At 48.6% G+C, this 131,768-nt stretch overlaps 8 protein-coding genes and 2 long non-coding RNA genes across 13 annotated transcripts; 1 reads left to right on the top strand and 9 right to left on the bottom strand.

Annotated features, from left to right (window-relative positions):
• Positions 1-16,142: 16,142 nt before the first annotated feature.
• LOC102389471 (keratin, type I microfibrillar 48 kDa, component 8C-1) lies at positions 16,143-19,953 on the bottom strand. Its single transcript, XM_006041487.4, has 7 exons — positions 19,525-19,953; positions 19,245-19,327; positions 18,755-18,911; positions 17,820-17,981; positions 17,600-17,725; positions 17,208-17,428; positions 16,143-16,578 (listed from the first exon to the last, which is right to left on the bottom strand). Exons 1-7 carry the CDS (start codon positions 19,870-19,872, stop codon positions 16,425-16,427), a joined length of 1,251 nt encoding a protein of 416 aa, XP_006041549.3. The 5' UTR covers positions 19,873-19,953; the 3' UTR covers positions 16,143-16,424.
• Positions 19,954-22,010: 2,057 nt separating this feature from the next.
• LOC123332599 lies at positions 22,011-85,121 on the top strand. 2 transcript variants are annotated; one of them, XR_006549457.2, is made up of 3 exons: positions 22,011-23,039; positions 72,636-72,738; positions 84,987-85,121. It is a non-coding gene; the product is annotated as an uncharacterized LOC123332599 (long non-coding RNA). The 2 variants fall into 2 exon arrangements; XR_006549456.2 differs by having other exon boundaries at positions 72,636-72,758; positions 84,987-85,116.
• LOC102392881 (keratin, type I cuticular Ha7) lies at positions 28,034-36,116 on the bottom strand. The gene is given in 8 exon segments (XM_044938970.2): positions 28,034-28,444; positions 30,024-30,244; positions 30,935-31,060; positions 31,149-31,252; positions 31,255-31,309; positions 31,616-31,772; positions 32,703-32,785; positions 34,983-36,116. Coding segments are annotated over 8 exon segments (1,416 nt in total). The 5' UTR covers positions 35,532-36,116; the 3' UTR covers positions 28,034-28,323.
• Positions 45,924-52,479, bottom strand: KRT38 (keratin 38). Its single transcript, XM_044938969.2, has 6 exons — positions 50,937-52,479; positions 50,658-50,740; positions 49,473-49,629; positions 48,947-49,108; positions 48,733-48,858; positions 45,924-48,264 (listed from the first exon to the last, which is right to left on the bottom strand). Exons 1-6 carry the CDS (start codon positions 51,522-51,524, stop codon positions 48,034-48,036), a joined length of 1,347 nt encoding a protein of 448 aa, XP_044794904.2. The 5' UTR covers positions 51,525-52,479; the 3' UTR covers positions 45,924-48,033.
• Positions 66,821-75,054, bottom strand: KRT32 (keratin 32). 2 transcript variants are annotated; one of them, XR_006640785.1, is made up of 8 exons: positions 74,596-75,054; positions 73,948-74,030; positions 73,607-73,763; positions 71,926-72,087; positions 71,721-71,846; positions 69,927-70,147; positions 67,921-67,977; positions 67,142-67,276 (listed from the first exon to the last, which is right to left on the bottom strand). XR_006640785.1 is itself a non-coding variant. In XM_006041488.4 (7 exons), the coding sequence occupies exons 1-7, from the start codon at positions 74,932-74,934 to the stop codon at positions 67,147-67,149; spliced, it is 1,218 nt and encodes a 405-aa protein (XP_006041550.4). In that variant the 5' UTR covers positions 74,935-75,054; the 3' UTR covers positions 66,821-67,146. The 2 variants fall into 2 exon arrangements, 1 of the variants encoding a protein (XP_006041550.4); XM_006041488.4 differs by lacking the exon at positions 67,921-67,977 and having other exon boundaries at positions 66,821-67,276.
• On the bottom strand, positions 79,107-83,465 carry KRT35 (keratin 35). Its single transcript, XM_006041489.4, has 7 exons — positions 82,922-83,465; positions 82,036-82,118; positions 81,684-81,840; positions 81,237-81,398; positions 80,824-80,949; positions 80,186-80,406; positions 79,107-79,606 (listed from the first exon to the last, which is right to left on the bottom strand). The coding sequence occupies exons 1-7, from the start codon at positions 83,390-83,392 to the stop codon at positions 79,459-79,461; spliced, it is 1,368 nt and encodes a 455-aa protein (XP_006041551.4). The 5' UTR covers positions 83,393-83,465; the 3' UTR covers positions 79,107-79,458.
• A 7,558-nt stretch (positions 85,122-92,679) lies between the features above and the next one.
• On the bottom strand, positions 92,680-97,686 carry KRT36 (keratin 36). Its single transcript, XM_006041490.4, has 7 exons — positions 96,182-97,686; positions 95,208-95,290; positions 94,801-94,957; positions 94,089-94,250; positions 93,863-93,988; positions 93,475-93,695; positions 92,680-93,068 (listed from the first exon to the last, which is right to left on the bottom strand). The coding sequence occupies exons 1-7, from the start codon at positions 96,629-96,631 to the stop codon at positions 92,897-92,899; spliced, it is 1,371 nt and encodes a 456-aa protein (XP_006041552.1). The 5' UTR covers positions 96,632-97,686; the 3' UTR covers positions 92,680-92,896.
• A 644-nt stretch (positions 97,687-98,330) lies between these two features.
• Positions 98,331-105,206, bottom strand: LOC123332375. Of its 2 annotated transcripts, XR_006549167.2 has the most exons (4): positions 104,795-105,206; positions 101,587-101,810; positions 99,282-99,775; positions 98,331-98,479 (listed from the first exon to the last, which is right to left on the bottom strand). It is a non-coding gene; the product is annotated as an uncharacterized LOC123332375 (long non-coding RNA). The 2 variants fall into 2 exon arrangements; XR_006549166.2 differs by lacking the exon at positions 101,587-101,810.
• Positions 105,207-110,378: 5,172 nt separating this feature from the next.
• On the bottom strand, positions 110,379-114,869 carry LOC102390995 (keratin, type I cytoskeletal 13). Its single transcript, XM_006041492.3, has 8 exons — positions 114,311-114,869; positions 112,998-113,080; positions 112,522-112,678; positions 112,172-112,333; positions 111,957-112,082; positions 111,642-111,862; positions 111,022-111,044; positions 110,379-110,706 (listed from the first exon to the last, which is right to left on the bottom strand). Exons 1-8 carry the CDS (start codon positions 114,791-114,793, stop codon positions 110,654-110,656), a joined length of 1,308 nt encoding a protein of 435 aa, XP_006041554.1. The 5' UTR covers positions 114,794-114,869; the 3' UTR covers positions 110,379-110,653.
• Positions 114,870-123,372: 8,503 nt separating this feature from the next.
• Positions 123,373-128,265, bottom strand: KRT15 (keratin 15). Its single transcript, XM_006041493.4, has 8 exons — positions 127,632-128,265; positions 126,753-126,835; positions 126,513-126,669; positions 125,866-126,027; positions 125,655-125,780; positions 125,240-125,460; positions 124,784-124,809; positions 123,373-123,752 (listed from the first exon to the last, which is right to left on the bottom strand). Exons 1-8 carry the CDS (start codon positions 128,121-128,123, stop codon positions 123,658-123,660), a joined length of 1,362 nt encoding a protein of 453 aa, XP_006041555.2. The 5' UTR covers positions 128,124-128,265; the 3' UTR covers positions 123,373-123,657.
• Between the last annotated feature and the right edge of the window lie 3,503 nt (positions 128,266-131,768).

Genomic DNA, 131,768 nt, shown 5'->3' with positions numbered 1-131,768 from the left:
CTAAGAAGAGGGCACCACCCTGATGAGTACACAGCTCTCCATCAGCTCTGGGTTCAGATACCCTTTGACCCCTTCCCAGCCCTAGGGAGTCTCCCTTATTGCCAAGTAACAAACATTAATAAATTAGCCTTCCCCAGATCACCTTCTATTCCCTGTCCCTCTCTGGCTGTCCTTTGTTCCATAAAGGAACAAAATCATGGTTCAGAAAGAAGTCCCAAAAGATTATTCGTGGAACACAATATGAAAAGTGAAAGTGAAGTCGCTCAGTCGTGTCCATCTCTTTGCGACCCCATGGACTGTAGCCTACCAGGCTTCTCCATCCATGGGATTCTCCAGGCAAGAATTCTGGAGTGGGTTACCATTTCCTTCTCCAGGGGATCTTCCAAACCCAGGGATTGAACCCAGGTCTCCCGCATTGGAGGCAGACGCTTTAACCTCTGAACCACCAGGGAATACAATATAAGACACTTTAAAAGAATGTGTCCAGATTTTAAAAGCAGTGTTGAAGAGCAGAAAGGACCACATTTGAAGCTAAATGAGCTGGGTGCACATCCTTCCTGACAGTATGAGCTCAGAGAAGTGGATCCCTTTTTTGACTCTTGTTTTCTTCATCTCTTAATTTGAAGTAATGATAATGCTGCCCACCTCATGGGTTCATTGTGAAAGGTAACTAAGACGTTGTGTGTGAATATGAGTGGGGGTGATGACAGTTACTTCTGTAACCTTCCTCCTTCCTACTGTTGGCTCAAATGGCTTAGGTGAAGAATTTTGTGAACATTCAATTTTGTTGAGCAGACACCTGGGCAGGTTGTCCAAGCCAACCCAGTGCTGATCAAACCTTACTCATCTCACAAATAGTAGAGGCACAGGACTATATTCATGAGTTAATCAACAAAAATGCAAATATGAACATTAATTTAGTGGCTAGATTAGGAAGTTGACAGATGGTCTATTGTCCCTACTTTGTCTGCTAACTTCCTCATCTTCTAGGTTTGTTTACCTCACTTGGGGTGATTCTTGAGGAGGAAGAGTTCTCCACATGGGGCGATATTGCCAACAAGCCTCCTTTCTGGTGTTTGCATTGAAATAGGCTCTTCTCATCCTCTGGGAATCCTCCAGCCTTACAGCTCTCTGTGAGCATTCACAAAATAATGATAGTGTTACTGCTGCCCCTGATGATGACGATGGTGACGATGATGCTACCATTTCATGAATACTTAGAGCTTCCCAGGTGGTGCAGTAGTGAAGAATCCACTTGCCAATGCAGGAGATGCAGGTTCAATCCCCAGGTCAGAAGATCCCCTGGAGTAGGAAATGGCAACCCACTCCAGTGTTCTTGCCTGGAAAATTCCATAGACAGAGGAGCCTGGAGGGCTACAGTCCATGGAGTTGCAAAGAGTCGGACACAACTGAGCACACACACACACACACACACGAATTTACTTATTATGTGCCAAACTGGTGCTAAGTGCTATGGCACATTTCTCATTTCATCATCCCAAAAACCCAGTAAGATTGGCCTATAAAATTATTCCTATTTTACAGATAAGGTAACAGAATGAGAAAGGCTCAGAATTTTCCTAAGACAAAGCCTATAAGTAGCAGAGCAGGGATTTGAACTATTCAGATGTCTAACTCCTGAGCCTGAATACCTAAACACAGCGTGAACATTTGGCACAGAAGCATCTCTGGTTTTGTGAGAGGAAAGAAACCTTAGATTCATTTCCGTTGATGATCCCTCTCTTTATAGTTTTTGTTTCTGGTCCCCGCTGGGGGCTTCTTCCTCACTCCCCTTACCTCATCAAAGGCCTCTCTGCTCAAGCAGTCCTTATACCCTGCTACACTCTATAGTACCTTCCTGAACTTGGTAAATAACCAAGTTACACTCATTTACTTTTTCCCAAGAGAAATTTCTATCCTTTTGCACAATTGATTGATCTGTCCAGATTGAAAATCAGATTGCCTTTTCTTAACATCTAAGCAAATGAAAATGCACAATGGCATGACCTAGGCAATTTAGAATCTGGGAGAAAGTCTACCTGCCTTACCCTGTAAACGTTCACCTCAGAAGTAAGTTCTGTTTTCTAGAATCAAAGAATCTGAAGCCAGAAAGACCTGAACTTATGAAGGAGAAAACTGAGGACCAGATAGTGATGTAGGCTGGAAATGAATAGCAATAGATATCTTTCTAGTCCGATGGTCTTCTAGGACACTTCACACATAGTATTCCATCCTCACCCAAAACACTGGGTGTTTGGATTCTATTACTGTCATTGATTAACAGAGATGAAGAATCTAAGATATTAGGGATAGATTTAACTTGTGCAAATGACACAAGTATGTAGTCTCAAGTTTGCCCAGCCCGATTTACCTTGTTGTAAATCAGAGATGAGACACTGTTTAGAGATCAAGATGTGTCAAAGCACAAGAACTAGGAGAAAAGACAGAAACAAAATCATGAATTCTGAGGCCAGTTCTGAGTACAGACAGGAAGACATACCTAGACTTACTGCATACTGCTTTGCTCCTCAGTAAACTAGGGGTCAAAAAGTGACAATCCTACAAGCTTGCAATGAGGCATGAATCCTGGAAGTAATGTGATGGGCTTGTATAAAGGAAACTGCTGAGCACTCCTAGACAGCCCTGATCTTCCTGACAGCAGCCTCAGACCCCAATGAGGACTGAAACCATGGCTTTAACATCAGATATGAAGATGGGGGAAAGTGCCTTACCTCTATCCCAAAGCAAATATAAAATAAGAGGGAAACAGAAATAAAAAGAATCAGCAAAAATATCCAGAATGTAAGCCTGGAGGAAAATCAAAGTGTGAGAATGGTATGTCCATTTGGCTAGGAGTTCAGACCAGGACAACCAGGAGCCAGTAAAACAGGTCATCAAGAGCACTGATGCACAACTGAGAAGGAACTGGGCCCCAGCAGAAGGTGGATCTGGAGTCAAAGAGTATCGGGTAATGCTCAGTAGAGCATATACTCCTGCTGCAGAGCTGGGTGGGGGATTTGAAGAAAGAAACAGTGGCATAAAAGAACAGGATGATATGTAAGTTCTACCATTGGGCATGAAAGAAAAAGAAGACCACTGTTTTTTATTCTTAAGAATCTTAGCTATGTGTTAAGTCAGCAATAATCAAAATGATTAATAATCATAATAAAAATATCTGGTTTGCAAAGTCTTTCCATAAACATGGTCTTCCATGATCATCTTGGTAGATATACAAAGCCTATAGAGAGGAGAGTGTTACCTCCACTCTACCTTTGGAAAAACTGAGGCTCAGAGAGACTACATGTTTGTCCAAGGACACAGAGCTGATGACAAGATAAATTAGAACTAAAACCCGGATTCTGGTAACCTGGCAAACTGACTCATTAGAACTATATACATAGCTTCAAAAATTCCCAGTGGCCAGGCTACATACCAGACCAATTAAATCAGATTCTCTGAGGGCCGACTCAAGCTTCGGCATATTTTTAAGTGTTCTAGGTTATTCCAAAGCACAATCAAGTTGAGAACCACATCCTGGTGTGTATGTTTGGTGATGAGCACCTATAAGCAATTTAAAAGCCATGTGGGAGTATTTAAGGGACTGTAAGATATTTATTTATAAAATTATGGAGTAGCTACAAAGACAGAGATTTAAAAAAAAAAAATGGCAGCGTTTACAGATCCAAAAAGCTTTGTCTCTGGCCAGAATTTATCCTTTATTCTGTTGATACTCTCTGCTCAGAGCATGTTTAGACCTTTCTGTTTTGACAATGTCTATATCCTTCTAAGGGGCTTCCCTGGTGGCTCAGACAATCTGCCTGCAATGCAGGAGACACAGGTTTGATTTCTGAGTCAGGAAGATCCCCTGGAGAAGGGAATGGCTACCCACTCCAGTATTCCTGCCTGGAGAACTCCATGGACAGAGGAGCTTGGTGAGCTACACCCCATGTGGTCACAAAGAGACAACTGAGCAACTAACATTTTCATTTTCACATATCCTTCTAATAATCCAGTTTTTCTTATGCAAACCTTTGTAATTTATTATTGGGTTTGATTTTTTGAAATTCATTCGAAAAGAAATCTTGTGAATCAGGTAGACAATGAAATTAGATAATAAAAATTTTTTTTCTATATGATTGAGGCTCATAATTGACTGGAATGCCATTTCCTAAATAGATTTGCCAAAAATTAGAACTAAAACCCGGATTCTGGTAACGTGGCAAACTGACTCATTAGAACTATATATATAGCTTCAAAAATTCCCAGTGGCCAGGCTGCATCCCAGACCAATTAAGTCAGATTCTCTGAGGGCTGACTCAAGCCTTGGCATATTTTTAAGTGTTCTGGGTTATTCCAAAGCACAATCAAGTTGAGAATTCTAAAGTTGGAATTTGTGTGTAGAAGACAACTTTGAAACATGTCAGTGACTTGGATGGTGCAGTGGTAAAGAACCCGCCTGCCAATACAGGGGATGCAAGAGATGCTGGTTCGATCCCTGGGTCAGGAAGATCCCCTGGAGTAGGAAGTGGCAACCCACTCCAATATTCTTGCCTGGAAAATTCCATGGACAGAGGAGACTGACAGGCTACACTTCATGGGGTCACAAAGAGTCACACATGACTGAGCACGCACTGACCGGGATGTGTCAATCTGCTCCAATTTTTAAATTATTCTCCATAGTATCTTATGGATATAAGTATATACTATAAGTATCCTTATAGTATCCATAGTATCTTATGGATATCTATAGACAGAACTTGGTTCAAATCCCATAATTGCTAATGACTAACTATGATTTGGAGCATATTTCTAAGGCTCAGTTTCCTCATCTGTACAATGAATTTAATTTGCATTCTTACAAAGATTAATTAAATTCCTAGTATTTTACCTAACTTGTAGTTGATATTCAATAGATGCAAGCTATATTTGTTTCCTATACCTGCTGTCACAAATGACCTCAAATCTAGTGACTTAAAACAATACAATGTGTTATTGTAAAGTTCTATAAATCAGAATTCTGACATGGGTCTAAAATCAAGGTATGGAGTTGCATTTCTAAACACTAGCAATAAGCAATTTGAAAAAGAAATTAGGAAGAAAATTATATTTCCAATAGCATCAAAAGGAATAAAATACTTAGAAATAAGCATAACCAAGGAGGCAAAAGACTTATACACTGAAAACTGCAAAACATTGCCAAAAGAAATTAAAGAAGACTTTCCAAGAAGCAACAGTTAGAACCAGACATGGGACAATGAACTGGTTCAAAATTGGGAAAGGAGTACGTCAAAGCCACATATTGTCACCCTGCTTATTTAATTTATATGCATAGTATATCATGGAAAATGCCAGACTGGATTAATCACAACTGGAATCAAGATTACTGGCAGAAATGTCTAACCTCAGATATACAGATGACACCACTCTAATAGCAGAAAGCAAAGAGGAACTAAAGAGCCTCTTGATGAGGATGAAAGAGGAAAGTGAAAAAGCTGGCTTAAAACTCAACATTCAAAAAATTAAGATCATGGCATCAAGTCCTACACTTCTGGGGGGAAAGTGGAAACAGTGGCAGATTTTATTTTCTTGGGCTCCAAAATCACTATGGATGGTGACTGCAGCCACGAAGTTAAAAGATGCTAGGTCCTTGGAAGAAAAGCTATGACAAACCTAGACAGTGTATTAATAAGCAGAGACATCCTTTTGCACAATGAAGGAAACTATAAGCAAGATGAAAAGTCAGCCTTCAGAATGAGAGAAAATAATAGCAAACGAAGCAACTGACAAAGAATTAACCTCCAAAATATACAAGCAACTCACACAGCTCAATGCCAGAAAAATAAATGACCCAATCAAAAAATGGGCCAAAGAACTAAACAGACATTTCTCCAAAGAAGACATACAGATGGCTAACAAATGCATGAAATATGCTCAACATCACTCATTATCAGAGAAATGCAAATCAAAACCACAATGAGGTACCATCTCACGCCAGTCAGAATGCCTGCCATCAAAAAGTCTACAAGTAATAAATGCTGAAGAGGGTATGGAGAAAAGGGAACCCTCTTACACTGTTGGTGGGAATGCAAACTAGTACAGCCACTATGGAGAACAGTGTGGAGATTCCTTTAAAAACTGGAAATAGAACTGCCATATGACCCAGCAATCCCACTGCTGGGCACACACACCAAGGAAACCAGAATTGAAAGAAACAAGTGTACCCCAATGTTCATTGCAGCACTGTTTACAATAACTAGGACATGGAAGCAACCTTGATGTCCATCAGTAGTCAAATGGGTAAGGAAGTTGTGGTACATATACACAATGGAATATTACTCAGCTATAAAAAAAAAAAAGAATACATTTGAGTCAGTTCTAATGAGGAGGATGAAACTGGAGCCTATTATACAGAGTGAAGTAAGCCAGAAAGAGAAATACCAATACAGTATATTAACACATATATATGGAATTTAGAAAGATGGTAATGATGACCCTATATGCAAGACAGCAAAAGAGACACAGACGTAAAGAACAGACTTTTAGACTACGTGGGAGAAGGTGAGGGTGGGATGATATGAGAGAATAGCATTGAAACATGTATATTATGTAATGTAGTATATGTAAATTTTACATGTTTACATATGTAAACATAAGTAAAATAGATGACCAGTGCAAATTTGATGCATGAAGCAGGGCACCCAAAGCTAGTGCTCTGGGACAACCCAGAGGGATGGGTTGGGGAGGGAGGTGAGAGGGGGGTTCAGGATGGTGAGACACGTGTACACCCATGACTGATTCATTTCAATGTATTGCAGAAACCACCACAATATTGTAAAGTAATTAGCCTCCAATTAAAATAAATTAATTTATTTTTTTAATGAAGAAAAAAAAAGCAGAGACATCACTTTGCTGACAAAGGTCCCTATTGTCAAAGTTATGGTTTTTCCAATAGTCATGAAAAATGACTATAAAATCATTTATAGTCATTTGGATGTGAGAGTTGAATGGTAAAGAAGACTGAATGATGAACAGTTGACACTTTCAAATTGTGGTGCTGGAGAAGACTCTTGAGAGTACCCTGGACAGCATGGAGATCAAACCAGTCAATCCTAAAGGGAATCAATCCTGAATATTCGTTCTAAGGACTGATGCTGAAACTGAAGCTCCATTATTTTGCCACCTGATGAGAAGAGCCGATTCATTGGAAAAGACCCTAATTCTGGGAAAGATTGAGGGTGGGAGGAGAAGGGGACAACAGAGGATGAGATGGTTGGATGGCATCACCAACTCAATGGACATGAGTCTGAGCAAACTCCAGGAGATAATGAAGGACAGGGAGGCCTGGGGTGCTCAGTCCATGGGGTCACAAAGAGTCAGACATGGCTTAGCAACTGAGCAGCAACAACAATGTAAATGGAAAAACATTCCATATTTATGGGTTGGAAGATTTAATCTTGTTACAAAGATATTATTGCCCAAAGCAACCCACAGATTCAATGCACTCTGTATCAAAATTCCAGTGATGTCTTTTGCAAAATGGATCATAGACCTAAACATAAGAACTAAATCAATAAAACTCTTAGAAGAAAACATAAAGAGAAAATCTTCATGACATTGGATTTGGCAATGATTTCTCGGTGATGGCACCAAAAGCACAGATAGCAAAAGAAAAAGTAGGTAAAATGAACTTTACAAAAATTAAAAATAAAGAGAGATTTCCTTGCTGACCCAGTGGTTAAGAATCTGCCTGCCAGCACAGGGGACATGGGTTTGATCCTGATACATCACTGACTCAATGGACATGAGTTTGAGCAAACTCCAGGAAATAGTGAAGGGTAGGGAAGCCTAGTGTGCTGCAGTTCATGGGATTGCAAAGAGTTGGACATGACTTAGTGACTGAACTACAGCAACGGCAGATTCCACATGCCTCGGACTAACTAAGTCCATGCGCCACAACGACTGAGCCCATGCTCTAGAGCCTGTGCTCAGCAAGTTCTGAAGCCACTTCAAGCAGAAGCCCTCGCTCCAAAACTAGAGAGTAGCCCCCACTCGCCAAAACTAGAGAAAGCTCATGTGCAGCAATAAAGACCCAGAGCAATCAGCCATAAAAAAGAATGAATTTGAGTCAGTTCTAGTGAAGTGGATGAACCTAGAACCTGTTTTATAGAGCAAAGTAAGTCAAAAAGAGAAAAACAATTATCATATATTGACACATATATATGAACTCTAGAAAAATGGTATTAATGAACCTATTTGCAGAAAAGAATGGAGGCACAGATATAGAAAATAGACTTCTGGACACAATAGGGGAAAGAAAGAGTGGGAAGAAGGAAGAAAGTAGCATTGACATATATACATTCAGTTCAGTTCAGTTCAGTCGCTCAGTCATGTCCGACTCTTTGCGACCCCATGAATCGCAGCATGCCAGGCCTCCCTGTCCATCACCAACTCCCGGAGTTCACTCAGACTCAAGTCCATCGAGTCAGTGATGCCATCCAGCCATCTCATCCTCCATCATCCCCTTCTCCTCCTGCCCCCAATCCCTCCCAGCATCAGAGTCTTTTCCAATGAGTCAACTCTTCGCATGAGGTGGCCAAAGTACTGGAGCTTCAGCTTCAGCATCATTCCCTCCAAAGAAATCCCAGAGCTGATCTCCTTTAGAATGGACTGGCTGTATCTCCTTGCAGTCCAAGGGACTCTCAAGAGTCTTCTCCAACACCACAGTTCAAAAGCATCAATTCTTCGGCTCTCAGCCTTCTTCACAGTCCAACTCTCACATCCATACATGACCACAGGAAAAACCATAGCCTTGACGAGATGGGCCTTTGTTGGCAAAGTAATGTCTCTGCTTTTGGATATGCTATCTAGGTTGGTCATAACTTTCCTTCCAAGGAGTAAGCGTCTTTTAATTTCATGGCTGCAGTCACCATCTGTAGTGATTTTGGAGCCCAAAAAAATAAAGTCTGACACTGTTTCCACTGTTTCCCCATCTATTTCCCATGAAGTGATGGGACCAGATGCCATGATCTTCGTTTTCTGAATGTTGAGCTTGAAGCCAACTTTTTCACTCTCCACTTTCATGTTCATCAAGAGGCTTTTTAGTTCCTCTTCACTTTCTGCCATAAGGGTGGTGTCATCTGCTTATCTGAGGTTATTGATATTTCTCCCAGCAATCTTGATTCCAGCTTGTGTTTCTTCCAGTCCAACGTTTCTCATGATGTACTCTGCATATAAGTTAAATAAGCAGGGTGACAATATACAGCCTTGACGTACTCCTTTTCCTATTTGGAACCAGTCTGTTGTTCCATGTCCATTTCTAACTGTTGCTTCCTGACCTGCATACAGATTTCTCAAGAGGCAGATCAGGTGGTCTGGTATTCCCATCTCTTTCAGAATTTTCCACAGTTTATTGTGATCCACACAGTGAATTGCTTTGTAATAAATAGATAGCTGGTGAGAAGTTGCTATATAACACAGGAAGCCCAGCTTGGCACTCTGTGATGACCCAGAGGGGTAGGGTTGGAGGAGGGGAGGGATGTCAGGGAATGTTTAATAGGAGGATTCCTACGTGCTGTTTCTCTTAAATCCTCTGTTCCTTATCAGTTTCTGTTACCAGAAACCAGTGGAACAGCATGCCGCTCCCAGGACTGAGGTCATAGGATGAGACAGGCTTGAATCTCCTTCAGTAAACATTCTCCTTACGATAAAACTGCTTAGTCTTGATCCTCTTTCTTGAGATATGGATTGTCTCCTGACCTTGTGACCATTATTAATCCCTTGTTCCCTTGGTAACAGTTGCTGTATGTTTGGTTTTCTGATCTTTATCATTGTCAAAAGAAATTTCTTGTATACCAGCCTATATATACTCACAGAAAGATCATTAAAGCACCTTTGCTCCATCAGAGCTTGAGTCCCCGTGTCTTTCTTTCTTTCTCTCTCTCTCTCTCTCTCTCCTCCCCCCTCCCTCTGGCTCTCTCTATTTCTTTCCTATCATCGACTCCAGACCACCAGGTTCTGGTCCATTAAAGGACCACAACAGAGGGATACTCAAGAGAAAGGTGATATATGTATACTTATGGCTGATATGCGTTGTTGTATGGCAGAAACCAACACAACATTGTAAAGCAATTTTATCCCAATTGAAAAATAAATTAAAAAAAAAAAAACAGTGCAGCCATTAAGTAAATAAATCTTTAAAAAGAGAAAATGAAAAGAATGAAAAGGAAACCCACAGGATGGGAGAATGATATTTTCACCAATCATATATTTAATAAACGATTAATGTCAAGAATTTATAACAAAGTTCTACAACTTAAAAAATAAAAACAGAAAATGAGTATTGGAGAGAAATTGGAATCCTTGCACATTGTTTCTGGGAATATTAAATGGTGCAGCTACTGTGGAAAAGAGTCTTGGGTTTTCTTAATTAAATATAGAATTACTGTCAGATCAAATCAGATCAGATCAGTCGCTCAGTCATGTCCAACTCTTTGTGACCCCATGAATCGCAGCACGCCAGGCCTCCCTGTCCATCACCAACTCCCGGAGTTCTCTCAAACTCACGTCCATCGAGTCAGTGATGCCATCCAGCCATCTCATCCTCCATCATCCCCTTCTCCTCCTGCCCCCAATCCCTCCCAGCATCAGAGTCTTTTCCAATGAGTCAACTCTTCACATGCGGTGGCCAAAGTACTGGAGCTTCAGCTTTAGCATCAGTCCTTCCAAAGAAATCCCAGGGCTGATCTCCTTCAGAATGGACTGGCTGTATCTCCTTGCAGTCCAAGGGACTCTCAAGAGTCTTCTCCAACACCACAGTTCAAAAGCATCAATTCTTTGGCGCTCAGCTTTCTTCACAGTCCAACTCTCGCATCCATACATGACTACTGGAAAAACCATAGCCTTGAGTAGCCGGACCTTTGTTGACAAAGTAATGTCTCTGCTTTTGAATATGCTATCTAGGTTGGTCATAACTTTCCTTCCAAGGAGTAAGCGTCTTTTAATTTCATGGCTGCAGTCACCATCTGCAGTGATTTTGGAGCCCAAAGAAATAAAGTCTGACACTGTTTCCACTGTTTGCCCATCTATTTCCCATGAAGTGATGGGACCAGATGCCATGATCTTCGTTTTCTGAATGTTGAGCTTGAAGCCAACTTTTTCACTCTCCACTTTCACATTCATCAAGAGGCTTTTGAGTTCCTCCTCAGTTTCTGCCATAAGGGTGGTGTCATCTGCATATCTGAGCTTGTTGATATTTCTCCCGGCAATCTTGATTCCAGCTTGTGTTTCTTCCAGTCCAGCGTTTCTCATGATGTACTGTATGACCCAGTAATTCCACATCTAGGTACACACACACACAAAATGGAAAGCAGGGACTTGAACAGAAGACATATGTTCACCAATGTTCATAGCAGCATTAGTCACAACCAAAAGTGAGAATGACACAAGATATCCATTGGTAGATGAACAAACAAACAAAAAGTTTTTTATATATAAAATGAAATCCTTATTTGCTCTTTAAAAGAACTCGGAGGCGATAGTGGCAGCTATGGCAGTGGTCCTGGTTGAGGTGGTGGAGAAGGCTATGGTGGTGTTGGACCAGAATATGGTAACCAAGGTGGTGGGTATGCTGGTGGTGGTGGAGGATATGATGATTACAATGAAGGAGGAAATTTTGGAGGTAATTATGTGGTAGTGGAAACTATAATGATTTTGAAAATTATAGTGGACAACAGCAATCAAATTATGGACCCATGAAAGGGGGAAGTTTTGGTGGAAGAAGCTCGTCCAGTCCCTATGGTGGTGGTTATGGATCTGGTGGTGGAAGTGGTGGATATGGTAGCAGAAGGTTCTAAATACTCAGAAGAAAAGGGCTACAGTTCTTAGCTGGAGAGAGAGCGAGGAGTTGTCAGGAAAACTGCAGGTTAGTTTGAGACAGTCGTCCCAAATGTGTTAGAGGAACTTTAAAAATCTGCCACAGAAGGAACCATAGTCAGAAAAGTTACTGCAGCTTAAACAGGAAACACTTCTTGTTCAGGACTGCCATGGCAACAGTTTGCAAAAAGTGCAGCTATTGATTAACGCAATGTAGTGTCAATTAGATGTGCATTTCTGAGGTCTTTTATTTGTTGTAGCTTTGTCTTTTTCTTTTTCTTTTTCTTTTCATTATATCAGGTATATTGCCCTGTAAACTGTGGTAGTGGTACCAGGAATTAAAAAATTAAGGAATTTTTAACTTTAAAAAAACAAAAGAGAAAAATTTCAGTACATGTTACAATATGAATGAACCTGACAAGAGTATACAATGAAAAAAGCCAGATATGAAAGAACAAATAATGTACAATTCCATTTTTTTATACAAGGTACCCAAAAGAGTCAAATTCTTATGGACAGAAAATAGAATAGACATTACCAGGGGCTTGGGGCAGGGGAGTTTGGGGAGTTATTGTTTAGTAAGTCCGGAGTTTCAATTTGGGATGATGAAAAATTTCTAGAGATAGATAGAGGTGATGGTTGCACCACAATGTAAATATACCTTATGCCACTGAGTTGTACACTAAAACAGGTTAAAATGGTAAATTTTATGTCATCTGTATTTTACCAAAAATGCTTTAAAAGTTGGGATGTTGGCAGGACTGTGTTCCTTTCTGGACGCTCTCCATTAGAGTTAAATCAAGATACCCATTCTTGTTGAACACTGATGTCACCGTCAGCACTCGGAGATTTGCCTGCAGTGCCAGCCTGAGTATTCACAGTACCAGGGACTAGTTTATAATAGCAGTAATTGGGAATTAGATTTGGATAAAAAAAATTAGATAAAAGATCCCTTTTAAGACTTTATAAACAACCTGCAAATAGATGGGGAAACAATGGCAGACTATTTGGAGGAGGGGAGGGGGACGGGGTTCCAAAATCACTGCAGATGGTGACTGCAACCATGAAATTAAAAGACACTTGCTCCTTGGAAGAAAAGTTATGACCAACCTAGACAGCATATTAAAAAGCAGAAACATTACTTTGCCTACAAAGGTCCGTCTAGTCAAGGCTATGGTTTTTCCAGTAGTCATGTATGGATGTTAGAGTTGGACTATAAGGAAAATTGAGCACCGAAGAATTGATGCTTTTGAACTGTGGTGTTGGAGAAGACTCTTGAGATTCCCTTGATCTGCAAGGAGATCCAACCAGTTCCTCCTAAAGGAAATCAGTCCTGAATATTCATTGGAAGGACTGATGTTGAAGCTGAAACTCCAATACTTTGGCCACCTGATACAAAGAACTGACTCATTTGAAAAGACCCTGATGCTGGGAAAGATTGAGGGTGGGAGGAAAAGGGGACGACAGAGGATGAGGTCATTGGATGGCATCACCGACTCAATGGACATGAATTTGAGTAGACTCCGGGAGTTGGTGATGGAGAAGGAGGCCTGGCATGCTGCAGTCCATGGGGCTGCAAAGAGTTGACCATGACTGAGCGACTGAACTGAACTGAACTGAAAACAACCTGCAGCCAGGACAGTATCTTTCACGATGTGTCTCCCCTTCCCCACCATCCAGGGTCTACATAGAGTAGGTATCCAACAGGTACTGTTTGGATTGGATAGAGAAAGGTAGGAGTATAAACAGAAAAGCTGGTGGGGTCTCTGAGCCCCAGAGGAGAGGAAGCAAGCTGCTGGAGCCCAGGCTGATTATGATCCCCGGGAAAGAGATCAGGAGGAAGGAGGAAGTCCAGGGCACAGCAGGCAAGCCAGAGGGCCCCTTCATTGTGTGATCCTGAGGCTGCCTGGACCACCAGTAACAGATAATACAGTGCTAGATCTAAAACTTCCTGCTGAGTACAGAGTGAAGTAAGTCAGAAAGAGAAAAATAAATATTGTATATTAATGCATATATATGGAATATAGAAAATGATGCCAATGAACATATTTGCAGGGCAAGAATAGAGACACAGATGTAGAAAACACACCTGTGGACATGGCCAGGGGAGAAGGTGGGATTAACTGAGAGAGTAACATTATCATATATACACTGCTGCTACTGCTAAGTTGCTTCAGTCGTGTCCGACTCTGTGCGACCCCATAGACGGAAGCCCACCAGGCTTCCCCGTCCCTGGGATTCTCTAGGCAAGAACACTGGAGTGGGCCGCCATTTCCTTCTCCAATGCGTGAAAGGGAAAAGTGAAAGTGAAGTCACTCAGTCGTGTCTGACTCTTAGTGACCCCATGGACTGCAGCCTACCAGGCTCCGCCATCCATGGGATTTTCCAGGCAAGAGTACTGGAGTGGGGTGCCTTTGCCTTCTCCCATATATACGCTACCATGTGTTAAAAAAATACAGCTAGTGGGAAGCTACTGCTTAGCACAGGAAGCTCAGCTCCGTGCTCTGTGATGACCTTGAGGGGTGGGATAAGGGGGTGTGGTGGGAGGGAGGCTCAAGGGGGAAGGGCTGTATGTGTACATGCAGCTGATTCACCTTGTTATTCAGCAGAAACTAACTACCGCACAATTGCACTCATCTCACACGCTAGTAAAGTAATGCTCAAAATTCTCCAAGCCAGGCTTCAGCAATACATGAACCGTGAACTTCCAGATGTTCAAGCTGGTTTTACAAAAGGCAGAGGAACCAGAGATCAAATTGCCAACATCCGCTGGATCATCAAAAAAGCAAGAGAGTTCCAGAAACACATCTATTTCTGCTTTATTGACTATGCCAAAGCCTTTGACTGTGTGGATCACAATAAACTGTGGAAAATTCTGAAAGAGATGGGAATACCAGACCACCTGACCAACCTCTTGAGAAACCTATATGCAGGTCAAGAAGCAACAGTTAGAACTGCACATGGAACAACAGACTGGTTCCAAATAGGAAAAGGAATACGCCAAGGCTGTATATTGTCACCCTGTTTATTTAACTTATATGCAGAGTACATCATGAGAAACACTGGGCTGGAAGAAACACAAGCTGGAATCAAGATTGCTGGGAGAAATATCAATAACCTCAGATAAGCAGATGACACCACCCTTATGGCAGAAAGTGAAGAGGAACTAAAAAGCCTCTTGATGAAAGTGAAAGTGGAGAGTGAGAAAGTTGGCTTAAAGCTCAACATTCAGAAAACGAAGATCATGGCATCTGGTCCCATCACTTCATGGGAAATAGATGGGGAAACAGTGGAAACAGTGTCAGACTTTATTTTGGGGGGCTCCAAAATCACTGCAGATGGTGACTGCAGCCATGAAATTAAAAGACGCTTACTCCTTGGAAGGAAAGTTATGACCAACCTAGATAGCATACTCAAAAACAGAGACATTACTTTGTCAACAAAGGTCCGGCTAGTCAAGGCTATGGTTTTTCCAGTAGTCATGTATGGATGCGAGAGTTGGACTGTGAAGAAAGCTGAGCACCAAAGAATTGATGCTTTTGAACTGTGGTATTGGAGAAGACTCTTGAGAGTCCCTTGGACTGCAAGGAGATCCAACCAGTCCATTCTAAAGGAGATCAGCCCTGGGTGTTCTTGGAAGGAATGATGCTAAAGCTGAAACTCCAGTACTTTGGCCACCTCATGCGAAGAGTTGACTCATTGGAAAAGACTCTGATGCTGGCAGGGATTGGGGGAAGGAGGAAAAGGGAACGACAGAGGATGAGATGGCTTGATGGCATCACTGACTCGATGGACGTGAGTTTGAGTGAACTCCGGGAGTTGGTGATGGACAGGGAGGCCTGGCATTCTGCGATTCATGGGGTCACAAAGAGTTGGACATGACTGAGCAACTGAACTGAACTGAATAAATAAATAAAACTTCCAGCTTAGAAAAGATGAGCTTTTCATAGCCTCTTTCCAGCCCCCAGCTCATGCCTCTTCATTTTAGTTTCAGATACAATCAACTCTAGGAGATATCCTGGTCAAGAGGGGTGAGGGAGTAAACCCAAGAATGGCTGGGGGGAGATGGAGCCACACTGCAGTTGTCCTGCCCTCTTTCCTGCCCACCCCCACTCACCCACGGGACCAGCTGTCTGCCCACCAGGCCTGGAGCAGCTTTCCTATCCAAGACTCAAGCCATTATATGTAAGGCTCTGCTTTCAAATGGCCGTTTATAGAATGCTCAAGCAACAGGCATGGTGAGACAAATGAATACCAATGAGAAAGGCGTGTACTTTGCCAAGGAAACTGAGTTTATTAGAAGGTTACAAGGGAGGGTTGCTGACACGTGGGCAGGCTCTCTGGGCAAGGCAAGAAGAAACAGTCCCCAGGGAAGGAAAGTGTGGGCAGGGATCATCTTGAGGAGGTCGGGTGAGCTTCTGGATTCCACCCCCGGGGCAGCTCCAGGCATGCACATCGTATTTTCTAACCCATTTGTTGGAAAGAACCAGGGCCAAGTCACAGCTCCAGAACCCTGGGCCCTGTCTCCTTGTTCCTCGGGTAACCACTGGACTCTAGCGCACATAGGAGTTGCAAGGCCCACAGCGGGAGCGGGGGACACAGGGCGTGCAGGGGGCAGCAGGAGCACAGGGGGTACAGGGACTGGAGATGCAGGGTGTGATGGTCTTGCCGCAGGCATTCGTCGTGGCACAGGGATTGCAGGGCAGCCTGGAGAAAGGGAAAGATATAAACTGAGGGAGCCTTGTGATGTAACCAGAGAGACCCCAAGAGTGGACTGCCCACTGGGACTTGACCTGACCTATAACAGAGAAGGTCACAGGCTCACCTGATACAAAGCTCACTATCAATGCTAATGGTCTCCCTGTCATATACTATCAAAAGTGCTGGACAGAGACTCAGAAACTCTGGTCTCAGCTCCCAGCACTGTCCATTCCTAACTGGTGACCTTGGATAAGTCACTAAACTTCTTCAAGCCCCAATCCCTTCACCCACAGAATGATGAGAATACTGATCCTGTCGACCTCATGGTAACTCTAGCATGTGGAAATGTACCCTCTACACAGTATGGTATTACAACATGTAAGAAATGTCATTGATCGCATATCAATATCATCACAGTAGACTGCAGAGTTGGCTGTACCCTTTCAGTTTGTCCCTCAAGCAATTCGTGCCACTTTATTTTTTAATGTTAACCACATTGCTTTCTGTGCTCTGTTTGAGCATGTCTGGAGTGAAGGCATAATTTCCTCTCCAAGGTATGCAGTCTTTGCCTGGAGTCCAACTAAGAAGTACGCCTATGTGCACAAGGCTTCACCAAACACCTGTTCGGTACTCACTTGCAGTCCTCGCTGTCCAGCAGCCCCCGGTACGTGTTGATCTCACACTCCAGCCGGGCCCGCACGTCCAGCAGCACCTGGTACTCCTGGTTCTGCCGCTCCAGGTCACTCCTGATCTCCGCCAGCTGTGACTCCACGTTGCCAATCAGGCCCTGCACCTGGGCCAGCTGGGAGCTGTAGCGGGCCTCCGTCTCCGTCAGGGTGTTCTCCAGGGAGTCTCTCTGTCAGAGGGAAGGGGAGGAAAGTCACAGAGCTGCTCCTTCAGGGGCTTCTCCATTGCTTCCAAACAAGTCACCAGCTCCAAGAGTTCAGGAGAGGGTGGTCTGGAGGGCATCCCAGTGCCCCTGACTCCCCAACCTCACCTCCTCACCAGGAGTCTCATCAATACCCACCAGGTTGTGCTGGGCCTGAAGCTCCACCTCCAGGGCATTGACCGTGCGTCTCAGCTCGATGATCTCCGCCTGGTAGGACTGCAGCTGCTCTGAGCTGGACACCACCTGCTTGTTCAGCTCCTCAGTCTGAAACACCAAAGGGCAGAAGGCAGGATCAGACCCCGCCTGAAGGGCCCCAAGGGGCTGAGGGTCCTGAGACACCACGTGCTCATGTACACACCTGCCTGATGTACCATTCCTCCACGTCCCTGCGGTTGGTCTCCACCAAGGCCTCGTACTGAGCCCTGGTCTCATTGAGCACACGGTTGAGGTCCACAGTCGGGGCGGCGTCCACCTCCACGTTGAGGCGATCTCCCAGCTGGCTCCGCAGGGTGTTGACTTCCTGTGGATGCATAAAATGCAAGAGTGACTATCCTCAATGAAGAGTGGAACCTAAGAAATGGCACTGCTTGTTGACATCCTATTCATCTATTTACTTGGAAAAGGAACTTCTAGTGAAATAGCTATGACAGCAGAAGGTAAAGTGGTCTGTGTTCCATGTGTTCAACTCCTTCCCACCATGACTGTGTCATGATCCTTGGATTAAAAAAAATTTTTCCAGGGGTTTGCTTGGGGCTATTCAAGGATGTATAAATGCCCAAATTTCCCAGGTTGTAGACTGGCTGCAGATAACCCCATAAATAAAAAGAATTGGCTGTATAATTTCAGATTGTGTATCAAACCATTCTTGTCATCAAGTAAGATATTGTCATGACCCCTCCCAGGAGAGAGAAGGAACCCTGGATCATTTTTCATCAAGACTTTTAAAGAATAGAGATGTTGATTCACCAAGACTGATATTTTGGCTTTGGGGAAGAGAGATGGCTTCGAACGGCATGATTAGGGCAGTGCTAGGACTTCTACAAATCAGCAGCCAATCACAAGCCCAGGGAGGTACCCTGGGAAACAAAAGTGATGCCCCAATTTTGAGTGAAAGATACAGCTTATCTGGGAACATGGATAGGTTTCATCTCACAATGTTTTCTTTCATCATGAAGGTTTGGTGTTTTAGAGAAATCTGAAAGATTCTTATCCCTGATTCTACCACCCCAAGTCACTAAAGCCACCCTAGGCCTGAGGCTATCAGATTTCTTCATTTCTCATCTCTGGTCTCACCTCCTCATGGTTGCTCTTGAGGCAGATCAGCTCCTCCTTCAGGGACTCCACCTGGGCCTCCAGGTCGGACTTGCACAGGGTCAGTTCATCCAGGATCCTACGCAGGCCGTTGATGTCTGACTCCACCAGCTGCCGCAAACCCAGCTCCGTCTCATACCTGCACAAGGAGAGGGTCAGAGCAGTAACTGGCAGACCCTGAAGACTCACAGGAATGATCTTGGATAACCCCAATCACCTTGCCTTCCCCCTTTGGCAGTGAGTAGACCCAGGAGACAAAGGCAGGGTGCTAGAGGCTCAGTCAAGACCCAATATTAATCCCAAAATTGACTTGAGTTCTCATCTACTTTTGTGACTCCTTTTTTTGGTCCCCTCAATCCTCTGCAGAATCCTTCATGATTGATGGTTGACTGCTGCTCAGTCAGCCATGGAAAACCCTCTTCTTTCACTGAACAAAAGGAGCGGGCACCCATGCGAAATCTGAACCACTTACTTGGTCCTGAAGTCATCTGCAGCCAGCTTGGCATTATCGATCTGCACCACCAGTCTGGCATTCTCTGACTTGGCACACAGGATCTGGGGAATGAGAGATTTCTGGGTCCGGACTGAAAATAACTATGAAATCATTAACTTCTTTAAAAATGCTTAAAAAGCCACTTTGAAGGTAAAAGGAGGAATCAAGATGGCCTAGATGCAAGAAACACAGTTCTCTCCCCCAGATTGAGAATCCTGGGATACTCCCCCTGCTTAGAGAGGACAGCAAGGCCCCTCACCTTCTGCTGGAGCTCCTCGATGGTCCGGAAGTAGGACTGGTAGTTGGGGCACACGAGGGGCTCCTGCTGCTGGCTCCTCTCCAGGATGCGGCTCTCCAGCTCCGCATTGTCCCGCTCCAGCTGCCGCACCTTCTCCAGGTAGCTGGCCAGCCGGTCATTCAGGAACTGCATGGTCTCCTTCTCGTTGCCATTGAAGGAGCCCTCACAGAACCAGTTGCAGCTGCCCACATTGGCGGGGATGTTGCAGGCCCCGGGCAGGGTGGTACCACAGCAGCTGGGGGGCACGCAGGGCCTGGAGGAGCAACTGGAGCGGAAGCTCAGGTTGGGCAGGCAGAAGTTGTAAGACATGGTGCTGGAGGGAGTGAGGTGCCTGACTGAACACAGAGTCCAAGTTCTCCAAGGAGCTTGTGAGTCTCCTTCCTCTTGGGAGCATTTATACCCCATCCCCAGAGGGTGTGGACACAGTGTGTAATGTCTTTTTTCTTTTTATTTTTTCACTGCTCTTCAAATGCCCTTCCCTTCAATCTGTTATAGGCCTTCCTCAGAAGAGTCCCTTGTGCCATAAATTTTTTTACTTGGCTTCTTGTTAAGTCAGGACTACTCTTCATGCTGTGCACCCATGAAACCATTGTCCTGCGGTAGACCTTCAAAGAAGCCACACGGTCTAGCCCGAGGATCTGCCCTTGTTAATTGGGAGTTAGTCCATCCAATGACATTCTTTTGTGTTACGTGATCTGGTAAAACCATGATCAAATTCACCTCCTGGCCCACCTGGCATTTCCAGGGAGGGACTAGGATTGAATCAAGGAACAAGTTGCATTAAGTCAGAAGTGTGTTCCCTTTCCATCTGCTTTGAGACAGAATCCTTCAATGATACAGAATCCTTCAATGATGTAGAATCCAAGCCTTAGAAGACACGAGGTGGATAAGAATCGACTCAGGCCACAGCCAAGAAGGATGGACATCTATTTGTGTAATGCCACCTGTCTCTCACTCAAAAGGACTGTAAAAGGAAAAGAATCTAAAAAAGAGTGGACATATGTATGTGTGCAGGCATGCTCAATCACTTCAGTAGTGTCCACCTCTTTGTGACCCAAAGGACTGTAGCCTACCAGGCTCCTCTGTCCATGGGATTCACCTGGCAAGAATACTGGAGTGGATAGCCTTGCCCTCCTTCAGGGGATCTTCCCAACCAGGGATCAAACCCGGGTCTCCCACATTGCAGGCAGATTCTTTACAGCTGAGCCACTGGGGAAACCCAGATATATGTATGTGAATAACTGATTCACTTTGCTGTACAGCAGAAACTGATATAACATCATAAAGCAATTTTCCTCCAATTAAAAAAATTTTTTACGTAATAAATTTTAATTAATTAAAAAAATTAAATTTAAAAAGGTTTGTAGAGAAGGGACTCCCCTGGTGGTCCAGTGGTTAAGACACCACATTTCCATTGCAGGGGCCATGGGTTCAATCCGTGGTCAGGGAACTAAAATCCTATATGCTTCGAGGTGTGGCAAAAGAAAAAAGGACTGTAGAGGGATTTTAAAGATAGAGGCTTTGATAATTAGTTTGAGAATGAGAACAAGGAAGATTCTGGAAGAAGAGATCATTTAGAAAGAAGGCTGAGAAAATGCAAGCTGAGAAATCCATATAAATGCATTAAAATTAAAGAAGTCTCTGGAGGCGGATGTGAGAAAGGAATACGGCTAGGCTTGCAAAACTTTTCCAGTGAGGTATCTAGCCATCGTGTTAGAATAGAGTGAGTGGTAAGTCTAGGAGATAGTCCAAAGGAGCCCCCTCAAGCATGAAAAGTGCGTGTTGGGTTTAACAGAAAATGTTTTTAAATTTCCAGTTAGAATTTTTAACGTTTTGCCCAATTCTCCAAGTATAATTGTCACACCAGGAAGATGCATCGTACCCTGTCCCAGGCTCCCACCATCAGCCTTACTGGGTTACCTGCTACCTGGTTTAAGAATCAGAGGTTGAAAGATGCCAAGGGAGGGGGCTCCATGGTCATGTCATTGAATCCAAGGACCTGGGTACCCAGGAGAGAAAATGAGGAGACACGGCTAAAGGGGATTTTGCAAGACAATCTTGAAATCACTGAAGGCACTAGAAGGTCTGAGGAAGGGGTGACCAAAGTTCTGAACATATAAACATTGCACCACCAGGTACCACCTGCCCCTTGGGGAGCAGCACCCCAGCCTCTGCTGTGGTTTTGGCTGCCCTCCAGAGGCAGTTTTATTGACAGCTTATTGAAGTCCTTCCCCCCAGCAAGCTTTCATGATGGTACTCACGCAGCACTCCGCTTTGTTTCAGATGAAAGGTCCTTCATCTACCCTCTCCAAGGCCATTATCGCCACTTACTATAACGCCATTGACCAAAAGCTCCAGACTTATAATAAAATCAAAATCTCTTTGTTTTCCTCCAAAGCAATTAAAAGGGGAGAAATAGGTGGGTCCTAAGGCAAGCATCACTGAGGCTTCCCAGAGGAAAGACTCAAGGCCAGGAGCTCCTGTCTCACTCATCCAGGCTTGGGACAAATGGAAAGCCCTGTGAATCAGACTGATGGGCATTTGCTCCTAGGGAACAGCACAAGCCTGCTTCCCAACTCTTGTCAGCCTGCTTTAAAGCACTGGCTTTCCAGCAAGGCATCACAGTCCTGCCTTCTTCCCCACCTAGGGAGCTCAGACTAAATGCCAGCAGCATCCTTCATGCTCTTTGGTCTTATCTACTGATTGGCCAGTGTAGCATCATGGAGGCTTTACACAAAGGAGAATGTTTAGGTTCTAAGTATGAGAAGATTCAAGGATTGGGACAAAAAAGCAGACATATCTTGCATACAATGCGAAAGAGCCAAGAAATGGGAAAAGAGGGAAGCAGGGAGAGATGTGTTTAATAAGAAAGATAAGAATGCAAAGAAGAGGCAAGGAGGGAACCTGGAAGGAATCCTCTGAACCACAACGGGTAATGTTGATCAGACGAAGCTAGCCCATCTTCAAGTGAGGGAACCTGGAGGATGGAAAGATGAGAAGTAACCAAGACAACCTAAATGAAGGTACAGAAGAGTGGTCCACCCTGATGAGTATCCTGAGAGATGTAAATGGAGACTCAGAAGAGATCTACAGACATGGGACTATAGTTTCTGAGGCCTCAGACAGAAGTGACATTGTTCCAAGATGTCCAGACCAGAGCATCAACTCCATGATCCAGTATGAGATTTGTTTGTGGCTAAGAAATGCACTGTTGTCTACATCCAGGCTGCAAAATGTCAAAAGGGGCTGTGCTACCTGTTTCTGAATGATAGGAGTGTGTAGAAGAGAAAGGAAGAAAGGAGCTAGGGTAGTCACACCTGTACATCTTCAAGGCACAGTCAATCAGCAACCACAAAGATGCAGCAAAGAACAGGTTACACCTGTTACCTGCTGGCTTCTCCTGGAGATTCCTTTTTTCCCTGCAGAAGGTGAAATGGCATAAGAATTCAGGAGAGAGACAGTGGACAGAAGAGCTGGTAAGTAAACAATAATGCTACCATCCCTTTTAAATCTAGCTTCTTTCTTGCAATGCTTTCAAAATGTCAATAGGCTTATGTGAATTTACTTCTTGAATTAATGGGAAAGATGGGACTCCAGGGGCTTCCCTGGTAGATCAGACAGTAAAGAATCTGCCTGCAATGCAGGAGACCTGGGTTTGATCCCTGGACTAGGAAGATACCCTGGAGAAGGGAGTTGCTACCCACTTCAGTATTTTTTCCTGGAGAATTCCGTGGACAGCCTGATGGGCTACAGTCCATGGGGTTGCAAAGAGTTGGATATGACTGAGCAACTAACAATTTCATGGGACTCCAAGATTATAAGGTCTCCATGGCCTCACACAGATTAGGAGTAGACTTCATGTACTCTCTTGATCTCCTAATTGAAGTACTTGCAGAGTTTATTCACTCAGAGAGAAACTGAGCAGTCCAGGACTATCAAACCCACAATTTTACTTAGTTAAGTTTTTTCAAAGCACATTTGAAGAGCAGCTTCTCCATGCTGGGCATGGGATGAAATTGAAACCGAATAATCACAGTTCCTATAGCAGATTATCTTTTTATGAACAACTCAAACTAACATGGGTCCCCCAGGTATATGAGAAATGACAAGATGAGGAGAGGAGATATTTTAAAGGTATACAGACATTTGGAAATTTATTTGTATTTAATGGATTTAGAAGACTATATATATGACATTAAGGGCAGTAATCACTTTTTGAATTTCTACCAGGTGCCTGGCATAGTCCCAGGACTGTGGGATGGGGGGTTGAGGGCCAGGGTGGGTGGGGAGGGGATACTTGTTAGGGACAGGCAAATGATGTGGTCTCAGTCTCACTGAGCAGGCAGTCAAGCCTATAACTAACTCTAATGTATGGTAATATAATTGAGCCCTTCACCTCCTCTCCAAAAAAAAAACAATTCCTTCCTTCCTCCTCTCTCTTTTCCCACACTTGTTCCTGGGCCATTTCAACCCAGTTCATGATTCTCAGCCAAGAGGTGAAGGATGCAGCCATTTCAGATTATCTCCTTGCCCCCTAAAGGAGATTTATTGGTGACTCTGCCCTCTAGGTGACTCAGAGCTTGGCTTCAAACAACCGATCTCACTAATCCCTAATCCCTTTAAGAATCTTTTCTTCAACCAAGCCTGGTAATGAGTTATTTTATTTTAATATCAGTTCTCATTTCTTGGTGGTTCTGAAGCATCCCTGTAGGATCTGTGGTCATTGACATGAGTTTCAAAGCAGGTGAAAGAGGCTTCAAGGGATGGGGAGTGGGACAGAAGATAGAAAAGAGGCAATGCTGAGTCAAGCAAGTGTAAGAGATTCCTCTTTCTAGAAAAGGGAACAATATTTGCAGGGAGAAATGGAGGTGATGAGTGACCCTGCTGGTAGGTGGACACAGTGGCCACCCTCAGAATCAGAGAGAGATACTGGTGGTGGAGGCCTCTTGGCAGAGGGCCTTGAAGCTAATGTGAATGAACAAACCACATGTTTAGGATGTCTGACAAGCTGGGGGAGGAAAGGGGAAGGAAGGCAAGAGAAGTGTGGGTACAAAAACTAGCCTAAAGGGGGAGCCTCAGCTGAAGGAGACCAGGAGACTCAGCCTGCAATGTGGTGGGCAGGGAGGACATTGCAGGGTGAGAGGATGCACTGGGAAGATTATCCTTTGGGGGATTCCCAGGCCCTGCAAAATGCATCTCAGCCATCTCCCCCCAGACTTATTGCTGTTGTTCAGTCACTCAGTCATATCTGACTCTTTGTGACCCCATGGGCTGCAGCACACCAGGCTTCCCTGGCCTTCACCATCTCCTGGAGCTTGCTCAAACTCAAGTCCATTGAGCCAGTGATGCCATCCAACCATCTAACCATCCCCCCAGCCTTGGAGAGTGTCTAAATCTAAAGTTTTATCCAGAGGTATCTCAGTAAAATGCTTGGCAGTTTGGTTCAAGGTAATGCACCAGGAAGGAGAAGACTTGGACTTGAGTGCGTCCCTAACTTTGAACTTCTTCCACTGCAAAATGCAGATTGTGGAACCTGTTCTGTCTCTCTCAGGGTTTGGGGGTGGGGGCTCCAGTTGGATAACAGATATGAAAGCACTTTGTAAATGGTAAAATGATGAACATACATACAGGATTCTATTTCTCTTCTCCTTCTCCACCTCAATGGACAAAGTGGTCCTAGTAATGGCGGAGAATGACTAGCCGTCTTTGATGATTTCCCACCATCAAAATCGCCAGGTTCCTCATGCTATTTTCATTTTATGGCATAAGTTCTCAGATATGAAAGAATTCTCAAGCATAAACACTGTCTTATTCCCTTCAAGGAAAACAAATCAAAACATTGGTGCGATTACGGTTCTGATGTTCTGCTGACACAAACTGAGACTTGGCCTCTGTACAGCACAGTGGCTGGAAGAACAGTTGCTGGAGGCAGACTACCCGGATCTGAACCCTGGCTTCCCCACTGAGTAGCTGTGTGTCCTTGGGCCTTTAGCCTTTCTGTTATTTAGGCTTTCAGCTGTTATTTAGCCTTTCTGAGCTTTGGTTCCTCATCTGCAAAATGGGGATAACAATAATATTGGCTTCATAGGATTGCTATAGCGTTAAATGAGTGTATGTATGTAAACTTATCCCTAACTTAAATTGGTGCCTGGCTAACTAGTAAGAGCTCAGAGAGTGTAAGCATCAGTGATGATGATAATGATGAAGATACGTAATGACGGTGATGATGGTAGCGATGGTGATGATGGTGATGATGATGAAAAAGATAATTGTGGTGGAGGTGATGGTAGCGATGATGGTAATAATGGATTGTTTGGTTTCCAGGGAAGCTCTTCACACCTTCCCAAGCATAATTATCTCCTTTACCCAGCATTTCTTCCCAAACCACTTCACACATTCACACACACACACACACACACACACACACGCACAATGTCTCATCAAAGCTAATATTTTAATTATAGATGACAAGGCATTGTATATGAACTTAAGAAACACAGGTCAGTCACCTTGAGGCCCCACTGACTCATTTCATGTCACCAGAAGAATCCCTCCACCACTGAATGACTCACCTCCTCTCCATCTCCTTACATGGGAAGAACAATGCTTCCCTCCTCTCTCATGGTGCGAGAGTAAGTGGCTTTATTTTGTTAAATGGCTTTGAACTTGTTGGATGAAAGGAGCTATATAAGTACAAAGGAAGAAGCAAAGGTGTTTGGGCTGGGGAGCTAAATTAAGACTGATTGAGATTGCTCTTTCTTATTGGGACCCACTCTTGGATATGTGACTCAGGGATGCATCGCCTGTGCCCACACAGCTCTACACTTGGGAAAAGAGCAGAGGCACAGGGGAGGGGAGGAGAGGGAAGGGTGAACAGCCTCTGACCTTCCAGAGCTTCCTACGAAGCAAGTCTTGATGGCTCCCAAGCAAATCAGTCCTGTCTGCAGAGACAGTGGCCAACAGGTAGGTTTCCAGGCTTGAGAGCAGTTGGAGGCACAGCAGCCAGGTTCTGACTTAAAACCATGGAGATCCCTGAGACTTGGGACTGTGGTCACTCCTGCAGAGGATGGGCTAGACTTGTAAATTTCTCAGCAAGCTACTCTGATTCAGAGAGTTCAAGGAGTAGAGAGGGAAGACAAGAGCCAGCTGCTGGATTCAGTGCATTGGCTCTGCTTGTAGTTTCACTGATTAATAAGACCTAGAAAGCAGAAAGTCATCAATTTGAGGGGCTAGAAGACCCTCTACAACCGTCTTATCCAGCTCCAGTCAGATACCTGAGTGACTTCCTCAGTGTCTTCACCACGTGGTTATAAAAGCCCTCTTTGAATGCTTCCAGTTATGGGGAACTCACTACTTACTACTTGGCCAGTTCTGATGCTGCTTTCTGGAGACATGCTCTTTTTAGCCATCACTGCCGAAATATGGAGTCTGGTTCATGTGTCTTGGAACCAGAAGACAGTTCTGGAGAATCCCAGGGACGGGGGAGCCTGGTGGGCTGCCGTCTATGGGGTCACACAGAGTCGGACACAACTGAAGTGACTTCGCAGCAGCAGCAGCAGATTGATATAGTGATCAGCTCAGCAATTACCATTGTTTACTTAACATGTTCACCACTAGCTCAGTGGGACCAAGAGTTCCTCATCCATGAGATCAGGAGAGTAAGGCCCATCCCTTCTGCAGTGATCTCACTTCCCAAATAAACCCCCTAACAGTGGTTCTTAAACCTGATTATGCATAGAATCACCTGGAAGGCTCAATGAAACAGACTGCTTACTCAGAAAGCCTGGGGGTGGGGCCCAAGAAGATGCATTTCCACCGAGTTCTCATATGATGCTGGTATTACTGGTTGGAGGACCACAATTTTAGAACTACTGTCCTAAATTTTCTCATGTTTAATTTTTGCCTCTTCAAAGCTTCCAAAGTATGGACTTTGGATATAGTTCAAAGAAACTGGGCTTCAAGCCTTAATTCAGCCCCCCCACTAAAAATGGTAACAGCCACTCCCTCTTTGCAGGGTTTTTGTGGGACCCTATGTCCCAGTGTTTATAAAGCCCCAGGACGATGCCTTGCTCATAATGAGCATGTGATCATGAAAACTTACTTCAAGGAAAGTATTCTGGAGGGGCCAGCAGAAGTTCTGATCTGAGTTTTTCCTTTGCTCAAGGACCAGCTGGCTTCACCCAGATAAAAAGGTGCTGGCGGGGGGTGTTATTTAGTCTGTATGTTTAAAGCTCTGCAATTTGGCTCTGTGATCAGGCTTGATCAGGTCAAAAGCTAGGTATTTCTCCCCTGTGCCATTTTGCTGAACTTTCATATTTTAGCCACAGTCCTCACTGGCTTTGCCCTCTCCCAGAACCACCCTGTGAGTAAACCACAATCTCTGCTTCTACATGAATGACTGGCTCAGGGAGCTCCGCAGCATCACTCAGCGTGGGATGAAGGAACAGACCCGCAGGCACTGGGCTCCTTATGCTGCAGAAATGAAGTTTATTAGCAAATTAAAAGCAAGGTCTGAAAGACCAGGAGGCAGCAGAAGAGAGACAGTAGAGCAGTCAGGACACTCTGAAAGGAGGAAGGACAAATCCAAGGGCCAGGGCTGAGAGGCTGGACCAGAAAGCCCATCAGTAGAGAAGTTCTTCCTGCCTTCAGTCTCCCCATAGGCTGACTGGAGCAGAAAGGCCTGGGGTGGCAGGCCTGGGGGATGGAGCCAAGGGACTACAGGCGTTTGCCATTTTCTGGCTCCTCCAGGTGAGGAGTAATTCAGCATCGAGGTGATGAGCAGGACCCAGCAGGCCCAGAAAGGCAGGGAGAGCAGGAGGTACAGGCTGAAGAACCCACACAGGTGCTGGAGACTGGGGTTGCACACGGGTTGCAGGGGAGCCTGTAGAGAGAGAAAAAAAAAAGTGTTTAAATATTGGCATGAATTGTGGTGCTGGGGAAGACTCCTGAGAGTCCCTTGGACAGCAAGGAGATCAAACCAGTCAATCTTAAGGGAAATCAACCCTGAATACTCATTGGAAGGACTGATGCTGAATCTGAAACTCCAGTATTTTGGTCACCTGATGCAAACAGCTGACCATTGGAGAAGTCCCTGCTGCTGGGAAAGATTGAGGATAGAAGGAGAAGAGGGGATCAGAGGATGAGATGGCTGGATGGTAACACGCATGCAATGGACATGAACTTGGGCAAACTTTAGGAGATGGTGAGGGACAGAGAGGCCTGGTGTGCTACAGTCCATGGGGTCACAAAGAGTTGGACACAACTGAGAGACTGAACAACAAGAATGAATGAGAAGTGCATGAAAGTCCAAAATAAATAGGCACTTTAGAACTGGGAGAGCTGGGGACTTCTCTTGTGGTTGAGTAGCTGAGACTCCATGCTCCCAGTGCAGGGGGCCTGGGTTCAAGCCCTGGTCAGGGAACTGGATCCCACATGCCTCAACTAGGAGTCCTCATGCCACAATGACAGATCCCACATGCCACAGTTTGAGATCCCGCATGCCACAACAAAGATCGAAGATCCTACGTGCTGCAACTAAGACCTGGTGCAGCCAAATAAATTAAAAAAGAATTGGAAGAGCAAAGCGGAGCTTAGGCCATACAGGTCCCTCTAAGCCTAGAAAGGGGAGGGACTGTTCCGAGTTCTCAGTGAGGCTACAGCCAGAGCTCAGAGCACCTCGTGCAAAGCCAGTGTTCTCTCCCATGAGGAAAGGAACACAGCAGAGAGAAAGGCAGAAAGCAGGTGGAGCAGGAACAGGCCAAGCCCAGCCACCCTCTCAATTTAAACACAGCCCCTGGGGGCTTCCCAGGTGGCTCAGCGGTAAAGAATCCACCTGCAGGCACAGGAGGCCCAGAAGATTCAGGTTCGATTCCTGAGTCGGGAAGATCCCCTGGAGAAGGAAATGGCTACCCACTCCAGGATTCTTGCCTAGAGAACCCCAGAACCCAGAACCCAGGAGCCTGGTGGGCTACAGTCCATGGGGTCAAAGAAAGTCGGACACAACTGAATGATGAAACAACAGCAAAGCATTTATAAACACAGCCCCTGATCCTGTTTCTGACTGCTCGTAGGGGTACACCATCTGTCCACCTATGTCACAGTCCTATTGAGAAACTAAAAACGAGAGAATAGGTACCAGTGCTCCATGCAATATTTTTAAATGCTGAACGTGATGCTCCTGGGATATTCCAGAAGGAATTTAACAAAACCTAAATGTACTGAAGCCTCAGTATGTTAGTCCCGGTGGGAATGACTAGCACCTGGAAACGTAACATGGATGGCGTGAGTTTCAGAATTCTTACACACCTTCCTCCATGTCCAAGCAGCACCAGGCTTCCTGGGGAGCAAGTCTGTCCTCAGAGGTAGAATCTGCAATGCCACTCCCTCCTTTTAGTTCATTCCCACTAAGAGGTCTCTGCTTTTACACATGATATTGATATAAACAACATCAGGCTACGTACTTGCAGTCCTCGTTTTCCAGAAGGTTCCGGTATGTGGCAATCTCACACTCCAGCTGGGCCTTGACATCCAGCAGCACCTGGTACTCCTGGTTCTGCCGCTCCAGGTCAGCCCGGATCTCAGACAGCTGCTCCTCTACGTTGCTGATGAGGCTCTGCATCTGGGCCAGCTCAGTGCCGAAGCAGGCCTCAGATTCACACAGTGAGTTCTGCAGACAGTCCTTCTGTGATACCAAAGAAAGAGGGGAAGAGGTTAAAAGTCACGGACCCTGTCCTCAACCCCTTCAGACCATGACACCCCAAGCCATCATCAGGCTCAGAGAGCAAGTCCTCACAGCAACAACTAACAACACGCTGTGGCCCTTCATCATAGACCCTAGAAGATGTTTGCAGAACCTCCCTCACTGCATGGATGTTTATTTCCTCAGCATCCATACACACTAGAGAGTTCTTGCAAAGGCAAAGAAAGTGAAAGTGAAAATCATTCAGTTGTGTCCAACTCTTTGCGACCCCCATGGACTATACAGTCCATGGACTTCTCCAGGCCAGAATACTGGAGTGGGTAGCCTTTCCCTTCTCCAGGGGATCTTCCCAACCCAGGGATCGAACCCAGGTCTCCCACATTGCAGGCAGATTCTTTACCAGCTGAGCCACAAGGGAAGCCCAAGAATACTGGAGTGGGTAGCCAATTCTCTTCTCCAGTGCATCTTCCCAACCCAGGAATCAAACTGGGGTCTCCTGCATTGCAGGCGGATTCTTTACCAACTGAGCCATCAGGGAAGCCCAAAGGCAAAGAAGTCAAGGTTAAAGCTGGGTCCTTGGACGATACCTAAGTGAGGCATGTACTGAACCTGGGGACTGCCCATAAGAAGCGGGAGCCCACCTGAGTCTTCCACGCTCCCAGAGGAACTCACCAGCGTGTGCTGAGCCTGCAGCTCCACCTCCAGGGTGTTCACTGTGCATCGAAGCTCCAGGATCTCCGACTGGCAGCACTGCAGCTCCTCTGAGCAGGACATGGCCTGCAGGCTGATGCCTTCAGACTGCAGCATGAGCACACAGAGAAGTGATCGATCACCTCCCTGGCCAGATGCAGCCGGATCCCTCCCTGCTAAGCAGCACCTCCCTCACCTGAGTTTGGAACCACTGCTCCACGTCATGGAGGTTGGTCTCCACCATGGCCTCGTACTGGCCCCGCATCTCCTCCAGCACCCTGCCCAGGTCCACAGTGGCCTCACGTCCAGCTCAATCTTGAGCTTATCTCCCAGCTGACACTTCAGAGTGTGGACTTCCTATGGACATAGGAGGACATCCCGTTGGTGGGGCTCCTGCTGCCCTCCACTCAGAGCCTCACCTCCCACTTCCCATTCGCTCCGGTGATTTCCCTGCACTCCTCTGAGGACGAGGCACTGTCTGCATCAGTGTGGTAGTTTCCAAAGTCATTCAGTGGGCGGGCTCCCCATAAAAGCCAGAACTCCCCTTTGAGGCTTAACCACAGGGCACAAGTATCTACCCCGAGCAGGAGGAAGAGCCTCATTGCTTCCTCTGAAGAAGCCTGAATTCACCCCAGGACATCTCCACCCAAAGGGCCCCAGCACCTGCTCATGGTTTTTCTTGAGGCAGAGCAGCTCCTCCTTCCGGGACTCCAGCTGGGCCTCCAGGTCAGCCTTGGCAAGTGTGAGGTCATCCAGCACCCTGCGCATCCTGCAGACATCAGCTTCCACCAGCTGGCGGAGGGAGTGCTCCGTCTGGAACCTTCGCCAGGGCAGACACAGGGATTGGGGTTAAAGAGAAGAGGGCCTATGGGACACAACCCACAGGGTGACTCGCTGGCCTTCTCTCTGCTGTCCAGTCATGAGTTGGCATTGCCTGGGTCGTGTGCTCATAGAAACTGCAGGGTGATTCTCACTCATTCAACACTAAGCACCTAGGACAACCAGGCAGAGCGGCCGGTCCTGAGGATACCAGCGTGGCCCGCGGACACTGCCACCCTTGAGGGCAGATGGCCAAAGGGGAAGTGGCAGAGTAGACCCTCATCTTCCATGCCCCCCGACTGAGATGGACCCTGGACTCTGTCCCAGATTAGGAGCCAAACCGCCAGGATGGGAAGAAGCTTCCTTCACCCTGGGGGAGTGAGGCATCCACAGTGCCCAGAAGAAAGACAATAGACTGTAATGTCCTTCCTGCTGCCCTGCTGGACCCTCTCAGGGAATGTAAACCCTCTGACCTCCACATGGCTCCAGGCTCCCGATTTCTATCATGGACTTACTAGAGCTCACAAATTGGTGGAGCTGCATTGTGGAGATACATCTTTTACCAAGGCAGCAGAATTTCTTATGAAATGACCTCGGATAGGAAATGAGGGGGCGAGTTCTGTTTCTACTGCTCAACAGCCATGTGACTTCCAGTTGGCAAGTCCCCTCAGGGCTGTGGGCCCCATGTCTTCAGAAAGTAGACACCAGCACTGCCCTGCCCACCTCACCGGGGTCTTCTTACATAGAATCAAGTGGAGGAAGTATTTCAAATCACACTATAAACTATAATGGCTAAACAATTGCAGAAGGCCAGGGGTGTTTTCTCAAGACCTTGAACTTAATGCCCTCTGTTTATGTCAGCTATAACTGTTGGTTTGGGACCTCAAGGTAGGCATCTGGATCCTCCCCCAAGTGTGCCACCCCAACTCACTTGGTCCTGAAGTCATCTGCAGCTAGTTTGGCATCGTCTATTTGCACGACCCGCTTGTTGTTCTCAGATTTGACGCACAGGATCTGAGGAAAGAAAGTACACTCAGGGATTCATTTATTCCCAGAGTCACCTATGGCCTCAGTCAAAAGAAGACCCATTGGCAGGGTTCAATCTACAACATCGCCTTGACAACACAAACTCCCAAATGTGTGAGTGATGCTGGTGTGGCATGGAAGAGGCACACGCAAGAGGGTGCATGGCAAAGGGGGAAGGTGTAGAGCCAAAGGAAGCAAGAGGTGGGAGATAGCAGCAAACTGAACACATAGCTAAGACTTATTATTTTGCCAGATCTGAGGCTTAATCTGCTATAAACAAGAAGAGCCAGAATCTAGGCCACAGAACAATGGGCTGGTTATGAAAGTTTCAGGTAAGATGAGATCCATTCTTTTTTAACTTTTTTTTCCTTGAAGTATAGTTGATTCTCAATGTTGTGCCAGTCTCTGCTATACAGCAAGTGACTCAGTTATACATATATATACATTCTTTGTTATATTCTTTTCCATTATGGCTTATCACAGGATATTGAATATAGTTCCCTGTGCTATATATTAGAACCTTGTTGTTTATCCATTCTCGATGTAATGGTTTGTCATTACCAGCCCCAAACTTTTAGTCCATCCCTCTCCCTTCCTGCCATTCCCTTGACAACCCCTAGCCTGCTCTCTATGTCTGTGAGCCTATTTCTGTTTTGTAGATAGGTTCATTTTGCCATATTTTAGATTCCACATATAAGTGATATGATATGGAATTTGTCTTTTTCTGACTTACTTCACTTAGTGTGATCATCTCTAGTTGCAACCATGTTGCTGGGAATGACATTATTTCATTCCTTTTATGGCTAAGTAATATTCCATTTTGTATTTGTACCACATCTTCTTTATCCATTCATCTGTTGATAGCCATTTAGATTGTTTCCATGTTTTGGATATTATAAATAGTGCCACATGAAAGTGCATGTATCTTTCTGATCCTGAAATATATTTTTGTCTGGGTGTATTTCCAGGAATGGAATTACTGGATCATATGATAATTCTATTATCATAGTTCTATTCTGTTAGAATTAGTTTTCTGGGAATCTCCATACTGTTTTCCATAGTGGCTATACCAACTTACACTTAAGGTAGGATCCAGTCTTAATAAGTTGTCTCTACCACTGGTTGGTCAACCTCCTCAAAGTTCTTCTCTGAATCTAGCCATAGCTCCATGACCCTTATTCTGACATTCTCTGTCTTTCTGTCTCCAAAACTAAGTAAGTTCTACAGAAGCATTCTATTTATAATTGAAGGGGAGAGCAGATACACATAACAGACCAATGTTGCTGAATACACTGGCTCTTAAAGGACATAGAACATAAATCCCTGACCCCTTTAACTGCACCAGAACTTAACTTGCACTGTTTTTGCAACTACAATTGAAGAATTGTAAGTTAGCGTAAACTCAGAATCCCAGAGAATCAAATGCTGCATCTTATCCTTTACATATTCACATTCACCTTCACTCAAGAGACTCTCTTCCCCCCAAGTCTGGGGTTAGCAGGTGCAAACTATTATACAAAGACTGGATAAACTGTACAGCACAGGGAACTATACTCAATATCCTGGGATAAACCATAATTGAAAAGAATATTTAAAATAATATAGGGACTACCCTGGTGGTCCTGTGGTTAAGATTTCTGCAGGAGGTGCAGATTTAATCCCTGGTGGGGAAGCTAAGATCCCACATGCCTTGCAGTCAAAAAACCAAAACATTAACAACAGAAACAGTACTGTAACATTTCAATACTTTTAAAAAATGATCCCCATCAAAAAAAATTTTTAAGAATATTAAAAAGTATATATACATATGTATAACTGAATCACTTTACTGTACAGGAGAAATTAACAGAGCATTGTAAGTCAACTACACTTCAATTAAAAAAAGAAAAATCAGCTACATCTGATTCCACCATCAATCCAGGCCCTGAACATTTAGTGCAGAGGTCAGTCATCTTTTTCTGTAAAAGAGCCAGACAGTTAATCCTTCATGCTTTGCAGACCATGAATCTCTATCACGACTACTGGACTCTGCCATTGGAGCATAAAAGCAGCCAGAGACAGTACCTCAGTGAATAAGCATGGCTGTATACCAATAAAACTTTATTTACAAAGTCAGGCAAGAGGTTGACTTTGGCCTAGGAACTGTTGTTTGCACACCTCTGATGGGAAGCATCACAAACCTCACCTTCTGCTGCAGCTCCTCAATGATGCGGAAGTGGCTCTGATAGTCTGGACACACGGTGGACTCAGGGCATTTGCTCAGCTCTCGGATCTGGCTCTCCAGCTCCATGTTGTCCCGCTCCAGCCGGCGCACCTTCTCCAGGTAGCTGGCCAGCCGGTCATTCAAGAACTGCATGGTCTCCTTCTCATGGCTGTTGAAGAAGCCTTCGCCGAAGGTCCCGCAGATTCCGAGGTTGCCTGGAATGTCGCAGGTGCCCGGCAGGGGGCAGGCAGCGCTGCAGCTGTGGGGCAGACAGAGGCTGGGTCGGCCGAGGGGGGTTGTGCCCACTCGGACTCGGTTGGCGTGTGCCAGGGTGGCCGAGAGGCCCAGGGGGGCGGCCCCGGCCTGTGAGAGCGCCCCACTGAGGAGAGAACTGCAGCTGATGGAAGTCATGGCCAAGACTCTTGCTTTGTCCACGGTTGGATTTGCTCGAGTTTGAAACCTCCCTTCTTCCCTAGACCTTATATAGGCCCGTCGTGGGCGTTGGTACAAGAAAACTGGCGTTTTCCTCATGAATATGTATATGGATTCTTAAACAACCGCGCTATTACTCAGTTGAGTTTGTCCCCTGTAAACAGTTAATGAGCTCATGAAAGAGGCCATGACCCACACAGCCTCCCCTGACCGCAGGGTCCTAAAAAACAGGGAAAATTAGGTCATTTTTGAGCTGCCACGTCCTATGGCTTTTGTCTCTCACCCCTCTGTCCACTGATCCCTGTGAAGGCATGGAGAACCAGAGCCTCCAACAATGTCCTCAAAATCGCTCTCACTTCCATACTCTTTTCCTGCCACTGAATGTTCCCATCGTGGCAAGTTTAAAATATTAATCCAGTGGGCACACTGAGGAAAGGAAAAAGTCAGGAGTTCATTTCAGCAGACTGGTGTGGACTCTGCATTGTGGGACACTGCTGGAGGGAGGGAGTTCTATTTTAATAAGAAGGATAAGAAATTTAGTGATCTTGATATTAAAAAGGCAATAATAGAGAATGCTAGAAAATAATTTTTTTAATTAAAAAATTCTTAAAGAACTATGATGATTTTAAGTAGAAGAAAACACACTGAGAGACAGAAAGACTTCATGGAAAAGGGAATAGTTAAATTATTTTTCTGTTTATTTATTTTTGGCTGTGCTGGGTCTTCACTGCTGCATATGGGCTTTCTTTGTTTGGTGAACAGGGGCTACTCTTTGCTGTGATGTGCGGGCTCTAAGAACACAGGTTTAATGGTTGTGGCACACAGGCAAAGTTGCCCCGTAGCATGTGGGGTCTTCCTGGACCAGGGATCGATCCCATGTCCCCTGCATTGGTAGGCAGATTCTTAACCACTGGACCATCAGGGAAGTCCAATAGGAACATTTTAAATGTGTTTTGGGGACTTCCATGCTGGTCCGGTGGTTAATACTTGGCCTCCAAATGCAGGAGGTGTGGGGTTCAATCCCTGGTCATACAGCTGAGATCCCACATGCCTCATGGCCAAAAAATCAAACATAAAACAGAAGAAATATTGTCACAAATTCAATAAACACTTTTAAAATGGTCCATATCGAAAAAGAAAAATAAACGTGCTTTGAATGATGGCTTCCAGAAAGGGTTTGGGGGAAGAGCATTTCTCATAAAGAACGAAATGAACAGAATGAAACACGTTTGAGAAATGGAAAACAGTCTACCTGTGTTGGTACTTACTATGAAGACTATATGCCAACACTGGAAAGTTATGTTTAGTCCAGGTTGTTGGAAGCCTTGAATGCCAGGACCATTTCATATTTAGTCTTCAGTTAAGGGGAGTCAAAGACAGGACACTTGCCCTGGAAGCTGATTCTCCTCAGATCTAAGGAAAAATAAAGATCCAGGTTCCTTTAGAACGAAAGTAACAGAAAAGAGATGGAAGTTTCCTATGTAAATATGAAGGGAAGACACTAGGCCAGAACAATGAAAGAGAAACCTAAATTCCAAGCTGATTTTGGTAGTTGAAAACTGAATAACACACTTTAAAAAAAAAAAAACAAAAACCGTTTTATTTTGTATTGGGGTATAGCCGACTAAACAATGTTGTGATAGTCGCAGGTGAACAACGAACGGACTCAGCCATACATGTACATGTACCCATTCTCCCCCAAACTCCCCTCCCACCCAGGCCGCCACATAACATTGAGCAGAGTTCCATGTGCTCTACAGCAGGTGAAGGGATAGTTAGGGAGTTTGGGATGGACATGTACACTCTGCTATATTTAAAATGAATAACTAACAAGGACCTGATAACACACTTTTTAGGAATCCATGCACCAAAGTCAAATGAGAAATTAAAGTATTTTAAACTAGATTAAAATGAAAATATAACTAATTTTGGCAATTTAGACTTTCCCTATACAAGTGTAAAGCATAATTTTTGGAATTGGGGGAAAAAACTAATGAATGAAACTAGGTAATTCAAGATTCTCAAGAACTTAAACTATGCTCCTGTGTATTGGCGTCCATAGGCTAATTAAGGTGGGCATGGTTAGTATTTTTTGATGTCTGTTCTCAGATGTCTCCCCCTGCTTTCTGGCATCTTCCCTTGTTAGACGCTGGTCCTCTCATTGACTGTCTTCTTCCTCATCTTATTTAAGAAGATATACGCTCAAGAACTTTGATCTTTGATCTTTTGAAACTTCCTGTGTTTTCTTTGAAAATCACTTACCTCGGTTGTCCGTGACTCTAGGAGACTCTAGAACAAAATTTGAATGTCCTTAATCTTCAGACACACTCAGAGGATCAGAAGCTTTATGGCCTCTTCTATTCCTCAAACAAAGTGGCCGGTTGTTCAATAACCCCTGGAAAAGGGCAGCCAGCCAGCTTCCAGGCTATGCTAACGAAGATGCTACCTTGACCCCACTCCTAAGATGAATGAATTCACCATGAGGGTCCCTGAGGTAGCAGTACATATTTTGCTGTTGTTTAGTCACTCAGTCTTGTCTGACTCTTGTGCAACCCTGTCGACTGTAGCCCATCAGGCTCTTTCTTTCTGTGGGACTTCCCAGGCAAGAATACTGGAATAAGTTCTCATTTCCTTTTCCAGGGGATCTTCCCAACCCAGAGACCCAACCCGCCTCTCCTGCATTGGCAGGCACGTTTTTTACCACTGAGCCACCAGGGAAGTACATGTTTAGCTGACTTTAAAACATGGACTCTCCAAGCCCAAAGAGATCTCAAAGTCCTCTAGTCTAGGAGCCTTTAGCATTGTGTGTGTATGTGTGTGTGTTTGTGTATGTGTGTTAGTTGCTTAGTCGTGTCCGACTTTTTTGCAACCCCATAGACCACAGCCCACCAGGCCCCTCTGTCCATGGGATTCTCCAAGCAAGAACACTGGACTGGGTTGCCATTCCCTTCTCCAAAAGGAATTATAGAAAGAAAGAAAGTGAAGTCGCTCAATTGTGTCTCACTCTTTGCGACACCATGGACTCTAGCCTACCAGGCTCCTCCATCCATGGAAGTTTCCAGGCAAGAGTACTGGAGTGGGTTGCCATTTCCTTTTCCTCCTTTAGCATTCTGCTGCTGCTGCTGCTAAGTCGCTTCAGTTGTGTCCGACTCTGTGCGACCCCATAGACGGCAGCCCACCAGGCTCCACCGTCCCTGGGATTCTCCAGGCAAGAACACTGGAGTGGGTTCCCATTTCCTTCTACAATGCATGAAAATGAAAAGTGAAAGGGAAGCCGCTCAGTCGTGTCAGACTCTTAGCGACCCCATGGACTATAGCCTACCAGGCTCCTCCATCCATGGGATTTTCCAGGCAAGAGTACTGGAGTGGGGTGCCATTGCCTTATAAACTTCCAATTCATTATCTCACCTACCACTTTCAAAGATGGCCCATCCTGTCACTGGCCACTTGACTCCTATAGCTCATGGTTTCCTAGGCTTTGTGCAAGGCACTGGAATCGAGAAATAAATATCTTTCCATCTGTTTGTATCATCTTCAATTTCTTTCATCAGAGTCTTATAGTTTTCAGAATACAAGTCTTTTGTCTCCTTAGATAGGTTTATTCCTAGATATTTTACTTTTTTTGGTTACCAAAAAGAATTTTCTGATCTTTCACTGTTAGTATATACACTATAGGCAGGCAAGAGTTTCTGTGTGTTACTTCTGTAACCTGAAACTTTACCAAATTTATTGATGAGTTCTACTAGTATTCTGGTAGCATCTTTAGGATTTTCTATGTATAGTATCATGTCATCTACAAACAGTGATGGTTTTATTTCTTCTTTTCCAATTTAGATTCCTTTTATTTCTTTTTCTTCTCTGATTGCCATGGCTAGGACTTGCAAAATTATGTTGAATAAAAGTGGTGCCAGTGGACATCCTTGTCTTGTCTCTGATCTCAGAGGGAATGCCTTCAGCTTTTCACCAACTTACCATATAGCACAGGGAACTCTACTGAATATTCTGTGATAGCTTATATGAAAAAAGTATCTGAAAAAGAATGAATATATGTAAACGTATGAGGGCTTCCCACGTGGTGCTAGTGGTAAAGAACCCGCCTGCCAATGCAGGAGACACAAGAGACTTGGGTTTGATCCCTGGGTTGGGAAGATCCCCTGGAGGAGGACATGGCAACTCACTCCAGTATTCTTGCCTGGAGAATCCCATGGACAGAGGAGCCTGGCGGGCTACAGTCCATAGGATCGCAGAGTCAGACACAATTGAAGCACCAATTAAACACACGTGCACGCATGTATAAGTGAATCACTTTGATGTGTACCTGAAACTAGCACAACATTGTAAATCCAAACATTTTTTTGAAAAAAAAAAAAGATAAATAACAGCTAGCTCTGCTTTAAAGGGGCTTTAAACAATATAGGAGATTGTTAGAAAGTTCTTTATGCAGAAACAAATCTACCTCCTTCCATGATATTTCTGCTTATTGCTTTCATTTGTTCTTTCATTCATTCAACAAATATTTGTTGAATACCACTGCTGTGCCAGGCAGGTTTGGGTGCTGGATATTGGTGATATATTAGCAAGTAAGTCAGAGAGTTTGCCCTTTAGTTAATTTAGTTTCTAGGTCTACCCATGGGAGCTTACAGAAGATAAGTACAGTCCTTCTGCCACATGGGCAGACCTCAGCTCTTCATGAAAAGGTTGCAATTTCCCATTCCTGGTTCTTCATTTAGCAAGGTTCTAAAGCCCCTCACCAGTTTGAGGCTATTCCTCTGAATACACTCTGTTGTTCCTATACTCTGCAGTAGGGGCCCTAGAATGAAATTTCTGATGAATTTGGATTTAGAGGCAACCAGTAGATTCCCCAGCAAAACCTCTTGTCCAAGCCTCTCATGTGAACTATGCTGACGTCACCACCACACTCCTGGGCACCAGCTGGTTCTATATACAGTTAATGAGACCCTTGGGGACATTTCCCCATAACTACACTGTGTACAGATGTAAGCAATATTCACTGAGGTGCCTTGTCCCAGTGACCTTCTCCAAATGATCTATTACTCATGAGCTCCTATCCCAGCAAAACCCTTCCCAAGCACCAGAGACAAAGCAGAGAACTCCCACCTCTCAAAAAACTCAGAGCAGAAAGAGGAAAAGGTCATGTAACTCAGAGAAGGAGAGGTCACGGAGAGATAGAAATGTAGAGGGACATCAAAGAGACTGGATCTGGAACCTTAAAGATAAGTAGATTTGGACAGGCAAAGAGATTTTCCAAGAAAAGAAAAAAAGGCAAGCACAGGCACTCTCAGAAGCAGAGCTATGCACATGGGCTCAAGAGAAGCACTGTGCAACCTCAGAAATGTGAGGTTGCAGCCAGCAGGGGTCTGCCCCTGAATGACACGAAAACACAGCTCTGAAGACTCACAGGTTGCGCTAGTGGTAAAGAACCCACCTGCCAATGCAGGAGACATAAGAGACCCAAGTTCGATCCCTAGATCAGGAAGATCCCCTGGAGGAGGGCCTGGAAATCCACTCCAGTATCCTTGCCTGGAGAATCCCATGGACAGAGGAGCCTGAGAGGCTATACTCCATAAGGTCACAAAAAGTTGGACACAATTAAAGTAACTTAGTCCACACATAGAGAGTCACAGAGCATTTCTAAGGCCAATTTAAACAAACTCAGGCTAATTCACGGCTAAAAATGTGGTCTCCTATTTTTGTAACATCTGCACAGGTGATTCTCAAACTTTCACCAACATCAGAATCACCTGGAGAGCTTACAAAATGTAGATTGCCAGGCCCCACATCAGAGTTTTTGATTCAGTAGGTCTGGGGTCAGGCCTGAGAGTTGGCATTTCTAACAAATTCCTGGGTGACACTGGTCTGGGGCCAACACTTTGAGAACAGAAGGGCTGCTTTAGGGAGATAGATGAGCTTTGTTGTGACTATCATCCCGTGTAGATGAAGCCCACTGTACCAAAATGGTGTTTGCTGAGTGCAAGAGGAGCCAGTGTTTGAATGATCACATTTAAAATCTGTTAGCCTGTGTTTTTGTCAATATAATAGGCAAGTTCTGTTTGTTTTCCTAGTTTTCTCTTCTTCACCGAGGTTTGTCTCATGAGAACATCTGAGATGGAAGAAAGGAGGGGCAAGAAGGGAAACCCATACAGTGCTTGTTAATCTTGTGGGTAAGAAACAGGTGCAAATGAAACAATGCTTGTAGAGGACAGACAGAGGTCAAGTTTGCACCTTCAGTTCAGTTCAGTTCAGTTCACCTTGACAAAGGTCAAGAAGCAACATTTATTTACATCTATTATGTGCTGGGAATCTCACCTGGCACTTAACATACAGGATGGCATTTCTTTTCTCTCTCTCTGACACACACATACCCCTATATATTCAAAGTTGATATACCATATTTGACTGTCTACTATGTGCTTCCAAGTAAGGTACACCATGTGCTTCACATATAACCATCTCTCTTTTCTAAATACATTATTTTAATTAACCTTTACCACTATTGCTTTCTTGCTGTTGTTTCTTTTGTGTATGTGCTCAGTCATGTCTGACTCTTTGCAACCCTATGGACTGTAGCCCACCAGGGTTACAGAGGGTGCATGGGCTTTCCCAGGCAAGAATACTGGAGCTGGTTTCCATTTCCTTCTCTAGGTAACCATATCTTAATTATAATTACACTGCAGAGTAGTTTCAAGCATCCCATTGTAGAATAAGGAAAAACTCAGAGCAATTAGTTAACTTGCCTGAGCTCACAAACCTTGAAATATTAGCTCAAGTCTGCCTGACTCTCAAGTCCAGGTTCCTTGTCTCCGAACACCAAGTCAAAGCCACTAGATCTCAGCCACAGAAGGTCCAACAGACCCATCTGATCATTCTAATCATTCAACAGACAGGTACCAATTTTCTGCTCTGGACCACACACTCATCTAAGCAGCTGGAAATACAGCAGGGGACAGAACAGAGTTCTCCGGTGGTTTTTGAGCAAAAGGGAGCAATGATGAAAATAGCAGTTCAGGAAACTTAACTAGTACTAGTACATACCCTGGGGTAGGAACACTAAATCTCCATTTTGTGTGCTCTCTAGTACACAATGCAGTGCCCGGTACATAATATATGCTTAAGACATGTTAAATGGAAGAGTAAAGGGCTGGAAGTGTGTGCAGGATGAACTTGGCAGAGAAGGGATGAGGCAGGAGGAGGCTTTTAAAGAATCCAGACAGCATGTGATAGAAACCAAATCCAGCCACCTGCAGTGCCATCAGAAAGAAAGGGATGGAGAACAGAGATATTACAAAAGAATGCTACAAGTCTGGGCCATGTACTCTATATGGGGGTGGGGGTCAAAGGAAGGACTTCCTCAGAGGAAGGAGGACCCCCAAAAGTGTGCTTGAGGTCACCTCTGGGTTCCTGGGACAATAAGGTAATGTGAAAGGAAGCTGAGAAGTCAAGGCAGAGAGCTGGCTTGAGAAGAAGAAGCTGAGTTCAAGTTTGGAGCCAGTGAATGAAAGGTCACTGCCCAGCAGGGCGTCAGAGATAAAAGCCTGGAGCCAGGAGAGATCAGTCTGGATTCTTTGGAGGGACAGGGAAACTCTTTGCAAATGCAGATACTGATATTTATTACACCTGGCAGGCAGGTACAATGGCTTGATTTAGCCCAGGGGCTCGTATTCAAGCCAGCAGTGACGGTCAATGAGAGTCCCTCCTCCCCTTGCTAAGACTGGAGGGGTGGCAGTCTCCAAAACAGGTGGCAGGAAGATAGTTTGCTTAGAGGGCATGGCATTTGAAAACAATCACAATCTGTATTATAACTGAACTGTCACTAGTTTGTATTTATATTTTTAAAAGTTAAAACAATTTTAAGTAAAAAAGGTAGGGTTTTTTCCACATATATTAAATGAAAAGGCATGGTTGAGAAACATGTAATTAGATAGGAAAAAGACAGAAAAATGATTCAACAAGATGAGCTCATGGAAATTATTGTAAGTGGGCTTCAGAAGAGGCAAATTTGATTTTGTTCTTAGGAAGATGTTGTTCAGTGCTACGTTGTAGCCAACTTTTTGTGACCCCATGGACTGCAGCACGCCAGGCTTCCCTGTCCTTCACCATCTCCCAGAGTTTGCTCAAACTCATGTCCACTGAGTCAGTGATGCCACCCAACAATCTCATCCTCCTTTGCTCCCTTCTTCTCTTGCCCTCAATCTTTTCCAGCAACAGGGTCTTTTCCAGTGAGTTGGTTCTTCACATCAGGTGGCCAAAGTGCTGGAGCTTCAGCACCAGTCCTTCCAGTGAATATTCAGGACGGATTTCCTTTAGGATTGACTAGTTTGATCTCCTTGCAGCCCAAGGGACTCTAAAAAGGAGAGGAAGGCGAAGTGGAGCCTTAGAGTCGCATATCAAGGGCCATCCAAAAAAATGGTGTCTAAATGAAAAAATGCTCATATTATGGAAAGTCTAGAATTCCACCTCAGTTTTCTTGTTCTCCCAACATAGACAGTGGTGGGAGCAGAAGTGTGAGTTCTTTCCCAGAGCTCTCTGAGTGGGCCAGCATCCACCACAGGGGCCTGCAGGCAGTCACACTTACTCCTTTCCACTTTGCTAGGATTTGGGGTAAATGCCATTTGGAGTCAAAAAACAGGTGATGAATGGAGGGGCCTGCAGAGGCTTAATTGGTGTTATTACGTGAAGCTTGGAAAGAAATATTACAGATGAGCACCTTGGTAATACATGGCTGGTAAACAGAAAAGTAATGGCCTTACTTACGAGGTGGCTCAAAACTGGATGTGGTCCCAAGCCAAGGGAGCAAAAATCTCAGGGGAAAAAAATAATCAGTCCACACGGCTGAAATTTCTGTGGCCCAAGTAAAATCAGATACTGAATTCAGGGCCCATATCAGTCTAATCCATGAGGGTAGTGTGATACGGGGAGACCAGAGAGAGGAACCTAGTGGGCAGGTGGGAGAATCACCTGTAAGAAGAGGAGTGCTTGGGATTTGGTACCAGAGGGAGCCCTGAGTCCTCTGGTTGCAAGAATGAATGTGAGTGAAAGCACAATGTCCAGGTGTCCTGGGCCAGAATGGTCACCACCTGCCAGCCTCCCCAGCCTGCAGTCCCCTATATCTGAATAGCCTTTTCCTCCACACCTCATAGCCCTGGGGGTCCCACAATTAGAGTTCATTCAGGATGTGGCCTGGTCAGGCAAGTGGGGTACAGGCCAGACTTCCATGGCCAATCACATGGTGCTCATGGCCACTCCTTACAACTTCTGACATTTGAGTTACTTGTTAGAAGAAAGCCCACAAGAGCCCCTAGGACATTATTGTCCCCTGACTGCCCATAGAAAGCTTTTTGATTTTGGTTAGGGCACTTGGAGTGGAAAACTGAGCTCCAGAAGTGATAGTGGTTTATTTCATTATTGTTTATAAGTGGCCAAAGAATACAGCCAAGCTTCCAGCCCACCCACATGGGAATGTATGGCCCCCGGTGCTGCTAATGGGTTCTGTGACCACCTCTCTAGCTCCTCTGTCCCTCTAAGAAAAATCTATCCCTGCAGTTTTCCGGGGAACCTCATAAACAGATATGCCACAAGCACCTTCCATATGACAGGAGCACTATACAGATTATCCCTCAACAACAGCGAGAGGACACTACAAAGTTTCTAATTTTACCACTGAGGAATAGGTCTCAAGAGTGTGTAGTAACCTGGCCAGTTTTACTCAGCTAGTGTCACAGAGGTCGGACTGGAGCCCAGGTCTGTCTGACTCTGGAGCACATGCTTTTTCCCCCACACTATGGTACTGTCACCAACCAGGGCTCGTGGCCTCCTGCAATCAAAATAAATTGATAAGAGGCCAGACAAGAAATTCAGGTAAGGCATTATGGGGCTGCTGCAGCCGTGGGAGGGAGCAAAACAAGTTAACAGGTTCCCTTATTCACTGCCCAAGGAGGGGCAAGCTGGTTCCTTAACATGCAGTGAGAATAGGGGTGTGTCCAGGGGCCACACCAGAGTGGCTTAGATGATTGGCCCACCCCTTTGGAGGTGTTGAGTGTAGGGGCATTTGCAGTACCCTGCTTTCCCAACACCCTGTTTTTGTCACCAGCTCTTCAGAAGCAACAATTGGTCTTTTTGGTCTTTTTGCTTCTTGTTGTCTAGGATTTGCCTTAGCTGGGCATGCACGCAGTTATTTTTAGTCCCTTATAGTTTCTTTGTATTCTGTTGCTCGAGGAGACATTTGTCTACGTGCATGGCTTCCCAGATAGTGCTAATGGTAGAGAACCCACCTGCCAATGCAGGAGAATGCAGGTTCGATCCCTGGTCAGGAAGATCCTCTGGAGGAGGGCATGGCAACCCACTCCAGTATTCTTGCCTGGAGAATCTGATGGACAGAGGAGCCAGGTGGGCTACAGTCCATAGCCTAGCAAAGAGTCAGACACAAGTGAAGCAACTTAGCACACATGCATGCACTGCAGTAGAGGGTCTCAGGTCCCAGCTTGTCTCACTACCATGAAGAAGAATCGACTCTGCACTGGTCATTGGACCAGGGTTCAAGAGGAAGCTGAGACCTGAGAGTTTCATTCTTCTGGACGCACTCAGCATAAATATGCCAAAAGCTAAATTGACTAGCACCGCAAGGAGAGAACAGAGCCTCTCGGGTGCTTTTCCCTGTCTTCTCTCTCACTGTGTCTGGCTGAGAACCATCTTGGCCAGGGTCAGAGCCACGTCCAAAAAGCAGATAGCACTCCTGCCAACTGCATTCCTCACTCTAGTACTTGGAAGGCGGCAGCAGAGGAGATAAGCCTATACAAAAGTGGCAGCATCTGTCTACAGAAAAATATAAACAAGAGGTGGGCCAGGACCAAGAAAACTGTCCCCGGAACCCAATCTGGGCTGCCGTGTCTAAGAGAATCGATGAGGAGCCAACGCCTTCATGAAAGCGTAGTACTGCCGCGCTAGTTGCTGAGTCATGTCCAACTCTCGGCAACTTCACAGACTGCAGCCCACCAGGCTCCTCTGCCCACGGGATTTTCCAGGCAAGAATACTGGAGTGGGTTGCCATTTCCTCATCCAGGAGATCTTCCTGACCCAGGGATCGAACCCGGGTCTCCCACATTGCAGGCAGATTCTTTACCATCTGAGCCACCATGGAAGCCTGCCTCTATGAAAAGGGCCAATTCAAACAAGAAGAAAAAACTTGGCAACTTGGCCAAGGCAGCTCTCAACACGACCTCCCTCTGACCAGACTGGAACTCTGAGTTGCGTGATTTTTGCTCTTGGACAAAATACCAAGAGGCTGAAGATGCCAAAAGCACAGTAGGGACATGTTAGTTCTGAGCTGTTTTGAAGGAATTCAGGTTTGGCAACGAACACCGCTTCCCTTCACCAGTCAATTGAGATTGATGGGCAAGGTATGTACACATCCCAATGTCAGCAAAGGGCCTCCATCCAGAGGCTAAGACCCCAGTGCCCCAGAGAACTCCTGGCAGTGACATGCCAGGGCCGGTGACCACCCAAGGTCTTGACAGCCAGGGCTCTTTATCACATCACATACATTGCCAAACACCAGAAGCATGTCATACAGGAAGGAGGTTTATTGACCACTGAATACAGGAACCCAATTAAATTTGAGGAGATTCTGAAGCACTGGAGTAGAACCAAAATCCCAGAAGAGACACTGGGAAAAAACAATAGCTTTAGTGAAAGACCATTACAACATGGAAACAAAGGGGAAAAGTACAGCTTAAGGAACAAACAGGAAACCACTGCTCAGAAGTTATCTGTTATCCTATGATTCAGTGAAAATGCCTCCAGTGGGTTTGGTCTTTTTGGAAGGAAGACTAAGCTGGTGAGGGCAATCCTAGCTCCGGTACCAGCAGCCTGGATCTTCTGCACTGGGACACAGACCTTCAGAACTGGCTCTTAGTGCTGGTGCGGGCAGGCAGAGCACTGCTGGGATAAAGGGTTCTAGAGGCAGGCGTAGAGCAGGGATTACAGGGGAGTCTGCAGGGAGAGAGAGAGAAGAATGAGCTTGACCTGGGAGGTGAAAAGTATCTCAGTGATGGACAGAAAGGTAAGACCAAAAGTCTTAAGGACAGGTCCACCAGCAACAAATTACACATCCCAGTGGAATCTACAGAGCAGTCCCACTTTCACTCTCACTGTATCTCTCCACATCCAGGAGTCCCTTGGTCAATGTGGCTTAGGGACCCTGCTATCATTCCTGAAACATTCTATCAGCATTGCAGTCTGCACACACCAGGAGAGGTGAATGTTCCACTGAGAGAGCATGCACAGGGAAGCTTGTTCTTTACAATGAGATCTTGAACAAGCTCTTGAGTGCTCTGTGGAATGGCATGGCCAGGAATTACTTAGATCAGCGATCCCCAACATTTTTGACACCAGGTACTTGTTTTGTGGAAGACAATTTTTCCAAGGACTGGGACTCGCAAAGAGGGGATGGCTTGGGTGGTAATGGGAGTGATGGGGAGCAGCAGATGAAGCTTCATTCATCTGCTGCTCACCTCCTGCTCTATGGCCTGGTTCCTTATGGACCAAGAACCAGGATGGCCTGGGGCTTGGGGACCCCTGGCCTAGATCATACATACTTGCAGTCTTCACTCTCCAGAAGGTTCTGGTATGTTTTGATCTCACACTCCAGCCGGGCCTTGACATCCAGCAGCACCTGGTACTCCTGGTTCTGCCGCTCCAGGTCAGCCCGGATCTCAGACAGCTGCTCCTCCACGTTGCTGATGAGGCTCTGCATCTGGGCCAGCTCGGTGCCAAAGCGGGCCTCAGATTCACACAGTGAGTTCTGTAGACAGTCCTTCTATAATGGGAAATAACAGGGTGAGAGACCTAGCTGCCCCCAAATCATGCAGTGAAAATCCTGGCCATGCTCAGCCACATGGGACAGATTCCAAGGAGTCATAGGGCACTCCTGAGCTCTGGATAAACCACTGTCAATACGGCCAAGACTTTTCATGAAAAGAAAAACCTAACTTGAATGGTGTCATGGTTACCCATGCATCACCCATGCCTGACATAGACATTCAGTAAAATCATGTAGAATGAGTGCTTAAACCACCACACCTGATTCTGAAGGAAGTGACTTTCAATGGAAACCATCCTCTGGGTCAAAATAACCTTGACAACAAGGCATCAAGTTTCAGAGGACTCAGATCCTGAGCTCTGACTTAACTGTTAATGAAACTGATTAGTGAGGCATCTAAGGGATGCTGCTGTGAGCCCAGGGCCTGTGGCCCTCGCAGCGTGGTAAGGGTGAGGAGGACCATACCAGGTTGTGCTGGGCTTGGCGCTCCACCTCCAGGGCGTTCACTGTGCGTTGAAGCTCCAGGATCTCCGACTGGCAGCACTGCAGCTCCTCTGAGCAGGACATGGCCTGCAGGCTGATGCCTTCAGACTGCAGCATGAGCACACAGAGAAGTGATCGATCACCTCCCTGGCCAGATGCAGCCGGATCCCTCCCTGCTCTGCAGCACCGCCCTCACCTGAGTTTGGAACCACTGCTCCACATCACGGAGGTTGGTCTCCACTATGGCCTCGTACTGGCCCCGCATCTCCTCCAGCACCCTGCCCAGGTCCACGGTGGGCTCCACGTCCAGCTCAATCTTGAGCTTATCTCCCAGCTGACACTTCAGAGTGTTCACTTCCTACAGAGACAGAGAGACCAAGACCTGCAGTAAGAAAAGGGCATTGCAGAGAGCACCTGAGCCCCCTCCCCAACAAGCAGCATGAGAAGCGACACCACACACACTGATGTGAAAAGTCTTGCCCTGGGTCCAGTGGGAAGGACCCACCTGGAGACCTGCCTAATCTTACAAGGCATACCTTTAGAGAAAAAACCCCACTCTGCCACATCCAGTTGGGCCAGTCTGACTCTCAGGCCCAGATCAGTCCTTTATCCTACTGCCACCTGAGCCCAGACTCTAACCCTGGAGACCCTTGGTGGGAGGCGCTCCCTTCTCTGCCCAGCACCCTCCCCTCCCCATGGAGCCTGCAGCTGTAGGACCAGACCTGCTCATGGTTGCTCTTGAGGCAGAGCTGCTCCTCCTTCAGGGATTCCTGCTGGGCCTCCAGGTCAGCCTTGGCCAGGCTCACGTCGTCCAGGATCTTATGCAGCCCGCACAGGTCCGCCTCCACCACCATGCGCAAGGAGTGCTCACTTTCATGCCTTCCATCACAGAAGGCACAAGTCAACCGAGATGCCAAGGAGAGCCCCTCTCAGCTGGCCCTGCCCCCACCCTCTTTACCAGCTTGGACCCTCGTTTGCTCATTTGGCTCAGCACTGGCCTTGGAGATGACTTAGACACAGCACCCACTCTCAAACAGCTCACTGTCTAGTGAGACATTCACAGCACTTAATCATTTTCACCACTGTGAAATGAGGCAACTTTGGTTCAGAAAGATTAACTGACCTGCCTAAGATCATGTACCTTAGGACCCAACACAGGGATCATGCCATGGTATGAGCTCTTAGTTAACTAGGATAAGCAATAGCCAACTGCCTGGCCATTGATTTGCTCCTTTATCCCTTATGTTGGGATATTTTTCCATCTCTCATCTTTCATCTTTGTTTAGTGGAAACACCTGGCACCTGAGAGCACCATAGATTGCTCCATAGGTAAATCTGGACCCTGACTTATCTCTAAGAGGCTCCTTTAACTTATATGTGAAATTCAGTGGCTGTCAATGGCTCAGTTTATTCTAGAAATCACTTTGTTTTGCTCCTGGTTAATGAAGTCAGACTGCCTTATCACAACCATTTTAGGAACCATAAATGAAGACAGACTAATACCAAACTATAGATACTCAATTTGATCTACCTTCTATTAGTTTGGTTTGTAAAAGTGAGAGAACCCCAGCAAAAAAAAAAAAAATTTAATAAGGAAGAAAAAGGACAGTAATTCACTCATCCAGCAAGTATTCGGACATTGGGACGCACGTGGAGGAAGGAGTCACTCTGAGCCCTCCTTCAACCTTACTTGTTAGTCACTCAGTCGTGTCTGACTTTTTGTGACCCCATGGACTATAGCCCGCCAGGCTCCTCTGTCCATGGGATTCTCCAGGCAAGAATACTGGAGCAGGTTACCATTTCCTTCTCTGGGGGATCTTCCCCACCCAGGGATTGAACCCAGGTCTCCTGCATTGCAGGCAGATTCTTTACCACTGAGCCAACAGGGAAGCCCCAACCTTACTTACTTGATTCTAAAGTCATCGGCAGCCAGCTTGGCATTGTCCACTTGGATGATCAGCCTGGCGTTCTCAGCCTTGCTGCACAGGATCTGAGCAAAGCCAGGAAGATAGTTCACATACAGAGCATCACACTCCAGGTTCCTGCTCTACGTGTGATTTCTATGTTCATGCTCGGGAGACTCCAAGAACCCAAAGCTCCTTGAGCTCTTGGTGGGTGTTTGCCTTCCATGCCCTTCTACCTCCCTTGGGCCCAGCACACCCCACCCGGGCTGCTCCACACCTCACCTTCTGCTGCAGCTCCTCGATGATGCGGAAGTGGCTCTGATAGTCTGGACACACGGTGGACTCAGGGCATTTGCTCAGCTCCCGGATCTGGCTCTCCAGCTCCGCGTTGTCCCGCTCCAGCCGGCGCACCTTCTCCAGGTAGCTGGCCAGCCGATCGTTCAAGAACTGCATGGTCTCCTTCTCGTGACTGTTGAAGAAGCCTTCACTGAAGGTTCTGCAGATTCCGATGTTGCCGGGAATGTCGCAGGTCCCCGGCAAGGGACAGGCGGTGTTGCAGCTGTGAGGCAGACAGAGGCTAGGTTGGCCCAGAGAGGTTGTGCCCACTCGGACTCGGTTGGCGTGTGCCAGGGTGGCCGAGAGGCCCAGAAGGGCAGCATTGATCTCTGCCCCAAGCTGGTCTCCAGCGTCAATGGAGGAGACACAGATGTTTCTTGCTCCAGGAATGTTGGTGCAGCCCAGAGCGTGGCATGAGCTGATGCAGGAGGAAGTCATGGTGGACTGAGGATACACAGGAGGTTCAGAGCCACTGAGAAGGCTGAGCCACTGCATCTGACAACCCTCTTCCCTCCTGGCCCTTTTATACCCCATCCCAAGTGGGTGTGGGCTCCACTCTTTGACCTCCCTGCCTTGATTCTCTACCTACTGTTGTACCGTCATCCTGTTACTCAGCTGTTGAGTTTACCATTAAGAGTTCCTCACCTCATTAGAGGAATGTTGATGAATCTGAGGTGCCTCCTGGCTCTTTGATATCAGATGAGCTGTTGGTGGGCTGTCAGAAGCTTTTCATTATTTTTAAAAGAACAAAAGTCCTTTCAGTCATCAGATGGTTGGCCTCCTTAGTGGTTTGTCCACACTGAACACGTGACTATTCCTGTAGGTCATCAGAGCAACAGGAGAGACAAACTTCTGTAACTACAGGGGCACTGACCTGGGCGAAGACTCAACCAGCCTTCCCTATCCAGGGAAGAAAATGGTTTTTGGCAGGTGTTATGGGCTTATTGGTTATCAAGAAGTTTTCTATTTCTTCTTTCTTCAATTGTTTGCCTTTCTTCTCCACTCTAAGGGGCAATAAGACTTCTCTGATAAGTCCATTCATTCAACACACATCTCCTGATACATCCTATGTGCCACGCTCATACCTGACACACAGTTGGTTAGGCACGATATCATTTCTGTCCTTCAAGAAGCACTATAACTTGGGTAGCCATGGGTGTTTTCAATAGTGTCTGAGAAATCATTAGTATAAGGGTGACTCTGAAAACCTGATCTAGACCAAGAAAAGTGAGCACAAAAAAACAATAACAAAGATTATTGATAATAATAATAATCTTTTTGAATCTCATATAAGAGATTCAAATAATCTTTTTGAATCACATGAACTTGACCATGAAATGCAAGAGTCAAAGTCACTGATGTCTCTCTTCGAGTCTTACTTGCTTGATTCTAAAGTCTGTTTTGGAGCACTTATCATGTGTCTTAGGGGATTTATTGATTATATTGTCTATATCCTTCCTACATTATGTGAGGTGGGTATTCTTACCTTAATTTTACAAAAATAAATAAATACGGCTTTTTAAATTTTATTTATTATTTATTTGTTTTTTGGTTTTTTTTACTTTACAATATTATATTGGTTTTGCCATAAATAAGGTTTTGGGGACCAGAGATGTGAAGTTGTTTTTCTCTGATCAGGCCAATTATAAAGTGTCAAAGCTCTCCTCAGTATGTTTCTTTCCACTCCAGAGCCTGTTCTTATTCCCCTTGATCCCCCACCCTAGCCCCCAACAGGAGAACAACTGGGTCATTGCTAGAGGAAGGATTAAAAGGCTCAGAAACTGAGCGAGAAGTTGAAATTAAAAGAGAAAACAAGAATCTGATATTCTGTATTGTTCTTTTTTTGTCTATATTGTTTCTCCCAGAAAATACAAATGCTGGGGTACCAAAGCAGTAGGGGTTCTCCGAGGACTGTGCAGGAAAATGCCCAGGGGAAACATTCCATCTCCAAAATAGTTATACCTCCTATCAAACACACCACTAGCTCTTAGTACCAGGGAACCAAAACACCTGATGGCTAAGGTCTCAAATTTTCTCAAAATTTTTGGCAGACTATAGGCCCCTAGTACTGAAAAAGATCTAACATGGGCCCCCGAGGTGGTTGTAACTAGATCTTTGAGAAAATGAGTATTAGGCAGGGCTCTGAGCATTAAACAAGCACTGAACAGACATCTCTATAGGGACTACATACATAGAATAGAGACTAGATATATAGAGACATCTATAGGGACTAGATAACCTGCTCTCTCTTTCTCTCTCTCTCTCTCTCTCTCTCTCTCTCTCCATATACATATATAAATATATATCTGCTTTCCAGATGCATGTGTGCATGCTAACTCACTTCAGGCATGTCCGACTCTTTGCAACTCCATGGGCTGTAGCCTGCCAGGCTCCTCTGCCCATGGGATTCTCCAAGAAAGAATGGGTTGCCATGACCTCCTCCAGGAGATCTTCCCATCCCAGATATAGAACCTGCATCTCTTTCGTCTCTTAGGTCTCCTGCATTGGCAGGCGGGTTCTTTACCACTGAGCCAGGTGCCTCAGTGGTAAAGAACCCACCTGCCAATTCAGGAAAATGCGGGTTTGATCCCTGGGCCAGGAAGATCCCCTGGAGTGGGAAATGGCAACCCACTCCAGTGTTCTTGCCTGGAAAATTCCATGGACAGAGGAGTCTGGCAGGTTGCAGTCCATGGGGTCACAAAAGAGTCAGACTAAACAACAACAACAAAATGAATTTAAACCTATCTCCTGTGAGGTTTTTATTAATTAGACTCACAATGTCAGGGATTCACATGTCAGAGCTTCAGACTATTCTGAAATGTGTCTTAGTAGGTGAGAAAGAATTCACTTCTAAAAGTCCTTAACATCTTTAAAAGCAATTTACTAACTAAAGTGACTTGGAAGGAAATTCAGGAAAAAATAATGAATGAAACCTCTTTACTACTTTGCATTCTATCAAGAAGAAATACAGAATTCAAAAATTCCATCTACATTCCCCCGAAAGGTCAGCTCTGGCCTAAGAGTCACTCAGAGTTCATCAATGAATAGCCCTTTCCAGACACCATAATTAGGAGGCATCACCAGGCCAGGCCATCCCATCCTTCAGAGGTCTCTGGATGCAATCTGCACAGGTTACATCTTCAAACACTCCTTTGTTACTCTCCTCCACTTCATCACATAGCAACTCGATTCCCTATAAACCAGAGAACTAGACTTTTAAAGTCATTTCATTTGACTTGCTAAATAGAAGGTACCTTGACCTTATGCTCTGACAGGATTCATTCCATTGACTAAAATGCATAATATGTTTCATCTCAAAGCACACTTATTATAGCATTACGTCACTTCTGAAGATTTGTATGTCTGGATGATGCTCCTCCCTGTTAGTTTGATCATGGTCTTGACATGGGTTTCTACTGGATACACTATCTTGTATAATGCCACTGATGTTCCATTGTAAAATTGCTTGGTTCCACTGATCTGCATGTTTCTCAAAGGAAGTGAGTATGGGTGAGGATCCTAGCTCTCATACCTAAGACTGCCTTCCTTTCCAGTTCTTTAAAAAAAAGTCCCTGTGGCCCTTGGTGATCAAATGTGAACCAGGTTCCGTGACAAGAAGTGGTGAACACAGAGCATGAAAGAGGAGATTATTGCCCTCCTTCTTTCACCTATGTGCACGAAGTTCTCTTCACTGAGTCTAACTTTAGGAATACTGATATCCACAGGCAGGAAGTCTACTGCAGACAGAAGTGAGGAGCTGTGTCTTCAAACACAGTGTTGATACTAGCATATCATACTATTATTCTAGGTATATGACACTTGCGACTTCGATGATGGAAAAGGTGCTTTTTTTCCAGTTAGATAAAACTTTGCCATCTGATGTCTTAGGTCCAAGCCCCATAATCCACAAAGTTTAGTCATCTATCAATGTTGTTTTTCCACCCACTATGAAATAGCCTAGACGCTAGGAGTGTATCAACAAAAGCCATGGTCCCTTAGTTGAAGGGGAGACATTAGTAGCAAGTCTCCACCCTGGATCCTTGGGGGTGGTGCCACACTTCTGAAGTCTTTAGACATGTCATTGTCTTTCTTCCCATTATTCTGTTCGTAGCCCAAGAGCAGATCAAGACTGAACCTAGCTCTCTTTGCAACTGTCTAGAGAAAATATGCCTGGTTTTTCTTTACTTGTCCACTCATAATATTTCTGGCTCCTGATGTATGGGTTTTCCACATGTTAGGCAATTCTCTGCAACACCAACTAGATGTCCTTATAATTCAATTCGATTCTGATACTATCTACCTGGAGTTAAGTGTCAGATCCTAAAAATTAAGGGCTCAATCCCACAAAACTTGTCCCACTCCAGACACTAATTCCAAGTCCCAGATTGTTACCTGTGCTTCTGACCAAACAACTAGAAATCAGAGTTCCCACAGCCTCCTTTGTGTGTTTAATAAATTGCTAACATGGCTCACAGAGCTCAGGGAAACACTTCCCTTTACTAGTATATTATAAAGGATATGATAAAGAATACAGATGAAAAGGTACAGAGGCTAAGGAAGGTAGGAAGGGGTTCAAAGCCTCCATCCCTCTCCAGATCACCACTCTCCTATCACCTCTGCATGTTCACCAAACTGAAAGTTCTCTAAACTTCACACTTTTGGGATTTTCATGGATGGTTCATCATGTAGGCAGGATCAATTATTAACCATCTCCAGTCCCTCTCCCTTTCCCAGAGCATGGGGATAAAGTGGAAAGTTCCAAGCTTCTAATCATGGGTTGGTCCTGCTGGTGACTAGCCATCATCCTAAGTTTTGCAGGGACCCGACGAGAGTCACATCATTATAACAAAGAACACTCCTATCACCCAGGAAATTCCAAGAGATTTAGGAGCTCTGCGTCAGTAACTGGAGTAGAAGATCAAATAGTAGAACAAAAGATGCTCCCGATGTTCTTATCACATGGAAAATCACAAGAGCTTTAGGAGCTCTCTGCCAGAAAACAGAGACAGAGATCAACATACATATTGCATGTTACTTCACAGCAACAGAAATAGAAAATACCAAAACCTCCGTTTCTGAGCTGCCTGACCTCAACCACATTACCTAACCTTTAAAAGCAGCCAGTTTGTCCTATGTTGTTGTTCAGTCACTAAGTCGTGTCTGACTCTTTGCAACCCCACGGACTGCAGCACGCCAGGCTTCCCTGTCCTTCACTATCTCCCGGAATTTGCTCAAACTCATGTCCATTGACTCAGTGATGCCATCCAACCACCTCATCCTCTGTCACCCGCTTCTCCTCCTGCCCTCAATCTTTCCCAGCATCAGAGTCTTTTCCAGTGAGTCAGCTCTTCGCATCAGGCGGCCAAAGTATTGGAGTTTCAGCTTCAGCATCAGTCCTTCCACTGAATATTCAGGGTTGATTTCCTTTAAGATTGACTGGTTGTATCCTCTTGCTGTCCAGGGGACTCTCAAGAGTCTTCCCCAGCACCACATTTCGAAAGCATCTATTCTTCGGCACTGAGCCTTCTTTGTGGCTCAACTCTCACATCCATACATAACTAGTGGAAAAATCATAGCTTTGGCTATATAGACTTTTGTAGGAAAAGTAGTGTCTCTGGTTTTTAATATGCTGTCTAGATTTGTCATACCTTTTCTCCCAAGGAGCAAGCATCTTTTAATTTTGTAGCTGCAATTACTGTCCGAAGTGATTTTGGAGCCCAAGAACATAAAAATCTGTCACTGTTTCCACTTTTTCCCCATCTATTTGCCAGGAAGTGATGGGACCAGATGCCATGATCTTAGTGTTTTAAATGTTGCATTTTAAACTGGCTTTTCCACTTTTGTCCTATGAACATTTACAGTAATATTTACACACAGGGCTACTGGTAGGAATAAAGGACACCAAGTGGCAGACCTCTAGCATAATACCTAGCACACAGTAAGCACTTAATAATGTCAGTTCCCTTCCTCTTCAGGATCTCCAACCATCACCATCACCCCCTTAAAAATGTTTCGTGTTTTCAGGAAAATAAAACTAAGAATGGCTTAATATATGAATGGATGTTCACTGATGATTAAGAAGTAGAAACTAAAATAGTAAGGAGATACTACTTTCTCCTTATAGGATTAATTTAATTGGATAGTGCACAATGTTGGTGAGAGTGTGGGAAACAGGTCTTATGGAATCCTGGAGATGGGGATGTTAACAAGTGCAATCATGAGCTTGCACCTCTGCTCACAGGCAGAAGGAGTAGTGGTGCCTGTGAGCCTCTTATTCCACCCTCTGCTCCTCCAGGTGATCTGTCCTCCTTGCCCTGGCCAAGATGATTGGGAAAAAGGCTCCAGAAGGTGGATTGGTAGAGTTGGGGTGGCCCCGATAATCAATGCTCCAGGGAGGGAGGAAATGCAGAATTGTGTTTCAGCTAGACTAAAAATAGATTTTTGACATAGATCAAAGATTCCGATGGTGGGAAATAGAAAGGTACTGGAAATGGCTTTATTTTGCTTATTATAGATCCATTATTACTAGATATCCTGAGTCTGAAACACCTAGGGGCAATGACTATCACAAATGAATGAGCTCATGGGCTCAACCACACTCCCTGTGAAGCCTTCCTGAGCCTCCCAGGCAGGTAGCGCACCCCCTGCTGGTACACTCCTTCCATCCCTGAAAATTATGGGCGTGCCCCCCCACTACCGAGTGGGGATCTCCTTGAGATCAGGGAGTCTATCTTGTTGCTTCTCTTCCTTCATTTCTGTATCCCCAGAACCCAGCACAGAGCCTGGTCATAGTCTATAGAGAGACTAAGTACTCCATGGACGTGCATTTAAGTGAGTAGAGAATGAGAAACATCCTGTGATTACTCGAAGGTAGTTGTATGTTGAACCAGTGAAGTAAAATCAGAGATTCTTAAACAACGTGGAAAAACGTATACACCCACCAGGGGTGCACCAGTAAATTAGCTTTCCGGGAGGGGTAGGAAGCCCTGATTTCTAGCGTATGCCAATTTCTGTGCTGCAAATACTTCCATAATAGCCAACATCAGGTACCCATATGATATCCCTGAATGTGGAGCTAGGAAGAATCCATAGGAGTCAACTCCATGTACCACTCAATGCCACTTGCCCAACCCAAATTGATGACAGTATATTTCTTACATATTCGTTTATTTTATAAACCTACATAGAAGTCAAGTCAAAGGTAGATCACATTGAATGCACATTCAACAGATCTGCCCTTAGAAAAACAGAAGGCAGTGTAGCAATGGGGCCGGCTATGACTGCTTCATCATCTTACCACCTACTGATGTCCCATGCTTTCCTTAGAGTCCAAGGTCCCAGCTGGGCCTGGAAAGGGTAGAATCCACTGGTTGGTTTGCATGTCTCAAGAAACAGCCTTGCTCTGTTAGTGCCATGTGCTCTATGCAAGGGCCGTCTTCTGCATTTCTCAGATTTTGACACTGACCCATGAAATGTACTAAACCAAGTGAGCCTTTGACAAGGGTAAGGCAGGGATGCACCAGCACAGAGAGGTGCTTTTTGATAAGAAAAGCTCCAGAGTCATGTTGGTTTCCACACTGTGCTAAAAAAAAAAACCCAGGGTCTGGACATTTTCTAACCTAGCTTTGTCAGCCTCCAGGGCAGTGGTTCTCTCAAAGTCTGGTTCTCTGGCCAACAGCATTAGGATCATCTGGGAACTTGTCAGGATACACATTTTCAGATCCAACTCCAGATACACAGAATTCAAAAATGCTGGGGTTGGAGCCAAGCAATTTGTGTTTCAAAAGCCCTCCTGGAGATTCCGAAGGATGCTCAAATCTGGTAACCACTGCTCTAAGAAGGGGCAACTCTCCTGAATGTGGCAGTTAGAAACATCTGGAATAAGTTCTCCCCCCTTAAAATCCCATCAAAAACAACTTCTAACCTTAACTGCGCAGTAAGATCTTCTAGGAAACGTATAGAAATTCTGATACTCAGACCACACCCAGACCAATAACTTCAGAATCCCTGGACATGACAGGGACATCGGTATTTTTTAAAGCTCTCCAGGTGGTTCCAGTGTGCAGCCAAGGTTGAAAAGCAGTGACTTAGAAGAACAAGAAAAGAGACCATGGAAATGTGATATAATGAAAACCAGCACTTTGAAATCAAGCAGAAGTGTGGGTTCTGGCTTTAAGTCACAGAGCTTTCATTTTCTGTTGTAGGAAATGAAGATTATAAAATCTGTCCTGATAGTTACTGGGGAAGAATCATATCCCAGAAAGCAGAACTCAGGGGAAGCAGAGAAAATAATGGTATAGTAGAGAGAACGAATTCTTTATTTACCATAACAGGAAGACTAGATAGCATCTAAACTTGAAGACTCTAACATTAACCATATTCACATATAATTCAGCTTTATAGAAATGTATACACACCAGAAGAAAGAGCTAAAGGCTGAAAACAGTTGCTTCTGGGAAGACAAATTGATGGGAGAGGTGAACTGCTATATTTTGATATATGCATTTTAGCATAATTTGAAGTCTTAAACTATTTGCAATGTATTAATTGGATAAAATAAAAAGTAATTATCTTTACAAACACTACTTTTCCTAAAACAGTAGAAAACCACAAAGAGCTTATCTGCAATTCTGAAATCTAAAAAATTCTGAAGACTGGATGTTTCCTCGTAACTCCCTTGTCTTCATATGGTGTTTATTTAACCCACTTTGTATCACTAGCCACACCCTTCATAGGAGGAATTAGTCATGTTTTACAAGGTCTCCCCCGCCCCATCAAAGGTGAGGGAGAAAGAGCTCAGCATGCGAGCACAGACACTGGGACTCTGTGAGGAGCTGACTCTCATTCCCCGGGGACTGGAGTGTCGAAACCAACATGTGGGTGAGTCTGTGACTGTAGACCCACCCCCTGTGGCATGTGGGGGCCCACCTGACACATCCACACCTGCAGAGAGGGGTCATTCCCCGAAACAGAAGAGGCAATTTCTAGACCCCCAGAAGTCTTATTTCTGTAATGGAGCTCCTGGGAGCATCTTGGGCTGGGTACTGCTTCCTGCCCGCAGAAGGAAATGGGAGCTAGAAGAAGGTAGGTCTTAAGACAAGCTTGTTTCCTGGAAGGACCAAGTGACTAGGACAAGACAGCAGCGAGCCAGCTTATCTCGACTTGGGATCCATAGATCCCCTTTGTTAATCCTCAGCATGGGCCTGAGTCTCCTCTCAACCACCACCCTCCACCAGCAGTGGGGAATCTGGGTCCTTTGTCCAAGTCCTGGATGGGATGCTTAGTGACAGTCCCCCGGGCAGGCACAACCAAACCACTCGGCCACTTCTCCCCACAGAGGAGAGTCTCCTTCGAGGGCAGACAGGGCGGGATTAGGGTTTTGTTCTCATTTAAGAGGCATCTCTGTACAGGGTCTGCTCCCAGCAAGGTCACTCACTAGCCAGATGGCCCAAAACTAGTCAGTGAGCTCTCTCTGGTCCCTGGTTTCTCATCTGAAAAGGCAAGTTCTGGAACAGACCATGGACTTGAACTCCTGGGCACAAATCAAGGAAGAATTACACTGTATGGTTTGCAACCCAAGACTATGTACATATACATAAAGATTCAATTTCCCATAAAAATGCTTCTTTTCTAATTTCTATTGTTTCATTTCAATCAGTGTGTATGTATGTGTGTATGTGTATCTCAAGCTGATTAAAATCAAGTAAAATGACTTCATAGACCATCAGTGACTCACAGCCATTATTTAAAAAACACTGGACCAGTGCCCACTGTAACTCAGTGAAACAACCCAACAATGGTAGATTCAGATTCAACAAGCAACCTCACTAAATTATTCGTTTCATGTATCAGCTAGGATCCAGAAGAGAGAGATGCAGCTCCCCGTGTGCTGCAGAAAGAAAGAGGCCCCATTAAGAAAACTTGAAAATCAAGCCAAGCCACAGGGAATCCCCCCTGCCCCCCATCAGAGATGAGCCACTTGTGAAATTGGCTTCAGTTGCTTCCCACCCTACTCTCATCTGCAGTGACAGGAGAGTCCCCACCAACCCCTGGGTGACCATTAGAAGGACCAGGCAGACCTGGCCATAAACTGCAGGCTCTGAGAAGATTCCTATTAGCCTTATTACTTTCTCATGTAGGCCCCATGCAATGCTGGAGGCTGAAGGTCTCCCTGGATCTTAGCCTCTCTGGGGCAGGCACCTGCCCCAGCCTCCCTGCAGTAAAGACAGCTTTTCACAGAGCCTGAACAGCAGGGGTTCCTGCTGCACTAGAAGCCATGGTCCTAGAAAGCCCAGCTGCGGGTTAGTGACCAGGGCCAAGCAGGGCCAAGCAAACAGCTAATTTCTGCTGTCTAGCAAAGAGATCCAGTTATACATATACATATATATATACATTATTTTTAATATTCTTTTCATTATGGTTTATCATAGGATATTTTATTTTAATTCTACAGGAATAATTTTTTAATATTTATTTATTTGGCTGTGTGGGGTCTTAGTTGCAGCATGCGGGATCCTCATTGCGTCATGCGGGATCTTTCATTTCAGCACACAGACTCTCCAGCTGTGATGCCCAGGTGTGGTAGTTACGATGCTCAGGCTTAGTTGCTCTTTGGCATGTGGGATCTAAGTTCCCCGATCAGGGATCGAACCTACATCCCCTCCATTGCAAGGCAGATTCTTAACCACTGGACCACCAGGGAAGGCCATATCATAGGATATTAATATGGTTCTCTATGCTATACAGTAGGACCTTGTTTATTCACTCTCTATATAAAAGCAAAGCAGATTTTCTTTAAGCAACATTTACCGAGCACTTACCCTGTGCCAGGCATCATGATAGGCATTTTCACACGCATTCTATCCCAACAACTCTGTGAAGGAGGTAGAATTATCCCCATTACCACAGGGGAGAAGGAGACAGAGATGGACAGAGGTTAGGCTATCTGCCAAAATCACACAGAACGTTAGTAATAGAATTCGAACTCTAGCCCAGGTTTTCTAAAGCCAAAGTCACTGATTATTTCCATTATGGCAAGATGCTAGTTTGTGTGTCTGTCTGGTTACTTAGTGATGGCTAAAGAAGAGGACTATTTGGAAACACACTTATCTCAACCAATTGTTCAAGAAGATAGACATCAAATGATCTTAGGAACTTCCTGTTTTGCCAAACTGAGATCACTGCATTCATAGGCTAAAATTTATGAAACCCAAAAAGAGAAATGTTTCATTGTGACTGATTCTCCCAGTTCTCACCTGGCATATCCTGTTTTGATCATATTGTGAAAGCTTTCTTAACGAAGTAGGCAGGGTACCATTAAGCATAATTCAGTCCACAAATCACCCGGCCTCTTCATCACTGTGTCTGACTCCTGGGCCCTTCTCTCTGCAAGTATCACCTTCTGGCCAGGCTTCTTGAATGGCTCCTTTTCCCCATTGGGGCCCCACTCCCACCCCATAAGGAGGCCTTGTTCTAGGACCATGAGTGGTGGCAGATGTGAGGCCCAGTCTCCTTAATATTCTCAGGGAAAGTTGCATCTTTGAAACACAGGTCCTTTCTTTCCTAATCCCCACTCAGGGAGTATCCTGCTACCCATGGGAGTTTCTCCCAAACATCAATTATGCCAGAGGCTTTATTACTTTGCTGTGGCCCTGCCAAGGTTCTCCTATAAACCTGAGTTAATTAAATCCAGAGGCTTTGATATGAGTTCCTCTGAGAATCCCCACATGTGTAGCATTGGGTCCAGTCTCCAGGAGGCCCTGGTGCTGGTGGGCAAAAAGCCTTTTCAGAGTTTATGCCTGAGGCTTCCTCATCCATCAGATAAGAGAGATGGGTTGGGTGGGAGGATCCCTTGTGGTGTTTCTAACTTGGAAATTCAAAGCGTTAGTTGCTCAGTCATGTCTATGTGACCCCATAGACTGTAGCCTCTGTCCATGGGATTCTCCAGGCAAGAATACTGGAGTGGGTTGCCATGCCCTTCGCCAGGGCATCTTCCCAACCCAGTGATCAAACCCAGGTCTCCCACAGTACAGGCAGATTTTTTACCATCTGAGTCACCAGGCAAGCCCATTGGAAGGAACATCCAAACGCGAAAGATGGTGGCCATCTGTGACCAGCAGGGGATAGCACTCCCGGCCCTGGGCTGTGGGCCTTGGTTTCATATTAAAAAGCTTGAATGAGCATTTGAGTGGTCAGACAGGTCTTGGTGAGTCAGAGTGACACACAAGTGTGGAAACAATGACCAGGTTGGATTAAACAATATGTGACGGGGGACAAGGATCCTACAGAGGCCCCCAAAATGTCTAGGGGCCTGGACTCCTGGTCCTCAACTCCCTGTATGATTACTTCTGCTGCAGCACGGGCTACAGCCTAAGGTCCAGGCACCTGCTGAGTCAAATGTCAAAAGGATAAGGAGAGACAGAAAACAACAAAGTCTGTAAAGCAATTATCCTTCAATAAAAAAATAAATTAATTTTAAAAAAGGATGAGGAGATTCTGGGTTTGGTGGTTTCTTTGTTTCTTTTTAATTTTCGGCTGCTCTTCGTGGCTTGCAGAATCTTAATTCCCCTACCAAAGATCAAACTCATGCCCTCATAAGTGAAAGCGTGGAGTCCTAACCACTGGACTGAAAGAGAATTCTCAGGTAGTTGCTAGCTCTTTTTGAAAGGAGAATTATATTCCCGGGAAAGAGTTTCAGCACCTCAGGGGGGAAATAAGTCTCTATTTTTAGAGATGTGAAAGCAGGAGAAAGGGGAAAATATACATTAACCTGAAAAAAAATAATAAAACTTATTTTTAAGTTTTTATTTTATTTTTATTTTAAAAACTTAGTGCTTGGAGAAAGCATATAGAGCTCAGAGAGACCTGCTAGGCTTGGCGGCGAAACCCTTGGCTCCAGTTTCCGCCTTTTGGTTGTGTATCTGTGAGCACATCTTTCCATTCCCCTAGGCCTTAGACTCCCTGTCTGTACATGGGAGAGATTGGACCAGCTCATCTGTAAGGCTCTTTGTGATTCTGACAGTTCAGGACTGTGGCATCCAGTAGAACTTTCTACAATAGTGGAAATATTCTATTTTCTGTACTGTGTGGTACCACCAGCCACATATAGGTATTGGGCATTTGAAATGTAGCTAGTACAACTGAGGAATTGAATTTTTCCATTTTATTTCGTTAAAACTTAAATAGCCACATGGAGGTAGTGGCTACAGGATTGGACAGCAAAGGCCCAGGATTCTAGAACTGAATGAAGATTTGGTTCTGTTCAGTCTATTGTGTTTATCAAGCTAAGCACATTCTAGACAAATTTTGCACAGCGATAGAAAGTAAAAGGGCCTCCCAGGTGATCGCAGTGGTAAAGCACCCACTTGCCAAGGCAAGAGATGTAAGAGATGTGGGTTCAATCCCTGGGTCAGGAAGAGCCCCTGGAGGAGGGCATGGCAACCCGCTCCAGTATTCTTGCCTGGAGAATCCCATGGACAGAGGAGACCGGCAGGCTATAGTCCGTGGGGTAGCAAAGAGTCGGACGTGACTGAAACGATTTAGCACGCACACATGGAAAGTCAGAAGGAAGTCTTGTTTGCACTCAGTTATTGGAGCATCCAATTAGGTAGAAGCCCCTGTCCCCTGACATTGAAGCTCACTGAAGTTACTCCAACCAGTAACCACAGCTGGCTAAGCAGTGTGTTTGTGTCTCCTGCCAGGCTTATGACCCAGTCTGCCAGGCATGCATGCAGGATCATGTCCAGAGAGTCCCAGGCAGCTTCAGGATCCAATCCATTTCTCATCACTTCTTGGCAAGTCTTGAGGGCAGACCCTTAATAGAACTATCACCTCAGCTCATTAAAGAAGGACTATGTACTTGGAGGATGATGTTCAGAAAGGTATTCAAGATTCCAGCTCTCTCCTCTTCATCTGCCATGGCCAATCTGTTGCCTACTTGGCTCCTTCACTGAGTAGCTCAGATTGACCCTTCATTTTTCCATTCCCACTGTCATTTCCTTAGTCAAGACCCTGTTAGTTTCTTCCACTCACTTTCTCCCTGCCTCTCAGCCACCTTCTTTATACTCCTTGGTGGACTTTCTAAAATACCACTCCAGTCATGTCATCTTGGGGTCCAAATCCTGCAGCCCTCCCACTGCCTTCAGAATAGAGTCCAGGCTCTTCATAGGGTACCTGAGGCCTCCCAAGGGCTGATGCCTTCCTGCCATTTGAACTTTATTCCCACCAGTCTTTCCCATGAGCCTGCTGCTTCAGTCAACAGGTCCATTCAAAGCCTCCTGGGCCTAATTCCTGTTTTCCTACAAACCCCAAATACCTATTCCTGTCCTTTGCTCTGTAGACATCCTAGTCAACTTTCCAGGCCCATCTCAAATACCACGGGCTACATGAAGCCCTTCTGCTCTCCCTCAAGCTAGTACCTCTCCCAGTCTTTGTCTTTCTAGGTAGGAATTTGGGGGTGTAGCAGAGTGGCTAGAATAAGGCTGCAGTGGATCTGGGTTCAAATCTTTGTCCGTACCTATAACCTGGGGCAACTGACTAAACCACTCTCTGAGCCTCAGTTTTTCATCTGTAAAATGAACATGATGCCTGATGCCTACCTTACAGAATGTTTGTGAAAACTGCATAAATCAATTCACGCAAGGTGCTCAACACAATACCAGGTGCATTGTGCATGCATGCATCTTTGTGTGATGCTCAGTCACGTCCAACTCTTTGTGACCCCACAGACTAACCAGCCAGGCTCCTCTGTCCATGGGATTTTTCAGGCAAGAGTAGAATGGGTTTCCACTTCCTATTCCAGGGGATGTTCCGGACTCAGGGATCAAACCCACATCTCCTGCAACTCCTGCATTGGCAGGTGAATTCTTTACCACTGGCAGGAGGAGAAGGGGACAACAGAGGATGAGAGGGTTGGATGGCATCACCAACTCAATGGACATGAGTTTGAGTAAGCTCCAGGAGTTGGTGATGGACAGGGAAGCCTGGCATGCTGCAGTCCCTGGGGTCACAAAGAGTCGGACAGACTGAGTGACTGAACTGAATTCAACTGAACTGAGCCACCAGCAAAGCCCACCAGGGGCAATATAAGTGTTCAATAACTGGTAGTAATAGTTATTATTATTTTTTTATTATTGGTTCATTGTGGAAGGAGTGTGGCCTTACACACACTGGTAAGCTCTCTCTAATTATATGTGTCTGGACTGTGAAAATTGCTTTGCTTGCATTTTTTTTATCCCCTGCTCTGAGCTGTGTTTGTGATTAGTGGGGACAGAGAATATGAATTGCTTGAGTATCTCTGGGACCTGAAAGTCTATATTTGAGTCCTGGGTGCACAACTTACAAGCTGTGTGACCTTGGACAAGTTTCTTAATCTCTCTGGCCTCAATAATGCTACATTTTTCACAGACTGTTTCAAGGGTTAAATGAAGTGTTAACAAGGTTCTGGAGGACTACCACAGTGGGTTTGTCAGCCCCTAATATGGAACTTGCATGAAGGTTTTTTGAATGAATGAATGATCCCATTGTACCAGGTATAATGAGATTTGGGGGAGGGGTTATCAGATACTCAATTAACAGTAGTCTGGCATAGGATTCTGGCATCATCATCGCCCCCTTCTCTTTATTCTTTTATTACTTGGCTCTGGATGGATGGCCTGGTTTTAACTGGTTTGTGGCATGCAGGTCTTTTTAGTAAATGCCGCTCAAGTCTCTACAGAAGCAGAAAGGGCATAAAAATAAAATAAATTTTGGCCACATTCTTCTGGAGCCCAACTGAGCGGAATTGGCTGGTGGATACAGCAGCATACGTGACAAGGAGAGGGAGACAGGTGTGCAGGACACTGGATGTGGTTTTATTTACTAGTTAACTAAGAACAGCGCTCCAAAGTGCAGCACGGACCGCCAGAAACACCCGCGAAGAGAGCCATTAACCCATAGAAATAAGAGCAGCCATTTCTAAGAGGCGGGAGCTAGAGCGCCCCCTGCAGTATCGGAGCGCAGTTGCTGACGGCTCACTTCCTGGTACTGCTCGTGGCCTTCTTTGCCCCCAGGGGTTGGCCCTGCTCTTTTGGTGGCCGATGAACTACAGTCAGGCGCAGCCTCAGGAAGCACCAGCCACCCAGTTGGCATCACTCAGGATCCAGCATCGCTGAGGGTTTCAGTGGCAGCTCGGGTGGCAGGGCACACAAGGCACACAGACAGTGCGAGGCACGCAGAGGGTCCGGGGCACACTGGGGGCGGGCGCACAAGGAGGCCGGGAGGGGGTGGAGCATGGGTTACCCGGCAACCTGCGGAAGAAAGGCATATGGGAAGGTTTAGAAAGAAGCCCAGCTCGGCAACAAGTCCTGTCAATTCTGCATCCCCCACCCGCACCTTTGTGCCTTCCAACGGCTCCCAGTGGCCGCCATCTCCACTGTTTTCTCTATATTACTTCATTGTCTTCACCTATGTGAGCCCAACGGCTTCTTAACTGGTCTCCCAACCCCACTCTCACCCCTCCTAACCATCCAAGCATCCTCAGTTTCTTAGCCAGAGTGATCTTCTAGCATGCCCCTCCCCTGACCAAGGACAGCGGGGAGACAGAAGATGAAATGGTTAGATAGCGTCACTGACTCAGTGGACATGCGTTTGAGCAAACTCTGAGAGATAGTGGAGGACAAGGAAACCCGGCATGTTTCAGTTCAAGGGATATCAAACAAGTCTTAGCGACTGCACAACGATCTCTGTCCAAAACCTTAGTGGCTCCCCCTTGTGCCAGGAGGAGGCCTCTTTCAACTCAGCTGCCACAGCCTCCCTGAAGCCTCCCCTGATTTCTGTCAGATCTCCCCAGGGCACCATGTCCCTCCTTCCAGAGTTTTCTGTCATTGTTCTACTCTGGTCTGTCTCCCCACTAGCCAGAGAGATCAGCAGTCCCTGTGCCCACCCTGCATACCTGGCCTAGAGCTGGCACTTGATAAGAATGTTTTGAATAAGATGAATTCATCAATTGCTAGAGAAGGAATACAAAAGGATGATCTCAGAGACTGACAGGTGTGGGTTCAAAACCAGCAACAACACACTGGACATAGGATGGAGGCAAATAGCCCAGAGATTGGATAGGCAGCCTAAGGACCACATCCAGAGTGAAGTGTGTTCCATTTGGCCTGGATTTTTTTTTTTAATTTAATTTGAAAGCACTGGGTTTTTTTTTAATTCGTTGAAAATATTTAAAAATCATGAGAACTTAACATTTAAAAGAGAAGCAGCTTCCCTTGAACAATGGGAAGATCCAACAATACTGAATCTTCATCTCACGTGGTAGAAATGGCCCTGAGGGGGCAGCACCATCCTCATTGGACAGGATAGAGCTCCCTGGTTCTCCACCATCCCTCAGTGACCCACATCACTCTGGTATGTTCTTGGCCTAGTCCTTGAAAAAGATTTGACTCTGCAACTCTTTGCTCTGGAGGACAGGATTATAAATGATAGAAAAGCAGGGCTGAATGTCTACCTACAGTCATCAGCCCACCTGGTATCTCAGGCCCAGAGATATCCTGCATCCAGACAGCCACCAACCCTCCCAGTTCTACCTGTACCACAGCTGGGAGTGGATGGCTCCACTGCCTGGATTCAGACCCTCCCCATTTCTTATTACCCACCCGTCTCTTGTTGGAGAAGGCAATGGCACCCACTCCAGTACAATTGCCTGGAAAATCCCATGGACGGAGGAGCCTGGTAGGCTGCAGTCCATGGGGTCACGAAGAGTCGGACACGACTGAGCGACTTCCCTTTCACTTTTCACTTTCATGCATTGGAGAAGGAAATGGCAATCCACTCCAGTGTTCTTGCCTGGAGAATCCCAGGGACGGGCGAGCCTGGTGGGCTGCCGTCTATGGGGTCACACAGAGTTGGACACGACTGAAGTGACTTAGCAGCAGCAGACCACACCCAAGACATCCTGAATGGCTCCCCCGCCTGCTCCTCTTCCTTCTTTCCACTCAGTCCTTTCTGCTGCCATCTTCTTGAAAAGTAGCATTGAGCTCTCATTGGCTTGATCATTTTCTGAGCATTCACTATACCAGGTACCAGGTACAGGGAATGAATATATCTTCTCTTGGGCTTCCCTGGTGACTCAATAGTAAAGAATCCACTGCTAACGCAGGAGACATGGGTTCCATCCCTGACTGGGGAAGACCCCACATGCCACAGGGAAGCTAAGCCTGTGAGCCACAACTACTGAGCCTGTGCTCTAGAGTCTGGGAACCACAAAAAGAGAAGCCACTGCAATGAGAAGCCATGCACTCTGCAACTAGAGAGTCAGCCCCACTCGCCACAGAGAAAAGCCTCCACAGCAACAAAGACCCAGCACAATCACAAATAAATAAATAAAAATAAGCATTAAAAAATAAGTATTTTTTTCTCTTGTCTTTGAGTTCAAGGGAATTAGTCAGTTAAGCAAATTTTATCATTTCCTCCTCAAAAAAGTAAGGCCTCCCAATGGTCTATTAAATAAAATCCTCCCTCCCCAGCATGGACCTTAGTGGTTCTCTATTGAATGAGGCCCAGTTGACCTTTCCTGTCCTCCCTCCCTCCACAGCTTATCACATGAAGTTACATCATCCTCCCAAGTGTCAGAGACATCCCCCCACACACACCCGTATGATCTCCAGTGGCCCGTCTGTCTCCCTGGAGATGGAAACGACCTGAGAATAGACGCCTTGTCATCATCCACATCATCCACCTCAGTTCCCCTGTGCCACCTGGCACATGTGGACACTTGGAAGGAGTTTGTCAGCTTGGAGCAGAATGGTCCCAATGGGCCAGGGGTGGGATGGCACCATGAATACCTGCCTGACGTCTTCGGGTCATGCCAGCTTCCTAATCACTTCTTAATCATGGCTCTATCTTATGGGCAATTACTTCCTATAACCTCTCCCAAACCTCACACATGCCACGTACTTGCAGTCCTCGCTGTCCAGCAGCCCCCGGTACGTGTTGATCTCCGCCTCCAGCCGGGCCCTCACATCCAGCAGCACCCGGTACTCCTGGTTCTGCCGCTCCAGGTCACAGCGGATCTCAGCCAGTTGGGTCTCTACGTTGGTGACCAGGCCCTGCATCTGGGCCAGCTGGGAACCGTAGCGGGCCTCCGTCTCTGTCAGGGTGTTCTCCAGGGAGTCTCTCTAAGGCAAAGGGAAAGAAAAATAACTAAGAAGAATGGGCCTATTTTCCATGGCCTGGCTCAGAAAGAACCAAGAAGCAGTCACTGTGAAAGACAGTATGGAAGTTTCTCACAAATCTAAAAAGAGAACTACCATATGACCCAGCAGTTCCACTCCTGGGTATATATCTGAAGAAAACAAAAACACTAATTCAGAAAGATACTTGGACCCCAATGTTTACAGCAGCATTACATATAATAGCCAAGACAGAGAAGTAACCTAAGTGTCCATCGACAGATGAATGGATAGAAAAGATGTGGTCCATATATACAATGGAATACTACTCACCTATAAAAAATAATAAAATAATGCCATCTGCAGCACCATAGATGGACTTGAAGAGCATTAAGCTAAGTCATATGTCAGATACTGTATGATACCACTTATCCATACATGCAAAGTCACTTCACTCTTGTCCGACCCCTTGTGACCCCATGGACTGTAGCCCTGCAGGCTCCTCTGTCCATGGGATTCTCCAGGCAAGAATACTGAAGTGGGTTGCCATGCCCTCCTCTAGGGGATCTTCCCAACCCAGGGATCCAAACCACATCTCTTATGTCTCCTGCATTGGCAGGTAGGTTCTTTACCACTAGGGCCACCTGGAAAGCCCATATCACTTATATGTGGAATCTGAAAAATACAATAAGCTAGTGAATAAAACAAAAACAAAGAGGAATCACAGATATAGACAGCAAACTAGTGGTTACCGTGGGGAGAGGAAAAGAGTGAGGGGCAATACAAGGGTAGGGGGAGAAAAGATTATTATAGGATTATATGAAATCATGTGTGTGAAACTATTGAAAATTGAAAAGCACTATAGAATTTAAAGAAACTTCCATTCAATTAAAAAAAAAAAATAGCCAGGGAAAACCTAGGCAGGGATGTTCTGCAGAACTGAAGAAACTGAAACCCAGAAAGGTCAAGGGACTTGTTCAAGGTTGAACAACTAGAGACAGACCAGGATTTGAACCCACGTTCATGTGACCCTAAATTCCATATTCCTTCTTCAACCTTAGGCTTCAGACCTTAGATCTGAGGTTTACCAGGCTCCTCCCCTACAAGCATCACTGAAATCAGTGGTCTTCAACCCTGGCTGCACGTTAGAGTCACATGGGAGCCTCTAAAAAGCACCCAGGCCCAGGCCCCACCTCCAGAAACTCTGATTAAATTTATCTGGGGAGGAACTTGGGCAGGGAGCACTTTTAAAGCTCTACAGGTAAGGGTGAAAAGCATGGGTTTGGAAGAGCAGGCTAAGCAGAGATCAAGCCTTCTTGGGGAGAGTAGTTGACAGTGGTCACTTAGCCCACATCAGATTTGAACCATGGCCCATTTATGTCTGAGCTGGGTCTTGGGAGAAACATTCCTCCAGGAGAGGTTAGCTGGGCAAGCAGCAGTGGTGGCTGAATCTGGACTTCCTCCCCATCCTCCCCTCCTCCTCCTCCTGCTGCCCCTCCTCCTTCCTGGAAGCCTGCACCCACTCTCCATGCTGCCTGGCATCCAGAGCTGGGGGAGAGGAGCCCATCAGCACACTCACCAGGCTGTGCTGGGTCTGCAGCTCGATCTCCAGTGTGTTGACCGTTCGTCTCAAATCAATGATATCTGACTGGTAGCTCTGAAGCTGCTCGGAGCTCGTGACCACTTGCTGGTTAAGCTCTTCCATCTGAAATGCGGGAGACAGGAGAAGGCTGGGAGTGCCTCTCGGGGACCCCGGGGAAGCCAGCCCCCCGAGAGAGACCCACCTGCTTGTTGAACCATTCCTCCACATCCCTGCGATTGGTCTCCACCAGAGCCTCATACCGACATCGCATCTCTTCCAGCACCTTGTTCAAGTCCACTGGGGACACAGCATCAACCTCAATGTTAAGGCGGTCCCCAAGCTGGCATCGGAGAGCACCAACTTCCTGAAAAGATGCAAGAGCACCAGACAAATATGAAGTCACGTGATCCTGGCACACCTACCCAGGGAGATATGAGAAGATGAAGCAAAGGATGCTAAAAATCTCCATGTTAGAGGGGCCCTGTGAGGACTGCAGCCACTCTGAAGCATCCCAAGGGTCTTTCAGCTCCACCTGGACCTCCCTGTGATGGGAGAGGCTTCCTGTTGCTTTGGCAGAAGCCGAGAGCAGCATCAGGTTTTGCCTAATCCATTTGGACTAAAATGGGACAGCTGTACCCTGTCTCCCTGCCACCATCCCAGCCTGCATTTGTCTGGGAAGGAGAGCAGCGGGAGCCTGGCTTTACTTGGTTCAAGGCCCCAGTTACAGCAGGCAACTCCCGGGCTTGGCAGCCAAGGAGAGAAAGTTGTCGCCGAGGCTGCCAAGACTCGGTGATAGCTCCTCATTAGCGGCCTCTTGGGGCAGCTCCCAGTTTTCTGATTTAGATGGGATGAGTCAGGTGCCTTCAGGCATTCGGTGAGTATGTGGTAACTGATGGTTACTTTTCACTTCAGCCTAGGAAACCCAGCCAGGATTCAGACACTTGTGCTTTCGCATCCCAAGTCAAGAGGTTGAGTGTCAACCCAGGGAATGAGGGAAGAAAACACCAGAGCTCAGGTGAGCTTCGCAGCACACAGGTAGGTGCCCAGGGCAGAGGGGTTTCATACCAAGGACCTACAGTAGATAAGGAAGAGTCAGAAAGCAGAGGGTCGACCCATGCCTTTTGGATGAAGTATATTATGTACAAACAGATGAAAGGAAGAACAAGGATGGGGAGAGAAAGCAGAAGAAAACCACTGCCTCTCCCTTAGAAGAGGCGGGAGCCACCTCACAGTCCAGCCTAGCAGAGATAGACAGCCATTTCATGTCAATTCTGGAAAATAACCCCTCCTCATCCCTAATGGGCCACTCTATTGCCGGTATGTAGTTCTCATGAGAAAAGCCACCACAAGTACTTGGCAATCACGGAAGTCCAAGAAATGCAGAAGGGAAGGTTGTTAGCATTTCTGAGCACCAACCAAGGGACAGGCGTTTGAGAACCTGTGCGTGCGTTTGAAGTCACTTCAATCATGTCCGACTCTGCAACGCTATGAACGTAGCGCACCAGGCTTCTCTGTCCAGGGAACTCTCCAGGCAAGAATACCGGAGTGGTTTGCCAAGTACTCCTCCAGGGGATCTTCCCGACGAAGGGATCAAACCTGCGTCTTCTGGGTCTCCTGCATTGGCAGGCTGGTTCTTTACCACTAGCGCCACCTGGGAAGCCCTTAAGACCCGTAACCTCACAGAATTCTCGCAGCAGCCTTGTTGATAGAGCCAGCCCCATTTTACAGATGAGGACACTCAGAAAGTTTTAATAAATTGGGCAAAGTCACAGATACAATCTGTGGCCAGCCTGGGAATTTCAACCCATGTCTAACCAACCCTAAACCCCAGGTTCTCCCCACTGGGCTCCCCAGGGCCACCTTGGTTGGACTTCAGGCCTCACCTCCTCATGGTTCTTCTTGAGACATATCAGCTCCTCCTTTAGAGACTCCACTTGCATCTCCAGGTCAGCCTTGCACAGGGTCAGCTCATCCAGGATCCGGCGCAGGCCATTGGTGTCGGCCTCCACCAGCTGCCGCAAGCCCAGCTCCATCTCATACCTGTGTAAGAACACGGTCAGCCACTGAGGGCTGAAACTGAATACCAGACCCAGGGATGACCTGGAGCCGCTGGCACTTTTCCAACTGTCTGTGAAAATAACAGAATGCTGTCCCCAAGCACGTGCCAGGAGAGAGGGCTCTCCCCCTACCACACACCCAACCCCATCCCCTGGGCCAAACTCACTTGCTCCTAAAGTCATCTGCAGCCAGCTTGGTGTTATCAATTTGCACGACTATCCTGGCATTCTCTGCCTTTGAGTACAGAATCTGGGGCCACAGCACACAGAAGGGATCGGTCCAGGACAAGAAGAAGCAAAAAGAACCCAAGTGAGTCCTACAGCCAACCCTGCCAAAACCCCTGGAACTCTGGGGGATAGTCATGGAATCTGAATGCCTTGTTTTGCAGGCAATGAGCAACATGGAAGGACAGACTTTATTAGACATGACATTAGAAGGGGCCTTAACAAGTCTTCACGTTTACTGAAAATTCACAACATATCAAGGGCTACGCTAAGCACTTTACCTGTATTTGCCCATAGAATCTTCTAGACATAAGGACCCTTATTATTCCCATTTTCCAGATGAGGAACCCGAGGCCCAGGGAAGGGACCTCCTAGAGTCAGGTAATGAAGCAATGACAGAACTGAGACTAGATCCCAAGCCTCTTTCCACATGAAGGATTCTGGCTGAGCACTTGAATTATGAGAAAATGCTGCGCCCTAGGGAAGTTTCTTTTCCCTGAACATAGCTAAAGAAATGAATGGAGATTCAAATCTGGATCTCAGCTCTTCGGGTCGCCCTCCCAGCGAGTCTGTTCACCACTTGCCCTTACCTTCTGCTGGAGCTCCTCAATGATCTTGAAATAACACAGGTAGTTAGGACCCACAGTGGGCTCTTGAAACTCACAGGCCTCTTGGAGTTGTCTCTCCAGCTCCACATTCTCCCACTCCAGCCGCCTCACGCTCTCCAGGTAGGCAGCCAGGCGGTTGTTCAGTAACTGCAGGATCTCCCTCTCATTGCTACTGAAGACACTTTCATAGTACAAACTGATGGGACCCATGGAGCTGAAGATGCTGCTGGTTGGGTGGTAGGTGGTGGACACAGAGAAAGAAGGTACACACGTCCCAGGCTGGCAGATGTAACCCAGATACCACTCTGGCCGACAGCTCATGCAGCTGGAGCCAACAGAGGAGGACCAGGGTCAGCCCTTGATGGAGGCCAGGGAGCAGTCAGATGGCTTGTCAGAAAGGTTGCAGCTACCTGAATTGTAATGTGGTCTGCCAACCGCATTCTGCTCGAGCCTTTTTATACGCATGGAGTGAGGGGCCTTTTGCTACCAAATCATTGTGGAGGGGTGTTGATGTTTTGACTCAATTCCAGAGGAAGCCACTAATTAATTTGTAATTTGGTTTCCAATAAGGAGTTCCTTTCCTCATAAAAGAGGCCAAGCTTGTCATTTGGCTAACATGGGACTCTGGTCTTCTGTCATTGATCAAGGGAGAGAGCTCCAGGATATATCTTCAAAGGACCAACTCCAGGCCCTGGCCCTCATTTCCAGGCCAGGGCTGCCAGGCCTGACCCTGGGCTGCCAATGACCTTGTCCCCTGTGCCCCTGCCTTCTCCAGCCCAGAGACAGGCCACAGTTCTGGGGCAGAGGCTTTTAATGAGCGCATCGTTTGTGGGAAGAGGAAGCCTGGCCCCTTAAGGAGGAAATGTGTGGGTGACAGAAGCTGCATGGATCCTGGCAATAGTATAAATCCAGGGAGGAAGGAAAAACAGCCTCTGAGTCTCATTCATGAGCATCATCTTCCTCCCAGGGGAAGAAAAAAATTAGAGGAGAGAACAAACTCAGCACAGGGACATCATTTCAGCTGGACACTACTGAGGAAGAAAGAGGTGAGAACCCTACTCTTGGGAAAGAAGGTCAATGTCATGAGTACCTCTGTGAGCAGAAGCTCAATTTAGGCCTTCTCTGGATCCTCCCCTTTGTTTCTCACTGCTCCACATACAGAGAGTTCGATTACTGTTTGTTGAAGAGGCTGAAACAGGTTCTGCTCTCACTTTCTGCAAAAGCTGGACAGGTGGTGGGGTGGTTTACTTTGGGACCTCAGAGACCAGAGGCAGAGTGAATCAGCTCTCTCAGGAAATGACACTGCAGCACTGGGATGAGTGGAGCCAGGAGAACAGGAGCAGGTGTCTCTGATTCTAGAAGTCCTTGAGCACTTCCCAAGAAAGCAACCTAGGGAGAGGCCAGTGGTTTTTAGGCCCGAGTGCAAAACTCGTGGGCTCACACACTTTGTGTTTAATATGTGTGTATTATGTAGTCACTTTTTATTCATGCACCTTCTCAATATAATATTGAAGTATAAGTATTTGTCTTAGTTTTCATGTATTTCTAGAAGAGTTGGTGAAGGGGCAGGGAAGGAAAAATGCCACCCAGCCCTATTCCCTGAAATACATTGCTTAAGAAAAGTCAAGATAGAGACCTATCTCCCTGTGTGACTTGGGAAAGTCACTCTACCTCTCTGGGCTTCAGTTCCCTCCAGAAAATTGAAAGGGTTAGATTAAATCATCCCTCAGTTTAATTTTTTGCAACAACCATAAATTCTAGGTCAAGAAGACAGAAGGAAGGGTGATATAAATACCAGCTACATGGAATGAGACACATCAGACCAGGCTTCAAAATCATCACCAGTGCTTATGGAATGTGTGCAAGTACCGGGTACTGTGCTGGGTGTTTGGCATTAAATTGTCCATCTAATCCTCACCCCCAGGACTTCCGTCGTGGCCCACTGGTTAATAGTTCACCTTCCAATGCGGAGACACATCCATGGTCAATCCTGGTTCAATCCCTGGTCAGAGAGCTAAGATCCCACATGCGTTGCAGCCAAAAAACCAAAAACTGCAAATATAGTTTGTAAAAAATGTTAACATAAAACAGAAGCAATATTGTAATAAATTCAATAAAGACTTTAAAAATGATCCACATCAAAAAAATCTTTTTAAAAGTCCTCATTCTCAAAATATAAGATATAGTTATACCCTGAAGATATTGCAGGTTTAGTCTCAGACCACAGCAATCAACAGGTTACAGGTTGATGATGCAGTTTCTCAAGTTCATCCCAGACCAGCTGAATTGGAAATTCTGAGAATGGGACCCAATCATCCATGTTTAACAGTCCTCCAGGTGGTTTTGAGAACCACTGAGTGATTGGAACATAAATATCTCTAATTTTTTAAAGTATAATTTCCATTTTATTGTTTTTTCAGAGAACAGTATTTCTTCAGTCTTTTAGGGCTTAGCTTAGCTCCACAGGTCTAAATGGGAGTGGAGGTGTTTGGTCCTTCCAGGTTTCACAAGAAAGGATTCCTGACTACCCTGGTGTGAGTGGCGCAACTCACAATGTAATGTAATTCCACATCCAGCTTGGGAAGTGCATAGGTGTCAAAAATGCTCACCTCAGAAATGTCCTTGCTGGTACTATGTTTGGGGCTTCCCAAGTGGTGCTAAAGAACCCACCTGCCAATGCAGAAGACATAAGAGATGTGGGTTCGATCCCTGGGTTGGGAAGATCCCCTGGAGGAGGACATGGCAACCCACTCCAGTATTCTTGCCTGGAGAATCCCATGGACAGAGGAGCCTGGTGGGCTAGAGTCCATCGGGTCGCAGAGTCGGACACAACTAAAGCGACTTAACAGGTACACACAGCACAAGGTGAACTCCACTGGGTACTCTTAAGGGCTGGGGGAGTCTCAGGATCACCTCAGTCAGCATCTTTCATCAAACTGTTCTCCACCTCCGGCACTGTCACAAGTGATGTCTCTTGACATCACTGAAGTTCCTTAGTGGTGCTCTTCACATCTTTTGAAGAGTATGTGGCTATCTGGGGACAACTTTTCTTCCTTTTTGTCTCAAGGAGTTTAGCCTTCATCCTTCTCCATTTCCAACTGGGATTGGCAGAGCTTGTAATTTGCCTGGTCTGTTGAAGAAGGACATTCTGGGCACAAATGAGTCTTTGGTCCAAGACACTGAGAGCTCCCACTTCCATGTGGAAATGCCTTGGGACCCAAAGGCACCATGTACCTCATCAGAGGTCAAGAGAACTCCAGAACATGATGAGTCTCTTAGGAAGAAGACTCTCTGAACTGTGGGAGGAAGCACAATGGCAGGCTCACTCCCCCATCTCCTGCTTTGGATGAGCTGTGGGGTTTGGTTTGGTGTTTTGTTTATTGATTTATTTGGCTATACCGGATATTAGTTGTGGCACTCAGGATCTCTGATCTTTGTTGCAGCATGCGGGATGTGGGATCTAGATCCCTGACCAGGGATCAAACCCAGACTTCCTGCATTGGAAGCACAGCGTCTTAGCCACTGGACCACCAGGGAAGTCCCTAGGCTGTGGGGTTTTAAGAGAGATGCTGAACTGGAAGGGTTGTGTGAGGGATTGAAGATAATGCATTTCTAAAAGCATGGGACTTTAATGGAGTCCCCCGGGTGTGAGATTCCATACTGCTGGCAATGGCACCCCACTCCAGTACTCTTGCCTGGAAAATCCCATGGACGGAGGAGCCTGGTAGGCTGCAGTCCATGGGGGTCGCTAAGAGTTGGACACGACTGAGCGACTTCACTTTCACTTTTCACTTTCATGCACTGGAGAAGGAAATGGCAACCCACTTCAGTGTTCTTGCCTGGAGAATCCCAGGGACGGGGGAGCCTGGTGGGCTGCCGTCTATGGGGTCACACAGAGTCGGACATGACTGAAGTGACTTAGCAGCAGCAGCAGCTCTGATAAGAACCACAGGCATGAGGCCAATGAAGTGGCCTAAAATGCTTCACATTATACTGATCTCAGTGTTAACCATCCTCCCCTGGACCATGTATACTAAGGGAGTAGGAGGGGCTTGTAACACATGTCACCACAGTAGAACCTTGGAAAGACAACGTTAGTTGCTCAGTCGTGCCCGACTCTTTGGGATCCCATTGACTGCAGCCCACCAGGCTCCTCTATCCATGGGATTTTTCCAGGCAAGAATACTAGAGTGTTTTGCCATTTCCTTCTCCAGGGGATCTTCCTGACCCAGGGATCAAACCCAGGTCTCCTGCACTGCAGGCAGACTCTTTTCTGACTGAGCTACCAGAGAAGCCCTTGGAGAAGTGTCTTAAACAGGAAAACTGAGCTAAACATCCCACTGTAGACCACTAACCACCCCAAAGAGGGACATAGGGACCCTGTCATCCCCAGGGTCATACATGGTCAACCTCCCCCATTCATCTGCCTAAGAGTCACCCCTCTTCACCCAAACCAACAGAGACCCAAACCAACAATATCAGAACAGAGCTGATTAGGCATAGAGAACCAAAGCAAACGTGCTTTATTATTCCTACAATAGAAGCCCTTTGCTGCATTTCAGACACCACTGAAACAGCACCCAGTAGGAAAACCTGACCCAGGAGGCAGCCTGAGAACAGAGGCTCTGGCCCTCATTAAAATGATGAGGAGCTGAGGCCTTCGAGGTCTTATTGCCACTAAGGCCTCTGACCCTAGTGGCAGGCTTTGAGAAAGATAAAGTGTGAAATTGTTTGGGCCTAGGCTAGGCACAAAGTTACAGGGGATTGGGCTTTAGGGTTACAGTTGAATTGAGGCCAAGTCCAAGCCCTGGATACAATGGCCTTGGCTTTCCGGACTAGTCACACTCAGAACCGGCTTCCCGGGCAGGGCACACAGATGGGGCGGGGGCTACAGGTGGTGCGGGCTGAGCCAGGCCCACAGGAGGCCGCAGGAAGACAGGGGAGGCAAGACTTAGAGGGCGAGTGGTCTGGGGCACACGGGTTACAAGGGAGCCTAGGAGAAAAAAAGAAAGTCATATCACTATGATTTTCCAACTGCTGTTTTTCAATAACCAAGACCCCCTTAAAAATCCCTCAAGTCCTGGGGCTCAGGGATTTTGCACATGAGCCACATGTTCTCCTTGCTGGGCCCTGCAATTAACCTTTCTCTGCTCCTGACTCTGATGTTTTGCCTTGAACTTGCATTCAATCACACTTGTCAAAGAAAGAAGCAATTATAATGCATCATGTAGTTCAGCTATGAAAAATACAATGATGTCATAATGATGAAAACTCTAAATATTGATTTAACAAAAATGAAATACATAATAATAAATTACATTCAAGAATTAATTTAATAATTTTTTTCAAGTTAATGAATGAAGAAGAAAAATAGTCTTCTAATCCTGCCCCCTCATTTTACCAGTGAGGAAGAGGCCCAGAGAGTAAAGGAAATTGCCAGGGTCAAAGGATGACTATATAATAAGACCTAAACCAAAACCCAAGGCCACTGAATTCAAATACCAGGCTCTTCCCAGGCCACCATGCTGTCTCTCCAGGGCTTCATAGACAAGAGAGCATGCAGGGTACTCACTTGCAGTCCTCGCTGTCCAGCAGCCCCCGGTACGTGTTGATCTCACACTCCAGCCGGGCCCGCACGTCCAGCAGCACCTGGTACTCCTGGTTCTGCCGCTCCAGGTCACAGCGGATCTCTGCCAGCTGCAACTCCACGTTGCCGATCAGGCCCTGCATCTGGGCCAGCTGGGAGCTATAGCGGGCCTCCGTCTCTGCCAGGGTGGATTCCAAAGCATCTCTCTGTGAGGACAAGGATTGTGTAGGAAGGAAGAATCACTTCAAGCCTGGATGAGCCACAATCAGATATCTCATCTGAGATGAGTCAATTAGCCCTTTAGCTTCCTGATCTAGAGAGGAGCTCCCCTGTTAATATCTCTGAGTCACTGATAATTACTCAGAATGAATCTGTTCTCACAAATACAGGAGATGCTGCCAGGACAGGCCAAGTGCTACTAGTTACCTGTCTTTTACCCCCTGGGACCTTGGTGAACAGGAGTTGGGCCCTCCTTCCTCTTCTCTGCACAGAAAATCCCTGACACTCAATAACTCGACCCTCTGGAACCTGCCCACATGGTCAGAGCATGGAGGCTGGGGTGGGCAGGCCCCTACACTGCTAGGCTTGGTCCAGCCACCGCCCCAAGCCAGCCTCGGGCTCACCATGCTGTGCTGGGCCTGCAGCTCAATCTCCAGGGCATTGACCGTGCGTCTCAGCTCAATGATCTCCGCCTGGTAGGACTGCAGCTGCTCCGAGCTGGACACCACCTGCTGGTTCAGTTCCTCAGTCTGAAACACACACACACGGGACCCAGTCAGAAATACCGGGGACTCAGCTTCAGAAGTCGACAGAAGCCGCTTAGAATCATGAGCCAAGGACTGTCCAGATCACCCCGTCCACCCCCTTCATCTCACCCTTGAGATCACTGTCGCCTTCAGGACAGCAATGTGCCCAAGGTGCACAGTGAGGTTGAAACAGGGCTGGGACTCAAACTCAGGTTTTTGATTCAGAGCCTCAGGGTCACTTCTGTGACCTACCATGGGTCTCTATTGCACTACGGTTTCCAGGTACTCACCTGGGTGTTGAACCAGTCCTCAGCCTCCCGGCGGTTATTTTCCACCAGGGTCTCATACTGGCACCTCATCTCATTCAGAACACGGTTCAGGTCAACGGGTGGGGCAGCGTCCACCTCGACGTTGAGTCGATCACCAAGCTGGCAGCGCAGTGAGTTCACTTCCTGTAGCACAGACCAGGGTCAGCACTAACTTTCCCAGATGGATGCCTCCCCCATGCCTACCTGCTCCCCATGTTCACTTGCTCTCCATGCTCACCTACCCCCCAACCTCACCTTCTCTCCCAGTTTCACCTGTTCCTCATGCTCACCTGCCCCCCATGCTCTTCTGTTCTCCATGCTTACCTGTCCCCCAGCCTCACCTTCTCCCCCAGCTTCACCTTCTCCCCCAGCTTCACCTGTTCCCCATGCCTACCCTGGTTCCCCATGCTCACCTGCCCCCATGCTCACCTCCTCATGATTCTTCTTGAGGCAGAGCAGCTCCTCCTTCAGGGACTCCACCTGGGCCTCCAGGTCAGCCTTGCACAGGGTCAGATCATCCAGGATCCTACGTAGGCCATTCATGTCCGACTCCACCAGCTGCCGCATGGATACCTCGGTCTCGTACCTGGTAGATACATAACAGGGCGCCTGAAGCTGTTTTTTCTTTCTATTATCTATGTCGGATCCCACCCCAGACTGGCCTGGTGCTGTGTGTCCTGCTTTATGTCTCAGTGATTCAGGGTAACCCAAAACCTGAGTCTGGACGCCACTCATGTCCAGCTGTACCAGCCCCAACCAAAGGGCAAATGGCACAACTCACTTGGTCCTGAAGTCATCTGCAGCCAGCTTGGCATTGTCAATCTGCACCACCAGCCTGGCGTTCTCAGACTTGGTGCACAGGGTCTGGGGAAATAAAGAAGTGACTTCAGGGAAAGAAAAGGCATTCTGCTGGCAGGAGCTCCCCATTCTGCTGCCCAGCTCAGCTGGCATGGGCTGTCTTTGGAAGGAAAGGGTTACCCATCCCTGGGCTCTTGGCAGCTGAGGCTCCATGAAGCTTATGGGCATGCTGTAGGGATCAGAGCGGGAAACCCTAAGGTCCCTAGCAACGCAGGGCATCTCAGACCTGTAACCTGGGTTAGAGACAGGCACACGCTGCAGGGAAGACCTGACACGGCGGCTTCTTCCTGTCTTCCTGTCTCCCAGGACTGGAAGGGTCTCTCAGCAGGTCATTAGCAAGAACATACTCTATGATTCCCTGGACACAAATGCTCCCTTCCAGGAGTTGGCTAGGACTTTCTGGGGATGTGGGCTGGGTAAGAAGGAAACTTCTGACAGGCTCTCCCAGAGTTAGTTATAGGAAACCTGGTCTGCACCAAACACTTTAAGCCCAATCCCCTTACCTTAGAAAAGAAAGAAAAAAATCAATTCAAACCCAGAGCTTGTGGTATTACATTAAAGGTCTCACAATCAGTTAGTTCACAGAGTTTGTACTCAGGCTCAGACTCCACTAACCACCCCCTGGATCAGTCAGTTAACCAGCCTGAGCCTCAGTGTTCTCATCTGTAAAATGGCCAAATGATACCTCCTTGGAAGGAGTGAAGGAGGCCGCAGCTGTGACCGAGCTTTGTGACCTCTGAAGTGTCCCATGGGAACAGAGGTACCAGGCTGGTGCTGGTGGCCCCAGGCTCTGTCTCAGACCCCCTCACCTTCTTCTGGAGCTCCTCGATGGTCTGGAAGTAAGACTGGTAGTCGGGGCACAGGTAGGGCACCTGTTGCTCACACCACTCGTGGATGCGGCTCTCCAGCTCCGCGTTCTCCTGCTCCAGCTGCCTCACCTTCTCCAGGTAGCTGGCCAGACGGTCGTTTAGGAACTGCATGGTCTCCTTCTCATTGCCTGTAAGAATGCCCTCGCCAACCCAGCCCCCGGCCATGCCGTAGCTGGTAGCAAAGCCTCCAGAGGGGAGGCAGAGAGCAGGCAGGCAGCTGGCGGCCCTGCAGCTGCTCTTGCCCAGCCCGACTGAACAGGCAGAGAAACTCCGGGGCCCCCGGGAGAAGCCGGGGAGCTTGCAAGAGCTGCTGGAGAATATTGTGGACACGCGAGCCGAGCCCCCACCAGCCCCTCCCGGGACCTTGAGAGACCCCGACGAGAAGCTGGCCTTGAGGCATTTGGAAGCCATGACTTGGACAGCACACGTGATGGAGCTTCGAGCCCGGAAACCCCCTGACACAGAGAAGCAGCTTCTTATGCCCAGGTTTATATCTCCACCCCAATGGGCGTTGTTCTTTACAAAGTGTTTTCTCCTTGTTAAAGTTAATACCACTTTCCATCAGAACCCCTCATTAACCTCATGTTTAGCTTCCCATGAATATTTCCCGGCCTCATAAAAAAAAAAAACAGCCCTGTTGGACCGGGGGCTACGTCAAGACTCATCTCCAACTCCCCATGTCCCCCGGAGGACCAAGTCTTCATCTGTTCTTCAAAGAAGCCTGTCATCAGCGTCCAGAGGTGTGGGAGTCCAGCCACTCTCTCAACTTTCTCCAGCAGCGTCTCCTTTGATGAGCCCTAGGGCATACAGGAGGTCTCAGGCTGGCTCCTGGGAGATGGACGAGTAAGCCTGATGGTTGCAGAAAGATGGGGACCTAGTGCCTAGGGAGACACAGAAGGCTCTAGAATGGGCTGGGAAATATGACTCTGGTGACCAACTCTCCCAGTTTCTCCAGGATTGTTCTGGTTTCTGTGATAAAGTCCCATGTCCCAGGAACCCCTTAATCCTGGGGAAAATGGGACAAATGGTCACCCCAGATACAGCAGAGCCTTGAGAAACACATCCCTGCTCCCTTTCTTGTCAGGAAATCTCCTCCAGTTGTGTAGCCTCAGCGCTAGCCCAAACCACTAAAGGTCGGCTAACTGAGCACCTGCCTGTGGTGACACCTCCCATGTGTAGGAAGGTATGCCTCTCCAGGCCCTGGGTAAATAATGGAGAAGGCTTCTCTTCTGGTTGCCTGGGGACAGGGGAGCGGTCTTGTTCACAGCCCCCTCAGAAGCGCATAGAGCTTGACTATTGGTTTTATCTCTGCTATAGTTGTCTGTTTCCCTGATAGCTCAGTTGGTAAAGAATCTGCCTGTGATGCAGGAGACCCCGATTCAATTCCTGGGTTGAGAAGATCCCCTGGAGAAGGGGTAGGCTACCCATCCAGTATTCTTGGGCTTACCTGGTGGCTCAGCTGGTAAAGAATCTGCCTGCAATACAGGAGACCTGGGTTTGATCCCTGGGTTGAGAAGATCCCCTGGGGAAGGGAAAGGCTACCCACTCCAGTATTCTGGCCTAGAGAATTCCATAAGCTGTATAGTCCATGGGGTCGCAAAGGGTCGGACATGACTGAGCGACTTGCACTTCATTTCATTTCATAGTTGTCTGGACTGATGCTGAGAGCTTGACAAGAGTGGGTTACTTTTCAGCAGGTCCGATCTGTAAGCAAGAGAGACCCATAAGAGGGACCAGGAACTGAATCAGTTTGGGAGTATCAGGAAGAGCTCTGTAGGACTTGCCTTCTGGGTGGCCCTGCCGTCTTGGTTCCTGCTCACTCTTCTTATTATTGTTTAGTCGCTCAGTTGTGTTCAACTCTTTTTGCAACCCCACCTACTATAGCCCACCAGGCTCCTCTGTCCATGGGGATTTCCCAAGCAAGAACACTAGAGTGGATTGCCGTTACCCTCTCCAGGGGATCTTCCCAACCCAGGGATCAAACCAGCATCTCTTGTATTTCCAGGTGGATTCTTTACCACTGAGCCACGTGAAAAGCCGACTCAATCTTCTGCTGCTGCTGCTGCTGCTGCATCACTTCAATTCAGGAGAGCGACCATCAGCCAAGCTCTGCGTTAGTCCTCACATTGCCTTGTGAGCCCCAGTGTATCATCTCGAAGCTGTGAAAACCAAGACCCAGAGTTAATTAGGGCTCACCCAAAGGCCTCCAGCTACAAAGCCAAGCTGCCGATCTGAGTCCGGCTGAGCCCTCTCCACTACACTGCCCGCCTGCACCTCTGCTCTAGAACTAGCTATTGGACATGGTCAGGCTCATGCAGAATGGAAAGGACAGAATGGAGTGGCCTTCACTGGATGGTCAGCAGCCTCTGTTGTCCCAGGAGAAGCAGCACAGCATTGAGGTTATATGTAAATCCTGTGGGTTCAGATCCCGGCCCCACCACGTCCCCAATCGCTTGCCTTCACTTCTCTCCACCTCTCTGTTTCCTTCCCTGTGAAATGGGAGGAGAATAATATACTGACTTCCTAGGGCTGCTGTCAGGACTACATGAGTTTAAAGAACTAGAACAGTCCCTGCACATAGTAGGTTCTCAGTGACAGCAGCTGCTATGACTGCCAGTCCCCACGTGGGTGCAGTCTTGTCCTCAGACCAGTGATGCTAAGCTCATGTCATGGGGGAGTATGGACAGGTTCTGAGGACACAGGCCACCATCCCATGGGCCAGGTGTATGAGTTTGGGGCCCTCAGATGTAGAGCTCCCATGAGTCACTGTGCCCTTCCCATACCCAGGGGCCTGGTGTGACCAGCACCCGCCCGGCACAACCCCAGGATCCCATTGGCTGCCCTAGCCTCTCCTGCTTAGAAATCCATGCTCCAGTGCAAAGGACACAGCTGAGCTGGAAGCCTGGCTGCACCTCCTTGGGTGTTTGCCTTTCCCACCCATGGGGGTATAAGGCCCCACCCAAGCCCTCCTAAGCCCCAACCTCCTGAGGACGTGCTCTGGCTCAGCGAGGGCCACCCTGGAGCCACAGGACCCAGAGAAGCTACAGCCGCCAAGGCCTGGGAACCCTCAGGCTGTTTACACAGCTTAAGGGCCACATGGCTTCCCGGGCAGGGCCCCACAGCTGTGCTGCCTGGAAAGGGTTCCTTTGCCCAGCCAGCCCTGTTATTAATGAGGCTAAAGGGACCAGCCATCGTTCACCAAACTCTCTTTGCTCAACCTCTCAACAGCCTCATGAGATGGCATCACCAATATCCCCCTTTGGCAGTTGAGTAAACTGAGGCTTGGAATGTTCCAGGAGCTGACCTGAGGTCCCACAGCTGGTAAGCAGCTGCAAACTAGCATTTGTACAGGCATTCCAGGGGCATCTTTCCTTTAAGGCCCCCACACACCCTGCAACACAGGAAGACACTGACTTCCAGGGCAGGGGTTGCTTGCCAACATTAATACAGTCTTTTTCCCAGGGAGACTGAAGTCCAAGCCTTCTGGCTCCAGACGGAGGCCCACCCCATTGCCACTGGGGACCCAGCCCCAGCCTGACCTTCCCCCTAGAGCCCACCCCTTACCCCAGCCCCACAGTGCCTCCCGGCTCTGATTGCCCAAGGCAGTGGCCAGTGGTTGACCCACTAGCCCTCCATTCACTTGTTGCTGTTCAGTCGCTAAGTCATGTCCAACTCTTTGTGACCCCATGGACTACAGCACGCCAGCCTTCCCTATCCTTCACTATCTCCCGGAGCTTGCTCAAACTCATGTCCATTGAGTCACTTAGGACATCCAGCCATCTCACCCTCTGTTGCCCCCTTTTCCTCTTGCCCTCACTCTTTCTCAGCATTGGGGTCTTTTCCAATGAGTCAGCTCTTCGCATCAAGTGGCCAAAGTATTGGAGCTTCAGTTTCAGAATCAGAATCAGTCTTTCCAATGAATATCCAGGGTTGATATCCTTTAGGATTGACTGGTTTGATCTCCTTGCTGTCCAAGAGATTCTCAAGAGTCCTCTCCAGTACCACTTTCAGCTCTCAGCCTTCTTTATGGTCTGACTCTCATATCGGTACATGACTACTGGAAAACCATAGCTCTAACTAGACAGACCTTTGTCAGCAAAGTGATGTCTCTGCTTTTTAATACACTGTCTAGGTTTGTCGTTGCTTTTCTTCCTAGGAGCAAGCATCTTTTAATTTTATGGCTTCAGTCACTGTCCAAAGTGATTTTGGAGCCCAAGAAATAAAATCTGTCACTGTTTCCACTTTCATTGATATCGTCTAATTGTTTCATGTTCCAACCCTCTCTGCCTAGGGAGACCATAAGCACTTGGAGGCCAAGGCTGACCTCATACTTCTCATGAAACCTCCATAGTGTCAAGCACTGGGCTTCCAGATGTTTCATAGCAAATGGATGGATGGATGCTTTCTGTTTGGTGAATTGTGCTAAATAAGGAAGCAAAGAAAGAATTTTTTTTTTTTTTTTTTGAGAGGAAGGGAACATAGAAAGGGAGAGAAAGAAGAAGAAGAGAAAAAGTGAGTAGAGAACAGGGAGTGAAGGATACTTCCAGAGTCAGCCTTACTATCCCTACTCTGACAGATGGGGAAACTGAGGCTCAGGATGGCGAGAGATCAAGCATTCCTGTGGAGGTGCAGCACCTGCCCAGGGTGACCAGCCCTTCAGCAAAGAGCAAAGTGTTGTCTCAGCCAAAAGCCAGAGGGAGGCAGGCCCATAAGCCAACCCAGTGCCAAAGCTGTGGCTAAGAATTCTTGATCGGTGTTTTTAGATAATTTTATAAAACATATCAGTAAATATTTGTATAAGGAAAAGTGTTTTTACATTGTTCACCCAGCAACCCCCTTCTCTTCCACCTTGTTATGGGATGCCTTGAGCTGCAATATTTTTGTTTTGTTTTGATTTGATTGCAGTATAATCGCTGGATCATGGAAAAAGCAAGAGAGTTCCAGAAAAACATCTATTTTTGCTTTATTAACTATGCCAAAGCCTTTGACTGTGTGGATCACAATAAACTGTGGAAAATTCTGAAAGAGATGGGAATACCAGAACACCTGATCTGTCTCTTGAGAAATTTGTATGCAGGTCAAGAAGCAACAGTTAGAACTGGACATGGAACAACAGACTGGTTCCAAATAGGAAAAGGAGTTCGTCAAGGCTGTATACTGTCACCCTGTTTATTTAACTTATATGCAGAGTACATCATGAGAAATGCTGGACTGGAAGAAACACAAGCTGGAATCAAGATTGCCAGGAGAAATATCAATAACCTCAGATATGCAGATGACACCACCCTTATGGCAGAAAGTGATGGAGAACTAAAAAGCCTCTTGATGAACGTGAAAGTGGAGAGTGAAAAAGTTGGCTTAAAGCTCAACATTCAGAAGACGAAGATCATGGCATCCGGTCCCATCACTTCATGGGAAATAGATGGGGAAACAGTGGAAACAGTGTCAGACTTTATTTTTCTGGGCTCCAGAATCACTGCAGATGGTGACTGCAGTCATGAAATTAAAAGATGCTTACTCCTTGGAAGGAAAGTTATGACCAACCTAGATAGCATATTCAAAAGCAGAGACATTACTTTACCAACAAAGGTTCATCTAGTCAAGGCTATGGTTTTTCCTGTGGTCTTGTATGGATGTGAGAGTTGGACTGTGAAGAAGGCTGAGCGCCAAAGAATTGATGCTTTTGAACTGTGGTGTTGGAGAAGACTCTTGAGAGTCCCTTGGACTGCAAGGAGATCCAACCAGTCCATTCTGAAGGAGATCAGCCCTGGGATTTCTTTGGAAGGAATGATGCTAAAGCTGAAACTCCAGTACTTTGGCCACCTCATGCGAAGAGTTGACTCATTGGAAAAGACTCTGATGCTGGGAGGGATTGGGGGCAGGAGGAAAAGGGGACGACAGAGGATGAGATGGCTGGATGGTATCACTGACTCGATGGACATGAGTCTGAGTGAACTCTGGGAGTTGGTGATGGACAGGGAGGCCTGGCGTGCTGCGATTCATGGGGTCGCAAAGAGTCGGACATGACTGAGCGATTGATCTGATCTGATCTGATAATTGCTTTACTATATTGTGTGAATTTCTGCCATACAGCAAAGTGAATCAGCTGCACATACACATATATCCCCTCTTCCTTGGATTTCTTTCCCATTTGGTGGTTTAGACCCTAAGTCGTATGCAATTTTTGCGACCCCATGGACTGTAGCCTGCCAGGCTCCTCTGTCTATTGGATTCTCCAGACAAGAATACTGGAGTGGGTTGCCGTTTCAGGTCACCATAGAGTTCACTGTGCTATACAATCAGTTCTCACTGTGTGTGTGTCAGTCGCTCAGTTCTGTCCAACACTGTGACCCCATGGACTGTAGCCCACCAGGCTCCTCTGTCCAAGGGACTCTCCAGGCAAGAGCACTGGAGTGGGTTGCTATTTCCTTCTCCATCAGTTCTCATTAATCTATTATTCACATAGTGGTGTATGTATGCCAATCCCAATCTCCCAATCCATCCTATCTCCCCTTCCCCCTTTGACATCCATTTGCTTGTCCTCTACGTCCATGACTTTATTTCTGCTTTGCAGATAAGTTCATCTGTACTGTTTTTCTAGATTTCACATATATGCATGAATATACGATATTTGTATTTCTTTTTCTGACTTACTTTATCCTGTATGACTGTCTCTAGGTCCATCTACACCTTTGCAAATGGCCCAACTTCATTCCTTTTTATGGCTGAGTAGTATTCCATTGTATATATGTACCACATCTTCTTTATTCATTCCTCCGTCAATGTACATTTAGGTTGCTTCCATGTCCTGGCTGTGGAAATAGTGTGGCAATGAACATTGGGGTGCATGTATCTTTTGAGCAGCAATTTTTTAAAGCTATGAAATTATTATGATCTAGTTCCATTTTTCTTAGCATTCTTTTTAATACAACAAAATAATTACTTAGAACCTCACTAGCAAGAGCTAATGATTCTTTAGCAAGTACCCTAATAACTTTCTCTACAGGACTTTTGCACCCTGCTCAGTTGGAGTCTGTGCTGTCCCCAGCACACACCATGAAGACACTTGGCCATGTCCTCAAATGCCCTTTTCCCTCCTTCCTGCTACTGCTGCCCATCCTTCAGGGTTCCTGATCAATTCTGAATCTCTTCTAAAGCCTTCCCTGGACTCCCCAGCTCTTAATGACCTCCCTGCTCCTAAGAACCTGAAAACCAGCCCCTCACCCACACCTGCCATCTCTGAAGCTGTGTGGCAGTGCATGGGTGGTATCTTCACAGCGGGAACATCAGTAACTAGCAAATAGTGCCCATTAACCACTGTTTGGTCCAGCTGCTTCTCCCACCCCAGCTTACCTGGCATAAACTCCTGTAGTAGCATCTTCCATGCACAGGGTGCTCAGTACTTATCTGTCGATAGATTAATTGATCTGAGTACATGTGAATGAGAAAGCCAGCCAGATGTCATAGCTAGAAAGTGCAAACAAGATCAGATGCCTTGAAATGAAGTTTTATATTCACTCTTGAGAAATTTGATCAAATGTAAGACTTTCTGTTGTCTCTCCATTGATGGAAAACACTTGAGAAGGGATCCTGAGTCTGCCACTTGCTGTGCGAATACCCACTCCAAACAGCATTGAACTTTAGTGTGAACGGCTGGAGAGGTACACTGGACTCAGTAATGGGTGTGCATGTGAGGTTGAGAGCAGGGGTTCCTTAACCAACACAGATGCTCTGAACAATTTGATAAAATGTTAGACAAAGCTACATAAGTAAAGCACCCCTGACACGCAGGCCATCTGAATGCATGTGATGAGGCTGTGAAAATACAAACTGTAGAGTTTGCATAAACAGGGCACACACTGTGTGGTTCGAGGAGTTGACAGCATGATTATTCATCAGGTCACAAGCCTGCACAGTCTGTCTACCGCTTCCATGCAGGAGCCAGGCAGCTGGAGCCATGGCAGGAATGGAGGTTCAGCCCACTCCCGTCTCCTGGCTATTTCTATGAAGCAGCACACAAGGGTGTGGTGCCCTCTCTGAGCATGCCCGGCTACCCACCTCTCATCACCTGAGCCCTGGGCAGAGTTGGGGTCTGAAGCTGAGCCCACTGGGTTCGCGGTCCAGCTCTTAGGGTGCTGCTGGCCGGCAGTGTTGGCCCCATCAATGTCCCACTGTGTAATCAAGCCCACACCGTAGGGTTTCCAAGCCCCTACTCTCAGCCTGGGAAACTCTCTTCATTTAACACCAGCACTTGGAGCTACCACTTCCCAGGCGCTGTGCACACATTGGAGTCTCCCACAGCTCCTTTACAAAGATGCGGGACCAGAGAGGTCACGTGACATGGCTAGGGCTCACAACCAGGCTCCGTGCCAGCTGCTCCGGTTCTCCTGAGAACGTCTTCACCCAAAGTCCAGGAGATATTTGAAGCACCTGTGGCTTGTCCAGCAGGTCAAAGAAGGATGTTTAGCAACTAATGCCTGGCGACATGGGCTTCCCTGGTGGCTCGGACGGTGAAGAATCTGCCTGCAAGGGAGACCTGGGTTTGATCTGGGTGGGTAAGACCCCCTGGAGGAGGGCATGGCAACCCCCTCCAGTATTCTTGCGTGGAGAATCCCCATGGACAGGGGAGATTGGTGGGCTACAGTCCATGGGGTCACAAAGAGTCAGACATGACTAAGAGGCTACGCACACCTGTGACAGAGAGCAGGACCAGTTTTTTCCCATGAATCTTGGGCTCAAGTAAGAGCCCAGAGGCAGAGAAGAGAGGGAAGGAGGTCAGGTGGGGGGTTAGGAAGGGAGGAGACAGAGACAGAGAACCGGTGGGCTGGGAGGAACACCTGATTAGACTCAGAATAGCTAAGCGATGGCCTGGTCCCTGCCACTCACTGCTGTGTGACCTAGGGCAAGTCACTGCCTTCTCTGGGCTTATGTTCTCAAAGGAAGAAGGAGTCACAGGGACAAAGGAGGCAGGGGGCTCTCAGACTGCTCCAGGTTGTACTTTTCTGATCAGAGGGCCATCCAGAGTCTGGCACTATTAGACCTGATTGCCCATACGAGCATGGTTCAGCCAGCGGAATCCAGGGCTCTTTGACCTCTGCTCCAAGTGAAGTCTGGCTTCCTCCCCGCTGCTCTGCGTCTTACCACCCTCTCTTCCCCACTTTACTACAGCCCTGTGTCCAGTGTTAGGAACTTGGATTCTCCCAGCCCTCTCACCTGCATCTCCCAGCTCACCCGACTCCCCTCTGTCACTGGCTGACCCAGGCTGTCTGCTTGAAGTTTGCCTCTCTGGGTGGCACCCCCCAAACTATCCCCAGTGTTAGGCCTGGGGGTAGCCAGCAGGGTGACAGCAGAAGCTGGACAAGGGAGGATAAACTGAAGGGAAGAGAAAACCACCAGACCGGGCAGGGCTAGTGAGGACAGCCCTGGGTGCCTTGACCTCTTCTGGGGTCACCTCAGGTGGTCCCCATGGGCAGGCCCAACTCTGTAGGTTATGGCCAGCAGCCATCCGGACTGGGTCAGTGTCTGTTCTCTGGGACCAAGGTCCCAGGTATCCCTGTTATGAAATATTTTGGATCACCCTGTCACTTCTTACCACTCAGAGCCAGAAGAAACAGACCCAAAACCAAAATCCACACTTTTGCAACAAGCTTCGATCAAACACCCCACTAACTAACCACAGGGAATAGACAGAGGCGAGATTTCTATGCCAAGAGAACACACTTTATTGGGTAAATTTCCAGGGAAGCTTAGTTTTACACGGCATAAAAGCAGTCAAAGCCAGAAACACAATCTAAGAAGTTTTTTGGTAGAAAAATCTGCTGAGCGGGGAGTCCCTCTAGGGAAGGAGAGGTGGGGGTCATTTAGAGCCGGGACCCACAGGGGTGTCCTCCTTCCTGTGGGCCAGGACCTGCCTGGTTACAGCGGCTGCACGTGCTCCCTGGAAGAAATGATCTTCCCATCTCTGATCTCCTCCGTGATGGTGCGGATCTGGGTGCTGAGCTGGGGGGCCGGAGCACAGGGACCGCTTGAGACGTAAGGAACTCTAACAGCAGGCTTGCATTCCGTGGCACAAGGATGGGCAGGCAGCCTGAGGAAATGAGATCATGTCAAGGCATGTTTGGCATTGGCCGTTGAACTGACTGGCATGTCAAACATACATGAGGGTCAAGTGAGATGGGTGGGAGACCACGACAAATGGCGCAGACGGTGCCTCTCTGAAATCCCTTGAGGGCTGCATAGACAAAGAGCAGAAACTCCCAGCCAAAACCAATGGATGGAGAAGTACGGTAAGTGGAGCCAGCTTGTCCCCCTGCAAATGCTTAAAGCCCAGGGCTAGAAGAAATGTCTCTCCAGAGGCTGTGATCGAGCCCCGCCCCCCCCCTTCATCTGCACAATAACCACTTCAGGACTGATGCCCTCACCGTGGTACTCAGCGTTGGGTCCAGGTGAGCCTTTTCCCCAAGCCTGGACCCCCGTGACCCACGGCCACTCACTTGCAGTCTTCTCCCTCGAGCAGGCGGCGGTAGGTGGCAATCTCTGACTCCAGCCGGGCCTTGACATCCAGCAGCACCTGGTACTCCTGGTTCTGCCGCTCCAGGTCGCAGCGTATCTCGGCCAGCTGAGCCTCCACATTGCTGATCAGGCCCTGCATCTGGGCCAGCTGGGAGCTATAGCGGGCCTCAGTCTCTGCCAGGGTGGATTCTAGGGAATTTCGCTGCAAAGGGAAAGAGGAAGCACTGCCAATGGGAGGGAATCACCCCTAGAGACCCACAGCCCTGGGTATCTCCATACCACTAGTGATCACCACCCGTGATAACCAAGGCTGGTGGATTGGGGCACCTGCCACGAGCATGGCCAGCCCCTCAGGCAGGGGCCACTCACCATGCTGTGCTGAGCCTGCAGCTCGATCTCCAGGGCGTTGACGTTGCGTCTCAGCTCGATGATCTCTGTCTGGCAGCACTGCAGCTGCTCCGAACTGGACACCACCTGCTGGTTCAACTCCTCGGTCTGAAAAGCGTGAGAGGACCCAGAGCATGGTCAGAGCAAGTGAAGCCACTGTCAAGGGTGACCCCACCCCACAAGCTTGTCCAGGACCGGCCTGGCCCACCTGGGTGTTGAACCAGGCCTCTACATCTCTGCGGTTATTCTCCACTAGGGTCTCATACTGGCATCTCATCTCATCCAGGATCTTGTTGAGGTCCACCGGGGGAGCAGCATCCACCTCCACATTCAGCCGGTCACCAAGCTGGCATCGGAGTGTATTGACTTCCTGCAGAGAGCAGGCAAGATGGCATAAGGTTGTCACAAGGATGTTGGATGCGAGTTTGACTGACCTGGGTAAAAAGCCTCCTCCTTCGGTTGTCAGCTGTGTGACATTAAACAGGATGCTTAACTTCTCTGGGCTTCAGCCTCCTCACGCACCCTGACCTGCCTCCTTGGAGAATTTGGAAGATGATGCAAATACCAGGTAAGTAGAATCATTATCAGGCACTACCCTCCAAATGGAGATTTAGTATCATGCCCAGGAGTGTGGGATCCACGTGACCTTAGACAAGTGACTCAACCTTTCTGTGCCTCAGTTTCCTCATCTATAAAATGGAGCTTGTAATAGTATTTACCTCCTGGAATAATTGTGAAGATGACATGAAACAAGAATGAAATACAAAGTGCTTTGTAGAGTTCTTGGCACACGGTGGGCCATCAGTAAATGTCAGCTGGGGTTACTGTGGAAGTGGTTGTCACCGTTGTTACACCCAAGGGTCAGTAATGGCTCCCTGCTGGGTGGGAATAATTAGGAGGCTATGTGAGACCAGCCTCACCTCCTCATGGTTCTTCTTGAGACATATCAGCTCCTCCTTCAGAGACTCCACCTGCATCTCCAGGTCAGCCTTGCACAGGGTCAGCTCATCCAGGATCCGGCGCAGGCCATTGGTGTCGGCCTCCACCAGCTGCCGCATGCCCAGCTCCGTCTCGTACCTGCACACACAGAGCCCTGCTGAGTCTGCGGCAAGGCCACTCACAGGCAGGGCCTGCCACGTTGTTGTCCAGCTGCTTGGGGTCAGCATCACTGTGGTTCTCTCCCTTGACCCAGAAAGGATCTAGAACTGATGCCACACTTCCCACTTACAGCTGCATCTGGCCTCACTCTTACTTTACCAGCTCCCAGGGGCAGAGGACAGAGGCAAGGGAGCAGCATAGAACTGCCTTCCCAGATCAGGCCACTCACTTGGTCCGGAAGTCGTCGGCAGCCAGCTTGGCGTTGTCAATTTGCAGGACCAGCCTGGCGTTGTCAGCCTTGGTTAGCAGGATCTGGGGAACCAGGGCCATCCTATGAGCTGGGGAAGGCCCAGCAGTGTGGGGGCAGGTGGGAGGGGACAGTCCAGCTTTCAGAGGCCATATTTCTAAGTACCTTTGGCATTTCCAGCCCTGAGCTCTGAGCCTAGATATAGAGGGAGTGTCAGTCCTGGAAAGTCATTAGAAAAGACCCTGATGCTGGGAAAGATTGAGAACAGGAGGAGAAGGGGACGACAGAGGATGAGATGGTTGGGTATGGTTGAATGGCATCACCAATTCAATGGACATGAGTTTGAGCAAACTCCAGGAGATAGTGAAGGCCAGGGAATCCTGGTGTGCTATAGTCCATGGGGTTGCAAAGAGTTGGACATGACTTAACGAATGATCAGCAACAACAGTTCCAGGAGGGACATCACAGTGGCCATCAGCCCTGACACCTGCAGCCCCAAAGGCACAGTGGGTCACACAAGGTGAGCAGAGAGAACCAGGCCAACCTGGATTCAGATTCCACATCCAACACCGACAGACTATGGTATCTTGAGAAAGTGCCCGAACCTCCCTAAAATTCAACTTCCACATCTGTTAGATGGAACCAATAATGTCCATCTCTCCAAGATGAGGAATACACAAACAAAAGGAAGGGAAGGCATTAGGCACAGAGCTTGTGTCCAGTAAGGACATGGTGTGTGTGATTGCTCTTCCTATAGCTGAGACTGGCTGGAAAGGAGGGGAGTTTACAAGCAGAGAGAGGTCTGGGTCCCCCAAGAAACCAAACCCCTAGAGAGAAAAGCTGGCCCTAATGGGAGAGAGATCCTCTGAGAGCTACAGCCTCATCTGCAGTGGGATGAGACAGACCACTCCCAGGGTCTGGGTAGCTGGGCTGGGGTGCGGCCAGGCCCCAGGTACCTTCTGCTGGAGCTCCTCAATGGTCTTGAAGTAGCGCTGGTAGTCGGGGCAGATGTACGGGGCCTGAGACTCGTACCACTCGCGGATGCGGCTCTCCAGCTCCGCGTTCTCCCGCTCCAGCTGCCGCACCTTCTCCAGGTAGCTAGCCAGGCGATCGTTCAGGAACTGCATGGTCTCCTTCTCGTTGCCATTGAAGGAGCCCTCACAGAACCAGCCCCCGGCCCCGGCAAAGCCAGAGGAATGGAACCCAGAGGACAGGAAGGAACCAGGCAAGCAGCTCCCAAGGCTGGAGAGGCCCAGCCTGACAGAGGAGGCTGACCCAGCAAGGCTGGGCCCCCTGCAGGAGCCCACGGAGCGGACACAGGACACCCGAGAGATGCCGCTGGTGGCACCACAGTGGCCCCTGATGGACCCAGAGGAGAAGATCGGGGAGCAGAGCTGGGAGGCCATGATGCTAGCAGAGAAGGTTGCAGCTTAGCAAGGAGCTCAGGTTCTGGCTCTCATGGCCTCTCTGAGGCATTTATATACACTGTCTGTGGGGTGTTGCCATCTTAAACTTGGGAAAGCCCATTCCTATTCCAGGAGAATCTCATTAGAATGTGATTTTTTGCTACCCATCCAAAATCCCTTACCTTGTAAAAATTAAAAAGAATGTAGAATTTCATTTGCTAAGTCAGGACTCTCAGCTGTTGTCATTTCCTGGTAGAATATGAATTTTATTGCCTCTTTAAAGTCCTTGCACCAGATCCCATAAATTGGGAGTGGCCTCACGAATGACATTTGGTATCTGCCCTCTCTGTGAGCCTTCTTCCAGGTGCCCAGGCTGCTCACTTGTCACCTCTGACCACTACCCCTACCCCTCATAGCTGCTCACCTCAGGGATGCTAAGAAGGGAGAAAAGGGAAGTAAAATTCACAGAACACCTATCATGTGCCAGGCTTATAGTCATTTCATGGACACCTCACAACAGTCCTGGGAGATGGCCAGTATCATCTCTGTTTTACCAGTGAGGAAACTGAGGCTCAGAATGGTTGAAAGAAAGGAAGGAAGGAAAAAGGAAAGAAAGAGAAAGCTTGCTTGAGATGAACAGGTAGTGAGTACAAAGGATCTGAAACCAGGGCTCTGGGACCCCAAATCCCACATTCTTGTCCCATTGCTTCTCCAACACAACCAAGATCAAGTTCAGGCACCCAGAATTTGGGGATGGAAGACCTAGGTTCAAACTCCGGCTCTGCTGTTGATCTGTCCTGTGATGCTGAGCACATCACTCCATCCTGGACATCCTCAGTGTCCTCACGGGCCTGCTTCATGCAGATCCAAGGAGGGTCGAAACCAGGGCAGAAGTAAATATGGTTTGAAACACCTCGGGTGCTGTAGAAATGTTGGTTGGGCTAAGAGGACAGTCTTTGACGATGGTTTGTGGCTGTGGCTGGCAGCCCTCAGGTGGAGCTGCTTTGAAGGGCAGTTTCTTTTGCGGGCCCTAGTTCCCTGAACCTAAGAGGGTAGAATAATCAGGACCCTGGGCAGTCCCCTTGCCCCAGCCCCACCCCCACCCCTGCCCTCAGTTCAGTTCAGTCACTCAGTCATGTCCAGCTCTTTGCAACCCCATGGGCTGCAGCATGCCAGGCTTCCCTGTCCTTCACCAACTTCTGGATCTTGCTCAAACTCATGTCCATCGAGTCAGTAATGCCATCCAACCATCACATCTTCTGTCATCCCCTTCTCCTCCCACCTTCAATCTTTCCCAGCATCAGGGTCTTTTCCAATGAGTTACTTCTCTGCATCAGGTGGCCAAAGTATTGGAGTTTCAGCTTCAGCATCAGTCCTTCCAAGGAATATTCAGGACTGATTTCCTTTAGGATTGATTGGTTTGATCTCCTTGCAGTCCAAGGGACTTTTGAGAGTTTTCTCCAACACCACGGTTCAAAAGCATCAATTCTTTGGCACTCAGCTTTCTTTATGGTCCAACTCTCACATCCATACCTGACTACTGGAAAAACCATAGCTTTGACTAGACGGGCCTTTGTTGGCAAAGTAATGTCTCTGCTTTTTAATATGCTGTCTAGATTGTTCATAGCTTATCTTCCAAGGAACAAGCGTCTCTTAATTTCATGGCTGCAGTCACCATCTGCAGTGATTTTGGAGCTCCCCAAAATAAAGTCTCTTACTGGTTCCATTGTTTTCCCATCTATTTGCCATGCAGTGATGGGACCAGATGCCATGATCTTAGTTTTCTGAATGTTGAGTTTTAAGACTTACTGGTGCCTAAACAGGGTACAGAAATGGTCCATGCAGACCCTTTGGACAGAGAAGGAATAAGAGGATTAGATGAGACACTACAGAGAGTTAAGCAACCCAAGAGGAGACCTGAGGATTAAGGAACAAAGGTAAACTCAGTCTTCCACCCTCAACATGGGTTTTCCCAAGGCTTGAGCAACCTGCTCACTTTTTGTCCACACAGACACACACGGCAAGGCTGGCGTTTATAGAAGCATTTATATGCGTCTGAACTTGTAATTTACCAGCCTCTTAAAACACTTTATAAGCTTCTCTCTGAAATTACTCAGGAGGGTTGGCTGTGGTGCACATTCTTGCCTGGTCCAGTGGATACCCAGATGGGATGCCCAAGAGCCACCTGATGGGCTCCCAGCCCATCCTGGGAGAGACAGCAGGAGCAGCAGGCCTCCAGAGCTCGACTGCCCAGCAGTGGTGCCTTTGGGCTGCCCACCTTCCCTGCAGGGCCCAGGATGGGCTGTCTCAGGGTTTCTCAAGCTCAGCACTGTGGACGTCATAGACTACATGATTCCTAGTGTGGGGGCCTCCTGTGCACCATACGGTGTTAGCGGCATCCCTGGGCAGATGCCAGTAGCAAACCCCCATAAGTCATGACAATCAGAAACTCTCCCGACACTGCCCAACGTCTCCTGATGGAAAATCTGCTCCCAATTGACACCCACTGGACTATTAGGACAGGGACTAAGGCTGTGACCAGACCTCCTGGCAGCCCCTCCTTTGTCTTCTAAGACGACGAGTGCAGAGTCTGGCTGTCACGGTAGGGCCCGTTCAGGCAGGTCCTCAATGCACGCATAACTCAACTTACCTCATTTGTGACACAGTATGCTTGTCCAGAAGGCGGCTGCTCCCCTGCCCCTACATAGCTCATCTCTGACTGGGATCTCTGTCTGCTGGACATCTGAAGTCAATGTTCTCATGTGTTTGTTTTTAATCCCTCCACTGTGCAATCCATATCTGAAGCTGATTCTAGGTTTTTCTCAGGACAATTGAATGAGCAGGTTTCTGCTGTTCTGGCTGTGTCCCCATCCAGAGGGCCACTGTGGGCCAGAGTCCAGGCAGGTGTCTCCAGGGCAGCGAGGGGTGGCACGGACCTCTCCTGGAGTGGGTGACAAGCTGCCCAGAGAAAGTCTTTTGGAAGCCCTTGGTCGCCTGCCTTTCTCCATGGTGCAGGCAGCAAGGACACCTCTCAGAAACAAGTGTGGAAGGGGTCTCATGGGAGGAACTCCTCTGCTCTCTTTCACCTCAGAAGTCTGGACCATCACAGGATGGATTGAGGCCCTGCTGGAAAAAATGTTCTTCCTGTATCAGAGGAGAGAACCCGGGACTCACAGGTCTGTTCATCTCCTGAAGCCACTTCAGCTCACCCCTTCCCATGGTGGCCCAGCCCTGGAGAAAATCCAGCCGCACAGTGTTAAGTACATCAGGTGTGCCCGGGCACCAAGTGTTATTTCAAAATAAGGTTCTATGCTGAGACTATCCTTTCCAACCTGAATCAAAAATACACTGGCTAATTAAATAGAATGAAATAAGGCCATTTGCAGCAGCATGGATCGACCTAGAGATTGTCATACTGAGAAAAGTAAGTCAAACAGAGAAGGAGAAATAGCGTATAACACCCCCTATGAAGGACTGATGCTGAAACTGAAACTCCAATACTTTGGCCACCTCATGCAAAGAGTTGACTCATTGGAAAAGACTCTGATGCTGGGAGGGATTGGGGGCAGGAGGAGAAGGGGACGACAGAGGATGAGATGGCTGGATGGCATCACCGACTCGATGGACATGGGTTTGGGTGAACTCCGGGAGTTGGTGATGGACAGGGAGGCCTGGCGTGCTGCAATTCATGGGGTCTCAAAGTCGGACACAACTGAGCGACTGAACTGAACTGAACTGATATGTGGAATCTAAAAAGAAATGATACAAATGAACTTATTTACAAAACAGAAACAGACTCACAGACTTAGAGAACAAACTTACCGTTGCTGGTGGGGCAAAGGATAGTTAGGGAGTTTGGGATGGACATGTACACAGTGCTATATTTAAAATGGATAACGGACAAGGACCTACTGTATAGCACATGGAACTCTGCTCAATGTTATGCGGCAGCCTGGATGGGAGGGGAGTTTAGGGGAGAATGGATACAAGTGTATGTATGGCTGAGTCCCTTTGTGTTCACCTGGAACTATCACAACATTATTAATCAGTTTCTAAAAATTGACTGGGCTAAGTGTCAGGGAGCCTGGACTCCAGATTGAGCTCTGCCTCAAACTCTCTGGGCTCCAGAGCCCCAATCTGAACAGGAAGAGCCTGGACAATGTGAACTCAAGACCCTTCCATCTCAGGCAGTGTAGGTATCGAGGAGTGTTTCCTATGGAGCCAGCCAAGAGTCATCTGGACATGTCTGTGACTCATTCACCAGCCACTGTCCCCTCTCTGTCACTGATCACAGAACAAAGACAAGTTACAGAGGTTCAGCCCATAACACAATTGGATTTTCTCTTCTTTGCAAGCCTGCATGGACCTCAGTCTCACTTTGCCTCCAGGTCTTCTCTATGCCTGTGAACATAACTGATGCCATCTTGAGCCCTTACAGTTCCTCCTGTCCTTCTGCTGACCCTACCCAGGGCTGTAGTGGACACTAAATCACTTCTCTGTGGTCAAGGACTTTGTAGCTAATAGCTACTGTTTAATAATCATTTGAACCAGGTGACCTCAATGATGAAAACCTATTCCCAGCATCCATAAGACGTTACCCATTCATAAATCTTGATTTAGGCATGCCCATTCTGTCTCTGAGCACCTCCACCCATGCCCTAAGTAAACTATAAAATTGTCCAATGGCCCCTCAGTAGTATGGAATATAGCTGCAAATGCTTCCAGATGGCTGTCAGCCCCATCCCACGCGGTGAGTAAGTTACCCTGTTATAAACCGATCCATTGATTACATGGAGCTGCCTGCCTCGTTTTTTGGTCTCAAAATGCCTTTTCAGTTTGGTAGGAACTTTTCCTTCCTGCCATTCTTCACCACCCCGAAACACCTGCAAACCAGGAGAGCACAACGGCGTGGCTTCCTCCCAGCCTCCCTTCACAGGCAGAGGCAACAAACCCACCTCCCAGGATGGTAGCCAGAAGGGCCCATTCAGAGGTGCAGTGTCACTGGGACGTCTGCCAGGCATCCCAGCATGTCCAGGCTGAAGTGACGTTGCTGGCTAAGGAAGCCAACCAAGTCTTGACTTCGCAGAAGAAGGGAGTCAGGCTGAACAGCAGCAGTCCTGGGCCTGGGCTCAGCCAGACCATGATTCAAGCTCCTTAATTCCTTTGAGCCTCCATTTTCCTAAAAGGTGAATGAAGCTCATAATGCCATATTCACAGAATTGTGATAACTAAATTGAAACATGCTTGATACACAGGAATTCACTTCACAGATTTTAAGAGATCAAAACTCTTCTTATATCCCATGTGGTCTGAGGCTCAGATGAACGCTATTTCCAGGGCACAAACCACTCACTCTGGTTTCATAGAATATTGATCAGAGGCCAAGCCCAGCTGTGCAAGGAAAGACAGCTGCCTAAAGAGGTTAGGGCTGTGGGAATTCCCTGGCGGTCCAATGGTTAGGACTCCGTGCTTCCACTGCAAGGGGCAGGATTTCAATCCCTGGTGAGGGAACTGCAGATGCCCCACAGTGCATCCAAAAAAAGAAACTAAAGAGAGAGAGAGATTGTGGCTGAGACTGTGTCCAGAGCAACAGGAGTCCTATTCTGTGTTCAGGACTCTCTGGTCTCTGACCTCTACACTGTATGCTGTATTTAGTTGCCCAGTCGTGTCCGACTCTTTGTGACCCCATGGACTGTATGTAGTCCACCAGGCTTCTCTGTCCATGGGGCTTCTCCAGGCAAGAACACTGGAGTGGGTTGCCATGCCCTCCTCCTGGGATCTTACCAACCCAGGGATCGAACCCAGGTCTCCCTCATTGCAGGTAGATTCTTTACCATCTGAGCCACCAGGGAAGCCCAAGAACACTGGAGTGGGTAGCCTGTCCCTTCTCCAGGAGATCTTCCCAACCCAGGGACTCGAACCAAGGTCTCCGGCATTGCAGGCAGATTCTTTACGAGCTGAGCTACCAGGGAAGCTCTGCTCTAGAAACTCCTAAAAGCCCCCTGACCCACTACTGCAGGCACAAGGCCAGCTTGGGGGCTACAGAGCTGACAGGATGCTCCCTGACCACCATGACCCTAGTCTGGGGAGCAAGGGGAAGAGGCAAGATGCTGCTGTGGGAACAGAAAACGCCTCCACTTTCCCCAAGCCCACCTTGGACAGCACCAAGTTCAAAACCAATGGTTTAGTCGTGGCTCCTTCTTTGGTGAGAAGAGATCTCCACCCTCAAATGAGCCTCCATTTGAAAGCTAAGGTTCTCTGTGGGCAGAGACCCAAGAAATCAAGCCTGAGTCTCCTCTACCCAGCTCTGACCTGTCCCTTTGACGCAGAAGGCACCACCTGTCACAGTGTGCCCAAGGACCCCTGCTCCTCTGAGCTGGTGTCAGAAGTGCCAGGGCCCGCAATGCTCCAGCGGCAATAGCAGAAGCAGAACAGTGGACCACGTGGACAGCCAGCTCACTGGGCAGCAAGGGGGAATGAGACCATTCAAAAAGGCCAGTGACTTTCTTAGAGTGTCCTGGTGGCCTAGGCTTCATCTTCCTGGTTTTCTCCTGCTCCCTATCCCATCTTTGGCATCCACATATGCAAGTCCTACAAATTTCCCACCATAAGAGGCATCTAAAACAGGCTGACCTGGTCCATGTGTTCACCTCTTTAGACCCCTACCCAGAACCCACCCAGAAACAGGGACACCCCCCCGATCTCATCCCCCTCAAAGCAAGTGCTTTTTCCTTGGAACAAAGAATTTGTTCCAGCGACCAAGTACTCATGATTCCCGGCTCCTCCCTGAAAAGCAGGGTGACTATATATTCTGTGTCAAGTAACCACATCAAAAGCTCCTGCCAAATCTGCCGCCAGCTGATGTTAGATTCTAGTACAGACAGGCAGGGACAGGTCCACAAAGCTGGAGGAAGCATTATGAGAGAGGGGGGGTTAACCTTCAATTATGACATTTTGAGCCACCAATTTAATTTGTCCAAAGAATCAGAGAAAGGTCTTGCCTCTTTGGTTTTGATGGTGGAAGACTCAGGGCAGTTAGCAAGTCTGCTGAGGGTAGGGTTGCTAGATTCAGCAAATAAAAATACATGCAACAGTTAAGACATGCTTATACTAAAACATTATTCATGTGTATTTACAATTCCAGTTTAACTAGGCGTCCTGCATTTTCTCTGGTAATCCTCCATAAGGAAGCATCACTGGTGGAGAACTTTGGCCCAACAAAACACAGCTGTTCCTTCCCTCCTCCCCCTGTGACTTGTCACCATGACTGGCTGGTCTCAGGAACAGACATATCCAGCTTCCCCTGGAAAATCATGACTTTCTCTCCTTTGTACCCCAATCTCAGTGGCTGCCATTTTTGCCTTCACCAGCCTGGTGAGCAGGACTCAGAAGAGGAGAGCTATGGTGTCTTTTCTCCCTCATGGCCACCTCAGTGACATTCCACCTGATGGCAACTGCCTTCAGCCAGATGACTCAGACCTTCCTCAGCAAGATTTGGCAAGTCCCTCTCTGCTCAGTCCGTCTCTAAGATCAGTTCCTGCTCCCCCAGCCTGCGCCCCAAACTTGTACATACCCCCTGCTGTCTCCAGGCCTCACCAGACTCAGTGCACATGATCAGTGACTATGGAGGTCATCCCCACCCCCTGGCCACCCCTCTCCAGGGCCCAGAGCCCGTGCTAGGGGCCTCAGGAGAGCAGGCGAGGTGACTCTTGGTTCCTCCCAGACTTAGGGCTCTTGCCAGGCTCCCGGGCACCCAACGTCCCAACATGCTGCTCTGTGGATGATTCTGAATCCCCATTGGGCCAGGACCCAATCCTGTTACCAGGCCCAGAATCACCCTGGAACAGCCCCAGACACCCTCATCTCATACTCAGGGTCTTCTGTGGACCCTTAAGGCTGCCCCCCAAAACAGAGGGACAGCAAGCACCCAAGGGGGTCTCAGGGCTGCAGCTCTGCCTTCAGACTCCCTGCTGCCCAACTGCCTCCCTGAGGGCTGGAGACTGGACAGGGTCTCATGTTGGAACTCGCATCTCACCCAAAATACAAAAGTACTTTCTCTTGCCTTGAAATATGGTTTTAACAATTGTCTAGGAATCTGCTCCAAATTGCTCTTGCCCTGTGGGAGGCTCAGAGAGCCTCCCTGACCCCGATCTTAAGCCATACCTCTCCAGTTCTCTCACACCAAGCTCTGCCTTCTGCATCCTAGGCCGCTTCCATCTTGCCCACGGGCCAGCTCTTCCTGCATGGCCGCACTGGCTGACCGCTCCTGTCCGGAAGAGTCCAGAGTCTCTTGCTCAAATCCACTCAGTCTCTAACTCCCCCCACCCAGCTTTTATGGAGAATTCCAGAGCTGTCACTGCTCTCCCTGAAGTCCTTAGAGAATCTGTGGTTTGTGGGAGACATAGGGCCAGACCCAATGGGAGAGATGCTGGTACCACAGTCTCCTGCGTCCCCTTGATTCAGATACCACTTAACTGGCCCACAAAGCGAATTCCTCAAACACCCTGTTTGATTGGATTCCAGCGTCTGCATTTACAGGGGCTGATGTGCAGCCGGCCTCACTCTCTTCCTGCTAACAGCGTGTCTGCAAAACAGACTGTGGGCTCCAGGCCGTAATTAACCAAGCTTTATACTGGGGGTTCTACTTTCAAACTCATCTGAGATCCTCAGATCAAAGAAGCCACAGAGTTATTATGGTTGTTCATAAAAATGGGCCAAAAGAGTGAATATCAGCTCTTTGCCAACTCCCCCGAACCCTCCCCCCACCAACAGGTGCCCACCCATCTGATCCTTCCCAAGCTCTGCAGGAAGATGAGAAGTCTGATGTGTGCTCAGCAATTTGAGAGCCCCTCCCCCCAGACAAGCTGCTCAGAGTGATGCATCCTGCATACCCTTCTCCACTCCAGCCCTCAGGAACACCTTCCAGCAGGCGGCAGGTCCCAGCCATCCCGAGATGCACTGACCAGGAGGAAAGAAGGGACCAGCCATTGACATGGGGAAGCTAGGACAGGGCATCATCACACTCCCACAGCCCTCCCATGACATCTCTTCTCCCACTTCCCTCAAGTGAGACTCCCCTTGCTAGGAAGCCCTGGACACCCTTATCTCATATTCAGGGTCTTCTGTGGAGCCTCAAGGCTACCCTCCCAAACAGAGGGACAACAGGCACCCAAGGGTCTCGGGGCTGCAGCTCTGCCCTCAGCCATGCCCTGCTGGCCAACTGCTCCACAAAGGGTAGAGAATGGATAAGGTCTCATGCTGGGATCAGGCCAAGTGCCCTGACCCTCCACTCTGTGTCCCAGCCAGTGGCCAAAGTGGCATGACCAGCTTTCTGGAGTGATCCTGCCCCCTGCAGGGCCCAGGCAGGATGCACAACCCCATTAGGGAGTGCAAGGTATTAGGGAGGGCAGAAGTGCACTGGTCCCTCCACCCAGGGCAGAGCCTTTGGGAGAGGGAGGCACCTCTCGCTGGGGATGTGACTGTACAGCCTAGAGTCATGCAGCAATTAGCCACCTTTGTGCATCACTGCCATGGGGAGGTGCATCCTTTCCGAACTCTGAGGCACTGGGATGTCACAGGCATGTTCCACGGGACATCTTTGACCCCTAAGTGTTGGGGCTTAGGTGAGAGTTTGGCTTCTGCCCCAGATTCCAGACCTGAGCGCTTGACTTTAACAAAGGGTCAGCCATAGTCTCAGAAAGCATGTTGGAACATGGATCCCAGATACCCTGCTGAGTAGGTCCCTTAACCAGTCTGAGCCTCAGTCTTCAGATGTATAAAATGGGTACAATTGGGCCAACTCGGGTTTTTGTAAAGATGAAACAAAATAAAAGGTTAAAAAGGTGCCTTAGACAAATGCTGGACACATTATTACTTTCTCCTTTATTAGCATCCTCTCTGTTTTGGCATCTTTTGTATTAACTGTGTTCACTGCCAATCACTGACACAGAGGTTAGTCAGGCTCCATGGATAGGGCTGTTCCTCACAGCCACAGCTCTGGGAAGCAGGGTGTGAGCCTGGGGGAGCGATGGGGCAGGTGGGCACCTGGCCAATCCCTGGAAGGATCAGTATCAACCAAGCAGACCTGATAAAACTGACCTCCCTTGAGTGGTCACCCCATACAAATGACTGAGGGGATGAAATGAGTCCTGGATACAAAGAGCAGATTGCCCTCCCCTCCCCCAAGCCTCTCCCACGTCTCAGTGGTAAAGAATCTGCCTGCCAATGCAGGCAGATGTAAGAGACACAGGTTCAATCCCTGGGTCAGGAATCCCCTAGAGGAAGGCACAGCAAATCTTTCCACTATTATTGCCTGGAGAATCCCCATGGACAGAAGAGCCTGGCGGGTTACAGTCCATAGGGTCACACGGACTCAGACACGACTGAAGGGACTTAGCACACTTACACCCCCAAGCCTCTCCCACATCTCAGGCCAGAGCCCTGGGGTGACTATTCCTGTCCAGCTCAGGAAGGCTCTGGAGTCAGCTTTGACAGTAACACCCCTCCCCCTCCCTTCACGCCCCCTCCCCCGACCTGCCTCTGAGCTTCCTCAGGATTTCTGATTGGCCACAGAGTTCCTTGGATGGAGCCCAGCTTCTCAGTCTCCTCCCTGGGGTCTGGATGAAAGGGTCAGGCCAGAGCCCCTGCCAGGCCCAGCGTCCAGCTCATTTCACTGTTTCACGTGGACAACTAACCCCACACCCCACCAGACCACCCAGCACTGGCTCAGAAAAGGAAGAGGCTGCCCCATATATCCCTGTCTGGGTCTCGGGGAGAGGGACTGCTCCAAGCCCAGCAAACCTGGGATATGGACCCCAGGGGCCCCTGCACCAGCGACAGGGCTCAGCTTTGAGTATCTCCTCTGGTCCAAGCCCCTTCCTCATGCCTGCAGGACAGAGTGCTTGCCTACCTCTTTATCTCCCAGAGCCTATCTTCATTCAGCTCTCATTCCTCCATCCAACACATTTACTGAGCTCCTATAACATCCTAGTTAGGAGAAGGAGGAGGATGAAACCATCCCTGCCCTGAAGGGAAGAAGATGACAAAGCTTAATTTATTGACCACTTACTACTTGCCGGGACTGTTCTAAGCGTTTGAATTTCATAACTTCCGAGGGAGGTGGTACTGAGCAGGGAAGAAAGTGAGCCCACAGGGGTAAGTGGCTTGGCCAGGGTTACACATGGAGCCGGCGACAGTCAGGACGCCTGCCAGGGGAGCATGGCTCCAGAGCCTGTGGACGTCACGGCCTGCTCTCCTGAAAGGACCGTGATGGCCATCAGTCCAGGGAGCCTTGGGGATACACCCGGGAGGCTGGTAGTGGTGGGGAAAGAGTGGAGATCTGTGGCAGAAGCTGAACCTTGAACTAAGCTTTGAAGATGGAAATAATGTATTGCTGCGGGCGTCACCTCCTACTGCCTGTCAGTCTGTGAACTCCCTAAAGACAGAGGCTGCCTTTGTGTGCATCTTTCTCTCTGCTGGATCCAGTATAGCATCTGGTACATGGTGCACTTCATAAACAGCTGCTGATGAAATAAATTAACCAAAAAAAGTAGCTGAGTTTTGGGAGTGGAGGTCATGTCCTCTTCCTGTTTGATGTCTGAGCTCCTAGGACAGCTCTGGGCATGTGGGAGAGAACAGAACCACACCTCATTCCACAGGGGTGGGTGGGATCTGGGATGAGTGGACGGCCACAGCTTTCCCCTAGCTTAGCGAGCTGGGCGGGTCACCTCTGAGTGACCACTGTGGACTAAACCAACTGCCCGGAGCTCAGACAGGCTCGGGGTGAAGGAGGAGGAAGAAGCTGATGAATGAGAGCAGTGACTATAGGAGGAGGGGACGCAGAGGGAGAAAATGAAGAAGGAGCAGAGAACGGGAGTTGGCAAGAGTGCCGAGCACCCGTACCTTCTGGCCTACAACCTCATGACAAAACTCAGACGGCATCTAAGAGGCGTTCCGCCAGTTCATTCACTGGTCTCTCCCTTCAGTAAGCATTGGCCAAGCCCCAGCAGTTGGCTGGACACAGCCCTGCCCCCTTGGCACATGCAGTCAACAGTCAACTCTGGGGCGGGGTGGAGGGGGGCTCAGATGTCCAAACACCCAAGTACACCCCACTCTCTCCCTGCACTGCAGAGGAGGGGGTGGCCATCTCCGTCGGAATGTTGAATAAAAAACCTGGTCATGTCATGCTAAGTCACTTCAGTCATGCCTGACTCTTTGCAACCCTATGGACTGTAGCCCACCAGGCTCCTCTGTCCATGGGATTTCCCACTCAGTGGGTTGCCACACTCTTCTCCAGGGGATCTTCCTGACCCAGGGATGGAATCCACATCTCTTATGTCTCCTGCACTGGCAAGAGGGTTCTTTACCACTAGGGCCACCTGATCTCCAATAATAAAGAACAGAGGTGGAAGATCAGATTAGACCGAGATCCCTCACTGAACAAGGGCCTGAGAGGTCCAGCCACATGGCTGGGTCACTGAGAGCAGTTTGGAGTGGCAGGACCTCCAGGTGGACAAGGGGGAGGCTAGTGTGGATTTCAAGGTCAGAGAGGCCGGAAGAGGCCAGAGCCAGGTGACCTCTTGGCTGGTGAAGAGTCTGGGCTTTCCTCAGTGACCCATGGGAAGCTCTTGCAGCATCTCTAAACCAGGAGGGCTTTTCATTTCCAGCAATCGCCCCAGCCGGTGTATGGAGCATGGATGAAGGGGGAGCTCAAACCAGAGGCAGGGAGGCCATAGCAACCTGCCCAGCAAGTTAAGGTCAGACAGGTGATGAGGACATTACAAGTAAAGCAGGGATGGACTTGTGAAGGAGATGGAGGAAAGAGGGAACCAAGAGGACTCCCGGGCCCATGGTTTGGGTCTCCGGGTCCTCTGAGATGGAGGAGCAGGAAGGCCCAGAATTGGGAGAAGGAGGGGTGCTCCTTCACCAAGTGCATCCAAGGAGGTGGTGGCCGACTCACTTGGGCATGTGAGACAGGAACAGAGAAGAGGGGCCTCTCTGGAGAGTCAGCAGGACACACTGTGACTGCGGACATGTTCCAGATGCCCCAAGGGGCAGAGGGGTGAAGACGAAGAAGAGAAAAGCGCCTACATCAGAACCCAGGAGACCAGTCCCAGTAAGGAGTTAAGGGGAGCCAGTGGGGGCTGCTTGTCTGAGCCGGGACATCCAGAGAAGCAGGGGGAGGAGGTCAGTATTAGCACGGTCTGAGGTCCCTCCTTGAGTTGTGCAGCGGGTCACTGAGTGACCTGGAATGGCAGGAACTTGGGGCGAGCCAAGGGGTGGGGGGACTGCAGGCCTGGGCACCCATTATCTCAAAGGAAGCTCTCTCTGTGGGAAGCAGGGAGGCAGTGGTTGGAGCTGGAGTGCTTGTCCTCGGCCTCCTTCTCCCTACATCAGCCCTAGCCCCTTGCACCCTGCCCCAAACCCTGCATACTTCTTTCCTGCATCATGCCATCACCTGACCGTACTAGAACCCCATCACTTCCTTATTACCGCATGTCCTCTAGGGTACTGAACTGGCCCGAGTGCCCCTGCAAGTCCACGTTTACAGAGTGCAGTCATCCATGAGCCACCTGTGTCCCTGTGTTTGTCAGCCTGGGTGTCTTGTGTCCTTCCCAGCTCAGAGCTCTCTGGGCTGAGCCTCCTCAGGGTGGGCCACTCAGCCGGACCACACCTGCCCCCCGCCCCCACCATCCCCAGCCAGGGCTTTGGCAGGCGCCACCCCAAGAAACCAGGCCAGAGTCAAAAATACGTTTGCAAGAAGCCGGGAAATTTTATTGAATTAGCTTTTCTTTTCACTGGAGAAGCTGAGGAATCAGAAAGGAGCCAGGTCAGGGAGAAGAGCAAGCAGACCTGGGGGGTGGGGGCAGGGCAGGGCAGGGAGTGGCCACCCTCGGGAGAGGGGCGGTGGCTGGGCGCAGAGTGGCCAAGGCCCCTTGCAGTGCCTCCCTTGCTCCTGCAGGGAGCCGGCAGCTCTCTCCTCCTCTGGGTGCTGAAGACAGAGGGAGGGACCGCCAGGCAGATTTAAGGCCTACTGTTTTCTGGAACCCGGCGACCGGAGTTGCTGCCAGGGGTTCCTGGAAAAGGAAGGAGGCAAAAGACCTTCAGGCTGGAGGAGACCCACCTCAGGCCAGCCTGGGCCCCCCCAGGAGGGCCCCAAACCCTGATTAGGACAGGTCGAGGGGTAGGTGATGGGGATTCTATGTTACTGTCTGAGCCCCATGCGTCTGTGGGGCAGCAAGGAAAATGGAGGAGCAGGTGACCACTGCTGCTCCGGCCCCATCCCCCTCCCTACACGGGGGAGCCCAGCCCTGCCTCCTGCCTCCCCACCACCCCCACCCCAGGCCCATGAATAGGAGCCTGATGCCTCTGCCACTGGGTTGTTTTCTTACCTCCTGTGGGGAAACCAATCAACCTGGGAGAGAGGAGACAGGCAGCCATGAACGGAAGGCAACCAAGAGCGGCCGCTTACCTGTCCTCAGTTGGAGCCACTCAGGAGCCCTTGGAGCCCCTGAGTTGGGCTCTTTTCTCAGCTGTGCCCCCAGCCCACAGGGCAGCAGCATCAGGTGAACCCAGACCTGTCCTGTCTGTCTGTCTGTCTGTGAAGCCTCAGAAGATGTTGTTGAGCATTTGCTGGGAGTTTTGTCCTCCTTTTGTTTCACTGGACCCTCTACCCTTCCCTTGAGCCTACAAGGATGGCCTGGCCCCTGCAAACAGTCTGAAGGCAGTTCAATCTCTAGTTTAATAGCTTTGTTGAGCTGTCCTGAATCCAAGCTCATATTTTCTCCATGGTCCCTAACCCTGCCAAGTCTAATCCAGAGGCCCAGATGAGAAGGTTAAAGGAAATGCCCCCACAGTCAGATGCCAGAAGACAAGGAAGAAGCTCTGGTCCTGGATTTTGGTCCAAGCTGTTAAAGTGCAGACAGATGCCCTCCCCTCCCAGACATGATCCCTAAGACCCTGCCTGCTCTGAAAGCACAGAGTCCCCCAGTCCGTTTCCTATGGGACCTACTTGGCATCCTGGCCTTCTAGCAGGCTGCGGTAGGTGGCGATCTCCTGCTCCAGTCGCGTCTTGATGTCCAGCAGCATCTTGTACTCCTGGTTCTGACACTCCATCTCACTGCGGAGCTCGCTCAGCTGGGCCTCAATGCTGCTAATGAGACCCTGGATCTGCTGCAGCTGCAGGGCGTAGCGGCACTCCGTCTCCGCCAGCGTGCTCTCCAGCCCGGCTTTCTGGTGGGACAGCAGAGGAGAAGGTCTGAGGGATGCCAGGCCTGGAGGAGGGGCCTTGAGGGGGCAGCCACAGGGCAGAGGGCAGCCGGTGTACCATGCTCAGCTGAGACTGCAGCTCAATCTCCAGTCCCTGGAGTGTGCGCCTGAGCTCGGTGATCTCTGTCTTGCTGGTCTGGATCAAGGCTGTGCTGGAAGTCACCTCTTTGTTCAGCTCGGCACTCTGGAATTCAAGCAGGACGGAGGTGATGGAGGAGCCCAGCTGGATGGCCCAGGCACCCTCTGGCTCGGCCAGGTGAGACAGCCAGGTACCTTGCTGTGGAACCATTCCTCAGCATCCCGGCGGTTCTTCTCTGCCATGGCCTCATACTGCTCCCTCATCTCTGCCAGCACGCGGGTCAGGTCAATGCCCGGGGTGGCATCCATCTCCACATTGACCTGGCCGACCATCTGTTTGCTGAACTCCTTCATCTCCTGTGGGGATGGGAAAGGAAGACACGTGAAACTCCTCAGACTGCCTTTCCTCGGCTCTGAATGCTACCAGAATGTTCCAGAAAGTGCTTTGAGGTTCCACTGCGGAGGGCTGAGTCTGACCTCAGCAGAGGGCTCCCCTTTCTTACTGGAGGTAATTCAGCCACAGCAGACCCAGCTCGCCCTCTCACCTCCTCGTGGTTCTTCTTCAGGTAGGCCAGCTCCTCATTCAAGCTCTCAATCTGCATCTCCAGGTCGGTCTTGGTCAGGGTCAGCTCGTCCAGCACCCTGCGCAGGCCATTAATGTCGGCCTCCACGCTCTGGCGCAGGGTCAGCTCGTTCTCATACCTAATATTTTTTTAAATGAAAAACAACACAGAAATGGTATTAGGAATTGAAGGTTTTGAGCAGAAGCCACACATTGTCCTTGCTTGGCTCTGCAATAAACCTTTCTCTGCTCAAATTTAAAAAAAAAAAAAAATGAAAGAAACAGAGGGAGAGAGAGAGAAAGGGAAAGAAGTGAACTTGGAGACACCCCTACCCTCCTCTGAACTCTGCTCCTTCCCCAAGACCTTCACTCCTGGGATGCTAGGATTACATTGATCAGAGGAACATTTGTCTAAAACAAGAACTGCTGAGTAAGCGGGAGGAGGGAAATAAAACTCACTTGAGCCTGAAGTCGTCGGCAGCCAGCCGGGCGTTGTCAATCTCCAGGATGATCCGGTTGTTGTCAATGGTGGCCGCCAAGATCTGCAAAATACAGAAAGTGACCACTGGAGGGTCCACGAGCTCGGGGAGGAGGACTGAGAAAACATGGGTTGGACGGGTGGCCGTGCAGCTCTGCCTGCTCCCTGCCCCTGCGAGCTGGGACAAGGCACTTCTCTTTGGGCCTCGGTTCCTCTCTATAAAGTGAGGGATGAGATAGGTCCCCCTAGATTGTTCTGTCACTCCGGCGTTCTGTGTCTGGTCATGGTGGTCTGTATGTGCATTGCAGGGGAGCGACCCCACCAAGGATGTCTGTGGTTAGTCATGTCTCCACAGCCTCACACTAGCAATCTGATAAAGTCACAGTCTTGAGCCCCTTCCTTCCCCTTAAGATCAGGAGAGGGGACTTCCCTGGTGGTCCAATGGTTAGGACTCCGAGTTCCCAGGTGGAGTTGGGTTCAATCCCTGGTCAGGGAATTGGATCCCATAAGTCACAATTTAAAAATCCCCTGTGCTGCAACTGGGACCTGCATAGCCTAATTAATTAACTAATTTTTAAAGATCAGGAAAGAATCCGCCTCGCTCCCTACAGTTCATAACTTCACTGGAGCTGGCCTCCCCACTGAGCAGAGTGGAATTTCAATAAATATCCGCATCCATTTGAATTTCCTGTCTCAACTTTTGTGTTCCAAAGCACTTAAAATCCACCCCACATAGCTGGGACCCAGCCCAGGCAGGTGGATTTCTGTTCCAACAAGCTGGCCTCACCGAGTGAGAGAATCTCAGCTTTAGCACTGCCTTCATCTCCCCCACCTGGTTGAGGCCAGTTAAGAACACTAGTTTAAAGGGGGCCCCTACGAAACAAGCCAGTGTTCCCAGACCAATGAATGAACATGTATTCCTTTCTCTGTTGATTTTATCCATTCTTAGTGGCTTTTAAAGCTGTCACGGTTTCCAAATAACCCAGTGGGTTAGGATTATAGAGATCAAGTCACTAACAACATAACTGTTTGGAAAGCAGTAAAAAAACAAAACAAAAAATGTTGGCATGAGTAAGAACAATAAAAATGAATAATGAGAGAAAACACGTAGCATGAGAAAGACCATCCGGAGTAGAGACGCTTGATAGGCAGTAAAAGCCTAGATTTTCACCCAAAGGAAGGGTAAGAACTCCATCCACACTGCATGTGCTGGTCCCTGGGGACCCTGCATTTCCTGGCCATCGAGTCTCTGCCCTGCTCACAGGAGAACCCTGCTCAATCTACAAGGGCTCACCTTGTCCCGGAGTTCATCAATGGTCTTGAAGTAGGGACTGTAGTCACGCTCCGGGCTGGTTGGGGTCTGCTTCAGGTGCCAGTCACGGATCTTCACCTCCAGGTCAGCATTGGCCTCCTCCAGGGCACGCACCTTCTCCAGATAGGAGGCCAGGCGGTCGTTGAGATTCTGCATGGTGATCTTCTCGTTGCCAGAGAGGAGGCCGCCATCTCCACCGCCGAAGTCACCGAAGCCTCCACCAAAACCACCACCAAAGCCACCTCCGAAGCCACCTCCGAAGCTGCCTCCAAAGCCACCTCCATAGCCACTACCGGCCCCTCCACCGAAGCCGCAGCTCACACCACCCCCAAAGCCCCCAGCGGATCCCCCAGAGACAAACCGGGTTGAGCAGGTAGAGATACTGCGACCTCCTCCGAGCTGGCAAGAACCACCCCCGAAGCCACCTCCATAGCTGGCGGAGGAACTCTGCAGGCGGCAGCTCATGGTGAGAGTGAGATGGGCAGAGAGCAGGTGCGGCAGGAGCTTGGCTTGGTCTGGCCGAGGACTGTGGTTCTCCTCTGGAGTGGATGCCTTTTATACACCTTCCAAGGGGTTGGACAGTGGCCCTATCTTCTCTCCTCCCTTCCCCACCCTCTGACTGGTGCCAAGTGCATGTATGTTTCCCACAAGCTCAGTTACCTCCGTTCTCCAGGGTGGGTTGTGCCTCTGGGGGAAGGGGCCTTTTTTTTTTTTTTTTTAATCCTTAACAAAAGGGATGATTCAGAGGGAACAGTGTTCTCCTTGAGACTACCCTTTGACAACTGAATTCTGTCTCACCTCTCCACTTAGGGAACTCACTCCCATCGGCCCCACCCAATGTTAGAACGGGACTGAGCTGCACCTGCCTGCCAGGGAGCCTCTGCAGAGGGAAGGAAGCTGCAAAGTAGCCCTCTGCCTCCCTTCGTCCTATTTCTAAAAAGTCTGACTGAGATGCTCTGTGTGCTTCTCGGCACTTCATCTACTCCATTGCTCCCAGCAACAATGATAAACTTTGCTTGGTCCTGTAGAATCAATGACCTTGAAGGTGTTTAGGCTGAGAAAAAAATGTAGCTCCAAGACCATCAGATAAAGTCACAGTGGCAAGGGACCTTAGGGACCATCTGACACAGCTGGGGAAAGGGAGGCATAGAAAGAGTAAGGGGACCCACACGTGGTAAGAGCTAACACCCTCAGACCCCTCGCCATATGCAAGCACTGGGCTACAAATTTTATGGCGACTGCCTTGTTTAAGGGGCTTCCCTGGTGGCTCAGTGGTAAAGGATCCATTCTCCTGCCAATGCAGGAGACCTGTGTTCAATCCCTGGGTGGGGAAGATCCCCTGGAGAAGGAGATGGCACCCCACTCTAGTATTCTTGCCTGGGAAATCCCATGGACAGAGGAGCCTCCTCGGCTACAGTCCATGGGTTCTCAAAGAATCAGGCATGACTTAGCAACTAAGCACTCACACCTTGTTTAATCTTTGCAGTGGCCCGGGAAGGTTGACCCTACTATTATCCCCGTTTCACAGAGAAGGAAACTAAGCCTTAAGGGCAGAGTCAGGACTGAAACCCAAGTCTGGATCTTTCTGACACTAGGCTCATTCTTTTTTATTTTTTTCATTTTTTTAATTTAATTAATTAATTAAAAGCTAATTAGAGGCTAATTACTTTACAATATTGTAGTGGGTTTTGCCATACATTGACCTGAATCAGACTAGGCTCGTTCTTTAAGCATATTTTTTCCTATAGCAAAATAGACAAATTATAAGCATCCAGCTTAATATGGGATCTAGTTGTGGGGATCTTAATGTGGGATCCCCAGCTATGGAACTTTAAGCTACCACTCAGAACATTTCCAACTCCCTATAAATCTCATTGTACCTTTTCCTGGTCAACTGCCATCCATATCCCCCATTCCCCTAATATAACAATAATTCCAACTCCATCACCATAGATCAATATAGAGGTTCTCAGCCAGGGGCTATTTTGCTTCCCAAGGGACATTTCATAGTGTCTGGAGACATTTTGTTCATCACACCAAAGGGATACTACTGGTATCTGGAGGACAGAGACCAGAGATACCACTGAATACCCTACAGTGCACAGGACAGCCCCTGCCACCAAGAATCCTCCAGCCCAGAAGGTCAATTGTGTCCAGATTGAGAAGCCCTAGATCAGCCTGCTCATGGATTTAATGATTTCATTACAGCAGCAGCCTCAGAGGCATAGCCAACTCCAAAAAGGAAGTCTTGTAATACTGAGCTCTTTCTAGTCCTACAACCACGTGATGCCTGACTCAGCCTGTGCATGTTTGACCAAGAGGCCACATGGAGGATATGACCTAGGGCCCGGGGCCAGGGTCCCTGCTGAGGAGCCTGGGGTGTGCCTGAGACTCAGGGTCCACTTAGGAAGCCCACCAGAGGAGGCCTCACCTTCACGCCTAGTCACTCAGTCATGTCCGACTCTTTGCCACCCCAGGGACTGCAGCCCAACAGGCTCCTCTGTCCACAGGATTCTCTGGGCAAGAATACTGGAGTGGGTTGCCATTTCCTTCTCAAGCCAAAAATAAAGGGCCTTGAGCTGGCCTCTCAGAAGCCCAGAATAGAAAGAGAGGTTCCAGGGCTGAGAATGGTGGACCCAGGACTCAGGCTTCCAGGTTCCACTTACCAAGGAGGCCATGGTGGCCGTGAATGGCCTCCTGGGAGCTGCCCTCTGCCCACAACAGCCTGAGGGGCTTGGTGGGATAGGCCAGGGGCTGGGGTGAGGTGCCTTGAGGTTGTCCTGGAAACCCTTTTGCTGATTCTGCAATACCAGAAAGGAAAGTTCTGAGTCAGGGCTTTCTTGGCCTTTGTTGTCTTCAGGTGGGGAAGTGGGCCTGCATCTCCCTTTGCAGGTGTCAGCATCAGGGAGAGAGCCAGGGTGGGCCTCGGTGCTCCAAAACCTGGTGAGACCAGGGATTTAGCCTTACCCCTGACCCTGCCCAGCTCTCCTGCCCCAAACTGATGGCTCAGCTCTCTCGCTGAAAAGGTGTGATTCAGCCCAAAGCAGGAGCCCTCTCTCTCTCTCAGTGGGGATCAAAACAGACAAGAAGGTGATTAATGGAACCTGCCAGGCCTGGAATGACGATCCTCCCGGGGCTGAAGAGCAGGTTCAGCCAACGCCCCTCAGAGGAACAATAATCACAGGTCCTCTGGAGGCCCACGGTGGCCAGGACATGCCTCTCTCACAGGGTCAGGGCACAGCCCCTCCCCACCCCTCCCGAGGAGGGTATGTGATGCCTTGACACAGGAATGCCTTCCTCTGACCACGAAGTGAACCCCAGGACCCACAGAGCGGGGGACACCTGCCAGCCCTCCTAGAGGGACCTGGGCAGAGAGCCATATGGGGAACCCTGTTTCTCCTCTCTCAGCCCTGGGTCAGATGGGACAGGACCCAGTGATGGGGCTGAGGCCCTGCTCACGGGTTTAAAGCTCCCTTCTTTGCTTTCTGGCAAAACTACAGATTTAGTCCCCTCCTCTATAACATTTCCAGGGAGGGGGAGGGAAAGCCCCATGTATGAGAAACCCTGCAGAAGAGGCTCGTCTTGACAGGTTGTCACTGAGTCTGCACAACAACAGGTGAGGGGTTTTATTTGGCCCCATTTTATAGATGAAGCAGCTGAGGGAGATGAAGTCGCTAGTCCAAGGTCGCCGTGAAGTCAAGATTTAAGCTGGCATCTGGCTCTTGCTACCTTACCAGTAGGTTGGTGTCTCCAAGCCTTGCTGCAAACTCAGTGTCTGATCTCTGAGTATCCCATTCCGTATGTGTTAAAACATAATAGAATAACACTAGCTAACATCTTGAACACTCTGTGAAACGCATTACATGCATGACTTTTTTGGTCCTTTTAACAACTCTACTATTTTAATCATATCCTTTTTGCAGATGAGGACTTAAGGCCCAGAGGGGCTGACGGCATTGCCCAAATCTGACTTTGTCAGAGCCAAGATTCAAACCTCTGGCTCTAGGGTCTGCACCCTTAACCACTGCCTGGTTAATCCCTTTCAGACCAGTGCTAGCCCTGTCCCATCCAAAGACCAGCCTCTGTTGCCCTCGCCATTCTCAGGCCTCCTCTCACCCAAGACCCACCTGGTGGATGGTCCTGCAGCCCACAGAGGTTAGGCCTGTGAACTGATGGCCGGGGGTCAGCCTGTCTGCTGTCTGACCTGATTTCTCAGGCACTTCGGGGGATTTCCCGGGTACTCCCTCAGTGCAGAATGTCAAAGCCTAAATCGTTGTAGAAAATTTCCCATTCAACCCCCTCATTTCACAGGTGGGGGAAACTGAGACTTGGAATGCAGAGACCCAGGGCAATGGGAAAGAAAGAGAAATACATGGATTTCTAGATCGACCGCTGATTCACTGGGGGCCTTCCATTGAGATGACTTCTAAGTTTCCTTCAGCAATGCCCTGCGGGGCTCTGGTTCTCAAAGATTTATCCAGAGTCACCAGACTGTTCATCTGCAGAGCTGAGGCCTAAACCCTGCTTCCAGCTCCTAACCAGAGTTCCTCGCTTGAATCTTGGATCAGGCTCCTGCCTCCTTCTGTCTCTCCCGGGACCACAGGGGGTCTGGAGCCCAGACTGGCTGTGCATGCATGTGCATGCTCAGTCACTTCAGTCATGTCTGACTCTTTGTGACCCCATGGACTGTAGTCTGCCAAGCTGCTCTGTCCATAGGATTCTCTAGGCAAGAATACTGGAATGCGTTGCCATTCCCTCCTCCAGGAGATCTTCCTGACCCAGGGATGCAACCTGTGTCTCCTGCACTGCAGGCAGATTCTTTACTCACTGAGCCACCTGGGAAGTCCCCAGTCTGGTTGACCACCTCCCAAAGGGTCTTAAGGTTCCCCGACAGGAGAGAGTCACCTTGTAAAAGGCAGATCCTGCCCAGATGATGGACCCAGGCCCTCTGGGCATCCTGCATCCTCAGAAACACCTGCTTGACACAGCAGTCCTCAGGAGCCTTCTTCAGATTAGCCTCAAAGTCTCAGGGCTTTATATTTCTACATACTCAGCTTTTTAAAATCCCTGTTATTACCACCCGAGTTCCCCAGAAACCCATAGAGGCCGGTACAGGCTTTGAATTAAGTGGACCTGAGTTCCAACCCTACGTCTGCCATAGACTGGCTGCGTGACCTTGGGAAAGTTACTCAACCTTTCAGTGCCTTGGTGGCCATAACAGAAAAACAGGCATCAGACAGTGAGTATGTGAGAAGCACCTGACATCCAGGAGCTCCCAGAAGGCGGAAGGTTCCTCTCCCCTCCCTGTTACAATGAGGAAATGCAAGCTTCTTGTTGTTAGATGACCCATCAGAATATTCTTCGGTCCTCCGTCCTGTGCCAACTCATTGCTTTGCCTCCCTCTCTGGTTCCTGCAGCCAGCATGGCACCTGCAGCAGCCAGACAGGAAACAGCTGGTGGCATTCCGGTTTTATTTCCCCCACTAAGTCTTACATTCCCTGAAGACAGGGGCTTTGTCAAATATACCTCTGAATATCTTTCCTGGCAGAGGGCAGCGCTGGCTAACTGCCTGAAAAGTTGTTTCAGAGACACGTTGTCTGCTGGCTTTAACTGAGATGGAATATGTAGCAGAAATTGTATCCAGTGAGGTCACCCCAGCTCCAAATCTCATGGGAAAAGCTGGCATCATTTTATTTTCCTTCATGCAGCCAGCTGCCCATGGAGGGACAGGTGACCCTTAGGTGGGCACACACCCAAGACACCAGTGAATGTCCAGAGCCATGCCTAAGGCAGGAAGGAGCAAAAGAGAAAAAAGTTCATGCACTCATGCAATAAATATTTACTGAGAGGCCCCGCTGAGGACTCAGCTGTGCATGGAGCAGACACCGCCCATGCTGCCACAGGTCTCCCAGGTCAGGCTCCCCTCTGAGGTCTCAGGATGCAGAGCAGCTCATCGAGAACCTCAAGATCATCTTGTCCAATCAGAATCTTCCATGTAAAGATGGGGAGACTGAGACCCAGAGAGGGACAGGGACTCAAGATCATCTTGTCCAATCAGAATCTTCCATGTAAAGATGGGGAGACTGAGACCCAGAGGGGGACAGGGACTCAGAGTCCTCAGTGAGAAAGGTGGGCATGCCCCATGCCTCCTCTGAGAAGGCCAGCCTGAACCCAGGACACACCCAGAGCCCTAATCCCTAGTCCCAAAGCTGCCCTCTCAGCAGCAGAGGGAGGCCTGATGCCTGCTTCCCGAATTGGCTAGAAACTTAGCCCAACCTCCATCCAGGGGCAGGCAGGAGGTGGCTGTCTATGCCTGGAGACAATTTAAGGACTCAGCCTGGCATGCACTCTCCCTGGGAGTGGGCATCTCACTCCAGGGTCAGGCAGGGGACAGAACTTGGCAAATTGCAAGGCCCTCTCTGATAGCCTGTCCCTGAATCCCAGCAGAGCAGGCCAGCAGAGCAGGCAGGGGTACTCCAAGAAGAGAGAAGCAGCCTCCCTCCCCCTAGCTCAGGGTCTGGTCTCTAGAGGAGGCTCACTGGATGAGGGATGGCTGAGCCCCATTCTGCCCTGCACTTTTGCAGATGTGGTTATTTTTGCAAACAAAGAAGACTCTTCTGTGGCTGTTTAGGCCTGAGATCTCTCAAAAGAGACCTGGATATCAGTGATGCAGAAGCAGTAGCCCAGCTACCAGCGTCAACAGTGGGGTGGGAGAGTGTCCCAAAGGAGCCTGCTGAGCCCCAGGATGTCAGGGACTTGGCACCTGGTGCTCGGGGCTTGAACCGCAGCGTGAGAGACCAAGGTTCCTTGTGAGGACAATCTTTCTGACCATATTGGCTGTGTGACACTTGAACAGTTTGCCCCTAGAAGTCAAGAAATGAGTTTCAGACCAGCACACCCTCTAAGAAAGGTGTCGCCGGCTTCTGTCACACCCCCCCCCCCCCCCACACCTCCCGGCATCAAGGGAAAAGCAAGGGTGTGGAATCGGAGAGACAGTCCCAGACCCAGTTTCACTATTCCCTAGCTTGTGGCTTCATGCATGTGACTTAGCTTCCCTGGGCCTCAGTTTCCTCTTCTGAAAACTGCTGCTCAAGTCTGGCCTCAATTTCAAAAGCTTTTGGGAGAGGAAATGAGACACCATCCATTGAATGCCCTGTCCAGAGCCTGGCAGGGTGCAGTGTTAGTTGCTCAGTTGTGTCCGACTCTTTGCCACGGCCTGGACTGTAGCCCGTCAGGCTCCTCTGTCCGTGGAATTCGCCAGGCAAGAATACTGGAGTGGGTAGCCATTCCCTTCTCCAGGGGATCTTCCCAACCCAGGTATCCAACCCGGGTTTCCTTCATTGCAAGCAGATTCTTACCATGGGAGTGTACAGACACTAATAAAATCCCTTTCCTCCCCCACCCCCACCCCCCAGCCCCAGGGAAATCTGGCCTTGAAGTGTGCATTTGGGAGACACATTCTAGATTAAATCCCTCTTAGAAAGAACGGATGCCCCCTTCTTTCCAGCTAGGGTTGCTGGAAGAGGAGTTTCACCCAGTGAGACCCACGGGGTGCCTCTCAGAATGCCTGGCCCTCCCCACAAATGATCTGATTCTCAGTAGAACAGCAGTGCCTCCTATGTGATCTTCCCAGCAGGACAAAGAAACCGGTTCTCCCTCTCCCTTCTCCCTCTCCCCTCAATCCTCTCCTGAGCCCAGTTCAACCAGGGCCCAGAGTTCTCTACTTCCTCATTCCCTGCCCTCTATCAGGGGCTATGGTCTTCTCTGGTAGCTCAGCTGGTAAAGAATTCATCTGCAATGCAGGAGACCCCAGTTTGATTCCTGGGTCAGGAAGATCCCCTGGAGAAGGGATAGGCTACCCACTCCAGTATTCTTGGGCTTCCCTGGTGGCTCAGATGGTAAAGAATCTGCTGTAATGTGGGAGACCTGAGTTTGATCCCTGGGTTGGGAAGATCCCCTGGAGGAGGAGATGGCAACCCAGTCTAGAATTCTTGCCTGGAGAATCCCCATGGACAGGGAAGCCTGGCGGGTTGCAGTCCATGGGGTTGCAAAGAGTCAAACACAACTGAGTGACTAAGCACAAGCACATCAGGGGCTATGGATTCCAGAGGAACAGCCCCAGAGCGGAGGCAGCAAATCAGGTGTGTGTGGATGTCACTGCTCTAATGAGCCCTTAGGTAGAAATTGGGGACGGGGAGCAGGATTTGGATGAAGAAGGGCAGTAAGGGCTGGAGTTGCTTTGGACTTGGAATTAGAGAAATCAGGGAGGGCTTCCTGGAGCTGGTGTCTTTCCCTCTTGGCACTTTCAGTGCCTTGTAGGGAGATGGCATCTTTGGGGGGATGGGGGCCAGGTTTGCAGGGGGACAGAGATGGGAAGTGGCTCAGCCACTCTTGACGTCAGGTGTGCCTGGCTGGAAAAGAGGGGAAATTAGGGAGCATGTGGTGAGAGCTGGAAGCAAGGGGGAAGGTCCTGGCAAATGGCTGTGAAGAACCAGGGCCTGGGATCCCAGAATAAGCCATGAACTTGGAGTCATACAGGTGTGGGGCCAGCCCTGCTACTTACCGTCCAGCCGTGAGGTCACTGGACCAATCATCAGCCTGACCACCTCATTTGTAAGTTTCCCATCTCAACTCTAAGTTCCCTCATCTCTAAGATGGCATAATAAAGCCTGACCACCAGCAGTTGTATTAAATGAGACCCATGAGTGGGTGTGCCTAGCCCAGTGCCAACCATACAGTGGTGAACCAGAGCCGTCTACGCAGTCAGTCATCCAGTAAGTAATTAATCAATGTCTCGATGTGTTTACTTTGTGTTAAGTACACCACACCACTCTAAGGAACCCTGTTTCCTGCTTCCGTGATCACTAAATGGGGTCAGCCAGACAACAAGTCGTCCGATCAGCCTGGCTCGTCCGAAGCGACCCAGACACCCCAAAGAGTGACTGTGCAGGGAAGAGGTCAAAGTCAGGGAGAGATGGCAGCAGGTGGGCCTTGGCCTTTCTCAGAGGCCACCAACAAGAAAAACTGGACATACTACTGAGGGATATTTGCAAAAGGAAAAGCAAGTCTTTATTGCATGGACATGGTACAGACCATGAACTTGTTACACAGTACACCTGTTTCTTGCACCTCCCTCCTCTATCGGAGGCAGGAAAGCTGGAGGGGGCAGGGGAGAGCACGGGAAGCACCCAACTAAGAAACGAAGGACCCCTTGGACCAGACCTTCTGAAAGCAGAGCCTGGAATTTGCTTTTCCGGTCCCTCTGGCCAGCTTTCTGCTCAGCCTGGGGAGGGCAGGGGTGGCAGGGGCATCTCCCCTGCACTGGGCTGTTAGATTTCTCTCTTTCTGGAAGAAACCACCTTCCCGTCCACAGACTCCTCAACGTTGATGCGGACCTTGCCGCCACCGCCACCTCCCAGGGAGGCTGTAGAAAGAAGGGGCAAGTTTGAGAGTGGGAGACGCTCCCTGTACTCCCTCCCAAGGGGGCCAGGGCCTCGGCTGAGCTCTGAGAAGACTGGACAGCACCCCTGAGAATGGCCATCAGCCAATCCTTCCAGAGCTGCCAGGACGACTGGTGCTGAATTACTCATCAAAAAGATAGGCGGGAGCAGTGGCAGGTATGCCTTGCAGTGAGCAAGAATGTCAGAGCTTTTAAGCTGCTCATAAACAGGAAGTAATCATGGGCATCTATCCATAAGTACGGGGCTTCCCAGGTGGCACTAGTGGTAAAGAACCCGCCTGCCAGTGCAGGAGACATAAAAGACATGGGTTTGATTCCTGGGTCGTGAAGATCCCTTGGAGGAGGGTATGGGAACCCACTCCAGTATTCTTGCCTATGGACATGAAGAGCCTGGCTGGCTACAGTCCAGGGTTGCAAAGAGTCATACACGACTGACACGACATAGCATGCTGCTGCTGCTGCTAAGTCGCTTCAGGCGTGTTCGACTCTGTGCGACCCCATGGACTGCAGCCCACCAGGCTCCCCCATCCCTGGGATTCTCCAGGCAAGAACACTGGAGTGGGTTGCCATTTCCCTCTCCAATGCATGAAAGTGAAAGGTGAAAGTGAAGTCGCTCAGTCATGTCCGACTCCTAGCGACCTCATGGACTGCAGCCCACCAGGCTCCTCCATACATGGGATTTTCCAGGCAAGAGCACTGGAGTGGGGTGCCATTGCCTTCTCCACGCATGCATCCAAAAGTCCATGAAGGTGGGGCCTAGGCAGGAGCTATGCCCTGGATAAAGTTTGCTCATCCTGGAAGGTTCTCCATAAGTCTTCAACCCCAACCCTACCAGGGACTGACAGAGGTCCCACTGGAGGAAGAAGTACATATTGGAATGGGCATCCAAGTAGGGTAGATGCTTGGTCTCTTTCTCCTTCCTCCCCATTCCAAGGGTATTTGTGATTTCAACAATTTCTCTCCCCCCTCAACTCAGGAAGAGTTAAGCCTCTTACCTTCTCTGGTACCAATGCCAGCCATCCTGCAAGAGAAAGGGAAGCAGATATAAGCAAAGGACAGAAGCTCAGGTCTGCCTACAGGGAGACAGCTAAGCAGTCTTCTCCACCCCTACCCCCATATCTGACTTCTCTAAAGGCTGGGACATCCTGCAAGCCCTCCAGACCTGCCACCCCCAAGCAGATAGATTCTAATCTTTAATAACATCCATCTATTTCCTGTAGGAAATGGAACCAGCATCAAATCCAAGACTACTAGTCCAATTCTATCATTTACAGAAAGCAGACAGGACCAGAAAGGTGACATGACCTGCCCAAGTTAATAGCCGATGACCAGAACAGAGTCCAGAACCTCTGACTCCACGTTCTGCTCTCTTTTCACTGTACACATGGCTGTGCCCTTGAGATGACTCTCTGCCCTAACCCCTTACTCCCCCTCTGCACCCCAGCCCCTGCCTGGAGTCCTGGCCCTCCAGCAGGCTGCGGTAGGTGGCAATCTCCTGTTCCAGCCGCGTCTTGATGTCCAGCAGCATCTTGTACTCCTGGTTCTGGCACTCCATCTCACTGCGGAGCTCGCTCAGCTGGGCCTCGATGCTGCTGATGAGACCCTGGATCTGCTGCAGCTGCGCAGCATAGCGGCACTCTGTCTCCGCCAGCGTGCTCTCCAGCCCGGCTTTCTAGTGAGGCAGCGGACCAGAGACACCACATCAGGAAGCCATCGAGGGCTTGGGGAGAAAGGCCAAATGGATTGCATGGAACCTCCCCCAGAGGGAGCTTGGGAACTCCAATGCTTAAAGCAGCCATGAAGGGTGGCAGAGGTGGGGAGGGGGAGGCTTGGCAGGAGGAAGAGGGGCATAGCAGGGATCCAGACCATGCTGAGCTGGGACTGCAGCTCAATCTCCAGCCCCTGTATCGTGCGTCTCAGGTCTGTGATCTCCGTCTTGCTGGTCTGGATCATCTCTGTGTTGGAGGCCACCTCCTTATTCAGCTCCTCTGTCTACAGGTCACACACAAGAGAAGTGAGCTCCATGGGCCTCCCAGGGGCTCAGGAAGCTGGGGAGAGGCCCACCAGTCAGACCCACCTTGCTAAAGAACCAGGCCTCGGCATCCCGGCGGTTCTTCTCCGCCATGGCCTCGTACTGCTCCCTCATTTCTGACAGCACGCGGGTCAGGTCCACGCCTGGTGCTGCATCCATCTCCACGTTGACCTGGCCAGCCAGCTGGTTGCTGAACTCCTTCATCTCCTTCAGGGTGGGGAGGGTGGGCATTCAGAGACAGAGGGCGGAAGCCAGAGCTAAGTCTGGGGTCCCACGTGCCAATCTTGGCTCCATCACTAATCACTAACACACCACATGACCTCAGTTCTGCCCCGTATCCACCCTGGCCTCAGTTTCCCATGCCACATGAAGAGGTTTGATCGCACAGGCCTCTCAGCTCTGAGGGTCTCTCCTCCTCTCTAGTCTCTGGTCCTGCCAAGGGAGGACCTCAGACAGTAGGGCCCTTCTATGAGCTCATGAAACAGATCAAGACAGCAGTGCCCTCTGGCCACCTGGCCTGGCGATGCATCAGAGAAGATAAGGAGTCTGGGTCACCAGTGATCCTTCCCTCCATGGGGACCTCTGTATTGGCGGGTGCATATTTGAATCTCTCAGCCCTTCAGCCAACTAAAAAGAGTCCCCAGTGGCCCCACTCTGCCTCCCACCAGCCCCAGCCCCTGCCTGATCCTCACCTCCTCGTGGTTCTTCTTCAGGTAGGCCAGCTCCTCATTCAGGCTCTCGATCTGCATCTCCAGGTCAGTCTTGGTCAGGGTCAGCTCATCCAGCACCCTGCGCAGGCCGTTGATGTCAGCCTCCACGCTTTGGCGCAGGGCCATCTCGTTCTCATGCCTGGAAAGGAAGAGGAAACCCAAGTGAGGAGGGCCGAGCGGTCTGGACCACTTGAGCTGGGGGACAATGCGGAAGGAGCGTACTTGAGTCTGAAGTCGTCTGCAGCCAGCCTGGCATTGTCAATCTCCAGAATGACCTGGGAATTTTTGATGGCAGCCGCCAGGATCTGCAGGACACAGGAAGCTGGTGTCAAGAGGGCCCCTCCCTCTTCCCTGTTGCTCTCCCTGCCCTGCACCTCACATGGGACCCCTTACTGACCATCTCCCCTCTGATACCAGCAACAGTAGGCGGTAGGGTCCCCAGGCAGAATCCAGCCATCCCATGCCACCCTCCTGGTCTCTGGGATAGGAAAGACCAAGGAGCCGGGGTGGCAGGGAATGCCCTGTGGGAACTGCCTGGCCAGGAGCAGGGTGACTTCTAGGGGTGCTCCACCAGCCTCTCCTGTGGACAACTCATGGTCGCTGGCCTCCTGCACACTTTAACACAGCCATGCATCTATAGAACATTCCAGTCAGCGGGAACCTTGAGGGCAGCTGCGGAAACTGGTGCAAGTGAGTGAAGGGTGAGTGAGGAGCTGGCAGAGTCCATGCCCAGTCCCAGGTCTCCTAAGGCTTTTGCCACCCAAGACATTCAGAGGGTGAGGCAGGCGGTCCTGGCGTTCAGGACTCCTAGGACCAGAGTTTCATCTCTGCACCCTTATTCTTGCAAAAGGAGCAAAGGAGAACTCTAGACAGAGCCCCACATGTGTGAGCACTGCTCCCATCTCAGCCCCTACTGGTCCAGACCAGATTCGCAGGATCCCCAGAACTGCCAGGCTGAGCAAAGTGTGCCCCCACCCACATCTGGAACGCATACCCCCCACTTGCCAAGGTTACACATCATTGCCTGGGCAGAAAAGGATTTCCCCCAGAGCAGCTGGTACCAGCTACCTGTTCCCCTCTCCCTAACCCCAGAGTCCTTACCTTGTCCCGGAGTTCATCGATGGTCTTGAAGTAGGGGCTGTAGTCACGCTCCGGGCTGGTCGGGCTCTGCCTCTGGTACCAGTCTCGGATCTTCACCTCCAGGTCGGCATTGGCCTCCTCCAGGGCACGCACCTTCTCCAGGTAGGAGGCCAGGCGGTCGTTGAGATTCTGCATGGTGATCTTCTCATTGCCGGAGAGGAGACCGCCATCTCCACTGCTGAAGTCACCGAAGCCACTGCCAAAACCCCCACCAAAGCCCCCTCCGAAGCCACCCCCATAACCACTACCGGCCCCTCCACCAAAGCCACCCCCATAGCTCCCCGCTGACCCCGAGGAGACAAACCTGGCAGAAGAAGCTGAGATAGTGCGGCTCCCACCACCCCCATAGAGACTCCCCCCACCAAAGCCTCCTCCCCCAGCCAGAAGGGAACCCCCCCGAGTAGAGCCACCCCCAAAAGTGGAGGAAGAAGTCTGCAAAAACGTGGTGGCCATGACCAAGCAGCAGTGCTGAGCTCTCAGCAGCACGAGAGAAGCTGGCAGGAGGCGCTGGCCGGACTGAAACCTGAGGGCTGCGCCTGTCACCCCCAGCCCCCGGGCTCCTTATATACCCCTCCCAGGGGGGTGTGGGATTGCGTCTCCTCCCCCAAAGGGAAGCCAACTCCTTCTGCGTTCCTGACAAACACAGCTGCCTGCACACCTCAACGTGGCTGGTGTGGGGTTTTTTCTTTTCTTCCTTTTTTTTTTTTTTAAATGCAACAAAGGAGATGATTCAGAATGAATGGTGTTTTGCCCCAGGCCATGATTTTAACACTTGGATTACAGGCTCATCTCTACACTCCAAGAGAAAACACGGAATGTAGGAACCTCGCATCACGTCTGCCAGGCCTCCGTCTGCCCTGTTAGTGGCTCAGGCCAACTCCTCCCTCACCTGTCCTTCTCTGCTGCTTCCAGGCCGGGACCCTCACCCCCAGGCAGCTGGCTCCTGGCTCGCAGTTTGGGAGTTCACTTCGCAGGGCTGCTCCATGTGGTCCCTTTCACAGATCTGTGTCTAAGCCTGCCAGGCTCTGGGGATTGGTGGGCAAGGTGCATGGAAGAAGGCAGGGGCCGTGGGCATAAACTGAGGATGGGGGAGGGAGCCTGAGTCTGGTACCAGCTGAGGTGACCAGAGGGGCCAGCATCTGTCACTTCCCTGACCCTACAAATGGACTCTTCTCCTCCACCCTTCTCCTCCCCCATCCACAGACCCCTCCTACTTCTCCAGCTCCCCCCAGCCCTCTGTCCCTCTGCAGTGGCATTCCCACAAAAGCCAGCCAGCTCAGGGCTGACAAGGGGCTGATTGATAATCCCACCACCTGCCAACTACATGTCACTGAACCTTTACTTGCTCCTGGGACGAGTTGGGGCAAACCTCTGTAGATAAGATGGGAGCAAGTTCCAGAAAGCCCCTGCCTTCGCCAGCAAGAGGCATGTCGCTGCACAGCGGGCCCAGATTAACCCTGTTTGTCCTGTGAAGCGCCGCGGAGCTGGGGAGGGGCTCGACCCAGAGGGCTGTACATGCCTGAGCACTGCTGGGAGGGCGGGGATGGGGAAGCCTGGCAGGCGGACTGGAAGGCCCCTCCGAGATCTAGAAGGTCAACGCACCACCTCAAAGAGCAGGCTGCTGAAGCCGGAGAGGGGAGTCCAGCACTCAGGAGAGCCCTCTGGTCTGCCACCAGCTCGGGGCCCTGGTGTGCGCGGAGACCTGTGGTAGTGCCACTGGAAGGGTGGCCTGGCCCTCTGGCCTTGGCTCTGGGGTTTAGAGACAGCCAGGGGTGGAGAAGTGGGCCAGATCAGGCTAGAGCACCAGGAGGAGAATTCCTGGCCCAGAGCTGCAGCATCATGAAGCAGACGGCGGTCTGGAACCCCTCAAACCCAGGTTCAAGCCCGGCTCTATCCGTCACTGCTTGGGAACCTTGGACTTGGAAACTTTCAAGTCTAAGTTTCCTTCTGGCAACAGATCCTCTCAACTCCAACTAACGGAGAAGCCCTGAAGCCCAAGAGCCTCCATCCTGTGCCCCCATCTTCTGAGGGGCTGGATAGGGGCATGCACGTCCAATACTTAGGACTCCCAAGTACCCCTCACCTGGGGGGACATTTTTTTTTTTTTTTTTTTTGCCCTTGGGCATTAGATCTGTGAGTGAGCGTCTCACTCTTCCATAAACATCACCTATGGGGCAATGCAGATCATTGTCATCATTGCTCTAATAACAGTAATTACATGCTTCCACTGCACACTTGATAATTTACAAAGCACTTCTACACCCATGCCTCCTCTAATCCTTATGACTCAGAAGATATTCCCTGCCCCATTTCAGAAGGAATGAAAATGGGACTCAGAGAGGGGAAGCCATTTGTACAAGATGGCATAGCTAGTAAGGGGGCATCAACAGGACTCAGTGGACCCTCTGACACTCCAATCAAACAGGGGACAGGAAAAGAAGGTACTCCCCTCTTCTGCCAGACCCCAGAATCCTGCACCTGGGCTGGGCTGATGGAGGGGGATATTGTCCTGGTGGGGACGGAGAGGGGTCTCCTCCCTCAGCATCATACTGAGCCCGCTGCTGAGTGCTCTGCCCGGACAGTGTGGTATTGTCTTGTGGGTGAGAGGATATTGTCTTTTCCTCTGAAAGAAAAATAATCAAACTCAGATCAGCCATAGCTCATTAAAGCCTCTGCAGACATGATGGCCCCAGCAATTACCACGGGAACAATTACATGCCATCACCCTGGGGTGAGGGAGGGCTGGACCCCAGCCACGTTCTCTCTGCACCCTGACTCACCTCCAGCAGCCCCTCAAGGGGGCTTTCCCCACACACTCTCAGGCTCAGGCAGAGTGGAGCTGCCCCGGTCACAAATCCCTGGTTTCGGTCCAAATGGTTCCTATGAGCTCAAGGTCTGGGCAGCCAGGACCTCCTCATTAGCGCCAAGAGGGGATGGCTGGGCAAGGGTGGAGATCAAGCTCCATTTGGCTCCAGCGCAGACTGCAGCCCCGGGCCCTGGAGGCTGTGCCAGTTTCTGTCCTTGGCCCACTCCAGACAGACAGGTGGTCCCCAGAACCAGCTTTCCCTCCTCGGAATGGGACAGGGCAGCCCAGTGGAAAGAGCCTGGGCTGGACTCCACCTGGGTGTGACTAAATAGCTCTGAGCCAGGTTCACAACTTAAAATTGGGTCATTTTCCCACTTACATGAGGTACAGGGAAGAGTCAAAATCATAATGGTGTTGCCAAGGGTGGGGAGGGAGAATGGAGCATTACTGTTTAATAGGTATAAAGTCTCATTTTTACAAGATGGAAAGAGTTATGAGGATGGAGGGTGGTAATGGTTGTACAACAATGTGAGAGTGTTTAATGCCACAGAACTGTACACTGAGAAATGGGTGAGATGGTGAAGTTCGTTATGAGTATTTTGCAACAATAAAAAAAAAGGGGAGGGAAAAAACCCACTCACCCCTTTAACACCGGCCCCAGCTACTGGTCCACAGTGAGCATTCGAGGCACGGGGAGTGGGGGGGGTCTTCATGGATGTTAGAATCCTCCCTTGCCTCCTCCGGTCCCCAGGGAGATTCTCGGGACAGAGAGTGCATGCCCTGAGGCCTGGAGAATTCCTCATTTCTCTTTTATTAGTTATGTGGCTGTGGGTAATCAAGCCTCCTCACTCCAAGCCTCAGTCTACAGGTCGGAAAAATGGAAATAACTCCTGTCCAATCTGACTCACGATAGAGTGAGATGACGGACCGGAAATGCTCGCACACTGAAGTGATTGTGATGACCAACAGGCTGGGAAGACCCTCCCCTCCCCCAGATCCCCTCCACCTTCCTCCCTCTCCCTCTCCTCTACCCCAGCTGCTTCTCTCAGCACAGTACCCGTAGTTTCAGCTCCCAGACTGAGATGGGAAAGTGCCCCCCACCCCACCCCCCAACACACAAAGGAAGGCTTTATTCCTGTCACCCAGACCTGAGACCCAGTCACCAGCCCCACCTGCGTGGGCCCAGACCCCGCCCCACAGCCACATTCCTGGAGCCTCTGGGGCATAGGGGAGGGTTTCAGCTCTGACAACAGAGGCTTTCATGAACAGGGGACAAATATCTCCGGGCAGTC

This window comes from Bubalus bubalis, chromosome 3 (assembly GCF_019923935.1).
Source record: "Bubalus bubalis isolate 160015118507 breed Murrah chromosome 3, NDDB_SH_1, whole genome shotgun sequence".
NCBI classification, from domain to species: domain Eukaryota; kingdom Metazoa; phylum Chordata; class Mammalia; order Artiodactyla; family Bovidae; genus Bubalus; species Bubalus bubalis.
This window is presented reverse-complemented; position numbering and strand designations above follow the sequence as displayed.

Excerpts from the sequence above, each read along its gene's own strand:
- KRT15 (XM_006041493.4), bottom strand. The coding sequence starts at position 128,123 with ATGGCCACCACGTTTTTGCAGACTTCTTCCTCCACTTTTGGGGGTGGC. Across the intron at positions 124,810-125,239 it reads CTGGAGGGCCAGGACTCCAG|GATGGCTGGCATTGGTACCA; the intron begins GCAGGGGCTGGG and ends TTTCTCTTGCAG. Across the intron at positions 123,753-124,783 it reads TGGCATTGGTACCAGAGAAG|CCTCCCTGGGAGGTGGCGGT; the intron begins GTAAGAGGCTTA and ends TTCTTTCTACAG.
- KRT38 (XM_044938969.2), bottom strand. The coding sequence starts at position 51,524 with ATGGGGTATAAAAGGGCCAGGAGGGAAGAGGGTTGTCAGATGCAGTGG. Across the intron at positions 50,741-50,936 it reads TCGAGGAGCTGCAGCAGAAG|ATCCTGTGCAGCAAGGCTGA; the intron begins GTGAGGTGTGGA and ends GGCTTTGCTCAG. Across the intron at positions 48,265-48,732 it reads GCCAAGCCCAGCACAACCTG|AAGGACTGTCTACAGAACTC; the intron begins GTATGGTCCTCC and ends TTCCCATTATAG.
- KRT35 (XM_006041489.4), bottom strand. The coding sequence starts at position 83,392 with ATGGCTTCCAAATGCCTCAAGGCCAGCTTCTCGTCGGGGTCTCTCAAG. Across the intron at positions 80,407-80,823 it reads TGCAGGCCCAGCACAGCATG|AGAGATGCTTTGGAATCCAC; the intron begins GTGAGCCCGAGG and ends TTGTCCTCACAG. Across the intron at positions 79,607-80,185 it reads CTGGACAGCGAGGACTGCAA|GCTCCCTTGTAACCCGTGTG; the intron begins GTGAGTACCCTG and ends TTTTTCTCCTAG.
- KRT36 (XM_006041490.4), bottom strand. The coding sequence starts at position 96,631 with ATGGCCTCCCAGCTCTGCTCCCCGATCTTCTCCTCTGGGTCCATCAGG. Across the intron at positions 95,291-96,181 it reads TTGAGGAGCTCCAGCAGAAG|ATCCTGCTAACCAAGGCTGA; the intron begins GTACCTGGGGCC and ends CTGGTTCCCCAG. Across the intron at positions 93,069-93,474 it reads CTCGAGGGAGAAGACTGCAA|GCTGCCTGCCCATCCTTGTG; the intron begins GTGAGTGGCCGT and ends TCATTTCCTCAG.
- LOC102389471 (XM_006041487.4), bottom strand. The coding sequence starts at position 19,872 with ATGTCTTACAACTTCTGCCTGCCCAACCTGAGCTTCCGCTCCAGTTGC. Across the intron at positions 19,328-19,524 it reads TCGAGGAGCTCCAGCAGAAG|ATCCTGTGTGCCAAGTCAGA; the intron begins GTGAGGGGCCTT and ends CTCATTCCCCAG. Across the intron at positions 17,726-17,819 it reads AGGAATGGTACATCAGGCAG|ACTGAGGAGCTGAACAAGCA; the intron begins GTGTGTACATGA and ends TTGGTGTTTCAG.
- KRT32 (XM_006041488.4), bottom strand. The coding sequence starts at position 74,934 with ATGAGCTGTCGGCCAGAGTGGTATCTGGGTTACATCTGCCAGCCTGGG. Across the intron at positions 74,031-74,595 it reads TTGAGGAGCTCCAGCAGAAG|ATTCTGTACTCAAAGGCAGA; the intron begins GTAAGGGCAAGT and ends CTGTGGCCCCAG. Across the intron at positions 72,088-73,606 it reads TCAAGAAGAACCATGAGGAG|GAAGTTGGTGCTCTCCGATG; the intron begins GTGAGGCCTGAA and ends GCATCTTTTCAG.
- LOC102390995 (XM_006041492.3), bottom strand. The coding sequence starts at position 114,793 with ATGAGCTGCCGCCTGCAGAGTTCCTCCGCCAGCTATGGAGGTGGCTTC. Across the intron at positions 112,679-112,997 it reads GCCGACGACTTCAGGCTCAA|GTATGAGAACGAGCTGACCC; the intron begins GTGAGTTTTATT and ends AAAAAATATTAG. Across the intron at positions 111,863-111,956 it reads TGCAGTCTCAGCTGAGCATG|AAAGCCGGGCTGGAGAGCAC; the intron begins GTACACCGGCTG and ends CTGTCCCACCAG.